This window comes from Lissotriton helveticus, chromosome 7 (assembly GCF_964261635.1).
Source record: "Lissotriton helveticus chromosome 7, aLisHel1.1, whole genome shotgun sequence".
Lineage (NCBI taxonomy): Eukaryota > Metazoa > Chordata > Amphibia > Caudata > Salamandridae > Lissotriton > Lissotriton helveticus.
The window spans coordinates 740751670-740873565 of NC_136068.1; the positions used below are offsets into that span (position 1 = coordinate 740751670).

Sequence of the window (121896 nt, forward strand, 5' to 3'; positions counted from 1 at the left end):
CCTGGGCTGCACAATTTTGAGATCAAGTATTTGTGCAACAGCTGGCCGGAGATCCCTACTGGAATACTGGGAGAGGGCATGAACCCTCTGCCTACTCAGAAACGCAGATAAGGAGCAAGATTACACTTTCAAGCAGGATGAAACAGAAAGCATGAGGATCAACGCATAACCAGTGCTGCTGCCACAGCCAGAGTTAAAAAAACATAAAGAATGTCGCTACGACGCTTGGACAGAAAACTGACACCTACTGCAAGTTTAGATCAACTGGCCTGCAGAGATGCAGTATCCAGGCAACCTGTTGCCCCACTGGCCATTTACACGGCTTGCTGCAGAGCACCCTGTGTGTAGGACATGAAGCAGGGATTTTCCCTTCCCTGGTAATTTTTCGCTGATAATCTAAAATAACTAAAAATGTCCCTTCATCCCTGCTAGCTAATTTCTTCTTCATGCAACTGCAGGTTACAGCTGCTCGCAAAAGTGAAAGGCTCAGAGTATCACCGAGATAATCTGGCTACATGGTTACCATCATGTAAACCATATATTCTACACAGGAACTGGATCTTAAGAGGACCACTAATGTTAAATCACCAAGGTTCCTTAGCAAGAAAGCTAGATCGTTAACTTGATTTATACCAGAACCAAGTGATAGACTGAACCCTAAATGAAACCATGCAGCCTGAGATTCAGAGTGGGAGGTTTTGGCTAGGAAAGGATTTTCGAGTGCCTACGGTGAGGTGTGCCTCACAACTGCATTAGTGAGGAATGGGACGTGGAATGTGTTTGAAGATGGTAAATGAGCATTTATTAACACATTCACCACTGCTTTTGTCCACTGCAGACATGCTATGGTGCAATTAAGGATTTCTTTGAGTGGCTTTCCTTCACAATAAACCTTTCTTCCCCCGACCCCTGCACATACAGCAATATTAATGCCGAAGTGTATGCCAGTTATGTTTTATCAGAGTGGTGGGAAATTGTGCTGTTTCACACCTAAATCACAGACTTTTAGAATTGCAAAGCGTTTGTGAGTCCATGCCATTGTCATCAACCTCCGAAGCCACTAATGAGGCCCTTTCTGCCTGTCTATGTCCTGCTTTCTTTTGACATACAGACCCTACAAAGTCTTCATCATTTCCTCTTAGCTGATATTAATGCAGTCTCTCCATGTCTATTTCAGACATTGGAGAACAAACACACTGTTTGTGTTTCCACCACGTCTGCCTAGAGGCTGTTGCTTCTATGTATACTGTCTGTACAAAATGTTTACTAATGTGACTTCTGAGTCATCCCCCTGCAGCCTCACAAAATATCTTGCAGTTCTACTATGTTTATACCCTTTAAAGTGTGTGTATTAGTATTTCACACCCATGCCACGTGTCACCTTATTCCCTTTAAACTGGGTATATTACTGCTACACACCTAAGCTCAGTTTCCACGTGCATGGATTTTTAAGACCGTCCTCACACTAGTAGTTTTACTCATATACTTTTGTGTGTGTCCGTCTTTGGCTTCTTGCTAAACAACCATCAATCCAATCTATCCCATTCTAGTATCCTAGCCAAATCAATAGAAGCAGGGTATGTTTCCTTCACCACAACATGGCTTGCTTTTTGTTTGAACATTTCTAAACCTGAAATGTCATTCTCTTACGAAAACAAGCACTAGATAAAAGGCAAACACAGGGTGGACTCCTGCCATTCCACTCTTCCTCACCAACGTGCCTGGACTCGGAACCATCCGGAAACTTCTACTCAGCCAAACGTTTACCAGCATACATCACACGCACAGACAAAATCCGAGCAGGAGGTCGAGCCTTCTCTTACATTGCAGGAGGTCGAAGTGGGGGGAAACCTGGAATGGATGTTTTTAGTTCTATATTTAGTATGAATCAGCCTGCTTCGTCAGTGTGCACATGAACTCGCATTTAATTCAGGCACCGGTGTGTGATGGGCTCGCAATGGAGTTTTTGGGGGACTGACCGGTCTGTTATTGTACCGTATCTCTATGAGACTTTCAGTGATTCTGGCCTGGCTGGACTCAGAACTGGCCCTACTTCCACATAGAGGCCCCGCCGTCACTGTATATAATCTGTTCTCTGCTCCTTACCGGTATCGATGTTTACAAGGTGAAAACTCCTCTCACTCAAGATAGAGGGAGCTGGGACCAGAAAAGCAGCTGGCTCTTAAAAGAGCCATGCCAGAGCGACCCAATAAAGGGACACCCTCTGGTACCCAATCGGGGAGTGCCCCCGAGCGCTGCTGTTCTTTCTCAAGACTATAAAAAGTTTTTTTTATTTATTCAAATTTTCGCCGACCTCTTGACTCCCTCTTGTTTTTAAATGTCATTTTATTGTGTACATTTTGATTACCCGTAATCGTGCAAATTTTTGTTCACTCCTATGTGAGGGGTGGTTGCTGCTCCTCTTAATTAAATGAACAGCGCCCAGTTAACCTAGAATTAGCTATTTGCGCTATATACATTTTTCAAATAAAGTAAATAACAAGAAAGAAGGAAATGTCCCTTGTCTCCTACTGCACAGCTGCTTTCTCCGATCAATCTCGTAACGCACAGCGCCTGCTTTGCCCACTCCCTTAAGCAGAGCAGCCTGCTCCATCATGCCGTAGTGCACACCTGCCTGCTACATTATACTCGATGCACAGCTGTCTGCTCCACTAATTTTCTGGCAGTTGACGGCCCCCTTACCTCCTACTGCACTTTTGTCTGATTCGCAGTGCACACCAGCCTTATTCACAATCCCCTAATACACACCTGCCTGCTCCACCACCTTCTAACAGAATACATAGTTGCCTACTGCGTTTACTCTACTAATGTATAGCTGTCTGCTCCCCAATCTCTTGAAAGTTGACTGCTCCCTTCCCTTGTCTCCTATAGCACAACTGCTTGCTCTGACCACTCTCCTAATGCACAGCTGCCTGCTCTCGTCATTCTCCTAATGCACGGCTGCCTGTTCCACCATGCAGCAGCGCACACCTGTCTGCTCACAATCCTCTAATGCACTCGCCTGCTCCGCCCATTTCCCTGTGCACCGCTGCCGCCTCTGCCCACTCTCCTCATGCACAGTTGGCTGCTCCACCATGCAGCAGTGCACACCAGCCTTCTCCACAACCCCCTAACACACAGCTGCACCCCACCCCCATCTTCTAATGAACACCGGCCTATCATGACACAGCTGTCTGTTGTCTCCATCACGCTCCGAACCCCTGAATTTCCGCTCTCCGCCTGATGCACCGGCCCACTTAAAGCCCTGCCTTGATCTCTGTGATCCTGGGCAGATAACACAATTTCTCCCTCGCTCTCTAGGTCTAAGTTCCGTAACCTGTCAAACGTGAGAAAGCCTGGAAACAGACTCAACCACGCCCTCGGCGAGGCTGCATACAACTCCGGTCTCTCACCTCCATGAGCTGCATACAACTCCGGTCCCTCACCTCCATGAGCTTCTCGTAGGGCGCCGACTTGTTGATTTGGTGCATGTTGCCCAGCAGGGGCCATGGCGCGGGACCTGGGGGCAGGTGCTTCTTCTTCTTCCAGGAGGAGAGGAGCACGGCGAACAGAAGCAGGGCGAGCACCGCAGCCAGGAGCTGGGACAGCATGACTGCGTCCCCTCGGTGGACAGTTGATCTGACTGTTGCTGCCTTGTGCACCTGCCCCGTAAGTGTGGCCACGCCCACGCTTGCCCAGCTTTTAACAGAAAATTAGACTGCCTAGTACGGGTTTTGAGTGGAAGTAGAATGTGGTGAGAGTCAGAACGACGTCAAGTATTCGTAAACCGCACGCCTCAGAAGTTTTGCTCTAAACCCAATATAAAGGCAGTTACGTGTTATGAAGATGATAGGAGGCTTTTGAGTAAGACACGCATTACATTACATTACGATACAAAAAAAAAGACAGCGAGTGTTTGAACACTGGCGCTACTGTTGCTAAATCTATGTAGCACTCATTTTATCATCGAATGAAAGAAGTCAGGTCCCGGGCCGGCAGCCAATCACAGCGCGGCCCGGGAATGACGTCACGGGGGGGTCCCGGGCCGGCAGCCAATCGCAGCGCGGCCCGGGACAAAGGGGCGGGGCTTAAAAAAAGCACCAGAAACGCCCCCGAATCGCGTTTTCAAGAGAAAGCGCGATTGACAGCCTCTCCCAATGGCTAGTCTCCATTTATGGAGCTAGCCAATTGGAAACAGAGGCGGTCCAAACATCCCCACTGAAAACAAAAGTTTTCGATCTGGGAGGGGCACTGCGTGCCCCTCGCAGGTCGAAACCTAAAAAGGCGCTATGATACTGCAAGCAGGGTTGGGGGACAACACAAACAATGTGATTCTGAGGGTGGAAGGAATGAAGCAAGATAGACAAGTTTGGGAGGGACACAACGGGTGGAATGGGAGGGCAAGAAGCAATGTGGAAGAATAAATAAAATAGTAACTGAAGCCCAGCGAGCAGCCGATGGACACTGGCAGGACACTAATAAAAGTAAATCGATCAGCATTTGGTTGTTGTTGCAAACTGTTAAACACACAGTCCCACTGGCAAGCGCTGGCCAATTAGAAGGTAGCAAATAAGAGTGAAATCAAAGCCAACGAATGGCAAGCAATGCTCAGGCTGCAAGCCCCTTACAATAAACTATACCTCTCGAGGTGACTATGCATGTGCTGTCCGCAGGGGAGACCTAGAAGGCAATTTGGACATGAGTTTAAAGGTTAACAAACATAATGAATGCATTTGAGTGGCTTTTTGGAACTCCATTCTGGAGTAAAAATCTTCAATGGTGAAGAACACTACCATATTCAGATTAACTAATTTACCCTAAAGCTCAAGCGAGTGGGTGAGAGGGCAATGGGGTTAAAACACTACTCAGAGAGAAAAGGGAAACCCAGGATTCCTGGTTTCTGGAATGTTCACGGATTCAGTTGTCGGATAAGGTTAGGTATACTCATAAGGTTATGGCAAGAACACATAGTACTAATGTTCCAGGAGACGTGGTTGCAGGATAGCTCAGTATCAATGGTTCCTTGTGCTTCGGGAGACCAGCATTTGTTGTAAATGGAGGCCGTCCTTCAGGGGACCTCCTTTAATTTCGAATTGGTAAGACCATGCTTGTAAACATGGTGTAAACACAAAATGCGATTCCATTTGGGCTTGTTTATGTAAGCTAGGAATATAAACCTTGGCTGTCTATAGGTAAATATGTGTATTACTCCTGGTGTGCATTGTGTTGCAGCACTTTAAGAGGACCCTAACATGTTAAGACAAGCCGTTCCAGGAGCGATTCCAATTTTAGCAAGTAACTATAATTTAAACAAAATCGGACTAAGTTCGATGAAATCTCGCTGGAACAAGTGATTGCATATGAGGTAATTGCAAACACAACAATGATGGACAGAATGTGGATCAATGTCACACATTCACCCCAGTCCAAAGATCTGGGCCCAAATCCATCGTTTTTCCACTCCACACCACCCTGGGTTAGACAATGGCGATATGCAAATCAGCGCTGACCCTGTGCCCCATGGGAACAGTCCAGTCCGAACTACAAAAGCCATGTCTTCCCAGAACGGAAACAAGCATCCGAGGACCGTCCCGGTTTCGAGGTAACACCTCTCATCAGCCCAGCTAGCTTGATTCCAGTGGTGTGGAGTAACTGGGACTCACGTCTGAGCATCCCAAGTACACTTAGAGGGTAACTGCAAACACAACAATGATGGACAGAATGTGGATCAATGTCACACATTCACCCCAGTCCAAAGATCTGGGCCCAAATCCATCGTTTTTCCACTCCACACCACCCTGGGTTAGACAATGGCGATATGCAAATCAGCGCTGACCCTGTGCCCCATGGGAACAGTCCAGTCCAAACTACAAAAGCCATGTCCTTCCCAGAACGGAAACAAGCATCCGAGGACCGGCCCGGTTTCGAGGTAACACCTCTCATCAGCCCAGCTAGCTTGATTCCAGTGGTGTGGAGTAACTGGGACTCACGTCTGAGCATCCCCAGTACACTTAGAGCGGTAACTGCAAACACAACAATGATGGACAGAATGTGGATCAATGTCACACATTCACCCCAGTCCAAAGATCTGGGCCCAAATCCATCGTTTTTCCACTCCACACCACCCTGGGTTAGACAATGGCGATATGCAAATCAGCGCTGACCCTGTGCCCCATGGGAACAGTCCAGTCCGAACTACAAAAGCCATGTCCTTCCCAGAACGGAAACAAGCATCCGAGGACCGGCCCGATTTCGAGGTAACACCTCTCATCAGCCCAGCTAGCTTGATTCCAGTGGTGTGGAGTAACTGGGACTCACGTCTGAGCATCCCCAGTACACTTAGAGCGGTAACTGCAAACACAACAATGATGGACAGAATGTGGATCAATGTCACACATTCACCCCAGTCCAAAGATCTGGGCCCAAATCCATCGTTTTTCCACTCCACACCACCCTGGGTTAGACAGTGGCGATATGCAAATCAGCGCTGACCAGTGTACTGGGGATGCTCAGACGTGAGTCCCAGGCACTCCACACCACTGGAATCAAGCTAGCCGGGCTGAAGAGAGGTGTTACCTCGAAACCGGGCCGGTCCTCGGATGCTTGTTTCCGTTCTGGGAAGGACATGGCTTTTGTAGTTCGGACTGGACTGTTCCCATGGGGCACAGGGTCAGCGCTGATTTGCATATCGCCATTGTCTAACCCAGGGTGGTGTGGAGTGGAAAAACGATGGATTTGGGCCCAGATCTTTGGACTGGGGTGAATGTGTGACATTGATCCACATTCTGTCCATCATTGTTGTGTTTGCAGTTACCGCTCTAAGTGTACTGGGGATGCTCAGACGTGATTCCCAGGTACTCCACACCACTGGAATCAAGCTAGCCGGGCTGAAGAGAGGTGTTACCTCGAAACCGGGCCGGTCCTCGGATGCTTGTTTCCGTTCTGGGAAGGACATGGCTTTTGTAGTTCGGACTGGACTGTTCCCATGGGGCACAGGGTCAGCGCTGATTTGCATATCGCCATTGTCTAACCCAGGGTGGTGTGGAGTGGAAAAACGATGGATTTGGGCCCAGATCTTTGGACTGGGGTGAATGTGTGACATTGATCCACATTCTGTCCATCATTGTTGTGTTTGCAGTTACCGCTCTAAGTGTACTGGGGATGCTCAGACGTGAGTCCCAGGCACTCCACACCACTGGAATCAAGCTAGCCGGGCTGAAGAGAGGTGTTACCTCGAAACCGGGCCGGTCCTCGGATGCTTGTTTCCGTTCTGGGAAGGACATGGCTTTTGTAGTTCGGACTGGACTGTTCCCATGGGGCACAGGGTCAGCGCTGATTTGCATATCGCCATTGTCTAACCCAGGGTGGTGTGGAGTGGAAAAACGATGGATTTGGGCCCAGATCTTTGGACTGGGGTGAATGTGTGACATTGATCCACATTCTGTCCATCATTGTTGTGTTTGCAGTTACCGCTCTAAGTGTACTGGGGATGCTCAGACGTGAGTCCCAGGCACTCCACACCACTGGAATCAAGCTAGCCGGGCTTAAGAGAGGTGTTACCTCGAAACCGGGCCGGTCCTCGGATGCTTGTTTCCGTTCTGGGAAGGACATGGCTTTTGTAGTTCGGACTGGACTGTTCCCATGGGGCACAGGGTCAGCGCTGATTTGCATATCGCCATTGTCTAACCCAGGGTGGTGTGGAGTGGAAAAACGATGGATTTGGGCCCAGATCTTTGGACTGGGGTGAATGTGTGACATTGATCCACATTCTGTCCATCATTGTTGTGTTTGCAGTTACCGCTCTAAGTGTACTGGGGATGCTCAGACGTGAGTCCCAGGCACTCCACACCACTGGAATCAAGCTAGCCGGGCTGAAGAGAGGTGTTACCTCGAAACCGGGCCGGTCCTCGGATGCTTGTTTCCGTTCTGGGAAGGACATGGCTTTTGTAGTTCGGACTGGACTGTTCCCATGGGGCACAGGGTCAGCGCTGATTTGCATATCGCCATTGTCTAACCCAGGGTGGTGTGGAGTGGAAAAACGATGGATTTGGGCCCAGATCTTTGGACTGGGTTGAATGTGTGACATTGATCCACATTCTGTCCATCATTGTTGTGTTTGCAGTTACCGCTCTAAGTGTACTGGGGATGCTCAGACGTGAGTCCCAGGCACTCCACACCACTGGAATCAAGCTAGCCGGGCTGAAGAGAGGTGTTACCTCGAAACCGGGCCGGTCCTCGAATGCTTGTTTCCGTTCTGGGAAGGACATGGCTTTTGTAGTTCGGACTGGACTGTTCCCATGGGGCACAGGGTCAGCGCTGATTTGCATATCGCCATTGTCTAACCCAGGGTGGTGTGGAGTGGAAAAACGATGGATTTGGGCCCAGATCTTTGGACTGGGGTGAATGTGTGACATTGATCCACATTCTGTCCATCATTGTTGTGTTTGCAGTCACTGCATATGAGGTAATGGCATTCCAAAGACAGTCTAGTCAAGAGCAACTATTGTCAACTTTTCATAAGAGAATGTGAAGCCTATGAATGCAGTAACATATGATTTGTTTGAATGGACACAGTACCAAAGCTAGCCCTGCTCGGCCCACGTTTCGTAATTGGAGTGGTATAGTAACCATTCGTAATAAATTTGGAGCCTTTGAACATTTTTGCATTTTCCAACTTCCCTTTTTGCCAACGTGATTTATCCTGAAAGAGTACTTGTCGTTCAGACAACACTGAACAGTTTATCTAAACGTCAACTAGATAATTTAGTTCCATCAAACAAAGAGTATATTTCCTTAAGATGCTGTGACTCTAGTTACCAGGGCAGTAAACTGTATTGTGTAAAAATTCCTCCTGATTGCTGTAACAACAGACAGAGCTCAGCTAAGAAATAAAAAAAAATGGTTTAACCAAGAATGTTTTCTCAAGAAGAAAAAAAAATGGGCTTGGCATCAGTGTACATCAAATACGAATGACTGAGGAGAAGCAAATTCTATTTAGCAAATTGGGAAGAAATGTGTAACTCGATTCAACAAACATTGGCACTGCCAACAAGTCTGCCCTCACTGAAAGTGTCTTTTTTGTAATTAACGATTTTAGGAACTCAAGAAGTCATTATACAAACACATATCACTGCAGCTTTGCTCTCATGTAGCCATTCATCCATCCACTGACTCATTTCTGCATTTCACCCTTTGACACAACCGCGATAAAACACATACAAATACAAATTCATAAGCAAGATAAATTTAAAGAATGTAAGTAGAAAAAAAGAAAACACACTTCTGTCTAAACACGGTGGGCGTATGCTTGCAATAAATAAAGCTAGATACATCAGTTGTTCTAAAGTTCAATCATAGTCACCACATGTAGAACCAACTTGTTGGCCATCTTGGAATGGTAAAATAATGATGCACTTTGGACGACAGCATTCCATAATGGTTTCCTAGGCTGGGGAAGTGACCACGTGGGATACAACACACTGCAGATGAAATAAGCAGCAAGCAAGCAGCATGCTAGCACTGTCTGGAGAGCTGTAGTATCCTCTTAGGAAACATTAAAACAAAAAAGAGGAGAAGCAACAAAATGAAAAGGGAAAAAGGGAAAAGGAAAAGAACTGAAACCTAAAAGATTGGCCACACAGTCCTGACACTGAAGAATGCACATTTTCAGGTGGATATACACATGATCAGAAAATGCACTCATTCACAGGGCCAGAGAGGTATTGACTGATATGGGCTGAACTATTACCCGATGCAGTACACTGTCATGGATGGAAGCAGAGTGTAAGTTACACTTAGATAGACCAATGGCAGAACAGAGCTGATCGAAAGGCACTCTATGTTTTTATAAGGATGTATATTTATGGATGTTTGTATTACGGAATTACTTTTTTTATTACAAGGCTTTTGTCAGACCAGCTAAGAAGAGATTCTAGCAAGAATTACAGTGAAAATTGTCTACACCTAGGGTTTGTAGAAGATGGTAACAAACACCAAAATCCTTTCTTACAAAGATAATCAGTGACATTTCATGTAACAAAATACCGATCCGTAGGCTTTAATGCATTTTAATAACAATCCTCCCTTATGTGGCTATTGACATACACTCATCATAATGTTTCATAATAAACAGCTCAGACGTATGGCATCAGAAATATTTTTCCCCGTGAACCAATCAGGCATCTTGCAGTTATCATTGGCTTGTCATCATAAACAGCTGAGGCCTTCCAGACTGATCTTAAACTTTCCGAAAAGCAACCATCTGTCATACAGCATTAAAATGACATAGCATACAAAATTACATTTGACAAAGCAAAATACAATATCGCCGAATAGGACCTAACAAGGATTTGAATGATGCAAATTTTCTATACCCATGATTTCCAACAGCGGGTACCAGCACCAAAACCTATGAAATCTGGCATGACGTTTCCCAATGAACCTATGAAGCCTTTACTATTGGCTTTATACTCTACCTAACACCGGCCTATTCAAGTGAACATAAACTGGCAACCATAATGTATGGTTATAAAATGACAAACATGTTGAAAACACAGCTTTCAAAACAAAATACAACCCTCTCAAAAGGGCCTTACAAAAAGCATCAAAGTGAAAACACCCTTGGGTTGGTCAGAGTAGGTGACCAACGCCCAAACCCCTGCCTTCTATGGTAATCTGTGAGATTGCATGTAACAAAACACCTGTTGGTAGCCTGTAACCCAATTTGATAACAAGCAACTGTTAAAGGCTTGCTGGCTTTATCAAATACTTTTCATTATAAATTAGCCAGACCAACTGCCTTGGTCATAACGTTTCAAAATTACATCAGATATAACCTTTCCCAATCCACAAATAAAGCCTGTAGCTTGTCGCCAAATCAGGCCTACAATACTGAGAGTTAACGTTTCCACAAGTCAACCATCAGGCACACAGTCATAAAATCGGAAATGTATATACAATTACAGGTGGCTAAGTAAAATACTATCTTTCTTAAGAGGGCCTAACAAGGATTTAGCAAACCTTCAATATTCATGGTTTGTCACATGGAGTGACAGCACAAAAAAAACCTGACCGCTACTGTAATCTGTCAGATTCCATGTAACCAAATACCTATCTGTAGGCTTTAACAGAGTAATAACCAGACCCTCCAGGATTTCGCTGTTTGCCGCAAAATCAGCACTTTTGTAAATATTCCACGATTTTTAGAAAAGTGCCCGGGAAAATGAAGGAAAGCAGGGAAAAGCTGAAGCAGCTCAGCAGCAAAAGGATGCTCGAGCTAGTCCCGTAAACAGAGCCGCGCCACGCCACAAAGAGACACCCATCCCTGCAAAAGAGCAGTCGCCCTCACTCCCACAACATAAGACTAACAACTGCCAATAATGGGCACAAAGAATTAGGGAACTGCAAAATCACAAAGCACAGTGTACGCCGTTCCAGGGTGCAGCGATGCTCATTTTGTGCAGCATCTTCCAAGGAGTAGCTTTTCCTTCTTTCCATATGTTCATCCTCCAGTCTTCTGGCCTCCCTTTGCCCGTTTTATTCTCAAAGTGGTACAAAAGGGGGTGGTGATGGACAGAGCATCTGAACCAATCAAACACTCACTCCCAGTCAACAGATCTGGGTTTAATCCATCACCGTTCCTTAGCCCACTCAGACGTGAGTCCCATGCTCTCCCCACCACTGGAGTCAAGCTATCCTGGCTGAAGACGGCTGATAGCCGGATACCGGTCCTAGGATGCTTGATTCTGGTCCAGTAAAGACATGACTTGGCAGTTCGGGATGGACTGTTCCCATGAGGCACAGGGTCAAGGCTGATTTGAATATGGCCATGTCTGAACTGGGGTGGTGTGGAGTGCAAAAAAACGATGGATTTAGGCCCAGATCTCTGTACCGTAGTGAATGTATGACATTGTTCTGCATTCTGTCCATCACTGTTGTTTTTGAGTTTTATTCTCAAAGCAACCCACAGCGCAGGCAAATAAAGCCAAGTGTCAGAGCGAGGAGTGGAAGGAAGAAGGGAACAGGCTCTGTTACTACGGTGACGGTCACCATCCTCTCAAAGGCTTCGCTTTCATTTTAGCTGTGTTTAAGGGACCCGTGGAGGCGGGCCTGCTACGTGTATTCAAAGTAGGGAAGGTATTTTGTAAGTAGCTGCTACATAAATGGTGTCATGTCATAGTACAGCCCATTCAGGCTACGTACTTCTAAAATGTAATGTATCTTAATTAAACACTTATACTGCCAACCACTTAGAGGGGGAAAGTCGCACATCATGGGATCATAAATTTTGTACTGATTTTCTATTTATCACCTCAGTATCTTTATCTAATACGTGGCACGAGTTTCGTGTCAAGTGTGTCACCGTAACAAAGTGTGTTTTTTTTCCAACCAATAACAGGCTGCATTCTGGGACTTGGAGTTTAATTTTCACATTGCAAGTGTGTTGTTAAAAGATCCCATTCTATTGGCTTACACCATAGCTTTCCAAACTTTTCATGATGGTGACACATCTTTTTGTGAAAAAAATTTCAGGGACACGGTAACGTGAGGAAGCACAGCGAGCGAGCCCGAACCACCTATGGTGGATTCGGGCCCCACACACACATACCCCACACACACCCCACACACAACCCCCCACAGACACACCACCCCACCCACACACCCCTCACACACAACCCCACACACCCCCCACACACACAACCCCACACACACCCCACACACACACCCCCACACACACACCCCACCCCACCCACACACACCCCACACAATCCCCCCACACACAACCCAACACACACCACCCCACAGACACACCACCCCACACACCCATACACACAACCCCACCCACACAACCCCCCCACACACACACCCCACACACAACCCAACACACACCACCCCACAGACACACACACACCCCCACACACAACGCAACACACACCACCCCACAGACACACCACCCCACAGACACACCACCCAAGGCCGGACTGGCTACCGGGCAGTTGTGTGTGCTGCCGAGCAGGGAGATGATTTCTCCGTGGTATGAGCTTATTTAGTTGATGGGGACCTGCGTGCGCTTTAAAATAAAAAAAGCAAAACGAATTTCGTTTTGCACACACAGGTCCCCATCAACGAAATCATCCCCCTGCTCGGCAGCACACACAACTGCCCGGTAGCCAGTCCGGCCCTGCCACCACCCCCCCACACACACACACCCACACACAACCCCCACACACACACACTCACCCCACACACACACCCCACACCCCACCCGCACACACCCCACACAACCCCCCCACACACACCCCACACACCACCCCACACACAACCCAACACACACCACCCCACAGACACACCCCGCCACACCCCCCCCACACACACACACCCACACACCCCACCCCATACAAACACAACCTCCCCCCCACACACCGAGGCCGGTTTGTTACTGGGGGCCGGGTTTGGAGCTGTGCTGCAATATTGCCCCCCCAAGGTTAAAAAAGCAGCAATCAAGCGTTTCCAGTCTGCCAGGGCAGGCAGTGCTTCCCCAGAGGCCAGGCAGTGCTTCCCCAGAAGCCAGGCAGCTCGCCAACCCCAACACCCCGCCACCCCCACTCCCCCAGGACCGGTCCGAGAAAATTGCCAGGGCTGCCTTCGGCTCCCAGTCTGGCCCTGTACACAGCTCTCAAAACATTGACAGCGCTCAATGAATAGAAAAAGTATTGTGCGTTTGTGTACGTGGGAGAGGTGATGGTAAAGCGGAGGCGACAAAAGAAGGTACTTGCACAAGAAGAGAGTGAAGTGACAGTGATGTGGAGGAAGGAGATGAAGCGTGATGTATTTAGATGCACAGAACACACATACCGAAGATGCCAAAGTCCCATATGCAGGAACACAACTACTATTTATAGGTAGAACAAAACTGAGGAAATAAAGGGACCCAAAAATGCAGCAACACTAATCATTTTTATAGAAATTAATGTCTACAATCTGCTAAAGAAAGTGGGGAAAGCACGTGACTAGAAATGTTTTTCTTCAATAAAACGAGTACTCTTAAAAATAGAATTAGTTCCTCATTTTCGGTCATTTCTGTCATAGGGCACTTGGCCTAAGCTCACCTTCTGCTCGGCAAAGAGAATACCACAAATATTGACCTGAGCAGTGATGGTGTAAAACAAAAACAACGGGGGACCAAAAGGCAGAAGAAAATGCACCATACATAACGTAAGCATATCTTCGTATAAAAAAGCCAGTAACATCTAGGGCCTAAATGTTACTGGCTTTTTTATACGAAGATATGCAGGATCGACAAATAATGCAGATGATGCAATGCCCTCTCCCCCCCCATTGGCATCACAGGGCTTCAGCCCCCACTCAATCCCCCCCGTCGTGTGTGGCATCCCGGGCCTGCTCACAGCCGCACCCGAGCACTTCACAGGTCGTTGAAGACCTTGTGCGTGTTAATGGGGCTTTGTTGTTGTTTCACTCCTTCTAAGAGCCCCTGCAGCTCGACTCTGCCGATTGCCGGCAGAAGTCATCTCATCCCGCGACACACCTACGGCTGGGACGCGACACAGTAATGTGTCGCGCCACACAGTTTGGAAAGCTGTGGCTTACACATTGCAGTTCAGGTTTAAGGCATGTCACATGGCATGTGGCACTTGGTATCTGTACATTTGCATCCATTTCTATAGGTGATACAGCGGGCATAATGACTTCAAAAATAGGGGTGGGCGTAGTTCGCGAAGTAGCGCTACGCGAAGCTACGCGAAGTGCACTTCGCACTACGCGAACTTCACGTAGCACTACGCGAGCTGCGTAGTAGCATGTTCGCACTGTGCAAGATGTGTTTTCAATGATTGCACAGTGCGGACAAGCATCCGGCACTGTGCAAGCATCGAAAACGGCATCTTGCACAGTGCGAACTGTAGTTTTCTGCTGCTCGAGTAGATTATTACTCGAGCGGCAGCTTTCTCAACGCGAACAGGTAGTTTCTCATTGAGAGCGGTCGCGAGCATGCACAACCACTCACAATGAGAAACCTGACCTCCTCGCGTTGAGAATCTCGCCGGGATGTCATTTTGCTTGCTCGCGGTCGCGAACATGACGTTCAGGACCGCGAACAAGCAAAAAATGACCGCTGCACTACGCTACGCTGCACTATGCATGTTCGCACTGTGCTACGTGCAGCTCGCATAGTGCGAAGTTGCGAAAACTTCGCAAACTCCGCGAGCGTAGCGTAGTGCTTCGCCCAGGGTTATTCAAAAACTGGATTTCGTAAGATTTACGGCAACAGAGTTATTCAAAGAAGAATTACAAGAGGATCACAAACATAATGTTTTGTGGTTTACACGTTTCTTTTCGGAACAATGATTTCAAGCATTATTACTGACAATAAAGCTGCACAGGTCCAACTTTAAACATGTCACTGTATCACCACCAACCAGGAAGCAGGTAGCTGTGGCTAGAATCAGTTACAATGCATGACCTTCAGGGATACAAAGGGAGTGAGAAAGTCTCTTTTTTTTAAGTATCCCTCAACCTGCCTCTCTCAGACTTTTCATAAGGCTAGTGGCAGACGGATATATATGTATCGGTAATTATGTTTGAGCTAGTTACGCAAACTATTCTCTGGACAACTAACAACATTTCACCCATCTGACAAACCTGCTCTCATTTGACAAACCTGCGCAATACCTCCGAGTCTGCCAACCATGCTTTCTTGCTACAAATTTAGCACACATTAGGTAACAGTTGATGCCCAAAAAGTAATGCATTTTGAAACCTCTTTGTAATTTGAAAGCTATTTGTGAGTATGACAAAGCCTGGAAACCTGATTGACAATGGACAATTGTCTTTAGAAACTAAAAACACTGGGATAGTGATGTATATGGTGGGGCCTTGCTGGGGGCTCTGGCTTGGGAAAATGTGCTTTAAGTTATTTTATTCTTTTTAGGACATAAGGACTGACCTTTTGCTTTTGGAGGGAGGCTGCCAGGAAACACGGTTCAGTACCTCGAGGAGTCTCTTTACTTTGCAAGAAATGCATTTTCCATAAGAAGGGTACATGGTATGTGGGCTATTTGGAACCAACAGTCTTTGGATGCACATAATGTTGTTGTGTTGGATGTCAGAATGTGAGTATTACACATTAGTCCTTCAAAAATTTGGTGGAGCATCAGTCTGACACCAGTAATAATGTCAGAAACACCTACTCACCTACTCTACCCCTTCCCTTTAGTCTTTGCCCCACGCTAAACATTGGCCCTACTTTGCTTCACTCTCCATTTCACATCACTTGTAGATGTGCATGAACTATAGAATTCCATTGGACATTGTACTAGCTTAGTATATTTTTTTATCTGGGAGGAGGGAGGGAGAGGTGTGAGCTATAACAGCTCTGTGACTGCATCAGCATATAGAGGAAAATAGAGTAGAAGATGAGGCCATGTGTACTACATTTCTGTGACTCAGTAATCAGTCACAAATTGGTTACCGATTGCAAAAGCAACAGTTTTGTATTTAAGAAAATCATTTGCAATCATCAATTTAGCACTACAAATGAATTATGAATTGGTATGTTACTGACTCAAAATAGTGATTCTCTTTAAAAAATCGTTTATAGCTAATCACTATTCTTATGTCAATACATTTGCAAATAGCGATTAGTCATAAGAAAAACAAAGTTTTGTACATGCAAATTACCACCAATTCAAAGTAGGTGGGAACTGTGTGCAACCTATAACAAATAGACCGGAATGCATCTGTGATTTCCAAAATGGCTGCTGTATCTGGAATGGCAAGACAAATATGATTCTGGAATGGAATGGGCTAAGCTAATGGAGGGCTGCATTTTCAAGGGATAGCAGCCTTCACATGTAGGCTGCTTCCTCTGTTCCATATCCCAGGTTGCCTATTTTAAAGTGGAATACTCGGCTAAAACGGTTTCTATTGTTTTAATGCTGAAAACGGATGATTATGAGTAAAGTAAAGTGCCACAAAAATGCCGCTAAATTTCGATATTTGTGCTGCTAAATTTGCTAATCCATGCCGCAATATCCTGGGCGGTCTGAATAACAATCCACACGTAAATGCCTAATGACTTTAACTAATGGTTTTCAAAAAAAATATGTCCTGCGTATTGCTTTATCATAGCATTTCACAATAAACATATTAGGCCTATATTCATGATTGTGACTTGCCACCATAATTAGCTCAGTCCTAGTGTGTCTGTTGTAATGTTCGCCACAAGTAAAAAGTGTAATACGAGCCGTATTTTTAATGGAAGCACACATACTTGTCCCAATCAAATCCCGTACTCCGGGGAACCAACATGTGGGTGGAAACTAAGCCCATTTCTCAGTAGCATTCCGGAAGCTCTTTTTGTTGGTCACATAAGGTCAGGTGACAGTTGTGCTGTAAATGATCACCTAAAAATCCACATAAATTATGAAACATCCACGCAGAGTCACTAACTCATAGTGTCTTATTTATTTTAAAATATATTTTTATTGCAGAGTCATAGTTTGTACAACCAGTTCGTCGATCAAGCCAGCTACCCTCCTTCGCGTAACACAGGCTCCTAAAGAAAAGTCTTACACGGCCATTCAGCTCACACCCCGGAGGTCGAGCGGCATTAGACAGGAGAGCACTAGTAGCTGACAGATGCATTAAGGCTCAAATACAACTGTTCCTCAGGCAGTACTTAGGGCTGCTTTTCTTTTCACCCGGCCTATTGAGCTCCTAACAAAACCAAACATCCCCCCACTCAACTCCCCAACCCAAGCCCCCACATCCCTTACCCCTCTAACCCCTACCCCCCTACTCCACCCCCCTGCTCCCGCCCCCCCCCCCCCCCAGACGTGTCAGAGTTCCACAAGAGCAAGCCAGAATCCATCGCGGGCAGTGCAGGTCCGAGACAGACTATCAGGAATAACCAAAAGGAGACGGCAGTCATCACGTGGGGCGTGGAGCAATCCAAAGGAAAGAACCTGGACGATCATACACCCAAGCTAAGGTACCTAAGGAGCAGGACTACGCGCTGGGGAACCTTCACTGTCAGAGGCCGAAAGCGTGAGTTCCAGAACCAATCGCTCCCAGGCCCGGGCCCGCTCCTGAGCAGTATCAGTACCTGCCCTAAGAGCCAGTTGCAGACGTACCTCCCCCTCACAGTGGGCCCACTTATTGAGCTCCGCCCGCCACCTCTCCACCGTGGGGCCCTTACTCGCCTTCCACTGGGATGTTATGGCTAGTATCGCTAAAAGCAGACCCAGGTCCAGGAACTTACTGGTGATTTTGTTCTTTGATGTGTGTGGGAACCAGTGTAGAACGCAGTGTGCCATTGTGGGTTGTAAATCCCTCTCAGTGACCTCCCGCAGACTCTCCACTACCCCCTGCCAAAAGGAGCCCAGTGCCGGGCAGGACCAAAATATGTGTTGGAAATCAGCCACCTCTGCCGGGCAGCGCGGGCAGGCCGCCGAGTGTGTCGGGAAGTACTTATGTAGTTTTTCAGGGGTCAGGTACGCTCTATGCAGGATGTAAAAATGCACCAGCTGAAACCTCGCGTTGCGCATCCCTTTCCAGGCCTGCTCTACTATACTAGACCACGCCGCCTCAGGGATCTCCGTCGTTAAATCCGCCTCCCATTTCGCCTTCAGAGCTAGCAGCGGGGCCAAAGCTTCCACAGTGATGCGCTTATAGAGGCACGTAATAGCCTTAACCGTCCCCGCGGCCATTACCATGTATTGAAAGCCCATGGATAGTGGCGGTTCCGTCATACCCGTCCTCCAATGTTTACGGATCGCCGCTGTCAGCGCCGCATGAAGGAGGAAGTCTCCCCCCGGAAAACCAAAGCGATCCCTTAAGAGGTAGAAAGGCAGTAGCACTCCATTATCAAACAGATCCCCAACGGTCGCTAGGCCCTGATGTTCCCAGTTTTCCAAACATTGCCATGTGCCCCCATGCGGGAGCGCCCTGCATAGTTTGAGCGGGATCTCAGGTGCGTATGGAACCGTAATATGTCCCCTCCGCAGATACCTATTCCAACACTTCCGGACCGTTGAGAATTCCTGGGTGAGATGGAGGTCCCCCATCGGGAGGCCCAGAACGATCCGGGATACTACCCGAACCGGCCCCGCCGGTTGACCGGATCCGTCCTCTTCTCTCGTGGCTCTCGCTACCCACTGTGTCAACCACTGTAGCTGGGCCGCCAGGTAGTACAGCTCGTAACCCGGCACCGCGAGACGCCCCTCAGCCCGAGGTCTTAGAAGCGTGGTGTGTGCCACTCTGCGTCTACCCAAACCCCACAAAAAACCGATCACCATGGCCCGTAGTCGCCGGAAGTAACTCGCCGGGATCCAGACCGGAAGAGTTCGGAAAAAATAGAGCAATCTCGGTAGAGTTACCATCTTAAGGAGCGCCACCCTCCCCGCCAGAGACAGAGGAAGCGTATTCCAGAAGTCGAAATTCGTTTTAGTAAGTCTGATCGCCGAACTGATATTGCCCTCTAGAATGTCTATGCTATTATGATAGATTGAAGTACCCAGGTAGCGAAGACTCCTCTCCTCCCAGGTCACTCCTTCCGTAGCGTGCGGGCATGTTCTACGCGCACAAGTCGGGAACAGGTAAGACTTTGCCCAGTTCACTCTGAGGCCAGACACCGTGCTCAGTGACTTAAGGAGGGATTTAGCCCCCCACAGGGAGGCAGCAGAGTCCGCCAAAAACAGTAGGAGGTCATCAGCGTATAATGAGATATGGTGCACCTGCTCGTAGACATCCAACCCCTGATACGCCCGCCCCAATCGGGCTTACGCCGCCAAAGGTTCGATCGCTATGGCAAATAATAGGGGCGAAAGGGGGCAACCCTGATGAGTGCCCCTTCCTACGGCGCAAGCCTCAGATATTACACCTCCTGTTCTGACCCTCGCCGTACCGTTCCGGTATAATAGTGCCCCAATCCACAAAATCCTTGCCCAGTCCCATTGCGCGCATAACATGGAAAAGGTAGGGCCATTCCAGGCTGTCAAAGGCCTGCTCCATGTAGATTGCAAACACCGCTGCCTCGTCCACATCGTAGGTGTCAGCCTCCAGAACGTGGAGAAGCCGTCGTATATTAAGCGCGGTGTTGCGGGTCGGGATAAAGCCAGATTGGTCCAAGTGGATCAGTGTGGACATGTGGGGAAGTAGACGCGTCGCCAAGATTTTGCTCAAAATTTTGTAGTCCGGGTTAAGCATGGACAGAGGGCAATACGCCTATCTGTTCCAAGGCTGCTTGCCAGGTTTCAATAGTGGGACAATTAGCGCCTCGCCAACGGTCTTCGGTAAGCTGCCCAGTCGTTTAGCCTCATTGTAGAGCCACGCTAGTCGGGGCGCCAGGAGGTTGACGTAGGTGTGATAGAATTCCATCGGGAGACCATCGGAGCCTGGCGTTTTATTCCGTGCCATACTCTTGATGGCGACTCTCACCTCCCTCACCTCAATTTTATCCCCCAGAGCTTTTGCATCCTCTTTGTCCAGCTCCGGCAAACCCAAACCCTCCAGGAATCTCTGGAACTCGTCCTCCGTGGGAAGGACCCGACTACGGTATAGTTCCGTGTAATAATCATAGAATAGCTCATTAATTCCCTGTTGGTCAAACCGCGCCATTCCCGCGTGATCTCTGAGTTCAAGGATGACCAAACCTCGGCGGGCCGGATTGGCTAGCCAGGCCAAGAGCGCCCCCGTTTTATCCCGTTCCGAATGTGCACGCGTGAGGTAGGATTTGTAGTCGAAGCACCTGAGACGCTCCACCGTCACCGCCGCTGATTCCCTCGCCTCAAGTAGGGCCTCATGAATGTCCGGCCGCTCAGGTCGGTCTCCATCCAGTGAGCGTAGCTTCTCGTCCTCTCGGCGAATGTCACTTAGTAAGGTTTTACGCACCCCGACACCGTCGCAATGCATCGCCCCCGCACCACTGATTTGAAGGCGTCCCATTCAACCATTGCCGACCCCGCGGTCCCCGCATTGATCTGAAAATACGTCTCTATACTCGAGGTTATCGCGGTCCAGAAGACCTGATCGTCGAGCGCCTCCGGGCGTAGTTTCCAGGTGGGAATGCGTGGGCGCGCTGCGACCATCGTAGCTGCACCCGCAGCGGGTTATGGCCGGAGATCGTGCGCGTAAGGTATTCACTGTGGCACACCTCTCCATGCACTTCCGGGGAACACACGAAGGCGTCTATACGGACGTGAAGTTCGTGAAGGGAGGAAAAGAAGGAATAGTCCCTGTCTAATGGGTGGTAAGCTCTCCATGAGTCAATCAGCCCCCATCGACGTTGCCAGTCAGAACGAGCAAGCGCCAGTTTGCTCGCCGGTGCATTTGGTAGGGGGGGATGCGAGCGGTCCAGTGCAGTGTCAGTTACACAATTAAAGTCCCCTCCAAGGAGCAACGGTCCCACTAAAAACGGGTCCAGTGTGCGGGACAACGAGGAGAAGAAGGCAGGCTGTTCCACGTTCGGTGCATATAGACAACCCAACGTTTGGTCCCTCCCATCTAGTTTTCCCCTCACCACTGCATACCTCCCCTCCGGGTCAATAAGCTGTTGCGTGCATTGAAAGGGTACCCCCGCCCTTATCCAGATGACCACCCCCCTAGCGTAGGCCGAGTAATCAGTGTGGTAGACTTGCCCCCTCCATCTCCGTTGCAATGCTTTCCCCTCCTGTGCTAAGAGATGCGTTTCCTTGAGGAAGGCAATATGAATGCCCCGCCAAATTAAATAAGAGTGAATCTTGTGGCGTCTATGCATGGTATGCATCCCCCTCACATTCCACGTGAGACATTTGTAGCCTAAGTCGGGTCCCATGGCAGCCCACATCGCAGTTCACATGTTCCCTCATAGGATCCTCTGACACGCCCAGAACCCGCCCACCACCCCCCACAAACATAACCAAACAATCCTACCCAACTCCCACTCCCCAGGACAGACAACCAACGTGGTAACCCCATCCAAACCCTGTAAATCAAGCGTAAATCAACCAGAGTAGGCTAGGCTGTTTGGAACGCCAATCCTATTCAGATCCGGAGCCCCCCCCCCCTCTCCCAAGTATTCAAAAACAATCCACAACTCACCCCTCGATATCACAGTTATGATCAACAGAAGTCAGCTGCCCCCGCCTCCCCGCATCAGCAGGCAGGGCCCTCCCCGTGTCCCAGTACCGTACATCAGCATGTCCAATGTCCTCACAGCCACATCAGCCAAAGATGCCATCTGCCGTTTGTGGGGTTACCACCGGTAGGTCCGCCTCGGAGAGACCATGAGCGCTGCTGGAGCCAGGACTTAAATCAGCATTCTTCGAGCGCTCGAAGCGTTACTGGAGGGGCTGACCTCCCCTTGGCTGATGGCCGCCACCGCCAGCATCGCCTTATTCCTTTCTTGTTGCCACCCAGCCGGGGAGCCAGGTCGTCGCGTCGGTGTCAAATCAGTGGAGCTTCGTCTAGGCATGGTCGCAGGGGGGGTGTCTCCACCAGCCTCCCCCTGGCTTCTATCCAGTCCCAAGCCGCTTGCGGTGTAAGGAAGAAGTGTGTGTCCCCACCAGCAATGACCTTCAGTCGGGCCGGGAACAGCATAGCATAGGGCAGTTGCATAGCTCTCAATTTTCGCTTGACCGCTAGGAAGGATGTCCATTGGCGTTGGACGTCCCTGGTGAAGTCCGGGAAAATCATGACCTTGCGGTTACCAATGCGCAGGTTCGGTAGACCCCTGGCTGCCTGAAGAATGTGATCACGATCCCGGTAGTGCAGAAGGCGCACCACCATCGGGCGCGGCGGTCCTCCAGCCCTAGGCGGGCGCGTCGGGACTCTGTGGGCGCGCTCCAGGACGAAAAATGGAGAGAGCCCCTCCGGCGCCACCTCCGTCCGCAACCAGGTTTCCAAGGACACCGCATCCTGGCCCTCCTCTCTCTCCGGGATTCCTACTATGCGGAGGTTGTTACGTCTGGAGCGCCCTTCACTGTCCTCGGCCCTGAGTTCCAGCACCCAAACTTTCTGCGCCACTTCCGCCAATGAGGCCTTCAGTGTAGGCACTTCGCCAGGAATGTCCTTCATGTTCGCTTCCGAAGTCGTTACTCACTCCTTCAGCTTCCTGTGGTCATCCTTCAAGAGGGATAGGTCAGACCCAATGGTGTCTATCCGCTTCTCCAGGGCCTCACGTGATGCCACAATGGCCTGCATAATGTCACTCAGGGAGGGGTCCCGTGGCGGGGCTGAGCTCCCAGAGCCAGACGCCGCTTCGTCTCCCACCATGGAATGACCCGGGTCATCAAGTCTCAGCACATCGAAACCCTTCTTTTTGCCCCCCTGACCATCTTGTGGCAGTTTTCGAAGTCCGCTCCAAACGATAGTGCTTGCCGGGTAGTCAGAGACCGCGGGCGTCGCCCACTCGGGCCCAGTGCCCCCGGCCTGCTCGCCAGCTGCCGCCACGCCAGGGGAGGCACCAACACTGGCCCCACACTCCCCCGTCCCCCGTGGCAGGAAAAAACCCCGCTCTACTGTCAGTGGATGCAGGGGCAAGGTCAGTGCAGGGGAGATGCTCCAGCGAGGGCCCTCAGGTGGATCTCCAGGGCCAGCACTAAGCGGTCGGCTGCAGTGGTCAGCAGGCAAGTGGACGGCCCGCAGGCAGCAGGGACCGCGTTCCGCCTCAGGGAGCAGCTCTCTTCGGTCCTAGGTCCTCTCCCTGCAGGCCCACAATGGACCTCGCCAGTGTCACAGCTCCAGAGTCAGGATGAGGAGGAGGCTGGGGCCCCGGGTCCTCGCACCACTGGGGGGGTCCAGAAGAAGCAGTCAAAGCGGGCACCGCCAGCCTCCGAGCCACTAGAGCACTAATAGCCGGCTTACTGGTGTCGTACCAGGATCACGCGGGCGCCTGGCAAAGGCGCACCTCAGCCCTCCGGTCTTCCTCACAGGATGCATGCAGGCAGCAGTCACCAGCCACAGCCAACGGTCATCACCCCCCCCCCCAGGGATAGGGGTCACCGGTGCCCTCGCTCCAGCAGTAGGGTGATTCCCTCTCAGGGGAAATCTGCAGGCCCTCCAACGTCTCAGAACGATTGTCCAGGGGCAGACTCGATCATGCGGGCGCCGCCATCTTAGGGTCAGGCAGCTCGCTAATCTGCCGCTCCCGGGCCTCGTCAAAACCGCAATGCCAGTCAGCGCTTCCCCACCTCAATCAGCTTGTGGGACGCTCCGCTCCAGCACAGGTAATTCTTGCCACCTCCGTGGGCCCTCCGCCGCCGGCAGCTCTCCTCCGTCAGGCAGCACGGGCAGCGACTCCGGCCGCCATTTTGTGAGCCCACCACTCCAGCCGCTTCGCTCGGGGGAGAAAAGTCGTTTTCAGCAGTCGCGGGGCTCTTAGCGCCTCCAGCTTCTCCCCCAATGCTCCCCAGACCCTGCGATGTAATGTGGAGGTCAGGGGTCTGAATTTGGGGGTCAGGATATGTGACGGAGAGGGGCGGCTACGGAGGAGCTCCGGAGTCCCGCTTCCACCTACATCGGCGCCAAAGCCACGCCCCACTAACTCATAGTGCCTTGGCGCCGCGGCCAGGGCGACTGAAGCTGGAATCTGGGGACCACGGTTCGATCCCCGGCTCCGGCGGCAGGTTAGCCCAGCACCATGTGACTCTGGGCAATAGCTCGCTTAATCTTCCCGACGGCCCCCAGCGCCTAGAGACCCTTACGGGTGATTGTGCGCTTTACAAATGTGGACTTTACTTTACTTTACTTTTACACCACGTCACATCTGAATGCCAGACGCCGGGCTGCGTCAACCTGCGGATCCCCGTTCTCCCCAGTGGAACATGGCTGCACTGACCACTGTGTATACAATGCCCCGTTCTTTCCCCTGACAACAGTACCCAGAATTCCATGACCAACCCCAGTTTCTTATCCCAGTTTTACATGGCAGTCAACTGACTCAGCACCCTACTGTTGCCAGAAAAATGAACTAAGTAGAGTCTGAATAGCACTGTACCATATAACAATGGAAAGTATTACAATGCAATGTATAATGCCCAAGTGTACTCTATCAATGTAACCGTTAAATGCCAATAAAATATGTTACAAAAAATAAATTAGTGTAACATGGGAATCCCATATTGCTCTCAAACAAACAACAGCACTCTGAAGTCCAAAGTATATGATGGAAGGAATAGGGAGCAGGGACTGTAATATTTTCCTCATCACTGCCCTCCTGCCTTCCATGCTACTGTCAGAGAAAACTTTTTCTGGTTACCCAAGACACTAACAGAATTACAATACCAAGAGTATGCCTCGGAAAGTTCAAACTCTGGCAGCCATACTGCGCTGGCTAAGGCAGCTGCATAAATGAACAACTCACAGATGCATTGAGGTGAAGTGCATTTTCAGTGGCATGACACAACCTCTACCCTATCAAAACATGTACAGATAGCTCCCAACATGTGGGCGGAGCTAAAACCCCTCTCTGTAGTACTTTCGAAAGCTCTTTTTTAGGTTGATCACATTATGGCAGACGGCACCTACCCTGTCAAGCTGTATGATAAAGGAAACTTTAAAGTATTTAGGCTTTTATTAATGGCTGTGCAGGGGGCACTCCAAAGTCATTGGAATAGTGAAAGTGGAAACTGCTTTGTCAAATGGTTTTATAAAAACCTATATAATGATATCACTGCAAACCCCGCAAATAAAGAGGAAGCTCCTTATATCCCAGAATTGGATCTACTGGATCTAATAAAGACAGAAGTAGTAATAGACATCGCAATCAAGGGCAAGTCATTTGGATAGCATTTCGCAGACAGCCATTTATTTTATTTTCCTCTACGACAGCAGTACTTAACCTTTTAGCTACGGTGGACCCCCACCAAGTGAATTATATTTTATTTAATTCACCAAAACTTTTAAAGGTTGGAGTTTTTTTATGTGTTTCTAAAACAAGTGATATGCTAGGCTTTAGCATATCACTTTGTCTTATTTGCTACTAATGTGTGCTCTCATTTCACCAGTGCCTACTAGTGTATCAATAGAGACGACAAATCATCCATATTAGAGATTTTTATGCTGTACTTCTGCTGCTCCCATGAATCAATGAATCACGCTAAGGATAGCAACTTAGATTTTAGACTTCAATATCAAAGTCCTTTACATTTACAGAGTGTTTTAGAAATTGTATATTTTCATTTTACTATATATATATATATATATATATATGTGCCCTGTAAATAAATCTATTTGGAAAGTACCTGGTTGGTGTGGCTCGATCTTCTTTTCGAACGAGAGAAGCCTGCAGTATATATATATATATATATATATATATATATATATATATATATATATATATATAAATCTGCTAATATTAGTTCTGTTTCTAAACAGTATTGGACCCAGTGCCTAATTAGAGTCGGTAGTTGCCGGTGGGGCCGAATGGATGAATGTGGGGAATGCATTATTATGATTGATATTATTTTGTGTTTAATGTTCTTTGTATTGTATATATGAATATTCATTAACATTTCTATCCTTGGATTTACTCCATTCAATAGTTGTCTGTTGACTGTTTTGCCTCCTGGGAGGGAGACTGTATTTTGAGTGACCTTTTAGGCACGTTTTTTTATTAATTTTTGGGTGGAGACTTTTCTGTGTTAATTGGTTGCCGGTGGGGCCATCAGTTTTTGCACTGGCACTTATTTTTCTTTTTCGGACATTCCCTGAGAGCAAGAAAAGTAAATAACACACAAAGAGGAAAGGAAGAGGAAGAGAAAAACTGAAATTCCATCATAAAGGGAGAAATCAAGAACCTGAAAGAGTGAGGTACATAGGCAGGGAGTGTCTGGTGGTGGATTAAAGACTAAATACGCAGCCTTAGTATTCGGCGTGCCAACATGTAAGAGTGCTGATCGGTGGCTTTGGGCACTAGCACTCATTCTTTGAAAATGTTTGAACCACACCTCTATGGTAGGTTTCCTTCTTGTGGCATTTGTATAGATGGATCACTAAACTGGAGTAATCCCTCGCATGTGGAAACGAGTAATAATCAAACCCATCCACAACAAAGATGATTGGAAAAAAACATATAATTATAGGTTAATAACATTGCTTGTTCTAATAGTCAAAATCTATGCACACCTTGTTCTTAAATGTTTGATCATATTGTCGAAAGAGAATAATCTTGTCCCTTTCAAGCAGGAAGGTTTCTGAAAAAAACCACTCAACGACTGACCATTGTTTTGCTCTTTGGACTAGAGATCCCCAGCTCAATATCAAAGCTGCAGGCTATTTGGGATACTGCTTTTGTGGACTTTCAACCAGCCTTTGATTTATTGGATCATAGTATGCTGTGAGTAAAACTGATGAGCTGGCATATATACCGGTGTGCTTTCTATGCATAATTCAGAAGATGTATTCATAATCTGGCCCAAGAGGAGTGTGATGGCAATGGGTGACTACAACCGCATTCTGATTGAGTATGGCCTGAAACAAAGATGTGCATTGGAGCCCTTATGCTTACTGGCCTATTCTTAGCAGATCAGTCAAAGACTTGAACACAAAGCAAGTGTTTCTTACTTGGAATCCTAGTTCTCTTTCAGGGGAATCTTCATTTAAACCATAAGCACTGAATATTCCTGCCCATGCATAGGGATTCCACAATATTGAATGAAGACATTTTGAATGCTGTGCACTTCAGGAAACGTGAGAGCCCCTGAGATCCAGCAGTCAGTTGCGGCTCCACTAAGGTGGAGGAGCGTCGCCTCACTGCTTTTTGCAGTGAAAAAAAATAAAAATTATCATTTTATTTGTTCTTTTTTTCAGCATCTCGGCAGGCGGCTCTGCTCTCAGAGCAGGGGGAGGAGTGGTGGGCACTAAGTAAGAGCGCATGAATGTCTCAGGCAGGCCAAACATTCATGAACACTTTGCATGTTCTCCATGGAGGTTGCAGTACAGCCTGCATGGAGAACATGCCCAGGCTCCCATTCCTTGGCTGAGCACCGAACCACAGCACTCAGACCAATCACAACGCTGTAGCGTTGTGATTGGCTTTCGGGAGCTTGGGAGCTTCCTGCTTCCACAGAAAAAGCCAGAAAAAGGATGGAGAAGCAGCCGGCCAACAGGTAAGTGATTTTTTTTTAACCCTACTTTCCCCACTGTTGCTTCCCAGTAGCAGCCCCCACTGCCAGCGGTAGCTGCTGGATCATGTGACCATACCCACTGCGGCCCTGTGCTCAAATCGCCCGCTTCAGAGAGGTTCAAGCTGGGCCGACGAAAGGTGAACCGTGTGGTGTGGGCTTCATGGCTCCAACTGTGGCCGCAACCTCCAGGCCATAGTTCTGCTCAATCCCGCTCAGAGCCCATTTACAGAGCAGAGCATGTTGGTCCACAGGGTTGGTCTGTGCTAAATAACAGTCCAGATAACAGCAGTTGACCGTCTGGGCCTGCCCTTCTCGCATACCACCTGCCCCCCAGCACTTACATTGTTGATACTTGGCTCTGGCCCCAGGACAAAGGCGAAAGCATGAGAGCCGGTTACTCAAGGTGGCTGCCGTCTTGATTCAGGGGAGCCACCAGGAGCCATAGAGGGGCACAAAAGAACAGGGAGGATAACGGAGGCTCAATAGAAGGCGGCAAGGATGTGGCAGTGGGGCTGCAACAGGGAGCAGCTTGCATAACCAATCTGACCAAGCATTCAATGCTAGCGCCCTGCATCACTCTACACCCAGACCAGGACCCTCCCCCACCAAATCAAACCAAACCACAATAGGACCCCCATGTACAGTGTCCACCCTCTGATCATCTGACTATCCCCTGAGCCACAGCGATTTAAATAAGCATGGCAGGCTGTTGGGTGCCCCGGGCAGGGGCCACTAGGGCTTCCTTCCCGGAGGGGGTCAGTTGCTCCGGAGAGGTGCGGAGGTGACTGGTCCAGGTATCAATGAGGCTTGAGCTGCCCAGAGCTTTCCCATAACCCTTGGGAAGAGAGACCCTGTCCCCGCTGCACATGTGGCAGAAGCTCAAGAATAGGGGACAAGAACTTCAACACAAGATCTGGAAGACTCAGATCTGCAGCACCAGTGACAATAACAAGAAGGAGGAACCATGTCCAGGGCAAACACCCTAAGTCATGCCCAATCACATTAAAGATGTCCAAAATCCAAATCCACAGCTCCATAAGCAGCCTCCCCTCTCCCACGGTGTTTGACATATAAAAAAAAATGCTGACACCCTAGCCAGCAAGGCTTCAGTAATCAGCAACACTACCAACTAATTTAGTACATGCAAGGGCTCCGAGGAGGATGAAAATAGGGCTTTGTCCATAGCATGAACACTGTCTGGATGTTGAGCCCAAGGGTATGAGGTCCATTAAGCTTGCCACATCAACCTTCTTTCCAGTCTATGTCCGGCTTGCCAATCACACCGGCTTAACGAGTCGAAGAATCACTGGAGACACCTCCTTCGTCCCCGAACTGAGGCCGTGGCGGAATAATCTATAACGCCTCAGAGTCTTATTCCTTACAAGGTAAGAGTCAACAAGAAGGGAGTTTGGAAGGAGCCACCAGCTGCCTGGACCTTGCAGCCCACTCCCATTCCCAGTCAAACCCAGGCTTCCGGCCCCATAGCGAAACACAAGTGACAGATGGAACAAAAAAAATTAACCCCAGGGGGCAATACAATCCTCTCCTGGCCCCACTCGGTCAGGTGTCAACACCCACAAACAAGCAAACTCCACAGCACACATCCATTCTCCAATTCGGGGGGCGGGTGGAGTTGGGGGGTGGAGCAGCAACCCAGTGTGCTGGTCCACACTCCTAGACACACTGCAGGCAACCGTGGAAGCAATGAACTTTCACATAGCGAAGCTAGAGCTACAAGTCGACCCACTAAACACAATGGCAGTATACATCTCAGGTATACACACTTAATTGGAGGCCTTAAACAAATTCATCTCCAGAATTCAGAGGGACACAGAGGCGGAATTTGTCTTGTGCCATTGTGCACCTATACTAGAAAACCTGTGCATATTACCACAGTTCTTATGTAGTCTCGTTGAGGATCTAAAGAAAAAAATATAAGTTGGGTGCACCATTTAACAAGTGACAAAGAGAGAACTCAACCATCTGCCTATGTTGCTCCTCCGACATCCCAGAAAGGTGCAAATCCAAGACCTGTTCACTACACCCGCCCTGTGAAACTGCTCACCTTCACTGAAGTAATCACTTTGGGGGCAGGCGTAACTCACAAACTCTCCACACATGTCAAGGACGCACGGGAGGTCCTTGTACATCCAACAACTCACCTGGCCTCCTCGGCGCCCCCCACACAAGTGAACACACACAACATCTGCCATTGCAATCTTCCTTTGAAGGCACCAGCGCTGCCAGGAATTAAGGCAGCACCAGCAATAAGCCCTCATGGCTCTGCAAGAAGCCCACAAGGCATTAAGAGAAAAAGAAATGTTACGGGAATGGGGTATTAAGATCTCCCCTTATCATGACAATTGTTATCCATCCCCTTAGAAACCATCCAGGCATCTCTGGAAGTAGCACCTCCAAAGAAATTGCCACAGTGGATTGCACCGGCTGCACGCAATCCAATCTTGAGGGCCCATCATCACAGAAAACAACGGATTATGACACACGGACTGGGAAGAAGCAGTCATCCCACCCCCTCTCTCCATACTTCGAAATCTCATTGACACGGCAAGCCCGCTAAACAGACTTAAACCCTGACCACCTATATGGCTTTGGATGTGTCCCAGCGAGCAAGGGCAGCAAAAAAATCTGATTGGTCCTGGCCTATCCTCGGTACTGTCACAAAAGGAATTATGAGTGGGGTGCAGTGCAGTCACATCTCACCAAGAGGCAGGCTGCAGACAACAACGGGCAGATGGCATCTCCACTTTCAATCTTCTCAAGGAACATATCTGGAATTAAGGACAAGGTTACAAACCCGGAAATGGTCAAATATCTTAAACCGTTCCAAGTGATACTGTTGCAAGAGACATGAGCCTAACATTCAATCAGGGCCTCGGGGGTGGGGGTGGGGGGGGGGGGTCGGTGACATGGAGTTTTCGAAGTCTGCTACCAGATTGAGAACCAAGGGTCGCCCAAAAGGGGGCCTAGCAATATAGATCTTGCTGAATCTAAACCTTAAGGTTACACCAATACCCTGCCCAGAGAACTGGCTACAGGCAGTTAAAATAGAGGGGTGGGAGAAATAGCCTTTAATCATACTGAATGTTTACCGCAAGTCAAAGCTGGCAGCGGTCCCGATTCTGGAAAGGACACCCATCAACCTGAAATCAGCCCACAACACACAGTTCATGATAATCTCTAGGAACTTTAATTCTAATCATTAATTTCACATGAGAATGATGATAATCTCCATGCACAAGTGGGGGCATTGTCGTGGCAGACCTTCAGTCATATCACGCGGCAGCTCATCTTCAAGTACTAACAATCAATCAGGGAGCTTGTATAGCACGCTACTCACCCGTGAGGGTCTCAAGGCGCTGGGGGATGAGGCGGCCCCAGAATCAGTTGAGGAGCCAGATCTTGAGGTCTTTCCTGAACGTGTGCAGGGTCGGGGAGTGACTGATGTTCACAGGGAGCTCATTCCATGTCTTGGCTGCGATGTAGAAGAAAGCTCTCTCGCCAATTCTATGTCTGCGTATGCAGGGAGACTCTGCCAAGGCGAAGTCGGCGGAGAAGAGGTTCCTCTTGGGTACTTGGAAGGATAATCTCTTGTTGAGGTATTTGGGTCCGATGTTGTGAAGGGGTTTGTAGGCGTGGGTGAGGAGTTTGACGGTGACCCTCTTCTCAACAGGGAGCCAGTGGAGGCCTCGTAGGTATTGGGTCATGTGCTTATGGCGCAGTGTCCCAAGGACGAGTCTGGCTGCGGTTTTCTGGATGGTGGTATGGTCCGGGAGAGGATCCGGCATTAGCTGTGGAGAGCTGGCTGCTCGGTGATCCCACACTACATGCATATCCATACAGTAGATCAGAATTTCGAGATCTGCCCCCACTAGAAGAGTTGCGATATTTACATGGCATCAATCTCTCCACCGCTTGGGTTGGTGGGGTCGCCTCACATGAGAGACACCGCTATGGTGCAATAGACTACTGCCCTAGGTGGCGGATTTGCAGGGATTTCATGGATGGGATCAGATTGGGATCTCCTCATTAGAAGAGGTTATGCATGGCCACGCTCTTCAATCATTTCAGGAAAGACGCAAAAAGTATTCTATGCCCCGAAACCAATTTTTCAGATTCCTGCAGCTACGTCATGCACTGACACCATATATGGCTACTCTTACGACCTTGCCTGCTTTGAATCCACTTTAGGGCTAATTGGAGATTTGGATGACCACAAAGTTTCGAAAATTTATCAAACGTTTATTACAAATAGCAGGACCACCCTTGAGGCCCTCAGAACGGCGTGGCAGACAGAGGTCAGCCCTCTAGACAATGACGATTGGACGGAGGCCTTAGAGTCCCCCATAGGAGCAGCCATCTTGTTGCGCCTTCACTTGATTCTGTTTAAATACCTTAATAGGGCATATTTCACTAGCTATAAGAAGTGTAATGCAGGGCTAATAACATCCCCGGAGTGTCTCCGCTGCAGGCGTGCAGAGGGCACCTTCCTTCATACTATATGGACCTGCACAGCTTTGGATAGGTTCGGCAGGGGGGGTGGGGGTGGGCGTGGCGGGGGGGGGGGGGGGATAACATGCCTCGCTGAGATTTTGTGATGGGTTTCACAAGATCTCCTAAATTGGCTTTTTTTCTTTTACATAATACCGAGGGGATTGGGAGCAACCAATACAAGTGTCATATTTTATTTTTGGTCCTCACACTCGCTAAACAGGACATTGCTCAGTTATGGAAGGTGGGTAAGCTGCCACGGGTGGGGGCATGGAAGAAGGGGATGAATTTTTCAATGGGGCTGGACGTGTGTCTTTAAAGCATGGGGCTGCCCCAGGAAACATGTGAAGATCTGGCAAAGATGGGCAGATTTCAGTGGTGTTACCTTGGATCTCCCGAAGTTGACTGCTAGAACTATAGAAAAGAAAGCGCAGTCATATAGATGAGAAATGTACTACCCCATATATTGTGAGACCAGGATATCTCTGGTGCCGCTTGGAACCCCATCGGAAACACATGGACACATTACATCGCAGTATGTTCAAATGTTTATTAGTTTTGTTTTTGATGTATGATGCCAGATTGCGTTATATATGTATAAGTATGGCCTCTTGGGCCTTCTTCTGGCATGAAATCTAATAAAATGTGTTTTGAGAAAATATAAATATGAGTACTTCTAAATGTACATTTCTGAGTTTAATTTTGACCTTATTCTGGGATCAAGAATGATTTGCATATAGGTGAAGAAGTGAGCTAAAGAACAATGATGGATTCAACCCAGATCTGTGACTGGGGGTGAGAGTCTGAAAAATGTCAGCGCTCCATCCATCATCTTCTTGTGTTTGCTTTGTTCACCCTAAGTCGGCAGGGTATGGCCAAATGTGGGTCTCTTGCTCACTTTGAGACTGGATTCAAGCTAGCCTAGCTGATGAGTGTTACCCCGAAACCGGTCCCAGGATGCTAGTTTCCGATTCAGGGAAGACCTGGCTTGGCAGTTCTGGCTTGACTATTCCCATGAGGCACAGGGTAAAGACTGATTTTCAAATAGCTGAGTCTGAACTGAGGTGGCGAAGTGAGCTAAAGAACGATGATGGATTAAACCCAGATCTGTGACTGAGTGTCTGAAAAGTTTCAGCGCTCCACCCATCATCTCCTTGTGTTTGCTTTATTCCGGGATGGCCAGAATTATTATTTTTTTTTATCACAAAAAAGCTTTTTACTCTGTGTAAAAAAAATAATTTAGCATCCTATACAGCAAGTTGTATTGCCTATTCCATTCATTTGCTCTTTAAAAAAAAGAAAATCTTCTTTAAAAACCAAAAAGAAATGTCATTAGAAATATTAAGTGCCATTTAAAAAATAAACCTTTGTCAAACCTTTTGTAAAGGGAATGAAGGGAAAGAAATTAGGGAAATGTGGCCATATAGGCTGCAGATATGCTAAGCTTAAAAGTCGCACTGAACTTTTAAGGGCTCTAACCCCTTCCGTGCCCAATTATGCCCTGTAGAGGGCAGATTCCTCAGTTCTTTTTTATGCTACACGAGATAGAAATACCCAGAGAACATTAATAATCTGTATGGGAGAAGGGTGGGTTGCTTAGGATTTCAATGGAGATTTCCCTGAAGGAGAACTAGAATTCCAGGAAGAGAACAGTTCCTTGTTCCTAAGGGGTCCACATTGATACTCCCAAACGCTGAACAGAATAGCAAGCTCATTCATAAAGGACAAACGGGAAAAAAGACAAATCAATATGAATTATGCAAAAAGATCCCCCAAGGAGGCCTGCCCTACTAAGGTGTATGCCCTAGAATCAAATTTGAAACTATAGATTCATGTAAAGGTGAAAACAGACCTCCATTTGACTGCTTTCCAGATCTCGGAAATTGCCATATTCCTGAATAAAGCAGCAGTAGCTGCTTTTGGGTTTTTAGTTTGCCAGGTAAAGGTTCATTTGCTTTTTGGTAGCAAAGTAGAATGCAAGAATCAGTCCATTCGGGCAGGGGTTGTTTGGACATGGCCGGGTCCTGTACAAAATGTGCCATAGTAAACTAACAGCAGTTTGAATTTTCTTATGTTCTTAGATTTTTCTAGTGAGAATTTTTTTGACTCTTCTCACGTAGTGTATGGAGGGACCTTTCTACTGGAGAAGAGTGGTTCTGAAAGAAAGTTGGTAAGGTAATGTTTGGTTCACATGAAAGTCCAAACCTGCTTTAGGTAGGAATTTAAGATGAGTACTCATGACCACCCTATTACTATGGACTATGGTATATGTTACTATGATTCAAAGGAACACAACACTTGTAGAAGTCACTGCCTCAAGAAAATAGGCTTTCCATGACAAGTGGTGTAAGGAAACCTTATGAACTGGCTCCAATGGGGCACCCATGAGTTGTGAAAGGACAATGTTTAACTCCTACAGAGGTAAAAGCCTCTGTATCATGGGGAGCCCCTTTTTACTGCCCTCCAGAAAATCCGTAACCACTGGGATTCTGGAGAAAAAAAGTTTTGTGAAAGACATTTCCTGTAGGCTGTAATGACCAATGCGAAGACAACTCTAAGTATGAGCAGGAAAAATGAAGCAAATATGGTACTAAGTCTTCATCTTGACAGGTAGCCGGATCAACGCCATCTGAGAAACACCAGATACAGAATCTCTTCCATTTGAAAGAGTAGGAAGCTCTTGTGGTTGAACGTTTAGTTTCTCTCAAACCATCTCTACAATCCAATGGGAGTTTCAGGTGTCCATATTGGATGAGTTCAAGAGCCGGCTGGCAACTTGAAGGACGGCAGGCTGGGTAGCAAAATGTGGTCCTCAAACCTGTGTAGAAGGTCCAGTCTGGACAGCGGTGTGGTTTGTGGTCGTCCGATAGGTAAAACCACTGACTAGACACTCTGGCGAAATTAGAATCATCCTGGCTCTCAACTACATCAGTTTGATGGTTACTGCTGGATTTAGAGGAATCAGAGGAAAAGCATAGAAAAATTTACTGGACCAGTTTTTCCATAGGGTGCCCCTGGTTGGTAAAATCTCAGCTTGAAATCTGTGTTTTTTTTGTTCTCTGTGCTTGCTAGATCTAATTGGGGAAACACCATTCACAGAAAAAGTCTTGAAGAATAGAATCCCTTAGGATCCAGCCGTGACTTTCCTGCATCAATCTGCTATGGGAGTCTGCAGGAGTATTATCAACCCCTGGAGGGTGGACTGCTATTGTTCTCAAGTTTCCTGGTTACCAACTATTTCAAGAAGGTTTGAGCTCCCAGAGAGAAGGTTGTGGATATCGTTCCTCCATGCTTGCTCAGATAATGCATGGTTGCTGTATTGTTTGTCTGAACAAGCAGGGTGTTCAGCGCTGATACTCATCTTTTAACTCCAGCAGACTAATGTGGTACAATCCTACCTTTGTGGACCACTTTCTTTGGATCTGTAGGCGGTCTATAAGAGTACCCCAACCTCTCAGTGAGGCATTGGTTACTATTCTCTGGGCTGGAACACCTAATGGAGATTTATTCCACACAGAAGATTCTACAGACAACACGACCCCTCTAGTGACTGGGCTGCATGTGGAGAAAGTAGAAGTCTGCCTTAACAATTGAAGAACTGGCACCACTGGTCTTCCATGCATTATTGTAATAGTCACATATAGAGACATGCATTCAGATATAGGAAGATGGAGGACACCATAGATCCCAACAGAAATATTTACCTCGCTGTTGGATCGGTGGTCTTGAGAAGACCACAACATTTCAGATGGCTCGAGAACAGTCTCTGCTCTGAAAGATACACTGCCTTTAAAGTGTCTAATACTGCTCGTAGATAATGTAGCAACTGTACTGAAATTGATGTTGACTTCTCGTGATTTATGTGAAAACCCAATCGCTGAGAGTAAACATTGTCATCTGAACATGTTAACAACTTGATTGGCCACCTATCTAGAAATGGATAAACAAGATCTTCTATTTTCTGAGGTAGGCTGTGACTACATCCATGCAATTGGAGTTATTTGGTAGAGACTTCAGGCGGAAGTTAAGAATCATGAACTGAAAATGATGGATCCAACCACAAACCACAGGAATTTGTTTCCTGGGCAACCAGCATGTGAAAATACGCATCTGCAAAATCTAAGAAACATAGCAAATCTCCATGGTGAAGTTGAGGGTAGTTTTGATGGAGCGTTAGCATCCAGTCTCTTCCCTCTGTATCCATTTGTTTTCCAGTTTCAAGTCCAGAATGGGTCTGAATTCATACTTTAGTTTTTCACTAAAAGGTACTAAGAAGAATTTCCCAGTAATTTCTAGGAAGCCGGAACCCACTTCACAGCTGGTTTTTGGCGACAGCGTGTTTGCTTCTTGCTGAAGCTCGCCTAAATGTTGCGAGGATAACTTCTACAGTGGAATTGCCAATGGAAGATAACTGAATCTGAAACAGTAGCCATTCTGAACAATCTACGAAACCCATTTGTCGCCGGTTATGGACTTCCACTCTTTCAGGAAATATGAAATGCTTCCTCTCGACCGGAGTGGGTAATTGAAGAGAGAGAAGGAGAAAGCCATTGCTTGCCCCCTGCGGGTGGTCTGCCCATACTACCGGTGTTTGATGACCCCCTTTCCCTCTGTACTGACACCAGTTGTGTTGAGAAGACACTCGCCCATTGACCACTGAGAGTCTTGAACCCTTGGATGGAAATAATGGCAATCAAAAGGACTGTATGTTTGTTTTCTTTGCTCTATTTGCTTTTCTAGACCAATTGCCTTCAGTATCTCCATTTCAGACTTCATTTGTGCCCTTTCGCCATCAGTATAACTGCTGAATAAGGTTTTGGTGGGCAATGGTAAATTTAAAAGTCTTTGTGGTGCCCCCGGTTTGAGACCAGCAAGTCTTGACCACAACTAATTTCTCAAAAGCCAGGCCATGACAATATCCATTGGCAGCGATCATGTGTCAACCGTCCCACTGATGATTTGATTTGACAACCTCAAATCTTTGTTCAGGAGTCTACAGTTGTCTATTTCTCTTGGAAGATCTTTTGCAAACATCTTGTAGCGAGTCCCAAAATTATCTCTGCAACAAGGCAGAGGCACTTAAGAATCGTCTATTTTGGAAGCTGAAGTGTCACACACGTTTCTCCCCACCAAATCCAGTTTTCTACTTTCTTTGTCTGGTGGGACAGTGGATGAAGGAGGAGTAGAATGATATTTACTTGCCACAGCCACAATTACTAATTCTGGTGGAGGATTCATCCTTAGAAAAAGAGGGTGCTGCTCAGGAGCCTTTTATTTCTTTTGTAACCTAGAAGGAGCCAATTTTGTTTCGGCTAGTGTAAAGAACAGCTACGTGGCAAGTTCCGGAAGACCCGGGACTAGAGAAAGTTGTGGTCTTTTGGTGAAAGGTCTCAATGATCACTGAAGTGGCTGAGGTTGTTGCGGGCGTAGATGTTCCACTTATCAGTTCTTCTAACAAAGACCTCTTGAAAAGTTCTAGTGTCCTCTACATGAGAAATCCTCAGAGGAGGAGAGTCCAGCAGCATTAGCGAATATCTTCCTCTGTGTTAGTACAACTGATTAGAAGAGCTGAAGTGTGCTTTGCCAGGGAAACAGTCCATGCCTATGATTCTGCGAGGCCCTCCCAGTCCCCAACCACTCAGCTTCTTTATCTTCAGCTTTGGATGAGACCAGCAGGAGGAGAGCAACAAACAGTTATGCACACTCCAGCTCCGCTAGTACCGCACATTGTCGCCTAATTTTGAACCGTCCTGCAGGGGCCAATGATCAATCAGGCACCTCAGCTTGATATCAGGGGGGGGCAGTAGAAGGGCCCCACCAAAAAGCTAAATCAACAGATGATGGACAGAATTCTGAACAAATCAAACATTCACTCCCAGTCACAGATTGGAGTTAAAGTCATAGTTTTTTTGCAAGCCATTCCAGTTTAGACCCAGCCATATGCAAATCAGCCTTGACCCTTCTCCCCATGGGAACAGTGCAGCCCGAACTGCCAGGCCATGTCTTCCCTGGACAAGAAATAAGCATCGTGGGACTGGTTTTGGGGTATCCTTGAAGATGAAAAAATCAAGGAGGAAGATGAGCAAGATCGAGATCTTTATCCATGAAAGCTTTGAATAAGATGTGTGCTTAGAACATCTGGAGTGGCAAGAATACATTTGGGACATTGAAATTGATCTTGTCGCTAGCCTCTGGCGAGGCCCACGTCATGGAGATGGAGACCTAGAATGTCTTGGCTGGACAGAAGTCAGAGCCAAAGGTGGACAGGATGGCCTAGTCCCACGCTCGTTCAGGAAATGGCACTGGAAGCACCCCTGGTTGATGTGCAGAAGGCAAAGGTGGTGGCACCGGATGAGGAGGTATTAAGGCCTGGATGGCGAATATGGTCTATTCAGTCAGATGTAGCCGGTAATCTCGTCACCATCATTCTTCAGAGTCATTCAGCAGTTTCTCCAATAGAAAATGTAGATTGTGGGCCTCGACATTATGGTATTCCTCGACGTCAAATGCCTTAATATTTTCAACGATGAATTTTCCCTTTACATTGAGCAAACCTTTGTAGGGTTACAGATTGGTGCTGTACCTTATCGCGATGATTAAGTCCTCAACTTCAAACGTTGACTCCGCCACCTTTCATGGTGCCTTCTCTTCTTGTATCCTCCCTGTGGAGATCCTGAGAGATAAGGGTTGAAGCAAAGATAGAGGGATATCCTTCTCCTCACTCCTCTGATACTCCTCTTCATCCTGAACAGGATTCTTTCTCCCTGCACAGTTTCTCTCTTCCATAAAGGTAAATTGCCTTGTCCCTCGGGATGTGCTTGGAAAACATTGCGCACAGTTAACACCTGTCAGGGTTGGGGGTTAGAATACACTGCTGATGTGGGTCTGTTTTTGCCATTTTCCTACCACATGGAGGCCATAAAGAGTCTGCAATTTTCGACAAAATTAATTATATTTTCTGCCAGGAAAATGACTAGACAAAGACATTTAGGGAAGATGCTTCGAAAGGGGTTGCACACATTTCCAAGGAGAAAAAGCCAACCAAAGACCAAACTCAAAGATTCTGTCAAATAACTGAGTTAACAGCCATCTACAGGGCATGATGGGAGACTGGAGGCAATGGAGCCGTTAAAGCTGCAGCGTTACTTTTAAACTTAACAGTTGCAGTCTATATGTCTTCATTGCCTTGATGGCCCTCCCTTCATTCAATTTTAAAAAAGGGTTTGGTTAAAGAGGTTTTTTAAATATCACTTATTTTTTCTATTGACATTATTGTTTTGAAAGAATATATTCAAAGAAAATGAATGGAATTGGCAGGTTAGTCTGCTCTATAGGCTGCTAACATTTTTGTGTGTTACGAAGAAATTCTGACTTTCCCCAAGTATACGGGCGGGAATGTTCACTGCTTATGATTAGCAGTGGACAGCCCCCGAAGGGGAACTTAGCCTTACTCACCAAAGAAATTAGCATGCTTATTTTATTCTGATGGTCTTGTCATCATGGACTACAGGCCAGTAAAGGTTCGAAGGGAAATTAATGGCTCTTGATCAGTATTGTAGAATATAGACTGAACTAATAAAGATAAGGCAAATATACTAATCTTTGTCAAGCGACCTCGTAACTTTACCTGGTGGGGGATTAAGAGTAAAATTGGAGCAAGGGTCAAAGTATAAAAATTTAAGTTTAATTATTTTCAGCAAATTTAAGTTGGGATGATTATTTAGATATGGCTCCTTGCGGTCTGTTTTGACAAACTAAGTGGTGGACTTGCTCCAGACCCACTGATGTGCTACAGCCTTGCTGACGAAAGGCCATTTTGGGAAGATAATTACTCAGGGTTGATATGGAGCTGAACCTTTAGCTTGAGACACAGAGTCAACTGGTCTCTGCTGTAGATTTGGTACATACATTACTTACAGCTTGGACCATAGCTTTAGCCAGTAGCTGTGGTGAGATTGGAGCTTAACCTTATAGTCTGGGGACATCGTAGCTCAAGCCCACTGTGCGAGATTTATTCACATGTTGAAATATAATTTTGCATGAGAAATTGTCTTGGGAGCGCTCTAACTAATTGATAAGGAGATCAAGTCCCCTCAATCAGGCTCAGACTACTCAAATAAAAAAACTTTGCTTTGACTAGATCATTGGACCTTGGATGAACATCATTCCATTGCAGGATTTATAACCTTGCTGCTATGTCAGGCTCATAATTAGCACAGAGATTGTGATGTAAAATATTTGGCTAGTAAGATCTTGGGTACTCAGTTTTTACCCTGGTTGTGTCATAGTGAAATTGTCTATACTCTAAAGAAGGAAAAGTGATTACAGATCTTTGGTTTAAAGAATTTAAAAAATATGCTTGTGCAATCCCAATGTTCAATTTGCTGTTATTCACCTTTTACTAGACTGTAGACTGTTTTTATTTCAACATAAGCATATATAGAGACCTGCATTTAAGAAATAGAATCGGTCTAGTCGTAGTGTTACCCCTTCTTGGCCCTTTTTAGTTTTCCCTTGGTTACTCAGTCAGTCAGTCAGTAATTCTTTATTCGATAGTTAAAAACATCATAAAAGTACACATATATACAAATTTAAAAAAGAACTACATTATACTAAATAAGACTATCGCAGATTTAAATATAAAATCAAGTAAACAGTATACTCTGGAAGGGTCCCTTCACGAGCCCTCCCCTCTTGAATTTCTTAACTTTACAGCAGTCTTGATAAAAGTCATGATACAACATAATGTCCATGGATCATATGCTCTTTGTAAAAACAGTAAGGCCGTTTTAGCGTGACGGAACTTCTCTTTTTTAGAATCTCTACCAGGAATCTACATCTAGGGTACTTGGTTACTCGTATTAGCAGCTTTAGACTGCCTTTTCTTCGCACAGCCACAAATACATTTGTTTTTGTGACATGATATTTTAGAAATACGCTGTGCACATTATTTGTTAATCGAGACTCCTCTTGGGGTTTAAGTCTGAACATTTCGTAGAAGGTCGAACAACATGATGACTGTTTTCTTGTGCCCGGTCAGACATAACAGATGCACAGCTGCATTATGCAAACACAGTAGTTATCGTCATATAAACTGTGTCTCAGCCTCTTGGAGAGCAGAGGGGAGAATTCCAGCAGAGAGACCAGTCTTGGAATGGAGGCAGCAGCCTTGCGTAAACTAAATTTACACCTTCGATGCGGATCACTGAACTACACGTCAGGTATGGGGCTCGGCACCAATCCCCGAGATCACTAATATATTCCTGTGCTCACATAGTGAGGCTAAGACTAAACAGATATATTAGGTGCCATTATCGGGTTGTTCATGGTTTACAGACCGTTAGTAATAATGATTATTTTTCACAGTTGTATCTGTTTATTAATTGGAGCAAACCTGCTTCAAACTGGACTATGATGGTTTCAATAAATATATTGTAAACTTTCTTTGCGTCTTTCTTCTGTTTATTATGGACACGTATGAGTGATAAAAGAAGATGATGATCTGTTTCCACGGTTCCCTTGTGGTCTAGAAGTTCATGTTCTAGGTTTACCGAAATCACCTGCTACTCTGAAAAGGATAGGAGTGCAGGTGAGGCACTGTGAGCTAGTCGGATTTGGGCATGCAGGTACTGACATGGTAGAGAGACTCAGTCCCTACAGTCTGATGTCCTGTTCTCCCAAGGAACAGTTCTATTTCCAAACAGAATCCCTGCAACATAGTCATATATGTCTGGTAATTCAAAGTTCCTTATATGTAATAATTGCTATTGAGTCCTCTTTAAAGTTAATTCAAAACATGTCATTAGGAACACCGTTGTAGTATAAATTGCTATGAAGTACGCACAGGTTTTTTACGAATTGTTCTACGAGTGTGCTGAAAAATGTATACATTTTGTATGAATTGTTTAGAAGACTGACATCTTCATAAGCACAAACTCAATACCCACACCCCCATAAAATGCTCTTTGGTGAACATCAATCGCAAGCAGCACTTAATAAAACCCCGAAAATAAGATTCTGCAGAAAGAAAAAGTCACAACCAACTGCAGGTAAAATGTCTTTCCCCCAAACTCTTTACACACAGGTCCTGATATGTGACAGAAATGCAATGATATAGAAGATTTCATCCTAAAGTTAAACTATGCAAGGCATTGCCATCTTGTAGAAATTGTGACATATCCAGTGACAGAACTTAAGAAATAAACTACAAACTTTTGACACGTTTGAAATTTTTTAACTTTGACTTATGAAAAACCTCTTCTAGTCATTCAATGTAAACTTCCACTGACCATGAAACGCAGAGGAATTCTGTACAATCTTTCAGAAAAGCTCAATTCTGAATTGCGCCCGAGCATAACGTCAGGATCATTAGGACATTTATTGTAATGAAAGGAATGGTGTTGCACAATGTGTGAAATCTTCATTCTGTATAAAGAACATGACCAAACGTCGTTGTTCAAAAAGCTTCGCCTTGAGCTCCACAATGCCAGTCAGCCAATAAGTGTTCATTCCATCCCATTAGCATCACAATTTCACTTAAGAAGCAGACAACATTTAGGCACTCAGAATCAAAATAAAACAAAGTGTTTTAAGAAGACAAATATGCAAAATAATCACAAATATGGGTTTTAATGCATTGCTACTTTATAGAAAATATTCCCATTACAAAACATATGCAACATTATCCATGTGCTTCGGTGCTCATTTTTTTTGTAAACACATTTTAATGAGGTTTAACACAGCACTTAGCACAACTGCATACGAACAGCATGTTTGTAATATGGTTCTCAAATCACCAACAATTTAAATGTGTGCCTAATTCCCTCCCAGTAAGAAAGAATCCCGCCCCTCCCCGTCTGAGTCAGTACAGGGTCATGAATATAATGCAAATGTACAGTTTGCCTGAGTGCTCTGAGGTAGGGCCCATGGAGCAGGCAGGTCCTGTATGTGCTTCTATGTTCATGTCATAATGATTTACACATTACAATTGCCGAGAAGGATGAAAGACAGAATAGCGCATCACATATACGGAAAGGATAAAGAAGGTTAAGTGAACTTCAGTAAGTGAGGCACTAAAACTGGAAATATCAATTTCATAGAAATCATCAAGGGAGAAAAAAAGCAAAGCAAATAAAAATAAAAACAGCAAGCAAATTGTACAGAGGAGCACAAGGCCAAGTACAGAAAACTACTAATTTCATTCAAGAAAGTTAGTGTTTGGCTGAAGATAGAACCACCTTGGAGCAGACAAGGGGGCTGGGTGGAGAGAAGGAGAGCACCAACGAATTGAAATAATGGACTTCTTAAAAGCCTACAGTTAAATGGGATCACAGTTCCACTACAAATGCATACATAGATGAACAGAAGGTTTTCCAATTCAAAATTGTTTGTAATGTATGTTACATCCTATTGATTAGCAGCTTTTTAATTTTAAAAACATGCAAACATAGTAAGGCCTCACTGAAGGTGTAAGAATCATCTAAGAAACATTAACCAATATAAAATGTTTCAAAGTGTTACATTCCATTGACTGGTTGCAGAGCATCAGTCTTAAAAAATCAACACAATCTTACAGTTACTCTGGTTCCCTTATTTTGATCCAAGATCCGTCCCTTGTAATAAAGCCTTCTGCTGAATCCAGAAAGGCTAGCTGCAGGTATCCCACTTTTAACCATTTCACATTTTCATACGTTTCCACGCACATTCAGAAAGTGCTTTCAGTTATATTGTATATAAAACATTATGAACTGCTAATTATTTAATTTCATGACCTAACCCTGCACAGTCACAAGATTAAAGTATATTGATCTTCAGGATAATATAAAGTGAATATTTAATGAAACCATACAAAACTAAAAAAGCATGGCAATCAAAGACTTCTAGCACCAGTTGCTTTTCTAAACTACAGGTAATACTAGGACTATACATTTATGAAACTGGCCAGTTCATTAAGAATAAGCGTGACTAAACTGGATCTTTTGTGTCTTTAATCCAACAGGTTTCGTACAGAACCCTACTTGAGGTTTGCTTTGCTAAATACTTTGACAGCATTGTCTGAAAAAGTGAGCACAGCACTCTGGACAGCTTCATTCAGCCCATTCCAGTGGAGTTCATATTCGGGAAAAAGGCTACAAAATCACCATCAGATCTATAGAGCAGCTGAAATCTAGAATTTCAGTTTCAGATCAGATACAAGTTAAAACCCTAATTCCATTTCTTTGAATTGCAATTACCGAGTAAACTAAGACTTTTCTGAAGAAGCAAAATTCAGCCCCAAAGCTCTTCTTGGCCTTGGATGGGTTTTCAAAAGTAGAGGACAACACTGTCAATCCCCAGCACAAGATTGTCAGTCACTGTAGGGCTTCTTTGCTGTTTGGCTGATCTCATTTGAGTTCTCCTTCATGCTGTACAAAGGGTCCACAAGCTTGTTGTGCACGTGCATTAAACCTTGAAGAGACAAGAGCAAGAATTTAAAATGCAGGAGACCAAACAGTGTCCAAAGCAACACACGTTTTCTTTTATATTAAATACTGCATGCTATTAAGAGGTATGACTGGCAAAAACAAACGAACAGCTTTTCTGCAAAGGCTTTGGGTTAAGGATTTAGGTATTGACAGTTTCTAAACTGGGTGAGTCAAGCTATTAAGGTAAGGAACCTGAAACTTTACACACGAGTGGGTAGGGGGTGGTGTGTGTGTATTTACTGAGACAAAAGGGGACGTTCTAGTTGGGTGAATGTCAGTGAGAACATTCCATTTTAACCGAACATAATCACTGAAATTCACCAGTTCTAGTTATCTCAAGTAACTATAACTCGTGCCCTAAACTAACTATAACTTGTGCCCCTGCTATGCAGACTATTGCCATCAATGATGTAAGTTCAGATGTTGCAGTCATGTTATCAATGATGTCATAGAACAGATCATGAGTGATGCGGTATGGGAGTTAATTAGCAGTACACTGTGATGGAGCAAGTTTGAAGTACTTTAGGGCACGAGTTATAGTTACTTGAGATAACTATAACTGGTGAATTTCAGGGGCTTTGTTACTTTAAAACTGTATGTTTAAACTGACATTTTGACCTTACTATAACGTCCCTTTAACTTTTGTTTTTTTCAGCCAATTTCTAAAGGTTTCTTTTGTAAGTAAAATATTACAATTCCTAAACATAACTTCACTTTAATCTTTTGTTTTATCTGTGGATGTCTTATTTTTTTTTAAAAAAAGAATTTTTTAACATCAAGTAAGATGTCCATCACTGTGCGCAACGTGGCATTGGGGGCCCAATCCTCCGCTGCACATGGCTAGGGCCTACACCCAAACCCCATCCTCATGGCTCACCCCAGTGGGCAGGCACAGCTGAACATGTGATGAAACAATGTAAAGGGTGACATTTTAACCCAGGTAGACCTGCTGACTGTCAGGACACTAAAATATCAAAAGCTACACTCCCCCTTGCAATATTTTTTTTTTAAATGGATGGTGGTGTCCCTGCTAGGGCCACCACTGGGAGCAAAACATATTATTGAACAAAATCCTAGGGGATCATGGGATGCTCCTTGCATGGAGCAGAGAATAATAAACGGGCAGCGCTTTATGCTCATTTATTATTCTTTTGTTTATATATGTTTTTTTAAAGTGGGTGTTCTGGTGCCCACCAGGGCCACCCACAACACAGCCCCAAGGCCCCCGCCAGCTCCCCAGCCAGCACCCATCCCAGGTAGTTGGCATATATATATATATTTTTTAAAGTGTGAGCCCCGCTGCCCAACTGAGGCAACCATAACACAGCTTCTCATTGGGAGCTGCAGGGGGAGCCCCAAACCCCAAGGCACCGCCAGCTCTCTAGGCAGTTTCCATTGTGGTGCTGGTGGGAGCTGGCTTCTTTTCTTTGCTCCCGTCCGGGAGGAAACAAAGCAGTGTTCCCTGCCTCAGAGTGTGTGGACAGGGAATAATGTTTCATGTTCCCTGCGGCACTCTCCAAGAGAGGAAACACAGCAGTATCCTGGGAGATGGGGTCCCCAGGACCTAAAAAGGCTCAGGGAGGGGGACCGCGTGAGCCTTCAATTTTATGAGAAGCAGCTTTGGGGGATGGGTCCCTTGGGCCTAAAGACCCTGAAAGAAGAACCTTGTGTCTCACCCCTACCCTGGGCCACTTGATAAAAAGCGGCCCTTAGAGCATAAAAAAGGCTCACCCCTTCCAAAAATATAAAAGCGCCAATCTCCAGGGCACTAGCCTACCCTGGGGGCTCAGATTTAAAAAGGGTGGAAAACTGCCGTTTTGATCAGTAGATCCTCTATGCCAATACATTTTTTTATTTTTGGCCCCAGGTACCCCCCAAAGGGTCACCAGGACGAGACATCGACATAGAAGGAATGTACACAAAGTCACTAAGACAAGACATAAATAATAGTGTGTTCCAGCAAATCATGTATACAATATAATTGATGTAAATATAATCAATTGGACGAAGAAACATTGTAAATATAAATGTAACATATTGATACATAAAACTACATATCCCATAATGCCTCATTGTGGGCACAAGGGAGGCGTAGTATAAATAAGAAATAATGGAAGAACTTCTCTGACCGTGAATAAGCCTTGATGGTGAAACGCGTTGGTGGCAGTCCTGAATAAAACCCTCTAAATATGACCTCACATAATGCATCACCGATGAGGTGCACTCGGTGGCAGTGCAAGCTATACTTTGGTCAGTTCCGTCTAACTGGTGAATTTCAGTGGGTTTATTTTGTTTTAAAACAGTAGGAGGTTTTTTATTAGTAGAAGTCCTAGCTATACCTCCACTGCAACCTTTACTTTTCCAGTGACATTTTTTTTATTACAAATTGCATTTTTGGGTCCTATTATTGCATAAAATGCAGTGATCTACAAACCAATATAATGTGGAAAATATTTTATGCACCCCTCGGATATATGCATTTCATCATCTTATTGACAGGCCCAATCTTAACATTGCACATCCTTATGTTGTCTATTGTGTAAGCAACATTCTATTCATTAAAGGCAAACAAAACGTGAACACTTGCATCTTACAGAGAACAGCATGCTCCAAGCAATCTCGCTCATCTACAGACAGAATGCGTTTTTAAAATTAAATTCTACTTTCATGCACATGGAGGTTAGTCTTTTCCTCGTCTTCTTTTCCACAGAACCCAAACAGCATGGTCCAGCATGTTATTCATGGCTTCTAATAAAAAGCTACCTGTTCGAAAAAACAAATTCTTCAACCTGCCTGTCCCAAAATAAACATATAATATTAAAATACAAAACTGGCAATGTGTTTGCAGTAGGGTGCCATACTGTTATCTTGGAGTTCTAGTGATATTTACAAACCACTCTGTATCCCGTCATATATTTTATGAAGTCACTATAACACCTTAATGACAATTCAGGAAGTTTTTATTTGCTCTCGGCTAGGCACAGGACACCTTTCTCAGATCCGCCAGACACCTGCTGAAGTAACTGTTAGAATAGAACCTTATTTCATATGCTATCGAAGAGTGGGGTCATCAAGTCAAGCTCGAAGCCAGTGCTATGTCGCTTCACGGTTCTACAACTGGAGAAATCATCAATTAATCGTCATACATGAAGGTGGAAAGACAGATATTATTTACATAGCAAAAGGGATTCATTACTGCCTGTAGAAGGATAATCACCACAAACGCCTAGGAATAGATTGTTAGTGTTCTACAATATAAAAAGAAATATTAAATGGGGGCAAGGGAACAAACATAGCAACTATTTAAGCACCCATCCACCACTTCTGAATGTTTTAAAAGAAGGCAAATGTAGCCTGTTGAGGGCTCTTTTTTATGTGGGAGCGTAAGGGGATGAGCCTCAGCAACGTTGGCTGAACTTCTACATTAACTTTTTTCATCAGTTTATTTTCAGTTAAAAAGAGCTAAAATGATTGAGGGTGTAACTCATTTGGGGATGGTGGGGGTGTTGTGGGTTTATGCTGGATTTTACAAACAAGAGGTAGGTACTTGAAAGAGGTCTAGATTTTTGATCTGTTAATTGCATATCTTAGTGATAAATTGTATTAAAAGAAATTTTAGGTGCCGGAACCCCCTTCGTTGCCAGTATCGAGGAAGGGAGTTGACTGGTGTGCGCGCCAGGAGAAGCCAATCTATGAAGCATGGGATGTCCCCAAAAACATAAGGTATGGGGTGGGTGGTGGGCATACCATGGACGACTGGTGTGATGATGATGTTGTTTACAGAGATTTGTACTCTGTTCCAATATGCACTGTGATGATGTTAATCGATTCTTGGTGGATGCCGCTGACAATTGTTAAAACGAATACAATTTGGTTATTAAGAGGAAAAATTAGAACGGAAAATGCTACTTGCCCTCCAAGCATCTGTTCGTAGTGTGAAGTGTTGTAGATTCAAATGCTTAGTATACTCCTGCAATCTTGTGAGGTTCATACGAGTGCAAGTTGTTTTTCCTCAAATAAGTCTTTCAAGTCACAAGATGTGCTGTGACTCCTCCTATTGCACATGAGCACCGATTCCATCTTTGATTGTTTTTTGCACAGTGAGTAATGTGCATTGGAAACTAGCGAAAGAATGATCTGCACCCAGCTACATGCTGCCAGGGAGGAGAGCGGGTGGATGTAAATCTGCCGACTATGAAAATTTGCTAACAGGATAACAAGTATTTTCAGCTTGTATGTGTGGCTGGAGATACACATGCTTAAAATACTCTGTATAGCAGTATCCCCCAGAAAGGGGTGGCGAGAATGTCGATGATGCAGATGTGTAAGATAAGGTCTTTATGAAACTGGCCTATATAGGCCTATTGATACACAAGGGTGTTTTCTCACAATAATGTCAAGTACAAGTCTGCAGTGTTGACCTGGCTCCACTTTTACCAGAAATGCCAGAGAGGTGCCCTTTTTAACCCGTTGCGTGCTTCTATCGGGCAACGGCCGTCACGCGCACTACCTCCATAGTGCTGCGCACGTCCGTTAGCCGATGCGACCCCGCCCACTCATTAAAGGTGCCGCACCGCAGCGAATTTCCACCGCGGTAAAAGGGTTAATGGTGGAATAAGCCCTAGGTTGAACAGGTAGAACCCTTTTTGCCTTGTGATAACATGGCTGAACGCATCTGTATATGCAGCCGGCTATGCCTGCCTTGGAGATGGACTGACCTCTCTGGGGCTTTCTGAAGGAGACAGATGCGGTCCAAATTACTTACTGGCTTGGTCCTACATGAGAGCACATGGTAGTACATGAAAGCCTGCTTCAGATACAAAGTGTGAAATGCACTTTCCGCAACTGAGTCTGGTTAAGTAAAGAAAGCCATGGTTTGGTTGGAATGGAAAGGCAATACTACGTAGGGAGGAATGAAGTACTCGTCCTAAGGACTACCATATCTCTGTGTACTTGGAAGACTGGCTCCTGTAGGAGGAGCGCCTGCAGCTCGCTCCTGCCTCGAAGAGCGATGATAGCAATGAGGAAAGCCACCTTCCAGGAGAGGAACAGGGCAGGAATGCACTGGCTCAAATGGTGGACCGATGAGTTTGGTGAGGACTAAATGGAGTTTCCACACCAGAAGTATCCTAGGAGGTATGACCCTTTTAAGGCCCTCCATAAAAGCTTTGGGCTACAGAAATGCAGAAGAAGGACTTATGATCACCTTTCTGCATGTAGGCCTTGGCCATGGCAAAACACAGAGTGTAGGCAAGGCTTGACTTTTGTAAGTGTTGGAGGTAAGCAACAATATCCTGGATGATAGTTTGGAGAAGCAGTAATGAACAAACATCTCCTCTTTTGTGGTGTAACAGACCCGAGATGTGGGCCAACGATCCACCTTTCAAAATAGCCATACAATCTTGTGAAAGATTGAGGTACCAGAATACTATGATCTCGAGTACCAGATTGCAAGGTTGAGCCGCCCAGAGTCTGGATGCCTGACCTTGTCCCTGTGTGAAGAGGTACAGCCCGAGAGAAAGTCTCATGTGGGGCCTCGGTGACATCTCGAGGAGGGTGGAGTACCAAGGCTGGCTGGCCTATGGTGGCAGTACTATGAAGACGGTTGGTGACATTTGCCTACGTTTTCTCACCATGAAGGGAAGGAGCTGGAGAGGTGAAAAAGATAAGGGAAATATACTCAACCAGATGATCCATACTCCAGCCCTTGGACTGTAAATGCTGGTACCTGGCGGCCAAGTTTAGGCATTTTCGTGTTTTCTGTGGGAGTCATCAGGCCTATGTAAGGTGTGCCCCAACGCTAGAAGTATTTGCGAAGAACCTGGGGGTAGAGTTCTGTTATAATTGACTTGTGTCTCTCTTTTCCCTGGCTGGGACTTCCCTGTTGCTCAGATAGTGTGAGTGGTAGAATGCCTGGTGACATCATGGAATGTTTAGTGCCTGGCATGTGTGTGGAGTGACAGTTGATGGCAGGCAAGCTGAGCGACAGGGAGGTCGCTCCTGGTGGGGTTTCATTCCATCTACCTTACTTCCTCTATTGAACTTAACCTGGAACTAAGCTAAGTAAACCTATCCTGTTTTATACATCTGGCTCAAGGATCTTCTATTTACAACATTTTCCCATTCATGGACTTGCTGATGTGTCCTGTTGAGCATGCCGACAAAGTTGTTGCCCACGCCGGGAGGTGCCATGAGACGAATGCCATGGCACATAGTCCAGCAACGATCACCTCCGTTTGAGTGCCCCAGGCACTGCAGCTTGCTACTGCTCTTGATTGGCAAATCATCGAGGCAGGGGAAGATGTGAATGCCCTCCCTTCGCAGATCTGCGGTCACCTCTCCTAAGCTCTAAAAAAAGACCATCGGAGCTATAGTGACCCTGAAGGTGAGTACTCTTAACTGGTAGTGTTTTCCACTTACCACGAAGGGAAGGTATCTTAGATGTATGGGATGGATTGGGATGTGGCAATAGGCACACTTGAGATCGAGGGCCATCATAAAGTCTCCCTTTGAATGAGTGAGATAACATACTGCAGGGTTGCCCTGCAGAAATGTCCTGATAGGATGTATTTGGGGTATGAGATCAAGGATGGGTTATAGTGAGCCATCCTTTTTGACAATTAGGAAAGATCAAGAGTACACCTTGCTCTTGTGGTGTTCTGGGGCCACTAGTACTATGGCATCCTTTTGCAGAAGGATCTGCACTTACTCCGAAAGAAGGGAGTGGTGTTCCTGACTGAGGGTGTGAGTTTGTGATGGTATGATGGGTGGGGTGATATGCAGTCTGAGACAAACAGCAAGGACCCATTTGTCTGACATAATTTCGCCCGCAAGGGAGGAATTTGCAAAACCTTGTACGGACAGGTGACGTGTGATCAGGGCAGTGGCCAGGCAAGTTACTGTTTGGAGGTGGTAGCTTCCTTGCTGGGGGCTACCCATGCCCTTACCCTGCTTGTTGTCCCTGTAGAAGTCCCCATTATGTCCCCTCCTGGGCTCGTAGTGTAAGCTTGCTGCTGCCTTTGAAAGAAGTGGGGGCTGATCGGGCGAGGTGGCCTTTGCCTATGCCGCTGGGCTGATGCCTCCAAAAGGAGCCGCAGTAGGAACTGAGCTGAAGTACCCCCACGGATTTTGAGGTCTCAATATCTTTTTGCTCTTTTCGAGCATCTACTCAACCTGAGGCCCGAAACGGTGCTCCTCATCGAACAGGAGGTCGAGGAGATGCTATTGCACCTCGGGTTGGAACCCGGAGATATGAGGCCAAACGTGGCTCCTAAGTAAGATGCTAGTGTTAGGCGTCACGCTTAAAGTCCAATGTCAAAAACGTAGCTTCCTCGAGGTAAAAAGGCCATTGCGAGATAAGGAGATTAAGTATGCAATGATCTTTCCTGCTAAACTCAGAGTTGAGGCAGAGGGGAAGGTGTGGTTCTTCAGCTACCCAGAAGAAACATGGGACTGGCTTGAAGGGTGGCACACGGTGCGGAAGAAGGGCCAAGCCGACCACCGAGGGCGGCCTGACCAGACCCAGACAGAGCATGATACATCGGCGCCATCAGGAGAAGCCCTCCTAGAGGATGGTAACAGTGAATAAACACACTACATTCGCTGCTGGCCCGGATCAACGCACTGTAGTGATGCTCTTTTTTGCTAACTGCAAAGCTGACTTAACAGGAGTGCGACGTATGACATCCACAACAAACTGACACAGGAAATATCCCAGCAGGCCGCCGTGCGGACTATGATTAATCTGGGATTGGTTCCAGCTGATCAAATAAAAGGCATCGGCTCACGCAGACAAATGATGGTTATCGGGTGCAGGGTTGGGCCATGCACCACTACACTTTTCGGGTGGGTGATAGGCGCTCGACAGAGTTGGGGAGGCGGGTGTTCATTTCCCGCCATGCAGGGTGCAGGGAGGGGGGGTGGAAGGGTTTGTTGGGGAGGACCTTGGTAAATGGTATGGCAACTATTGCAATGGTGATCTGAGACAGTTCACAGCTCAGACCTCAGTGGGATGGGGGGTGGGGTGGGGGACAGGGAAATTTGTTAAGTTCTACACATAGTTTAGGTAACACTTACACAAGACATCAGGAAGAGCACAGGGATCTTTTCACACAGAGTATTGAAATGCGTTGCCGTTAGAGGCCGGAGTGTTGTCTGCATCACGCAGTGATCATATGCCGACTGTTGGGGCTTCAGCGCCGGGGAAAGAGATCATGAAGAATAGGAATGGGGCCAACTTCAAAACAAGGTATTAGGCTGTTGTCATGGAACATAAACGGGCTGAGCGAAAAATTAAAGAGGTGCATAGTATTACAACATGTAAAACGTCATTCACCATATGTGATTCTTTTGCAGGAGACGCACACAATAGGAAATGCTTGTAAAGCAATGAATAGGTGGGGATAACAACAAGTGGCTCACTCAGCTTTTAGCTCAGGATCAAGGGGTGTTGGAATAATGGTAAAAAATAACTTCCAGGTGGCAATTGATCCTATATGGACCGACAAACGGGGCAGGTTTGTAGCGGTTTCAGGGAGGTGGGAAGGTCATATTAAATCGGATGTCAGCGTATGTGCCGCCTGGCCTTCAAGTATTAGCTTTTAAGGACAAAGGGGATCTCCTGCTACCCCTCCCTGAAGGGAGACTATTAGTTGGTGGGGACTTTAACCCCATTGTGTCAGGACACTTAGATTGGTGCCCACCGAGAGAGTTGCCGCCTTTCTGTACACAGATCCACGATTTTCTGGGAGCGATGGGGTTTGTTGACGCCTGGCGGGCGCTCCACCCTATGGATGTGCAATATACATTTCATTACTGCTGTTAGATGAGTGGAGCAGGAGTCCACTGGAGGTCGCTAGAGCGCAGGAAAGCTAGCACGCCAGAAACGCCGGAGCGTACCACGAGTGAGCAGCAGCAGCAGCAGCAGCAGCAGAGTGGGCTCCTGGTAGCCGGTCGGTCGGTAGCCGGTAGCCGCCAGCCCATTGCTGCGGAGAACTGCGGAGCTTCTGCCGACCCGCGGCAGTCCATTGAAAAGCGCTGCCATTACTTGCGCAAGCAGGACACCGCCGCGGCCGCAGCCGCCATCGCAGCACAACACAGCACAGCTCAGCCGGCCCCCAGCCATCAAACGCTACACGCCTCACACCTGCCAGGACTCCGCACCTGGGCTGGGGCTTGATTCGCACCGAAATCGGCCCAGGACTGGGGGCTGGTTCCACTGAGTTCCTAGCACGGCAGGGAAAGGGAGGAAAAGGGAGGATAAAGCGGACCGGCCGCTGTCTCCCATCTGCTGCCTGCTGCCTCTCTGACCGTGAGGCTGACCGTGAGACTACTTCTGGGCCACCGAGGTTGCAGCACAGCACTGCCGTGAGCGAGGGGCAAGGAGCTGCAGGCAGGCAGGTGTGAGCGCTGTGTTTTAAGCGCTGTGATAACAACACCGCCGTTGTAGGGGGGGGGGGCGCCACGTTTGGCCCCCCCCACCAGCTCCACCGCTGCTGTAAGTCACGAGCCAAGACCAGAGAACCGGTAATCCAGACCAGAGCCAACAAGGTGACACATATTAACAAGGGGGCCCATAAGCACTGAATTGCACCGTATAGATTCTTCCAGTGCCTCAGACACCTCAGCTACCAGTGCCTAAGGATGACGCTTAAAAAGACAAAGCCAGGCGCGGAGGTGGAGGTGGACCCTGAAGGCACAGCACAAAGAAGGATAACAAGGAGCATAACTTCTCAACAATTCCAGGAACCATTCAATGGCAATATCCTCCCTCAAGGACTCATCACTCACTTCTTTCAGGCCTCCAGTGGTCTAATAGCCGCGGATGAGAGGCTAGTGGAGACAGAGATCGTCTCCAAACTGGGAGCCCCAGAGTCCAACAAGGGCCAGAGGGGACATCATTCCTGTGAGTCAGCCACCACACAGAAAACCGGCAGTCCCGAGACCTGTCTTAAGTCCACCGCCAGGGTAAAGAGCCCAATACGATCACAGCCGACATTCATCCGAGACCTACAGTGGTAGAGAACGATGAGCTTAATGAGGTAGTTGCAGCCAATCCTCCAATGAGTAAATGCAAGAGATCAAACTCCACGGAGACACCCCGGATACACCAGAAGATAACCTCCCCCGGAATGGAAGTTTAAACAACCTCATTCCTGCAAAAACTAGAACAGTCCATTGAACGAACATTGGATACAACATCAATAAACTCAGGTTGAACTGCCGCCCTTAGAACGCTCCAAACTTAGGGTTGGAGCCCGATGGGCCAAGCACATCAGCAGGATACAACGGAAGAAGCCACTCTTACAGAGTTAAACCTGTCAGCAATAAGAGAAGTACAGGACACAATGGCCAGGGCGTTGCTATGGCAGTCCACAAAGATGGAAGTACAAATCGACTTGCTGCACTCAATTGCTCAACACCTGGTGCGCCAAGACGACAAGCTGGCAAAACTAGAGGTCTCACTTGAAGTCCATAATACCAACGCGGCTCACACTAACTCCTGCGCCGCCATCATAGAAAAATGGTCAGGACTACCAGAAGTACTAAAGGACTTGTTAGTTTTAGCCAAGGGACAAAGAGAGACGCCCCCCCTAGAACAAACAACCCAAAAGCTATTAGATGCGAAGACGGTGCTACCAGAAAAGACCAACTATTGCACTGCGGTTAGCTGCCTACTCAAGGAGCCACCAGCAGGGCCAAGCAAAAACATCATTCAGGAAACACAAGGGAATGGGGACCTTGAGGGCCTGGCTTTTGACACCACCACTGATGATTCACACGATGCAGCTTTTTCTGCGGTGAAGGCTGAAGGTGCACCGGCAGGGGCGCAGGCACCGCTGTCAAGCAGGGCAAAAAAAAGACTAAAGAAACAACTGAAGAAATCCAAAACCAAAAGTAGACATATATTACCAGCAACATTAACTCCTGGTGCTATAGAAAACAAAAGCAGCCCAAAGCCGCTTTTCCCCATTTTCAATTTTAAACAGAAAACTAAGACCATGAAAACAAAAGATGAACCCTCCACCCCAGGTGAGGCCCAAAGCCAACAGATTATCCATCTAGAGGGCCCACACATGGTTGGGCTAACTCTGGCGAGAACCCATGAAGAGGAAGTTCATCAAAGGACATCACAGGAGGACGCTGGCATACAACCCAGGGCTTATAACCCCCCAGGCTGGGTGCACCAAAATAGGACTGTAAATAACCCTAAAACAAACCAGGGTGAGCCGCAAGAAGATCAAACAGAGGTTGAATCGCTAAATGAGGCGCCATGCAGACAGCGGCCAGGAGTCATCCATAAAAATCCTCTAAACTCAAACTTTCAGAGGCACATCATCCTGGGAGAAGGGCAGATATTGTGCCCCCCTCAGCATAATAATCAACCTGTAACACAAGAGGTGCTGCTTACTCCCAGATATACAGCCAAAGGCTCTTATGACATTCTAAACAGGTCTAACATTGTCCGCCTCTTTGGTCATATTGAATCCTTGGCACAAATTACCTCAGACAAGATCGAATGGGTACAGTTCAAAAGCCTGGAGAAGGATACCCATGGCGACTCTACTCTAGTTGGTTTCGCACAACAGCAGGCCCAACATGCAGTCCTCAAGGAAGCGTCACAACTCGCAGAATGGAGTATCGAAGTCACTGTCATCAGTGCGCCAAAATATCGACACGTCCCAACGCTTAATCATGGTCAGCAAGAACCTACATCAGTCCTTAAAGGTACAAGGACCAAAAGCCTAGGTGGTGGGGCAAATACAGGGAGGTCAAGATCCCCGTTAAAAATTAATATCTCGCTTAGAGACACACAGCGAAGAGTGCAGCGACTCCAGCAAAGACTGGACCATACGGAGGTCACATGGCGACAGGGTCCCTAACCAAATACATAACCATGAAAACAGAGCAAGCTTAAACCAATTTAGCGGCCAAGATCGTAGGTTAACCATTATTTCATGGAACATTGCTGGGCTAAGTAACATTTTTAGCGACATGGCCTCACTAGACTATCTCGCAAAGGGGGACATATTGTGTTTTCAGGAGACCTGGGCGAGGACTACCACCCCAATTGGCGGCTTCTATGAATACTTAATATCAGCGACCAAAAGGACCATCTTTGGACGCCCGTCGGGGGGCCTATCCATTTTTGTAAGTCATGCTTGCAAACTTAAAATCAGAGAACTAAAAGTGGCGTCATCTGACCTTCAAGCAATTACAATAGAGGGGTTGAAAACGGGATAATAGTCCCACTCACTATTATTAATCAATTGTTACATTAACCCAACCAAACATCAACAGTATCAGGCCATGGAATATCTCACCAGTACTTTGGAAAATCTACTCATAAGCTTTGAGCATCACAATGTGTTAATGGCGGGAGACTTCAATATAAGAGGCCTGGGTCAGACCCCTGTTGCACCCCAAAGTAAGAAGTTGGGCCCTCTGATTTCTCTTTTTACAAATTTTAATCTACAATCCACACGTGACAAAAAAAACTAGCTATCCCACATGGATCGCTAAACCGACCTTCAGGAATTTTTCCACCATTGATTATATTTTCACCAATGAATGGCTGGCCCATAAATGATGTGATTTCACTGTGGACGATAGAGATGAAAGTGACCACAGACTCTATGCGCTTCTTTCAATTTGGCGCGGGAACAGGTGGAAGCCCAGGAAATAAATAATCGAAGCAACCACAGGCGACAAACGTCATCTTATTCTAAAAAGAAAAAAATGGACGACCAACCTCAGTCATAGCCTGTTGGAGTTTGTAGCTAAAAGGGAGGCAGAACTTAACACACAAGACATAAAAAACATCGCACATTTTTGGGAAGCACTGACCATGGATTTACTGAAGAACTTGGGCAATACCAATCAAGGAAGAAGCTGTCTAAAACAATCCTGGTTAAGACGTCAAAAACAGCAGAGCTTGACTCAAAGCAAACAAGCCCTTAACAAGGCAATCAAGGCAAAAAAGAAAGGCCTCTACGGGTCACAGATGTCCTCCATCCCTGTTTTGCGAGCCACTTACAAGAAGAAAGTCTGGGAGTTGAAAAGACAGATGACAGAAAAGAACTGGCTCAAAGTGTTCTCCCAAATTAAAGAAAAAGACAACAGTAAGCTATGGCGATACAATAATAGCCTGAGCCCCAGAAGCGAGCACAAGGAAAACAGTGTGGCAGGCATTGTGTGGGAACAGTACGTGAAAGGGCTGTACACCTGCGGGGTAAACAAGAAGGACCCCCGCAGCTCAGAGTGGTCGCAGGTGGCAGCTGTAACTACTAAACCTCAGAGCGCGCGGAAAGTCATCACAGGGCCCAGTCAGCCCGCCAGATACACGGAGGAGGACACTGGAAGGTACATTAGAGCCATAAGATCAGATGGGGCCCCTGGCCCAATGGCATTCCAGCCCAGGTCTTCAAAACTGCCCCTGCCTTTTTTGCATCAATACTCACCCCGCTATTTAATCATTCATTCTCTACAACAATTTTACCAACATCTTGGAAAGGCTCGGTCCTATTTCCAATTCATAAGAAGGGTGACCACTTGAACCCGGCTAACTACAGGTTCATAGCCCTTCTCGACATAGAAGCCAAGGTATATGCCCGCCTATTACTCAGGGACTTAGAGGCCTGGGTGTACAAGAACGGCATTCTCCCGCCTTCTCAGACTGGCTTTAGGGCCAATAGTTCCACCTTGGATAATATCAGAACGCTGTCCTACCTCTCGAAGCAAGCCGTTTTGCGGAATAAATTGCCCCCGTTTTGTTGTTTTATTGACTATTCCACAGCCTTTGACCGAGTAAACAGAAGTCGGCTATGGGCAAAACTTGAATCCTGGGGGATCCCTCAAACCCTGCTCAAAGCCATAAAAGCCCTCTATGAGGGGACATGGGTTTGGGTGAAATTAAGCCAAACAACCACAACATCAAGAATTGAAACTAATTCTGGACTAAAGCAGGGATGTGTCTTGGCCCCCCTACTCTTCAACTTGTATACAGCGGACTTGGGGCAAGCCCTGAAAGATGCCAATCTGGTACCTCCGAGACTGGGGAAGCTGGTCTTGGGAACACTCCAGTACGCAGACGACACGGTGGTCATGGACCACACCAGGGTGGGGCTCCAAAGAGCATTAAACAGTCTTGCAATATACAACGAGGAAAACAGCCTACGAATCAACGAGAGCAAGACAAAGATAGTAATCTTTGGTAAATACCATCACAAAAAACAAGCAATATGGACTTTGGGTGAGCACCGAATCAGTACAGCCACACGCTATAACTATCTGGGCGTATGGGTGTCAGAGAGGGCTACTACAGCCAAACATTTAAAGGAGTTAAAACCGAGAATCGACAAAATAATCCTGTCCCTTAGACGCCTTAGTCATCGCCTAGTTAGTCCATCAATAGAACCGATGTTGACCGTACTTAGGGCAAAACTGATTCCCGCTATTACGTATGGCCACCTAGCCTACCCAGGAGCATTTGAGAAAGTTATCAATGCGGCCCAGATGAAAGCCTACAAGTCTGTGTTACAGGCTCCCAGACAGGCAAGGAACACTAGGCTAAGGCTGGAAATAGGCTTGAAACGCCCGGAGTTGGTATTACAGGGGGACTTGTTAAAATACTATATCAGAGTTCTGAAAGCCCCAGAAAATAATCTTAAACATTTCTCAAAAATTATATTTGGAGAAGCGGGCTCCCCATGGCACTCTAAGTTGGAACAAGGAATTGTCCTACTGAAAATTGAGGGAAAGAGCTTGCCCCTTCATGAAATTCCTTATTCTGCCTGGGCCCTAGCTGTAAAGCGCCAAGTCCAGACCATTTCGTTTGAACTGGATAGGTCATCACTCCGGGACAACCCTCTCACACTGGCCCTGGATAAGTCATACATTCCCGGTAAACCCCAGCCATATTTACAAGACTCACTTTCCACTCAAGCAAGAAAGAAAATTCTGTATCTGCGCCTCCTGGCCCTTAGGATCGTGGACTTTAACCCAAAATGGGCACGAACTGACTGTACTATTGCCTGCCGATTATGCAACTACCATAGAGAATCTTGGTTTCACTTATTATGCTGCTGTACAAAATTGGCCAGCGACCGTCACCGTTTGCTGCGCCCGGCCCTACGGAATTTGGGCCATAGAACTTGCAGAGAGGCTTCAGATTGGTGCTTTTCAGAAATTACGACTTGTCTACTTGCTAGGGTTGGTAAGTTTACCCATCAAGTTAGAACTGCACTTGATTTCCATCAAAAGGCCACAGAACTGAAGAACCTTGTTATTTAGCAACGAGAACCATCTGGTGTTCTAATCATGCTAGCTGTCACCCAATTTAGGAATTTGTTGCAAAGCTACTGGAATCACCGGAATCAGAAATTTAACCAGGGCCTTACAGGGGGCTTTTTAAGAACTTTTCTATTGACAATAGGCATTATGGAGAGAACAACTCTGCTGAACTTTCACACAACTTGAGACTCTGAGGTTTTTACGCTATCTTAAAGCTGAATATAGGGTTTTAAACAGGGTAGGGTGTTTTGGGAGGAGGGTGATTACTATGTGTTCTATACTGTATAGATTTTAAGTAATCGCACAGTCAATAAAGTTTTACTTACTTGCATTTCATTACGGGGCCCATCATAGGCTATCTAGAATTGATTACGTTATTGTGCTGGCAAATCAAATGGCGCAAATCAAAGAGGTGCGTCACTTGCCAAGGGGCATTTCGGTCCACTCACCAGCTTGTTTCTTGTGGAGGTTGGGGAACTGCAGGTGGGCAGGACAGCCCAAATAAACCCATGGTACCTTTAAAAACCTGCTAATTAGAGACAAACTTATAAAAAGATGTTTGTGCTTTATTATCAAGAAAAAGAGGGCTCTGTAGAGTCCGCCCAGATACTATGCGATGCCTTCAAAGTGGTGATTAGAGGTTATGCAGTCTCCCCGATTATTGGAACCCGGAATGAGAAGAACGCACAATTAGCAAGTTTAGAAACAGACATATTACTTCACGAGAGGGAAATATAAGTCTCACAATCAGAAGAGACCAAACACTTGTTGAAGATGAAAACAAAAGAATACACATCTCTTGTTACAGATGCTGCTAGAATGCAGTACAGGGCAACGTTCAGTAGAATTTACGGCGTCTGTGATAAAGCCGGGAAACTACTGGCATGGCTGGATCGCCGACAGCAAGCCAGCAGTTTAGTGGTAGAATTGACAGGCGATTCGGGTCAACAGCTAACTGACCCGCAGGAGATCGCAGACAAATTTAGGAATTACTATAAGCAGGTTTACAAATCCTGCACGGCATCCACAGATGCATAGACAGACTCCCTGCTGTCCAATATGCCCCTATCTACTCTCTCTGAAGAAGACCGGGCTAACCTGGATATAGAACTAGCGAGCACAGGGGTAGAGAGAGAGCAATAAGAGACCTGCAGGGAAGGCGATGGGCTCTAACAGTTTCGCAATCGAATTGTATAAACTGGCCCGAGTAAACTAGCACCATATCTCCTGAAAATATTTTTGGAGAGTCGTGCGAAAGGGATTTTTACGGAAGAGCAGAGAATGGCCACCATTGTGGTCATCCATAAAAGTGGGAAACCCAAGGACAAAATTCCCTCGTACCGGCCAATCTCTCTGTCTAACGGAGAGGTCAAGATCCTAGCGAAATTATTGGCAACTCGCTTGCTCCAAGTTATAGTAAAACTCGTGCATCCACACCAGTCTGGCTTTATGCCAGCACGAAAAACTTCTCTAAATCTTCAACGTTTACAGAGAGTAATGGGAAGACTGGACACGTTACAGGAAGACGCAGTGGTGGTATCCCTTGACGTCGCCGTGGCATTCGACACAATCGAGTAGCCATATAGGTTCGCAGTCTTAAAGAAATTCGGATTTTGCCCGAGTTTTTAAAACTGGGTCCACCTCCTATACACGGGCCCATTGGCCCAAGTAGTGGTGAATGATCGGAAGTCCCCAGTGTTTACTCTTGAGAGAGGGACTAGACAGGGGTGCCCCCTTTCCCCGCTGCTCTTCGCTCTGATGTTGGAACCATTGGCAATGTGGATCAGGAAAGATTCAATTGTAAGGGGTCTCGGGTGGTTGGAGGAATAGGAGGACCGCATTTTCCTGTACGCGGACGATATTTTATTTTATATGGCGTCACCCAGAACATCACTAAACAGGGTGTTGCATATTATAACTAATTTCAGGAAATATTCAGGTTACTGTATAAATTGGACGAAATCAGTCATCTACGTCCTCGGAGGCAAATTTCCCCCATACCCAAGGGACAGGCGCGGTGCGTCCATTGGGGCGTAGCCCCACTAAGCCCCATGGACCCACCGCGTCGAGGAGGGGCGGCGAGGCTGGGCCTGCTGCAGCTGCGCAAGTGGATTTTTGGGCAGAAACTAGCCCGCGCATGCGCAGATTGTTTCCCCTGTGCAGTTCCCCTTAGAGAGAGGACCAGGGGGCAGGCCGCAGCCCCCGGGGTTGCACAGGGCGACTGGGCGAGCAGTCATGGTGCCCCCCCCCCAGCCAATCCCGGCGGCCGATCCTGCTTGCAAAAAGGAGACCCTATGGAGAAGCTGTGGTGAAGCAGTGCCTGCAGTCTACAGTCTACAGAGGACATATAGCCTATAGACTATAACTATACCTCAAAGACTCTGAAAGTCTCAGCTGAAAACTTGATCCGTCGTCCAGCGATCTGCGATCTGCTGCCTGCCTACTACTACACCCAACCTGCACCTGTAACCTGCGTCTGTAACCTGCGATCTGTGGTCAACTAGGAGGAGGGGTGAGGCGTGGTGGGGGCGAGGTGCTCAGCGAGCACTAAGGGGCTTATTGCTGCTGATTGTAATACCACGAAAAACTACCACCCGCCACCCGCCACTCTCCTCTACCCTCCTCCGTCCTTCTTCACTGCCACATCACTGTCACAGCCGTCGCCGCGGTAACTGCTAATCCTTCGGCAAGATTCACACAGACTCACGTGTCTCCAGCGTGTCATCACTGTGACAGTGGAGCTACAATAGTGGAGCTGCGCAATGGTGTGATGGAATGAAGCGGACGCCTGTCGCCTGACGCTAGCTCGTGGAGTGCGGATGCGGCAAAAGAACTCTAAGATCTGTAGAAAGCAATTAAGGAGAGCCGAGAGGATCGGCCACCCGATGCGACTGGCTTCAGGTTCGAACTCTCCCTCATGGATGGGTGGATGCATGAATGAATGATGTATGGATGCAGGATGGGTGGGTGGATGCACGAATGATGTATGGATGGATGGATGCATGGATGCATGCATGCTGGATGGGTGGATGCATGGTGGATGAATGAATGATGCAGGATGGGAGGATGGATGGGTGGATGCATGAATGATGGATGGATGGATGCATGATGGATGGGTGGATGCATGAATGATGTATGGATGGATGCATGATGGATGGGTGGATGCATGAATGATGTATGGATGCATGAATGATGGATGGGTGGATGCATGATGGATGGGTGGATGCATGATGGATGGGTGGATGCATGATGGATGGGTGGATGCATGATGGATGGGTGGATGCATGATGGATGGGTGGATGCATGATGGATGGGTGGATGCATGATGGATGGGTGGATGCATGATGGATGGGTGGATGCATGATGGATGGGTGGATGCATGATGGATGGGTGGATGCATGATGGATGGGTGGATGCATGATGGATGGGTGGATGCATGATGGATGTATGGATGGGTGGATGGATGTATGGATGGGTGGATGAATGATGTATGGATGGATGGATGCATGATGGATGGGTGCATGAATGATGTATGGATGCAGGGTGGGTGGATGCATGAATGATGTATGGATGGATGGATGCGTGGATGCATGATGGATGCGTGGATGCATGATGGATGCGTGGATGCATGATGTATGGATGCAGGATGGGTGGGTGGATGGGTGGATGAATGATGGATGGATGGATGGCTGCATGCATGATGGGTGGATGCATGATGGATGGGTGCATGAATGATGTATGGATGCAGGATGGGTGGGTGGGTGGATGGGTGGATGCATGAATGAATGATGTATGGATGCAGGATGGGTGGGTGGATGAATGATGTATGGATGCAGGATGGGTGGGTGGATGCATGAATGATGTATGGATGGATGCATGCATGATGGATGGGTAATTGCATGAATGAATGATGTATGGATGCAGGATGGATGGGTGGATGCATGAATGAATGATGTATGGATGCAGGATGGGTGGGTGGATGCATGAATGATGTATGGCTGTATGCATGGATGCATGCATGATGGGTGGATGCATGGTGGATGGATGGTTGGATGCATGAATGATGTATGGATGCAGGGTGGGTGGATGGATGGGTGGATGCATGAATGAATGATGTATGGATGCAGGATGGGTGGGTGGATGCATGAATGATGTATGGATGGATGCAAGGTGGTTCGGGCTCGCTCGCTCGCTGTGGTGCAATATGCAAATTAGTTTATGCCTCACCACTTTCAAATGTCACCAGCCCCCCTGCCAAGGGATATACCATTACAGAGGCGGTAGAGGGGCTTAGATACCTGGGGATTTATATCACCAGTGACCCGGAAAGGTTCTATGATCGCAACCCTTACCTCCACTACAGAGAATCAAATGTGACATTACGCACTGGAAGACATTCCCACTGTCGCTGCTGGGACGCACAGAGCTCTTTAAAATGATGTCCCTACCACGATTCTTATGTCTTACAGAACCCTCCAGGCCCGATCAGCTCAAAATACTTTAGAACAATAGAAAGCTCCCAAAGAGAACTTTTGTGGGACGGTAAACCCCCCGAATCTCCACCCAGAAGCTTACAAGGGGACGGTACGATGGGGGAATTGGCCTCCTGGACATTAGAACATACAACCGGGCTGCACAGTTAGCTGCCATAAACCAATGCATTTATAGGCGCCCAACAGACCCGGGATACCTGATGGATAGGTAGCTGCTCCCTAAAGGGGATTTCACAAGAGTGCTATATACCAAGCCCACCAAGTTGAAGCTGACCGGCCCCACCATGCACGCTGTCCACACATGGCGGGCAGCGACCATGAGCCTGGGTTGGGAGGGGCAAATGACACAAGCCACCCCTCTCAGGGATACAGAGATGTCCGGTAACCTGCGTAAAACTAAAGGCTTTGACCGATGGGATGCTATCAGCATCTCCAAGGTCGGTGATTTGTGGAGGGCGGGCGACGTAGTCTCCTTCACACAGTTACAGTCGGAGTATGAAATGGCAGGTACAGAGCACTTTAGGTAGCTGCAGATACAGCATGCATTGCAAGTGATAGTCCCCAAAGGGGAATGCCTTCCAGAATCCTCTCCACTTGAGGAGAGTCCTGGACAAATACATGCTGAGGAAATCCATTTCCATGACGTATAAGAAACTAATTAACAATATGTTGGACCCCTTGATCCGGCTCCGGACTCTATGGGAACACGATGTAGCTGAAATTGAGGACAAGGAATGGCTGGAGGCCTTGGCCTCCCCTAGGGAGACGGCCATCTCCTCCAGACGCAGACTGGTACAGCTACAAATCCTCCACAGAACATATCTTACCGGCCCAGCACTAGTGAAGATGGGCTATAGGACTGACTCAGAGTGTGTAAGGCGATGAAGGCAGGAGGGCACTTTCGCACATAAAATCTGGGAATGTGCGCATATTCAGAAATATTGGTTAGGATTGATAAAGTGTATGGAGGAAGTAATGGAAGTCAAAATAGAACCTAATAAAAAGTTGTGTATATTGAACATATGGGGACCCACAGATCTAAACAGCAAAGGAAGGATATGGGTAACATTGGGTAATATGATTGCAAAACGGAATATTGCCAAAATGTGGGGAGCCCAGGAGACACCAGTATTTGCAGTATGGCGGAGGGACATTGACTGGTATATGATGATGGAGCGAGCAATATACCAATCGAGGGGCAATGCTATCAGCGCACTGCTTTTAATAATACCACTTTGATGGTCAGACCCAATAAAGTTTATATCATCAAAGTAGGTATTTTTAAATCACGAGGATTATTTTCCTTTTCTGTTCTTCTTTTGAGCACTGCAACTTTCGCCCCTTCCGCTCACATACTGTCTTCTGTTGGTTGGATGCTTGATCCCAGGGTCCATCATTAGGCAACCTCAGACTCTCCCTGAGGAGGAGCCTACAGGACACCTTTTTCCAACATTGAACAACCCAGATGACGAGATTCCACTTTTGAGTGGGCTGATGGGTACTTTTTCTAGTCTTTCAGACTCTGTATCTTCTCTGTCTCACTTCTCTGACATGACACTGTCATTTGTTTAGATTAACGGTGTGGTCTGAACATGAATACGGGACACAATTAGGTTCCAGTAGATTTCTCATTTCTAGACTTTTAGTACCTCTCGTATGTTGTACTGCGTCAGGGTTGAGGCCCTCACTGGATAATGATCCAAGTCCATATCGGCCAAAAGAACCAACAATGTAATCATCCCAGAGGTCATCGGAGAGAACATTGCCCGTGGGTTAGTCGTATTGGTCAAATGTGCCATAGGAGCTGCCAGATTGTGATTCCGAGACGAGTGACCCCTCACGTGGCTCTGGGAGAAGCAATCGAGATGGAGTGGTTGGGAGCAGTGGTGGGGGGGGGTACAGTCAGATTGTGTGGTAAGGGGAAAGGGCTAGTAGCTGTGTTCCTGCACCTTTTGAGTGTTGGTATTGGGGAGGTAGGCCTTGGAAGGAGAGTCTCCTCTTCGGAGGAACAGGCTCCAAAAGGAGGCTGTGAAGCCGGTAGAGGTAGCTTTGCGGCGATCTGTCCCAAGACTGGGTGATTTTAGAGGCGCTTTTCTTTAGCGCCCAGCTCTTGCTGAAGAGCCTCCAAGATTGGGGGCACTGCGTCTTCATCAATGATGGGCTGAGTTTCTCCCATGCACTCGGATCCGAGAAGGGTTTCGGAGCAGAGGAAGGCTTTGGGGGGTCAATGACTACTTGTGGACAGGTGCAATCTTGGCGTGGGGGTGTTGGTGCTCAGCACTCAGTGAGAGTCTGGGGGTCGTCAGGCAATATGGGTCAATGCCATTGGCTGGAGGCTTGGTGGTGTCCAAAGCCTTTTGTGGGTGCCGACTAGCCCCCAAAGGTGGCGGGTGCCTGTAGATGTCCATGTCCCGACTCTTGTGCTCAGAGCTCAATACCAGACTCCACCAGGAGCAGCGCTCTACGTTGACATGGGTTTTCTTTGAGGCCACTCTTTGGAGGTATGGGCGTTTTGGGGCGAAGGCATATTCACTACCCTGGGTGCGGTCTTCAAGTGAGGGACTGTTTCTGCGCAGAGTCTGCGTTCTCCATGCACTGTTCACCAGACTCACTGGATAACACGGTATCTGGGCTGGGTGACTTTTTCACTGCTGGGAGTCCAGACAGTCAGGCCTCCTCTTGTTCTTGGGCAGCAAGGGGATCTTTCCTGAGGTTGTTGTGGATGCCGGAGAGAAAATACCATCTGCTGCATCGTGTTGTGTGACAAGGGGCATTCTCTGTGGTACCAATGTGTCTTTTTTGATTGGAAAGTGAAGTACTGTTGTGATCGGTGGCTAGGTAGTGATTGCACATCTCGAGCTGATCTGCAACGTGGTATTTGGAGTGGCAGCAAGGACAGTTCTGTAAAGGTGAGTCCATGTAGCATTTTCAATTGACGGAAGAATGCTTAACCCCGAGGAGAGCCGGGCCCTTGACGCCTCACTACAGCAACAGTAATCCTCAGTGCTGCCAATGTGCGTGCTGGCTTGATGCCGAAGCTTGGTGCGCAATGGGATGAGAAAGAAACTGAACCTGCCTGACCGAAGACGTGTTTGCAACACACAATCTTGGAGCCATCTCAGTGCACATCTGAACCTGATGGCAAAGAAAAAAACAAGATAGAATTGGTGCTCGTGCACAATGTACAAGAAAAGGAGGCACAGCACATCTCGTGACTACAAAGACATCTTCAAAGAACTTGCAAGCATCCAACCCAAACACTAGATGGCAGCACAATGCTAAGAAGGTGTATCTACAGCCATACATGCACCAAACATAATTTTATTAAACATATATGATCCCCCTATTTCAAAATATAGAGACTGGGACATAAACGGATGTTGCCCCGTCAAACATATTTAGGCCAAAACACGAGATAAAGTCTGATGGAATTATATCTTTGAGGATCTGGTGACTAGGAAGGTGTACAGCCCCATGAGAGGTATAGTGCTCTCCAATCGTTTTTAATTCTATACATCATGTAATCAAGAGTAATTGAAGTACATTCATTGAGAAGGTGATGTGGTATAACTGTTACAAGCCGAGGGAGGAGCCAGGCTGGCGACCAAGATGGACGCGTAGGGAACCGGCTCCGCTGTCCGCCGTTCCCGGCCAACCTATCCTGCTTTAAAATCCTGGCCAGAACCAGATTCCCTCGCTCCGGAACTGAAGCGATGCCAGACACGGTTACCACGAGTCATTTCTGTGACTCGGCGGCGCAGATGTATCATCGAGAAGAGCGAGGCCTGGTCCTGTGAGAAAACCGGGACCTCGCGTACATGAGAGGCCGGCCACTAGTGAGTCAACACCCGGGGGCGCAGACGGACTAACACCGTTCCGGTCCGCGCCCCCCGGGCTACGCGATTGATAACGCTGAAGGTGCAGGGGCGGCATGGTGACCAGGAGGGCCACGGGTACACTCGACGCCTCTGTGCGCATAAATTAGCCGGTAGCAGAGGCTGCAGAGTGCCGAAGCCGCCCGGGAATACATTGAACAGGAGCGGAGGATGGCCTGTCATCGGCCCGTATGCGGAGGCATCATGCCCTGAATGACTCTTGGCGCCCAGTGAGCGAAGTCGGAGGTGCTGCAGCCACAGTGGCAAAAGGGCAGGGCAGTACCTCTGCAGCACAACCATCGGGGAGGTGTGGCAGCTTCTTGGAGCACCTGGGGGCAAAACTATCTTCCCGGTCAGTGCCTTGCCCACTGTTGCCCCACCTGTTAAAAACACTAGGAGTAGAGCTGCAGTAACCAACCTAAGAAGGAAATCCTCCCTTGCCGTATTCCTAAATCTAAGGGGGAAGCAGAAGTTGGACACTGAGCCTGTCTTAAGAACGGTGCCCGGGGGGAAACCATACCTGGAGAGTGGCAGAGGCTGTGATGCAATGGCAGACCACAAGAGACAGAGAGCACGACGGTGGCTAAATAGGGATTGGGACTCCCAGACCATCTTGAGTGCGCTCCATACCTAGGTAATTTTTGCCTGAGATCGGAAAGCAGCACGGAAGGCATCTGTGGGGTGCCCGCTGGGGTTGCTGCCCTTGGGATGTAGAAAGCGCGTCGTGATGGTGCAGCGACCAGAGGGGGCACGACGCAATCCCTGGCTCCACGGGTGAGCACAGAGGTGAACATTTCCTGTGTAGTGCTATTACAGACGAGAGCTCCTGTGGCATATGTAGATCGTTCACAATACTGAGGAGGTCGAGGGAGACTGCTGTGGGTTGTCCGACTCATGCGAAGATTGAGTGGAAGGGGTGTGCGGCGGCGATTTTCTGGGAAGAGAACGAATCCATTGGACAGCCGCACACCTTTCGGGAGTGGTGGGGACTGTCGCAAATAGCCCAAGCTGGATGAACAGAAGTGACTCAGTTGAGACTCGGGGACGTCGAGATCATATATACCCAGTTGGTGGACGGTGGGAGTGGACGACCAGCCAGAGGTACTGACCTCGGGAACAGACTACAACCTGGTCCTGCCTGGGGTGAAAGGGTGAAGAAATGGCGACGAACCCGGAGTCAGATAAACCCCTACCCTGGTCCTCCAAAGGATCCAGAAACATCCAAACGAACCGGTTGGATCGCTACACATTCCCGAGGGGGTCACCAATGGGAAACGAGGAAGACCCAGCCTGGGAGTGAAGACGTCACTCAGGCCCCCTCATAGCCAACGTTGACAGACCTAATGGCGGCTATCAACAGGGTTCAGACATCTCTGGGCCAGAAGATTGAAGCCATGGATAACAAACTCGACACAGTCACGATCGAGATGGGGCTGCTGCGCGCGGACCTCACAAAGGCCAACGAGAAGGTAAAGACACTGGAGCTCAAGACTGCCAGCTTGATAGACGACGTGAATCAGCTACAACAAGAGGTGAGGGACCTCAAGGCCTCGGAGGTCCAGGTAGTTCGCAAGTTGGAGGATTTTGAAGGCAGGGCCAGGTGGAACAACATCCGTATTCTTGGGGTGCCCAAGAAATCTGAAAGGCAAACACTGGATCTCTTTGTCGAAAATATTGTCCTCAATCACCTCAAACCTAAAGGCCTTAGTAACTTTTTTACGGTAGAACGTGCGCACAGAGTCCCCAGAGGCAGACCCAGGCCGGGAGCACCTCCCAGACCTATGATCGCCAGGATCCTGAACTTTCATGATAGGGATGCGATCCTGCAGGCAGCCTGAGCTGGGCTCCCTTTGAAGTTTGAAAACGCAACTCTCTCCTTCTCGGACTTCACCCAAATGGTGCAGAAACAGCGTCAAGGCTTCTTATCGGTGAAGAAGAAATTGAGGGAAAAAGGACTGAAATATGCCATGATGTTTCCGGCCCGACTGAGTGGAGCACGACGGTAAGGCCTGGTTCTCCGACAACCCCGAGGTAGCGGCGGATTGGCTGGACAGCACCCATGTGGTGGAGGCAAAGAGTCGAGATGAAACAGACAAGCAATAGACTGGTGCAGAAAGAGGATTATGGGTTGCGATTGTACGATATAGTGAGCGGGGGTGGGGTGGGCATGTGACTGCTCCTTTGACCCGCTGCCCTAGTACAGACATCGCAATGACTTGACACACAGTAGTGGTGGCGGAGCGGGGGACGGCGGGTTTGTTTGGGCCCTCCCTCTATTTTCTACTTTTAGTTAGCTGTAGATAAGTATTGGGGCGACAGGCACACTGCTAGTTGGGGTTGAGCATTAGCTACATGCAGGGGTGCAGGAAGGGGGGGCAGAAGTTTCGGGTTTTTTTTGCAACTGAGAATTTATCTTGTGCATCATTATTAGCGATTTGTGGTTGGGTTTTTATGGCATCAGGTGACCTAGACAAGATTTACCATTACAATGTCTTCTGGTAAGGTGGGATTGGGAATATACACACTAAGTTGGAATGTAAATGGGCTGGGGGACAAGATAAAGAGGGGGATGGTTAGTCAGCTTATCAGGAGACATTCACCGGATGTTGTGTTACTGCAGGAAACACATCTGGTCGGAAATCGTTGTATGACTTTGCACAAGAGGGGCTATAAGCTAGCGGCGCACGCCGGGTTCACCACCGGGTCAAGGGGGGGTAGGTATCCTGGTTCGAAATTCCTTCCCACGGACTATCCAGGCCACATGGGCTGACAAACGAGGTAGATACATTGGCATTTCGGGATTGTGGGAGGGGAGGACTGTAACTTTCTTGTCCGTGTATGTTCCTCCTGGTCTGCAGACAGACACCTTCCGAGATCTATGCACAATTTTTCTAACTTTACCTGTGGGGCTTTTGATTGTGGGTGGAGACTTTAATGCAGTAATGGATGAGGAAGTGGATAGACACCCTGCTCAAATTCTGACACAGTCCCAGAAGTGGTTGTCGGATTTTACTGCAACTACTGGGCTTACCGATGGGTGGCGACTGAGAAATCCTGGCGGAACACATTATACACATGCCTCTGCTGCGCACCACTCCTTATCAAGAATAGACTATGTCTTGGTCCCGACATCACAGGCTGCATGGATCCGTGAGGTGCGTCATGTGGGTAGGGGGATCTCCGATCATTCCCCGGTCTGGCGGATGGAGGTGGGACAAAGAGATGTAGGTAGGATAGACCCATAAACGCCTGGCATTTACGAGACCCTGACACAAAGAAAGAGGCTATACAGGTCACAGAAAGATACTTCCAGGAAAACTTAGGAACAGTGGAGTCGGCACAGTCTCTATGGGAGGCGTACAAGACAGTTATCAGAGGGGAAATTCCATTGCTAGTTTCAGGGAAGAGGACGAAGAGCCGGGCAGAGGTAGAGAGAGTGGAGACGGAATTGACGATCATGGAGGGGGAGGTGTCGAGGGCTGCCACTCCCGAGGGGTCAAACCGCTTGAGTATCCTATGAGATGAGTATAAGAGCTTGGCAAAAGGGAGGGCCAGAGTGCAACATGCAGATACCCAGAGCAGAATATACGAACATGGTGACAAAGCCGGGAAGCTGATAGTGTGGTTGGAAACTGGGGAGTGGGCGTCGAGGTTGGTGCCAGAGTTGCAGATAGAAAGAGTCGGTAGTGTTACGGATCCGCAAATGATTGTAGATGTGTTCTCGGAGTATTATAATTCGATATATGCATCGGCATGTACCTACTCAGAGGCAGATAACGCCGAAGTGATACAGGATATTCAGTTATCCACTCTATTGGAGTACCTGGACTCCCCCTTCACAAACGACGAAGTGGCTCAGGCTATTCGGGGGGTTCATTCCGAAAGGCCTCGGGTCCGAACGGAATGCCCATAGAATTGTATAAACTCAGCACAAACAAATTAGCACCGTTTCTTCGGGCAATGTTCGTCGAGAGTAAAGAAAAAGGCCAGCTCCAATATGACCTACGGGTATCGAATATCATAGTTATCCACAAAGAGAGCACACCCAAGACAGCGTGCTCTTCGTATCGGCCAATTTCGCTCCTAAACGCAGAACCCGAGGTCCTAGCAAAACTGCTGGTGACTAGGCTGGTCAAGGTCATTACCACCCTGATTCATCCAGACCAGTCTGGCTTTATGCCACGCCGTAACACTGCCCTTAACCTACGGAGGTTACATGGAATCCTGGGAAGAGCATCGCACATTCACGAACCCGCGATCCTGTTGTCATTGGATGCTACCATGGCCTTTGATAGAGTTGAGTGGCCATATTTATTTGCAGTCGTGGAGAAGTTGGGATTCGGGCATGAATTCATTGGCTGGATCCGTCTCCTGTATACAGATGCCATAGCCAGGGTGGTGGTAAATAACCATAAATCCGCTGACTTCTCTATGGGCAGGGGTACACGACAGGGGTGTCCTCTGTCCCCACTTTTGTTTGCATAGGCACTCGAGCCACTGGCGGCCTGGGTTCGTTGGGATCGAGCGATAAGAGGTCTGCGCTGGACGGCAGAGTGGGAAGACAAGATTTCGCTATACGCAGATGATATTCTGCTCTATCTTACCACCCCCAGAGAATCACTGATTTGTTTCATGGATGTCCTGGCCATATTCGGGAGGCACTCTGGCTTCGCCATTAACTGGTCAAAGTCGGTGCTTTTTGTCATCAGTGGAGACGCCGGCTATTCCGGGCTCCTGCCCGGTAACGGTTGAGAGTATGGGATTCAGGTATCTGGGAATATTTGTGACTATGGATCCAAAGTTGAGATATGATAACAACCTGGGTCGTCCTCTTGCCAGATTTCAGAGAGATGTGGCGAGATGGAGGTTGCTGCCACTCTCCCTATTGGGTCGAGCGGTGTTGTTTAAAATGATGGCCCTTCCCCGCTTCTTATATGCGCTCCAGAACACAATGGATCCAGTGCCCCCCTCATATTTTACAGAAATAGAGTCCCTCCAAAGACGGCTTTTCTGGAATGGTAGGCCCCGCATAGCTTTCTCCAAGCTTACTCTTCCCTGGTATGACAGAGGAATCGGACTGCCGGACCTCAAGAAATATTATTGGGCTTCCCAACTGGCGATGATAAACCACGCTATTTACGGGTCTCCTCTAGATCCCGGATTTGCAATGGATAGGGGCCAGATGCCGGGGAGAGATTTTACTAGGGCTTTGTATGCTAGGAGAGGTCGATTTCCCCTTGTCGGGCCCGCGGCTCACGCGGTCCATGTGTGGCACGCAGCTATTTGATCCCTTAAATGGGAGGGTAAACTCACTTTGGCTACCCCGCTGTGGAGCTCGGAGAGATTGGGCAGCCTGTGGAAGACGAGGGGTTTTGACATATGGGGGAGGGACGGGATCCTCGCCTTCGAGGCCTTGCAAAGGAAATCCCAGTTGCGGGAGAGTGAGCGGTACCGATACCTCCAGGTCAGACACGCCCTTCTAGCAAGTGTTCCCAGAGACGCTACAACACTCCCGGAGGCTTCACCGTTGGAAGACCCGGTATTGGATGGCCATGTCCCAGAAAAAAAAATCTCCCTAATATACAAGAAACTGATTAATCATATGGGGGATTCACTGGTGACACTTAGGGAGCAGTGGGGAGCCGATGGCCTGATATTAGATGAAGAGGACTGGAGGGAAGCAGTCTCCTCCCAAAAAGTTGTGGCCATCCCTATGAGACTTGGATTGGTGCAATTGAAGATACTACACCGGTCATACATCACGGGACCCCGGTTGGTACGGATGGGTTTGGCACAGAGTGGAGAGTGTCGGAGAGGATGTGGAGAGATGGGGACATTCATCCACATTTTGTGGCACTGTGTGAAAATACAAGAATACTGGAATAAAATCCACGATGTGATCCGTGAGGTAATGAGTGTTGAGCTGACGCTGGAAATCCGACGATGTGTGCTGAATGTCTGGGAACCCACAGACCTGACGTGGTATGGGAAACAATGGGTAACCCTGGCGTGTATGATTGCCAAGCGTAACATTGCTCAGCTGTGGGGGGCTAGTCAAGCGCCCCAGATAGTGAGGTGGATGGAGGATCTAGATTGGTGCATGTTCAGGGAGAGATCAGCATACATTGCAAGGGGGTGCCCCCGGAAATGGGAGAAAGTGTGGGGTGCTTGAAATAGCTTTATAGGGAATAAATGTACCCCCCCCCCCCCAGCTGCCGAAGGAGTGTTAGTGGCGGTAGATTCCCCATAACCCAGGAAAGTAATGGAGTATCTTACTCTGACATATGAAACTGTGTAATTGTCAATAAGGAAACTAATGTGTAATCACCTGATGCTTTTGTTTTATTTTGTTAATAAAAAGAACTTTAAAAAAAAACTGTTACAAGCCATAGAGATTTGCCAGTGCGGATTTGAAGATTTGTGTGATCACCGTCCTACATCCTGTTACAATAACCAGTTAAGGGCACAGACATTGCTAACACCAGTGCAAACCACTGCACACGTGCACAGAGACTTCTGAAAACGACTTAACTAATGAAAAAGCACACCTGGTTAAAACATCAATTTGGAGAATGATGCAAAAGTCTGTTGAAAGAAATTCCTGGGTTGGGTACACTGTTTTGCAAGGGAATTGGCTGACCTCCCACTTGAAGAAGGCAAGTCAATGGAATTGATGTGACGAATTTTGTCATCCAGGTTTGACGCCATAAAACGGAAAATGTTTTCTTGCATATACTTTAGGAAAAGGATCAGGTGTTCTGTGATGTGCCATCTAGTTTCACAGCACTCTTGTATATGGAGGTCGAGCTGGCCATTTTCTGCCCCACACTGAAGACGTTAGTGAGGTTAGCCAAAGTTACTATGAATGCTAAAGAGTATAGAATAGAGTGCCGATCCTTGGTGCGTGGCAAACCGAAGGTAAACGTTTCAATTAGACATACTAAATAAATACTTCTGCAATCAAAAGGAAGCCATGTGAGGAATGGACAAACTCCAATGCAAAATACGGTAAACAAAAAGCGGTAGCAGTTTGTACCTGTTAGAACTGGCTATTTCTGGTAGGCTAAGGCTGACGCCAAAGCCAGGCAGAAACCACCATTCTAGTCAGGGCAAGGGAGTCACACGCCAAGATAACCATTGCTCACCCCCTTGGTAGCTTGGCACGAGCAGTAAGGCTAAACTCGGAGGCAATGTGTAAAGCATTTGCGCCAGCACACAACAGCAACAACATCCTAGGCACACCACAAAAGGAACTCCACACAAGGTTATATGAAAATAACTTTTGTATTGTCAAAACACATCAGATAAAAATCACACATGTACATTGTGCCAACTGGCACGGGCAATATTCACAAGGGATTATTTACAAGACAGGGCCACATGGGTCACTGTCAGAATCAACACATTTAGAAATAGTACTTTGTAGATCATAGAAAATAAGATATAAAACAAAATAACAGTTATAAATCACATCCAGTTACTACTGGGAACAGGTAAGTACCACCTACGCAACCCTAACCACCTTAGGAGAATGTCACGCAGGGGACCAGGACCTCACTAGGACCACCTGTACTAAAAAGAACAACCACCTAAGTATCACACAGCATTTAGGGGTCTAGGAAAGAACACATTACCCATGATGCATAAATATACATTCAGAGGAGTAGTAAAGGGAAACACATGATGCATAAACCTACACATTCAGCGGTGTTAAGAACAAAGCACATGATGCATCACAAACACATTCAGAGGTGCAGCGCTAGGAGACACATGACGCCTAAAACCTTCAGAGGTGCAGCGCAGGGAAAGAAAGACACAACTCAATAGCGCAAAGACACATGATGCCTAAAACATTCAGAGGTGCAAGGAAAAACCACACAATTGCGCAAAACCTACATAAGCCACCACCTGTGGCAGTCCCTAGGCCAACTGGCCTTGTTGGGGCTAGGACGCCCTGTGTCCCAATGTCAGGGGCCTAAACGTGGCAGGTGCCCACTACTTGCTGGGCACCTGTGGACAATCCCAAGCGCCTAAACGGTGCAGCTGCCCACTAATTGCTGGGCAGCTGGGGGTTATCAAAGAAACTGTGACAGGGTCCTCACTGACCCTTGGGCACAAACTGCACCCACTGTGGGAGCCACACAGGCTCTAAAAACAAATTCCTCGCAGGCAGGAGGGGGCGGGCACCGGCAATGTGCCCCGGCACCCCCTCTAACTAAAAATGGCCAAACGCTGGAGCCACACAGGCTCTGGGCATCACATGCCCCAAACGTTGGAGCCACACAGGCTCTTAAACAAATATGCCCCATGGAGCCCTCTGGGCTCGAAATGGCCAAATGCTCCCCAGAGCCTATCTGGCTCTACAACCAAAATATGGGCAGGGAGCCTCTCTGGCTCTCAATCAAGGAAATGCTGCCTTGAGCCTCACGGGCTCACAACCACTCAGGCCCTCGTCGTTGGAGTCCCCCACTGGGGACTCTGAACACACTATGGCCGTGGAGCACAGATCGCGCCACTGGGGGGGGGGGCGGACACCGGCAATGTGTCCCGACGCCCCCCCTCTCCTTACAGCATCAAACAAGTGTCCCCTCTGCGCGTGGGAGCCCCGCTATAGCCAGGGACTCCTACGCTGTGCCTCGCTCTCGCGCCCCCCTCTCTACCTGGCAGCTCCACTCACCGGACTGCCCGTGGGGGACGCTGGTCTGCGGGGACTCTATCAAGCAGCGCGGGGCTCTCCTCTTCTATCGGAGCCCCGCCTGCACTTTCAGCCGCTCTTCTCTGGTGCCACCGCGGGGCTCTCCTCTCCGCATGGGAGCCCCGCAGCACCGCTCACGCCGCAGGTTCTGCAGCCGGTGAGGTTCCCGGCTGCCTCCCTTCCCGGGGCTCCCTCCAGCACATGGGATCCCCGACGAACAGCCGCCATGCTTCTTCTTCTCCGCCTCTTCTCCTCGGACGGGCACCCAATCAGTGCTCGGCGGCCGGCGGGACTTCCTTTTCCAAACCGGAAGTCCCGCCCAGAGTCAGGCGCAATGCCGCCTGACTTCCTGTTTTCGGCCCGGCCGCGGCGGTGATTCAAAGTGGCGAAACGAGGGGTGGGCACCCTCGAAATCCAAAATAAAAGTAGAAACGGGGTGAGCACCCGTTAGGCAATGAAATAAATGGGGTGGCACCCATCTATAAAAATAATTAAATAAAGGTGCCGGGTGGGCACCGGCACTCGCCCATAAAGCGCTCCCAAGCGCTAAAGGACCATCCACAGCGCTCCTAGCGCTAGATCAGCAAACAAAGCGCTTCCAGGCGCTTTAGGCTAAAAATAGGCTTCTCCATGCTGCCAAAGGTCCCAGGGATTCCCAGGGGGCAAAGCAAAGTCCCCCCCCTCAGCCCAAGCAAGGCAGAGGGGTCCCCCAAGAGTCCAGGAAAGTCCATCAGGTGTCCAGGGGCTGGGCAGGGCCCAGGGATTCCCCTGAGCCCAAGCAGCAGCACTCCCCTGGCAGATTCAAGTCCAAAAACAAGAACATTTTGGAAGGGGACACAGCCCCTTCTTATACACAGAAAAGTCTTTGAAGTCTTTGTGCAGGCAGTGTGAGAACCAGCTAGAACTGGTTATAGGGAACTCCTTTCAGTGTCAGGGACAGAGGTGAAAGTCGCCCAGCGGGGAGGTGGAGCCAGCATTATGGTCAGGCAGGCACAGCCCTTCACTATCAGGTGCTATCTCCTCCCACTTCCCTGGCAGCAGATGCTGCCTTTCATCCACGGGCTGACTCAGACAACCTCCTGGGGGCTCTGCAGCCCCTGTCACACTCAAACCAGACAGTCAATCCACAAGCAGGCCCAGGCATTCCTGGGCCAGGCTCACCAGTCAATCACGTGACAGCAGACTCACTACACAAATATGCCAACTTCTAAAAGTGGCACTTCTAGACTAGACACAACCATGCCGCATACACCATTACACAGCATTCAATATCACGAGTTCACACATATCAAACTCGACCCTGCACTCCCCACACATCAGGAACTACCATGGGCATACATATTCCCCATTCATTCCTATGGGAGGGCAGGTCACTCACCACACATACACAGAGAGCACACGCACTTTACACTGTACCACAGTGAAAAAGTGCGCAGAGGCCTAAAATCACCAACCCAGGTTCCAGAAACAGGCTAGGAAAAAGCAAAAAGTTTCGGGGTGAACCCTTCAAAAGGGCCAGGTCCAACAGTACCTCAGCAACAATCTAAACGAACCAAGGCGGAGTGCTATAGCACAATCAGTATCCTTTACTAAGCAGGGGATCTGAGAGCCATCCCCCTCGCATAAGGGTTTTTCTTAGTTCACTGCACCCTGTGTGGGACTTGGGGGGGGGGGGGGGGGGGGGAGTCATTGGTTTTGTTTGAACACTTGGGGTGAGGGGGCACCAGGTGGGCGACAGACCTTTTAGAAGTTGGGGATGTGGTTGGTTCAGAACTCACAAGCAGGAAATGTGGGGAGAAGGGACCGGTTGTGGAAATTTGCTCCATGTTATAGTAACACTGACGAAAGCACAGTAGATTAAAAGGATACGCATAATCGAGATACTATCAGTTCCCATGTTGCAGACTGGCCAATGGACGAAACTTAATGAAGGCCAAGCCCCACAGTGAACCCTTTCCTGGGACGTTAATGGTCTTGTTAATAAAATGAAACGAGGGGTGGTGGCCCAGTTTATCCGCAGACAGGTGCCAGACTTGGTGCTGCTCCAGGAGAGGAGTCTCCTGGGCATGCACTGTCAGTGTGTCCAGCGGGTCCATTTGTTTTGATCGCTCATACGGGCTTGGTCAGGCCTTTCAGAGGGGTGGCGATTTTAATGAGAAAAAATCCCCCGTTTAAGTTGACCCAGAAATGGGAGGATACAGCGGGATGCTAAGTTGGGGCCCAGGGTACCCATAGATCATCAGTTCATAGTGATCCTGAATGTCTATGCCCCGTCCAGATTACAGCCACAGTAGTGATAGGCCCCGTACTTCTGTAATCTACAGCTACAAGGCACATCATAGTGGGCAGATCTTAATGACGTCCTGGATAGGGTAGGGACAGGTCACCGGCCCCCAATTTGCACCACACCAGGCTAATGATTAAGGTCAGTCCACCCTCACCCTGGGTTTGACAAACCTGTGGAGACTGAAGCACCCCCAAGACAGGCAGAATTCCTACTTCTCTGGAGCAAATGAATCCTTTTTCCCAAATAGATTATGTGTTTGTACCAGCACCGAAGCAGTAGAGATTGAAGAAACCGAATATCTAGCCCAGGAAATATACAATCACTCGCCCCTCAGGCTCACCTTGGAAGTGAGGAGACGGGATGGGTGAGCTAGGAAGGGCTGGAGACTTAGCGCCTGGGAGTTGCAGGGTATGACATTAGTCAAATGAGTTGAGGATGGCATCCAACCTGTATTTCGTCTGTAGGGTCGCCTCTCCAGTGACACTCTGGGTGGCACATAAAACAGTCCTTAGAGATAAAGCTCAAAATCTAATAGCGCAGGGGAAAGGTGCTTGGCAAGTAGAACTGGAGAAAGATTGCAGACAGGGAGACAAAGTTGTCTAAAAAGTACAACAGGGAGGTGGAGCTTCGCGATCATCCAAGATCGTCGCGTGAGCACAGAGCTCCCGGGACCCTCGCCGCCCTTCGCAACTATCCTGATTTCGGAGATGGGCGTTTGAAGACGCGCTTTGGCTGATCTAAAAACTTTTTCGAGAATTTCATTTGGACGTCAGGAACCACTGCTACATCGACTTCAACTTTTGCGGCCTGCCCCAGGACGTGCCCGGGGGCTCTCTTAGCCAGCAAGCCGTGGAGTAGTTGAATAACATCGGCCGAAGGGGGTTCCCCCAGACGGCCTCATCTTAACTTTCGGTTTCGCTTTCCTACTCCGGGCCTCGTTCGATTGGAGAACGGCTCCGATCTACCCTTGATCCGGCCTGGCTTCGCCCCTCTGCAACGTGTTACGTCTGTGAGCATTTTGCCTTCAATTTTTCCGGCACCTATCCCACTGTATCTCACTTTTGCTGACTTTTGGCCTCGCCATAAACGGCCATTTTCACCAGGTCTCGCAGGCCCCTTCGGGGCACCCTTTTCAATATGGCCACCAGACCTGACCCAGAGAAGCGCATGACTAAGACGCCTCTCCGAGGGGGACAGATTCAAACCAATGTTATGGATCGTTACACCCATCCTAAGGGATCCCCCGGTAGTACCGGCCGTACTCCTGACGATCCTGGGGCTGAATCTGCCGCTTCTCCTGAACCCTCCCTACAGGATGTCATGAGTGCCATCGCCGGCATGAAGGCTTCGATGGGTCAGCAATACGAGGCCCTTGCCTCGAAGATCGACACAGTGGCTGTCGACGTCACTTTGATTAGAGCGGACCTGGCGAAAACTAATGAGGGTCAAGTCCTTAGATTTGAAGACCTCCAGCCTAACTACCGACGTCTCCGACTGAGGAAAAACAGCCCAAATTACAACCGATGCCCAGGCTGCTGGCACAAGACGCCTCTTAGTTCCCATTTTGGTCAGTTACCAAATAAAGAGAAGGGCGCGGGAAGGCAAGAACAGATTTTTATTTCTCATGAGGAGAGCCTGTCATTTCGGACACGCACACAAGGTCTTCAAGAGGTGCTCTAACAAGTTTCTCTGAGGCTCCGTCTTTTATACACAGGTTTATGATGCACAAACATTCCTTATTGCAATAAAGACACTTTGAAGTACGGAAAGGCATCCCCGGAATTCCCGGTCCAAGCCCGTTCCCACATACATCTACAGTAGAGTTCCCACCCCAATCTCAGCATGTGGTGGTTGTCGCGCAGCTGGACGTTCCGCTGGGAACGGGAAAGTGGGTGATCGGTCGGATCTGGAGGTGTGAGGGTATTGATTAATCACCGCTCCTTTGATGTGAGGCGAGGTCCTACTGTAGGGGGCAATAAACTGCATCTGCCGGGCTAGGTGATGGCCTGGGATGAGGCTGGACAATCGGGCAGGGAGGAAGGGGTCATCAAAGGAGAGGTATTCGTGAAAGGAAGGGAGGTGTTGGTCAGGCGCGGGGTGCGATTCCCAGGGGCAGAGTCGCGCAGAAGGAGAGGTCTTATGACCCGTGCATGAGAGAGCGGGGGCAGTCGGGGCGCGGGGGAATGCTTGCGAGGCTGGGCAGTGAGGGGGAGAGACGCGCAGGCTATTGGCAGTGGGCAGAGAGGTCATGACACACAAAATGGCTGCCACCTACGTTCGTGATGGGGACTAAAAGGGACAAGATGGCGTGGCCACTGCTTCGTGATGTTCGCTTTACTTTCAACAGTGGCTGTGGTGAACACAAATGAACATGTACATATACATTGTCATTTTCCACACGACATACAGACTGAAGTCGGCAACCTACGTTCCTCGAACGACTTGATGGCACAATGGCTTGAGGATTTTGAAAATAGGGCATAGCGTAATAATGTACGCATTATTGGAGTCCCTGAAAACCATGAACATTCTTCGATCGATCTCCTGGTGGAAGATCTTGTCTTAAATCATCTCGCCCCCTCTGGGCTCAGCAAATTCTTCGCCGTTGAGCGAGCCCATCGAGTTCCGGGTGGAAAACCGAAACTGGGTGCCCCACCGAGACCTATCATTGCAAAACTTTTTCACTTTCGTGATAGAGACGCTATCCTGCAAGCCTCTCGGGTGGGCGGTCCGGTGAAGTTCGAGAATACATCCGTTCACTTCTACCCGGATTTTACTCAGTTGGTTCAAAGGCAGAGAATGGGTTTTCAGGGTGTGAAGCGGCGGCTACGTGACTTGGGCCTTAAGTACGCCATGCTGTTCCCAACTAGATTTCGGATCGAGTATGAGGATCGGACATTTTTCATTGACCGCCCGGAGAGTGTCGGTGACTGGCTTGACTCTTTGCCTAAAAAGGATGATCGATCCGAACACCCTGGTGGTGCCGAGGGTGGTTTGCCGGAACAAGAGCGACACTGTGGTTCCCGATGTCTGAACTTTTTATTCGTATTTCAGCTGAGTCTAATATTTGGGTCTTCTTATGTCCTGTTCTATCTTGGCCCGGGGTGGCGGGGGGGGTAAATCGGGACTCTTTCCTCCTCCTGGGTTTCTTTGTTTAGATTAGTTTAATGACTGGGCGACAGGCACACTGCAAGTTGGGGTGGCTATTGAGTCTCACGCAGGAGTGCAGGGGGGGGGGGGGGGAGGAGTTGTAACGGGTTCCAGTTGGGGGGTGGAGGGGGTGTTTGTTCGTTTGTTCTCTTTCGCATGGCAACGTATTGTATTCCTTATTGCTTCGATGGATGTGTTCTTTGTGGGGTGTGCTCTACAGTCTCTTCGGGAATGGGGGGTAGTGAGTTGAGACTGCTGTCTTGGAATGTCAACGGGTTGGGGGACAGGATAAAACGAGGGATTGTGCTGCAGTTTTTGAGACGTCATTCTCCTGATTTTGTCCTTCTGCAAGAGACACACCTAATTGGTAACGCTTGTCAAGCCATGAATAGACGAGGCTATCGCTTGGTTGCTCATTCCGGATTTACTTCTGGCTCTAGGGGGGGTGGGTATTCTGGTCCAGTCTTCCCTCCCCTTTGAGATTGATGACGTAATACTTGATGATAGGGGGTGCTACGCTGCGCTCACTGGTAGATGGGAGGGGAAGACGCTCTCCATACTCACGATCTATGTCCCCCTTGGCCTGCAGACTTCCACCTTTGCTGATATTGAACGGGTTGTTCTAGGGCTTCCTGAAGGTCTTTTAATCCTGGGTGGGGACTTTAACTCTGTCGTCTCTGGCTCCTCGGACCGCTACCCTCCCAGAGATTTGACTAGATCTCAGTTATGGATGAGTGGGTTTTTGGAAACTTTCGGGCTGGTGGATAGTTGGAGGTTGATGCATCCTGTGCAGTTACAATATACCTTCCATTCAGGAGCCCACGGAAGCCTCTCCAGGCTTGATTATTTCCTAATGCCAGCGGCTCAATCCTCCTCTATCAGGGAAATCCAACACCTTCCCAGGGGCATCTCAGATCATTCCCCTTGTGGCTCTGTGTGGAAACTGGGGCGTGCTGTGAGGGCAGGGTTGCTCCCATCAACCCCTGGTATCTCCGGAATCCTAAGGTCCGCTCAGAGCTGATAAAATCTATGGATCATTACTTCCTTGATAATGTGGGATCTGTTTCTTTATCTGTGTCATTGTGGGAGGCTTTCAAGACTGTTATACGTGGACATTCTTTGTCGTTAATTGCTGGTGCCAAGAAGGCCAAATGTGAGGAACTGGTGCGCATTGAAGCTGACATAACTGTCATTGAGAGTGACCTCGAGGCGGGTGTCACCCGTGCTAAACTCCACTCCCTCAGCTTAAAACAATCTGATTATAAAGCCCTGGTGACCGACGCTGCCAAAGTAATGGACAGAGAGCAACAGGGTAGGCTGTATGATGTGGGTGACAAGGCTGGTAAATTTCTTGCATGGCTTGATAAGAAGGAAAGAGCGAATCGTGTAGTTCCTGTGATTGAAAGGTCGGATGGAGTGTGTGTGAATGACCCGGCTGTTTTGTGGATCATTTCCGTACTGTGTATTCTTCAGTTTGTGATAGGGACGAGGAGGATTCCCAGTTGTTATTGCGGGACATTGCATTGCCCTGTCTCTCTGACGTTGATAGGGATTTTATGGACGCATCGCTTACGACAGATGAAATAGCGATTGCCATCCGCTCCCTTCGTTCTGGAAAGGCTCTGGGCCCCAATGGCTTGCCTATTGAATTGTACAAACTGCGGCCTGACAAAATGGCGCCCTATCTGAGGGATATGTTCCTTGAGGCGCTGAAATCTGGTTCCCTCCCCGCAGATCAGCGGCTGGCCTCTATCGTGGTAATACACAAGGAAGGTAAGCCGCGCGACCGTTGTGCCTCTTATAGGCCCATCTCCCTTTTAAACGCCGAACCCAAAATTTTAGCCAAATTGTTAGCTAACCGTTTGGTTAAGGTGATCTGTGATTTGATCCATCCGGATCAATCCGGTTTTATCCCGCATCGCAATACTGCCCTTAATCTTCGGCGGCTTCATGGAGTTCTCGCAAGAGCCGGGACCCTCTCTGAGCCGGCCATTTTGGCTTCCTTGGATGCCACTATGGCTTTTGATACTATCGAATGGCCTTATCTCTGGGCGGCTCTCGCCAAATTTACTTTTGGCCTTATTTTCATTGCATGGGTTAAACTTCTTTATGAGAAGCCTCTGCCTCAGGTGGTGGTTAATGGGAAGGTATCTGGCATTTTTACTCTCGGACGGGGCACTCGGCAGGGCTGCCCGTTGTCTCCCTTGCTTTTTGCCCTCGCGCTCGAACCGCTGGCCGCATGGCTCCGCTGGGAGCCCTCGATAAGGGGCATTAGGTGTACTCCTGACTTCGAGGATTGTATTTCGCTTTATGCGGATGACATCCTTTTGTACCTCACATCCCCCCAGAAATGCCTGAATGTGCTTTTTGACGTTTTAACTTCATTCGGGAAGAACTCAGGTCTTGTTATTAATTGGACGAAATCCTGTGTCTATGTGTTAGCAGGAAGGCTTCCCACGCTGCCTCGCAGATTCCCGATCCAAGTCACCGAGTCAGGGTTTAAGTATTTGGGGACTTATATCTCCCTGGATCCTGTGGTTCGCTACGAGCGCAACCTGCTTCCCCCACTCCAGCGGCTGAAACTTGATGTCTCGCGCTGGCGTCGGTTACCGTTGTCGCCGCTCGGGCGTGCTGCTCTTTTTAAGATGATGTCGCTGCCGAGATTTTTGTACGCACTCCAAAACTCCTTTGACCCTATTCCCTCCGGGTTTTTTCGGGAGGTGGAGAGCCTACAGCGACGTTTGTTTTGGGACGGACACGCGCGTATTGCTCTCCCCAAGCTTACACTCCCTTTGTACGATGGGGGCACGCTTTCCCAGACATTAAGCGTTACTACTGGGCCTCTCAATTGAGTGCGATTAACCATGCCACCTATGCACCGGGTCCTTCACCAGCTTTCGAGATGGATAAACACCTTTTACTGGGCGGGAATTATAGTAGGACGCTTTACTCAAAGGGGATTTGCAGGACGTTAACTGGGCCCACTAAGATTGCTGTGCGAGTTTGGCGAGATGCAAATGCGGCTTTGGGGTGGGGTGATAGATTGACTCGTGCGGCTCCGTTGTAAGACTCTGAACGTTTGGGTTATTTATGGAGAACGAAAGGTTTTGAGAAATGGGACATGATTGGTATCAGCAGAGTGGGTGACCTCTGGACTAAGGGAAATGTTAAAACCTTTGAGGCGCTGAGGACGGAATATGAGCTCGGAGACAAGGAATTTTTCAGATACGTGCAGGTGCGCCATGCCTTGCTGTCGGTTTTCGCCGCAGGCACTGACGTTCCAGAGTCCTCTCCTCTCGAAGACCGTATATTAGACGGTTATGTCCCTGACAGCACGATCTCATTGATTTATAAAAAATTTATCAATAATCGGACTGATCTACTTGTGCGTCTCAGAGCAGTATGGACTGAGGATGGATTGGAATTAGATGAGGAAGACTGGCAATCCGCGTTGTCGTCACCCAAGGAGGTCGCTATTCCTGCCCGTCTTCGCTTTGTCCAACTTAAGATCCTTCACCGTATATATGTTACTGGTCCGGGTCTGGTGCGAATGGGCTATTCTCTGGATGGGTTGTGTAAACGTGGTTGCGATTCAGAAAAGGGGGTGGTGATGGACAGAGCATCTGAGTTAAACCGAACACTTATACCCAGTCAAAAGATCAGGGCTTGATCCATCACCGTTTTTTAGCTCACTACACCATCCCAGCTCAGAACCTGGCTATATGCAAATTAGTCTAACCCTGGCCCAGTGCATCATGGGAACAGGGCAGACCAAACTACCAAGCCAATTCTTTACTGGAAAGGAAACAAGCTTCCGGGGACCGGTTTCTGCCATTGCAGCCGTCTTCGGCCCGGCTTGCTTGAATCCTGATGGTGCAGTGAGCAAGGGACTCATGTCTGAGCATACCCTGCCACTCCTATAGTGGCCAAAACGATTCAGAAAAGGGGGTCTACCTTCACCAAACACTACGGGCCTTTGGATTTGGCCCCAATTTCTGTAAATGGGGCCCGCTACTCTATAAAATGCCCACAGCTGCAGTTGACAATGAGTTTCTGACAGCCCCCTTTCCCTTAGGCCATGGGACTAGGCAGGTGTGCCTGCTTTATCCCCTTCTTTTTGCACTGTGTATAAAGCCCTTGGCCTGCTGGGTCAGATCATACCTGACAGCGTTTCCTGAGGTAATGGGTCAGGGGGAAAAAATTCACTTTAAACAGACGATATCTTGTTGTACCTCTTGGACCAACAGTTCTCTATCCCTACAGTCCTGGCGGTGTTCCAAACATTTGAAAGGTACTCAGGGAACTGGATAAACTTGGGAGAAATCTAGATTATATGCTGTAGGCCCTTGTGAGTTGTCGAGAAAACTCCTATTGTACTTTGGAGGTGCGGAGGGATGGGTTTCGCTACCTGGGCATCGAAATAATGCTGGATAAAATGCACGTTCTGGACAGAAAGCTAGAAGTGGATGGACGCGTATAGTTGGAGACGATTGCAACTCTCACTGCTGGAAATGGCTACCATCTTTAAGATGGTCACACTCCCTAAATTGATTTATGCCATGCAGAACCCCTCGTTTGCATCCTCAAGTCCAAAATGACACAAACTCTCTTACTGGACCCCCCCGCCCCCTCCACACAAACAGCCCTACAAGCCACTACACGGTCCATGTACAACGGTGGCATTACACTACCGGATGCCTTATGTAACTCCAAATTAGGGTTTGCCCCAACATTGGATCCAGCATCCAGACTAGAGAGATCTGTTATGGAAGACTACTCATATCTGCATTGTTTGTATGACAATCACAGGAGTAGGCGTCTTCTGTTGCATCCCACCCAGGCCATATTGGTGGCATGGGACAAGGCCAATAGACGTTTGGGGTGATATGGCCGAGTGACTGGGCGCATGCCACTGTGGAAGGGGCACACACTGCCAGAGGTGGGGAGGGTGGTGGGATTCCACAGGTTGGACCTATCGGGTGTTTACCATGGGGGATGTCCTAGCTGAGGTGAGGCTGAAATCATTTGACGCTCTACAAAGTGAATACAAACTGGATCCCACACAACACTATAAGTATGTGCAACTGCGGCATGCCCTGCTGGAGGAAAACTTGGATTGGGCTTCAATCAGGGCCTCAGTGAAGAAATAGGCATATGGGTGTTATCTTAAATCTATCGCACCATAGTGAATAATAAACCAGACACCCTGGGGAGCCTTTGAGGGGCTTGGGAGAGAGACCGGGGGCCTACTGAATATGTGAACTGGGAGGCGCCTGTACGCACCCCTGAGAAGTGGCTTTTCAATCTTAAATTGGGATTAGTTCAATTAAAATCCTACATAGAATCTACTTTAATAGGAGTAGACTACATAGGACGGGCAGGGCAGCAGACCCTTTTTTGCTTACAATGCAAGGTGGACAGAGACACCATCCTGCATACTCTATGGGACTGCCCTGGGGTGGCCAACTACTGGGCAGGCATTAAGGGGGAGCTAAAGGTAGTCCTGGGGGTTACCATTAAAGACAGCCTGCAATACCGCATTCTGGGAATACTGTGCACGGTGGATGTCACACATGCACATCTACTGTTCTGTAATCTAGGCTTCATGTTAGCGAAAAGAGATATCGGCAGGTATTGGGGTAAACAATAACTGCCCATAAAAAGACAGTGGATCACAGGCATGGACTTGTGTATGAATGGGTGCCTTACTATGTGGGTCACATAACCGCTGCGATCCAATAAATAAGTCGCTTGAGATAGATTTGATCAGGTTTGCGAGAAGTAAATTAACCCCAGGAAATAAAGTTTGGGAAGGTGGGGAAAGGAAGAATGTATGAACTTGTTATTGGTTCGATCACAATTCTACTGTAATTGTTGACTGTGTGTATATGTTAATTGCAACAATAAAAATAGTTTTAAAATCCATGAGCAGACTGTCAAGCATTTTATAGGAGTCATGATTTTGAAGATGAAATGCTGAACCCAGGGGCCGAAAGGGGAGGAAGAGAGTTATAGTTATATTGCTTTATTTAATGGCTATGCCGTCAAATTTCAAGCAAGAGCGTACAGAATTTAGTTGGCGCTTGCAGCGTCCAACAGTGAGAACACACACCAATTGTCATGTTTGTTATACATGGTATATTTACCTCTGTAATCATGCTGAAAGCTACAGGCAACATATTTTTATTCAAGGCACACAAGGTAGCCCTACCTTTGAAGTATTTAACTGTTTTCACTCTGAGCTCCAGAGTAGCGTCCTCATCGCACACAAAGACCGTGGACGGATGCTGCTGAAAGGCAGACACAGTCCACATGTGGTTGACACCGTCTTCAATGGCTTTGTACAAAGCAAAAGCTTTATGTGCTCCAGTGATGAGGATCATAACCTGACGTCAAACAAACAAGACAGGGAAATCACTTGTCTGGTATGAGAGCAGAAAAAAAGACATTACAAAAACACCCTTCCTATCCAAAGCACCACTCATAACGTGAACTGGGTGTGGCCATTTCGTCAAATTACAGACAGACAAAAGAGACCCACAAATCATGAAACGTTATAAATGGGAAAAGGCCATATTTTAGCTGCAGTACAAAACTTACCTTTCCAATAAATCCTGAAACTCTGAAAAAGGCTTTTCTGTTTTATAGCTGAAGAGCATTGAATTCCAAAGTGGAAGATTACACTTTTTACCATTAAAAGCAGCCCTGGCAAATTTTGTCAGAAGAGCCCTCATAATGCACATAATGAGCAGGCGCAGCGAGCGAACCGGACCACTGCAACGAGGTAGGGCTTGGGGATTCCGCTAATATTTTATTATAAAAATGAAAACATTACGACACATTTTTCATTTAAGAACCTTGTGTAATCGTTGAATGGCAAGGAGGAAATTGGGTCAGGGGTCTGCTGTTTCTTAGCCTATAGAGTCCAGTACATATATGATAAAGATTCCTCAAAATTCAAAACAATGTATTCATTTATAACGTGATCATTGCAATGCATTTTCAGTTTAGTACATTATATTATATCATGCCATTGAATGACAGCGATAAGAAGTGACTCTAATCATGAGCTTCGAAACATTCTTGGCCCCACGGCCCGGCTGACGACGCTACTACTGAACCAAGAGGAAAGGGAGTTCTGTTTTACCCACTGTAAGTGGCCTCAAGTGTTAATATAGATGGAGAAACATTATATTTGTTTGTGTTTGTGCTCCACAAGCTCGAACCAATGTATTTCAAGGTGCTCTTATGTGATGTAAAACGAAAAGGAGGCAAAGTGAAAAAAATAGTTGCCAAAGACCAGTCAATGAGGTTAACTGAAAGCTGAGTTTGAGGCAAGGTTTCCTGGTTTCACATTGTTCAATAAGGCCACTACAAGGTTCTCTCTCTTTCTCATTTTAAGATCAGAAGTTTAGTGCTTTATGTTTTATTCTTTGAGGTGATAAACCAGTGCACTGTGTTAAATACATCTGCACTATGCTTGTGTGATAAAGATTGTTGGTCGAAGTGTTTGGAGAGAGTGATGTTTTAATACAGAAGAATGAAATGAAAACTAGAGCACCAAATTCTTGGTCAGTGCATTAAAACCATTTGCTCCATGTAGCTAAAAGTCTTTATTTATCTTTATTTCACCTAACCATCCAATGACTGAACAAGTTTCTATAATGAAACGTCTGCGGAAAAACACACCATATTTGGAATAAAAAAAAAATATTAAGTGAGCAGGAACCCCTCCCCCGCAACTCCCTCTTACAGTGGTCAGGCGTGCTCCCTCGCTACTTGCAGTAGGGGGGGCTAGTCTGCTTAAATTTGCCAGGGCTACTATTTGTTTCGAGTTCGACACTGATGCGGAGTAAACAAGTGTAGTTGTAGCACAAATCCCCTTTGGTCTGGCTCTGATTATGTTTGTCACAGCTTGAATTAGATTTGGAATTGAAATTGGATAACTTATACATTACACCATTACAATTAGTTATGTATTTAATACATTTTTATTTTTTTTAAAATACAGCCAGGTAAGTGAAGTTTAGGATACAGCGGCATGAGCATTCCACTTTAAAGAGATGTCAAATGGACTCCAAAAACACATGCATGAGAAAGCACATGACCACTGAATCTCTCGATCAGGGAGGATGAGAGGCTGCATCTGACAATTCACAAATCTCTCAATTTCCACGTAGAACTCCTAAAATAGGGAATTCAGCATACAAAAGGGGTGACCACATTACAATGAACAAGAGGGAGACGTACTTTATTCAGATTGGATTCCCATTGTAAGACTTGATACAAAATTGCAGTAGGCAGAAAGGGAGTACACAAATTGTGCCCGTTGAAGGGCACAAACCCTACATGGCTAAACCATGTGCATTTCAATAAATAGGTCTCAAATACCAATGCTAAAACCCATGAAGCGAAATAATAAAAGCAATACCCAGCAATCTACAATTTACACCATTCAAATTATTTAGCTCTCCCCATCAACCGCCTACCTCTCTTGAGTCCATCACTGTGCCTACACCAACTGTTAGTGCCATAGTTGGCACTTTGGAGAGATTCCCATCAAAGAATCTGGCGTTGGCCAATATGGTGTCCATGGCGAGTGTTTTCACTCTCGTTCTGGAGACTAAACTGGACCCAGGTTCATTGAAGGCGATGTGACCATCAGGGCCGATGCCTGTGAGCAACACAAAATGAGGGAAATTGAAAACACAGCTATGGAAGAGAAATCTGCCACCTAAAAGGAATATACATTGTGCAGGCAAAAAGCAATTTCTGTGGCTACTCAGAAATCTGCAGGTCACAGTAAGAACAATATTACAGACAAAGCAAAGGTTTTTCATCATCCTGGAACACACAACTTGAGTTGGATAAAAACTTATATTTTTCAGTACAGCCTATATAGTTTGTGATGTGTTACGAATGTAGCAAAAACGAATATAAACCGCTGCACTCCAATGTATGTATGTTAACAAAAAATATTCTTTAGTGTTCAAATCTTATGGGTGCTCCAGGTGTTCACCTCCTGGGTCGCAAGGTGCTCTGAACAATAACTGCGGGAAATCCTACGGTGAGTAGGAATAACCTGGAGTACACTTAAAGCACGGTTGTGCTGTCTCTTGTAATATATAGTTAATCCCAAATGATTTTAGTTCAATCCAGTTTGCGTTAATTTAAGTCATTTATTTATTAATCACCATATTCCATTCATATGATTGAATATAATTCCATTTTCATTATTGAATCTCAAACGGCGTGTTACTGATCCACATAATTTTAAATTCCCCAATGCATTTCGCACTGTCGTGCGCTTCCTCAGGGGGTCTGTAATTAAGTAGAAATAACAACAGTAGGTACACTAGTATTCTTCCAGGAGACGGTAAAGTACAAATGAATGTGCGTCATTTAAAGTGACTAGATCAAGTCTGATGGAAAGTGAATAGATCAAAAATAAACAATAGGGAGGTGTACGTCAAAGCCCAAACGGGAATTATGAGTGTGCCCAAAGAAAATGTCCTCAGTGCTTCAAAAAAACTTAAAAAGAACTGCGAGAAACGAAGATCCAAAAAAACGACGGTGACTAATATACAAATTGAAAGTGACACGAGTTATGTGACTAGGATAGAAACGGTGTAGAAAACCATGTGCGTAGTTGTTATCAGCACCATACACTATGTTTCCCCATGCAGTTAAATTAGACCGTCAACGTCTTAAAAGCTCACAAAGTAATAAAGAAACAAACTAATAGTAAAGTCAGCCGTAGCTTACCAGAGTAACATAGCTCAAAGGAACAACGTCGGGTAATCCGGTATTTGCGAGGACCCGGCTCCGTGGTTAGAAGGAACCCGGAAGACGCCACGCATGCGCAGTAGTGCGCAGTAACACATTGAAAAAGGCTATCGGAAAGTAGGCATGGAAAAAAGACCTGCGCAACATGCGTTGGGCGTGTGAAATGCGAGTAGCATGCATTAGTAAGACCAGAGTGTAAACAGCCCATAATAAAATAACCAAAGTGAACATGGAAGAAATGAGAAAGTAAACATAGAGAGCTAAAAATTCATAAACAGGAATAACAATAATAATACGTTTCAAACACAATCAAAAGTGATACATGGAAATATACTAAACAAAACATAAGCGTGGAACCATGAAACAATGACAACAATGTAAAAAATGACACAAATGACAAAAATGAAAAAAATGTAAGCAAACTTGTCGGAACACCCCCTGCAGGTTAAATACAACTATATACAAATAACTACCATTACACAGCTAAATGGAAGTCAATATTTACAGAGTATTCAGTTAGTGGTATCAAATCCCTGATCATAAATGGCATCCAAATTCAAGGCGCTCATTGAGTCCTTTAGGCTGGATCGCCTGTAGTCTATATATCCAGTGTAGTTCTCGCTGTAGTAATCGTTTATTGTTGTCGATATGTGGTTGTTTCTCCACTGTTTCCAAAATCAGGAAGCGTATCTGACTCGGGTTGTGTGATTGTTGAATGAAGTGTGCCGCAATATTGGATTTTAGATTTTTTGTGCCGATATTGCTCCGGTGTTCATTTAGCCTGATTTTTATTTTTCGTTCAGTTTTGCCCACATAAGGAAGACCACATGGGCATTTTATCATGTAGACAACATTGGTCGTGTCGCATGTAGCATTAACTCGGAGATTAATAGCAGTTCCTTGGGTGGGATGTGTCATGGTGGATCCAAGAATTATACTATTGCAATGGCTGCAATTGTGGCATGGGATAGTTCCTTTAAAAATGGTTTGTCTGATTATTGTGGGTTGCTTGATAAGTTGTTGAATGGTCCTGGTGCGTTGGTAGGCAAAAATAGGAGGTGTTTCAAAAATGTGATTGAATTCAGTTTCTGATTGCAGTAATGGCCAGTGTTTGCGAATAACCTCTTTTATTTGTCTTGATTTTGTAGAATATTTGGATACAAAGACGTTACGGGTCATTTCCTGTTGGGCTTTCAATTTTGGTTTAAGTAACTCATCTCGGTTCTTGAGTTTTACTCTTTCTTCAGCAGCCGCTGTAATATGCTCAGGATATCCACGTTGGTGGAATTTTCGAACAATTTTTGAACTGTTAGCGTTGTATAGGTCATCAGTAGAAGCAATACGCTTAGCTCTCAATAATTGTGAGTACGGAAGATGCTTTTTCAAACTTGGTTGGTGAAAACTTTTATGATGTAAGTAATTGTTACGATCTGTAGTTTTGGTAAAAATGGAAGTGATGAATTGGTTACCACACACTTTGACAAGTACATCCAGAAAAGCAATTTCAGTTTTGTTAAGGGTGTGGGTGAATTGAATCCTGTCGTTAACAGTGTTGAGGTGGTTGATCGCAGCAAGAAATTGAATCTCTGTGCCTTGCCAAACAAGAAAAATGTCATCAATATATCTGTAGTATGCACACATGTACGGTTGCCAAAGTGCATTATGCAATATGTGTTGCTGTTCGAATGCATACATGAAAAGATTAGCATATGCAGGAGCAGCACAGTTGCCCATTGCTACTCCAGATAATTGCAAATAGAACTGATTGTCACCTGTTTTGAAATAGCTATGATGTAAAATAAATTGCATCAATTCCATTAAGAATACTTGAAGATCCAATGGTTTGTCCGTTTGTACTAAAGCAGTCTCAAGAGCTTCCAAACCCAAATTGTGGGGGATTGAAGTATATAGTGCGTTGACATCAATCGTACATAGGACAATTGGTCGATCATTTGGTATTACAATCTGTTGCAATTTATTTAAGAAATCGGTCGTATCCTGAATGAATGTACTCATACCTTTAACACTCGCTTGCAGGTGTTTGTCAATGTAAGCGCCCGTTGGGGCATGTATAGAGTTGGTAGTACTCACAATTGGTCTGAATGGTGGTTGGCTCAAGTTCTTATGGATTTTGGGTACTAAATAAATATATGGTACCTGAGGATAATCCTTAATAAGGTATCTTTTGTCTCTGTCAGTGATAGTATTAGCAGATACAGCTTTGTTAATGATCTTTGTGAGTACATCTTTGAAAGCCTGCGTAGGGTCTGATCTCAAAAGCATGTATAAATCTGGGTTGTGAAGGTGTTCATGCAGACCTTGTTGGTAAAACGTAGAATCAAGAACGACAATGGCGCCGCCCTTGTCAGCTTTGCATATGGTCAGTGTTTGGTTGTTGGCTAGTTGTTTGATAGCTTGTCTTTCTTTCAGCATAAGGTTGCTTCGGTTGTTTGTAGGAGTGTCGAACAGCACGTGTAAGTCTTGTTGTACTGCTTTCTCAAAAACGTCAAGGACCTTATGGCTGATGGGAGCCATAAAGTTACTGGAAGGGCGTAGACCCAGAAGAGTACCTTTATCTGGAGTAGTGGTAGGTACACAAATGTTATCGAAAAAGTGCCTGAGTCGTAGTGTTCTCATAAACTTGTAGAATGAGATGGAAATATCTAATTTGTTAGTTTGATATGTGAGAACAAAGTTCAAACCTTTTTGTAAGACTTGTACTTGTGCTTGGTTCAAAGGACATTTAGAAATATTGACCACTAAATTCTGTGACTCCTGGTTGATTTCGCTGGTGGGGGTAGATTGTCTCTGACATTTGAACCTCCTCGATCGTCGGTTGGATCGGGACCAACATCTAAAAAAGAATCCGCAGTAGCGGTGGCAGTTGGTTCGGTGGTAGTTTTGGAAGTAGTTGGTTGTTCAGACCTTGTCTTCTCAGTTGCAGCTTCTTGTCGTGGTCTGCCTCGTGGAGGCATTCTACGTGTAGAATCCTCTGAAGATGATGTCTCACCATCCGTCGATCTATTCGGTTGATTACGATTTTGTCTCCTGGCTGCATATATTTCGGCCCAATTATAGACCTCCCCTAGCTTGTAGTCAACCGTATCACGTTTGAACTTTCTCAATTTTCTTTCATTGATTTCTTTGATATATGTATCTAGCTTGCTGTTAATGTCTTCTAAAGTAGCACTAAATTCTTCTGCAGAAATCTTTTGACTGAGTTCATGTTTGAGTTGCTTTACTTCTTTTTCTAGTTCCTCTAGAAGTTTAGAGAGTTCCTCAACGATCAGAAGAATCAAGTCAAGTGAGCATTTATTAAGTATGCCATACCATTTTTCGGTGAACCTAGGGTTGTTCTTGCACAAAGTTGACTTGAGAGGGATTCGCAAACCTCTGGGGATGCGCTGTACACGGTGGTATCGAATGAGTGTCGAAGCGTGAAGACGTTGATTGATCTCACGTTTAGCTGTGCGCCAACTATTGTTCACAGCTAAACGTGAGATCAATCAACGTCTTCACGCTTCGACACTCATTCGATACCACCGTGTACAGCGCATCCCCAGAGGTTTGCGAATCCCTCTCAAGTCAACTTTGTGCAAGAACAACCCTAGGTTCACCGAAAAATGGTATGGCATACTTAATAAATGCTCACTTGACTTGATTCTTCTGATCGTTGTGGAACTCTCTAAACTTCTAGAGGAACTAGAAAAAGAAGTAAAGCATCTCAAACATGAACTCAGTCAAAAAATTTCTGCAGAAGAATTTAGTGCTACTTTAGAAGACATTAACAGCAAGCTAGATACATATATCAAAGAAATCAATGAAAGAAAATTGAGAAAGTTCAAACGTGATACGGTTGACTACAAGCTAGGGGAGGTCTATAATTGGGCCGAAATATATGCAGCCAGGAGACAAAATCGTAATCAACCGAATAGATCGACGGATGGTGAGACATCATCTTCAGAGGATTCTACACGTAGAATGCCTCCACGAGGCAGACCACGACAAGAAGCTGCAACTGAGAAGACAAGGTCTGAACAACCAACTACTTCCAAAACTACCACCGAACCAACTGCCACCGCTACTGCGGATTCTTTTTTAGATGTTGGTCCCGATCCAACCGACGATCGAGGAGGTTCAAATGTCAGAGACAATCTACCCCCACCAGCGAAATCAACCAGGAGTCACAGAATTTAGTGGTCAATATTTCTAAATGTCCTTTGAACCAAGCACAAGTACAAGTCTTACAAAAAGGTTTGAACTTTGTTCTCACATATCAAACTAACGAATTAGATATTTCCATCTCATTCTACAAGTTTATGAGAACACTACGACTCAGGCACTTTTTCGATAACATTTGTGTACCTACCACTACTCCAGATAAAGATACTCTTCTGGGTCTACGCCCTTCCAGTAACTTTATGGCTCCCATCAGCCATAAGGTCCTTGACGTTTTTGAGAAAGCAGTACAACAAGACTTACACGTGCTGTTCGACACTCCTACAAACAACCGAAGCAACCTTATGCTGAAAGAAAGACAAGCTATCAAACAACTAGCCAACAACCAAACACTGACCATATGCAAAGCTGACAAGGGCGGCGCCATTGTCGTTCTTGATTCTACGTTTTACCAACAAGGTCTGCATGAACACCTTCACAACCCAGATTTATACATGCTTTTGAGATCAGACCCTACGCAGGCTTTCAAAGATGTACTCACAAAGATCATTAACAAAGCTGTATCTGCTAATACTATCACTGACAGAGACAAAAGATACCTTATTAAGGATTATCCTCAGGTACCATATATTTATTTAGTACCCAAAATCCATAAGAACTTGAGCCAACCACCATTCAGACCAATTGTGAGTACTACCAACTCTATACATGCCCCAACGGGCGCTTACATTGACAAACACCTGCAAGCGAGTGTTAAAGGTATGAGTACATTCATTCAGGATACGACCGATTTCTTAAATAAATTGCAACAGATTGTAATACCAAATGATCGACCAATTGTCCTATGTACGATTGATGTCAACGCACTATATACTTCAATCCCCCACAATTTGGGTTTGGAAGCTCTTGAGACTGCTTTAGTACAAACGGACAAACCATTGGATCTTCAAGTATTCTTAATGGAATTGATGCAATTTATTTTACATCATAGCTATTTCAAAACAGGTGACAATCAGTTCTATTTGCAATTATCTGGAGTAGCAATGGGCAACTGTGCTGCTCCTGCATATGCTAATCTTTTCATGTATGCATTCGAACAGCAACACATATTGCATAATGCACTTTGGCAACCGTACATGTGTGCATACTACAGATATATTGATGACATTTTTCTTGTTTGGCAAGGCACAGAGATTCAATTTCTTGCTGCGATCAACCACCTCAACACTGTTAACGACAGGATTCAATTCACCCACACCCTTAACAAAACTGAAATTGCTTTTCTGGATGTACTTGTCAAAGTGTGTGGTAACCAATTTATCACTTCCATTTTTACCAAAACTACAGATCGTAACAATTACTTACATCATAAAAGTTTTCACCAACCAAGTTTGAAAAAGCATCTTCCGTACTCACAATTATTGAGAGCTAAGCGTATTGCTTCTACTGATGACCTATACAACGCTAACAGTTCAAAAATTGTTCGAAAATTCCACCAACGTGGATATCCTGAGCATATTACAGCGGCTGCTGAAGAAAGAGTAAAACTCAAGAACCGAGATGAGTTACTTAAACCAAAATTGAATGCCCAACAGGAAATGACCCGTAACGTCTTTGTATCCAAATATTCTACAAAATCAAGATAAATAAAAGAGGTTATTCGCAAACACTGGCCATTACTGCAATCAGAAACTGAATTCAATCACATTTTTGAAACACCTCCTATTTTTGCCTACCAACGCACCAGGACCATTCAACAACTTATCAAGCAACCCACAATAATCAGACAAACCATTTTTAAAGGAACTATCCCATGCCACAATTGCAGCCATTGCAATAGTATAATTCTTGGATCCACCATGACACATCCCACCCAAGGAACTGCTATTAATCTCCGAGTTAATGCTACATGCGACACGACCAATGTTGTCTACATGATAAAATGCCCATGTGGTCTTCCTTATGTGGGCAAAACTGAACGAAAAATAAAAATCAGGCTAAATGAACACCGGAGCAATATCCGCACAAAAAATCTAAAATCCAATATTGCGGCACACTTCATTCAACAATCACACAACCCGAGTCAGATACGCTTCCTGATTTTGGAAACAGTGGAGAAACAACCACATATCGACAACAATAAACGATTACTACAGCGAGAACTACACTGGATATATAGACTACAGGCGATCCAGCCTAAAGGACTCAATGAGCGCCTTGAATTTGGATGCCATTTATGATCAGGGATTTGATACCACTAACTGAATACTCTGTAAATATTGACCTCCATTTAGCTGTGTAATGGTAGTTATTTGTATATAGTTGTATTTAACCTGCAGGGGGTGTTTCGACAAGTTTGCTTAAATTTTTTTCATTTTTGTCATTTGTGTCATTTTTTACATTGTTGTCATTGTTTCATGGTTCCACGCTTATGTTTTGTTTAGTATATTTCCACGTATCACTTTTGATTGTGTTTGAAACGTATTATTATTGTTATTCCTGTTTATGAATTTTTAGCTCTCTATGTTTACTTTCTCATTTCTTCCATGTTCACTTTGGTTATTTTATTATGGGCTGTTTACACTCTGGTCTTACTAATGCATGCTACTCGCATTTCACACGCCCAACGCATGTTGCGCAGGTCTTTTTTCCATGCCTACTTTCCGATAGCCTTTTTCAATGTGTTACTGCGCACTACTGCGCATGCGTGGCGTCTTCCGGGTTCCTTCTAACCACGGAGCCGGGTCCTCGCAAATACCGGATTACCCGACGTTGTTCCTTTGAGCTATGTTACTCTGGTAAGCTACGGCTGACTTTACTATTAGTTTGTTTCTTTATTACTTCGTGAGCTTTTAAGACGTTGACGGTCTAATTTAACTTCATGGGGAAACATAGTGTATGGTGCTGCTAACAACTACGCACATGGTTTTCTACACCGTTTCTATCCTAGTCACATAACTCGTGTCACTTTCAATTTGTATATTAGTCACCGTCGTTTTTTTGGATCTTCGTTTCTCGCAGTTCTTTTTAAGTTTTTTTGAAGCACTGAGGACATTTTCTTTGGGCACACTCATAATTCCCGTTTGGGCTTTGACGTACACCTCCCTATTGTTTATTTTTGATCTATTCACTTTCCATCAGACTTGATCTAGTCACTTTAAATGACGCACATTCATTTGTACTTTACCGTCTCCTGGAAGAATACTAGTGTACCTACTGTTGTTATTTCTACTTAATTACAGACCCCCTGAGGAAGCGCACGACAGTGCGAAATGCATTGGGGAATTTAAAATTATGTGGATCAGTAACACGCCGTTTGAGATTCAATAATGAAAATGGAATTATATTCAATCATATGAATGGAATAATGAAATGAAATGAAAAATTACATTTCTATAGCGCATAACTACCCGGAGGCCTCGCAGCGCTTTAGACTGATTACTGTGTCGGACCTACGGGTAGTTAGTACGCTTTTGCAAACAGGTGGGTCTTTAAGGCCTTCCTGAAGGATTGTAAGTTACTGTCTTCTCTCAAGGTCACAGGCAGAGAGTTCCAGAGCCTTGACGCTGTATGGCTGAAAGAGCGGCCGCCCCATCTGGCCCTCTTGACTCTGGACGAAGTTGCCAGATGCAGTGTTCCAGAGCGAAGGGCTCTGGAGGGGATGTAGGGTGATACTAGAGGATGTAGAATGGCCGGGCCTGTTCGATGAAGAGATTTATGTAAAATACACATGGCTTTAAACTGTGCTCGGGCAGCCACCGGGAGCCAGTGGAGATCTTTTAGCGCCTTCCTGGCGGACTGCCAGCGCGGGATGTTAAACAGCAATCGTGCGGCACAGTTTTGGGTGACCTGGAGCCTGTTGACCACTGCCGCAGGGGCTCCCAGATATAGCACATTCCCATAATCCAAGCGGGAGAGTACAAGGGCCTGCACCATGACCCTCCTCGCCTGGATTGGGAGCAAAGGGAGCACTTTGCGGAGCATTTTCATCAGCCCCACGCAGGTGGAGGCAGTTTTGCTGGCTTGAGCTGAAAAGTCCAGTGCTTTATCGAGCCAAATTCCCAGGCTTTTTATCAGGGGCTTAGGGGGGGGGGGGACACCGAGACATGAGGGCCAGATGGAAATTAAGTTGGTCAGAGGAGAATTGCCCAGTAACATGATCTCGGTTTTCTCCCCATTAAGCTTGAGGTGGGAAGAGTGCATCCACTTAGCAACAGCCTCTAGACAGGGGCCTAGATTGTTAGAGGAGCCCTCCGCGTGGTCCAGGGAGACCACCAGTTGGGTGTCGTCAGCGTATGTAATAATACGCACACCGAACGGGTGGACTATCCCTTCTAGAGGCTGCATATAAATGTTAAAAAGGGTGGGGCTCAGGGAAGAACCCTGAGGCACACCACACCTAAGTGGATGCTTAGATGAAACCCCCTCACCCTCAAACACCCGAAAGGATCGCTCGTCCAGGAAGGAGGTCAGCCACGCAAGGGCCGCGCCCGACACACCCATGTTCTTCAGACGATGTAATAGTGTGGCATGGTTAACTGTGTCGAACGCGGCACTTAGATCGAGCAAGATAATGGCTGTTTTTCCTCCCTGGTCCATAATGGCTCTGGCTGCCTCCGTTACTGCCAGAAGGGCCGTCTCAGTGCCATGCTGAGGACGGAACCCCGTCTGAGAAACACGCAGAAGGCTGTTACACTCCAGATATAATGGTGATTAATAAACAAATGACTTAAATTAACGCAAACTGGATTGAACTAAAATCATTTGGGATTAACTATATATTACAAGAGACAGCACAACCGTGCTTTAAGTGTTACGAATGTAGTCATTACTATTATTAATAATTGCCATTAGTAAAAACCAACATACACCTCGTCCGAAAAGTACAGGTGAGAAATAATTACTCTGGAGTATGATTATTCCTAAGAAAAAATAGGCAAGTGATTTGCTCTTGTACCCAAAATATCTGGGTTCTGAAAGACGCTTGATTATTGGTGAAAGCTGCAAGGCGTCATCACTACAGAACACGGGCTACTAGAAAGGGATGCCGTCAAATCAATGAGAACATTTGAGAAATAATACCTTGCACAACCGATGTTGTTACAGGTCCAACTATCAAATAATGAAAGTCAGATATGATAGTCTGAACTAAATTAAACATTTGAACCAGAAAGAGGGACTAATATTGTCGTGATTTCCTTGGAACTCTAAGGCCGGCCCAGGCATAGTGGAGGGAATGCAGCTTCCTGCCCGCACAGTAGAAAACAAGAAAAATATGGTGGATGGAGAGCAATGCTTCTTAACCATGGGAATTCCTTTGACCGGCATTCCTTTTAATTGTATTTTGGGCTGATTAGTGCCATTACAGAAGGAGACAACCTTATGCCAAAACAGCTTTCTCCTGGCCCAAAGAGCCCAACTTGAACTATTACACCACATTGTTTCAAGCAATCCCAGACACATTTGCACCCCCAACTCACCTGATCTAGGCCTGGTCTGCAGTACATTCTGGTACAAATGACAATTAAATAGGTTAAACAGATGTGGTCTACAGCCTAACTCTCAGATTATGGAACCACAAGACAAGAGTCATTTTCCACATCTTCTGAAACTGGGAGTGAATACACAATACTGCACAGGCTTCAGTTTTCTGTTTTCTGCCTCAGTCTGAGAGAGGAAGGAGCGGTCTGAATGGCTGAGGTTCAATATACCAACAAAAGAGAAGCAGATCCGGAACTGGCATATGCAGCTGAAGCGAAGTAAGAGGGAATAATCTGTTAAATGTGTGCTTGCGGTGAATGAGGGACAACAAGTGCATGTAAGAGAATGAGTCAGAGTGAGCATATGCGTGTGGCTGAAAAGGAGTGAATGAGTGAGTGAGAATATGTAAGAGGAAGAATGAGTTGATCGATAGGATGAGTAAAGTGAGTGAGTGAATGAATATGAGCGAGAGTGAAATAATGAGGGGCAGTAAGTGGGTGTCAGTGAATGAATGAAGTGAGCACACAAGTTTGTGACTGAAAGGAAGTTAGAGTGTGTGATAGGAAAGTGAGTGAGAAGGGGTTAGAGTGAGCGGAACGGTGTGAGAATTAATGTATCAGAGCGAGAGTAGGTAGGACTAGGCAAGAGTGATACTGAGAATTGCTGAGTAAGAGTGATTACAGGTGTGATAGTGAGCAAGAATGAATGACTGCAAGTGAGGATGGGTATGAGTGAAAAGATAGTGAATGAGAGTTAGTGAAACTGTGAAAATGAGGGAGTCCAAGTTAGTGAGAACATGTGAAAGTGAGTGAGACCAAGAGTGTGTGAATGAATGTGAGAATGAGTGAATGAGACCGATAGTAAAGTGAATGTGACAGTGGGTGATTCAGAGTAAATGCGTGAGACAGGGTTAGAGAGTAGGAGGGAGTACAAGTTAGAGAGAAGGGATGAGTACGTGGATTCAGTGAGAATGAGTGCAAGTAGGTGAAAGTGAGCTGAGTGAGCGTGTATATTGGGGGAGTAAACGGGAGTGACAGAAGTGAGAATGAGTGACAGTGAATGAAAACATGAGCGAGAATGAGAAACAGTGAGTGACAATAAATTAGACTAAGTGAGAAAATAAGTGTGAGTCCAAGTGGGAGTGAAAGCGAGTGAGCATGAATGAGTGCGAGTGAAATAATGTAAGCGAGTGTGTCTGTTATGCTGCAAGTCTGCAGCTGTATTGGTATACAGGAGGTAATGTTTTGACTATGTGACTCCATCAAACTCCATCAAAAATGCTGGTGCTGGCATATCAGAGGTAATTCTTAGCATGTATGGCATCCATTGAAAAATAGTGACACTGTTACACTAGACGTTATTCTTTGCATATGGGGTATCAGTGGCAAAATGCTGGCACTTGCATAGTGGAGATAATGTTTGGCATACAATGTAAAAACATACTCTTCTATGGACTACTGAAAGAAAAAGGAAGATAAAGCAGCTCCTTGATTGTAAGTAATGGAAGGATACAACTCAGTTAAAGACAATACAGCTATGCTCCAGTGCAGAGACAAACACAAGAGGAGGAAGGAAAGCCATCAAATAAAAAGCAAGGAACAGATAATGATAAAGTCAACCAATGATAAGCAACTGGATGACCCAAAGCCCTCTATAACCGCATGCGTGCGGGCGGAATTCCGCTCGTACGCGGAGATTTTTAAAAGCGCATGTTACGTGACGAGCTGGGCTCGTCATCAGCGTAGCAGGAGGCTACCTCATGACGAGCCCAGCTGGTCATCAGCGTGGAAGGGGTTAAGCATTGTTATTATACACAATATGCCATTAGGCAACAGACCGCTGTAGGAGAGACCTGTAAAGCAGATAGAACCAAAACACCCTACATGCAGAGTAAAATGCATGATGAGATTTCTTCACAGTCGTACCTCCGACAAAGAGATCAATTCCTCCAGCTGCAGCAATCTTCGCCTCAAATGTACTGCATTCAGCCAGGAGGTCGGGCGCATTCCCATCTAGAATATGTGCATTCTCAGGACAGATGTCGATGTGCTTGAAAAAGTTGTTCCACATGAAGGAATGGTAGCTCTCTGGGTGATCCCGGGGCAGACCTGCAAATCAGGAGATTCAAGATACTAAACCATTTGTTGATTCGACATCAGTATAGAAAACAGATTTCGGTCTAGGTGGCACTGGGAAGAAAGGACATGAAGATGGAGGATTTCGAAGCTGCCCTCCCTACCACAGAGAGGTGGTCTGCCAGCTAAAGTTGTCAATGCATCTGATGGATCTGTAAAACGATTTCCCCATTTTCAGGGATCACCAGATAGTATTGAATTTTAAGTAACCTAGTTATTTTGTCAGTAACATGTCCATGTGCATTTTACTTCTGATGCAATGATTCACCAAAGCAACACTAAGCAGTTTGGGCGACTATAAGATTTAATTCTAAATCAAGCCCAAACTGTCGGATGTGCCTGTTCATTTTAGAAATTCACAGTGGAATGACCCTAAACGGTAATACTTTTCAGAGATGCTCAACTATCACCCTTCTGGTTTGCCCTATTTTAGTCTTGTTGTGATTGGAGAAAGAAAAGGCGTAAGGGGAAGCAGGAGCAACTGGTATATTTTATTGGAGTCTTCAGTATATTGTGATACAAATAAAATGAGGAAAACCCTATTGTAATGTGTAACATAAGAAAATTCCCATAATAATGAATGAATGAAAATGGATTTATTAGAGCGCGAATTGCTGCCCTGAGGCGTCCAAGCGCTAGAGGAACCAGGTGGAAGTATAATAGAGGTTGGCTGAACTGGGAGGGTCTAGCGGTCTAGCACCACTTTCTGCTGCCCTTTAATCAAAGGATTTCACTGGTTCATTTGCACAATTAGAAGCCAGGGGTAAGTAAATGTGCATTAATGACAAACATATGACAGTGTGTACAACTACTATGAAGTACAAGGAATAGCCTTGGCAGCTAAGAGGCAGGGTTTCGCGTGAGGTAAAAAAACACACATTGTCTTTTGAGGCAACAAGAAACACCTCACCAATAGATAATTCAGCAACAGGCCTACACATGCAGACAAAGCGGTCTCATCCCCGCCACACCAACCAATGTACATGACCCACCTACGTATTCATCCATGTTGAAGGTTTTCACATACTTGAAAGAGAGGTCTCCGTTCTTATGATACTCAATGAGCTTTTTGTAGCATCCTAATGGGGTGCTTCCTGAAAGACCAGAAAAAGACATCACCAACTGTACAAGTACTTATTCATCCAGATTTTATAGCCTCTCCTTGTGTAATCATCCAGCCACTCGTAATATGTCCTCCAAAGTTTTTGAAGAAGACCAAATGTTCTTTAATTCTCTGTATCTAAGGTTTTCAGATCACCCTTTGAAGTCTTTAACCCTGACAACAGCTACTGTAAATCTTCCTTTCACACTTCACACACAGTTTGCATGGACGTTGTACAATCATATGTAGTGTATTCTGTAGAGTGGACAGCTATTATCGGTACAACAAAGAACAGTGTACTATATGAGCTTTCATGATTATGCAAATGTTTTTTAGACTTAAAAGCGCAGAATTCACCCCTGGAGGTTACTTAAGCCCACCAAATCTCATAGACCAGATCAGCTTTTTGTTTAATTTGAATTGTATTAATTCTTTCTTACCAGCAGGGTGATAAATGACGTCTTCTGACATTATGGGAACTTGTGTATTTTTTCTGCTCTTTAACAACTTCTGAAGAGTAAAAGTGAATGGATTGCTATTGCATGCACTTCCTTTCTTGAAGGAGGTCAAAGCAGACTTCATCTAGTGCCAGAAAATGAACAGCCTGCTACTGCTGGATTCACACACCCGCCTGCCCCACAACTTCTCCAATGTACCGTCAGGCCAGTAGCTCATGAATGCTTTAATAGCTATCAGAAATGAATGTTGCGGAAACATGCAATGTAATCATTTATAAGCTGCCAAGGAAGGAAGCAACCTCTGGAATCCTGTTGAGCTTTCAGAAAGTTGGCCTTTTTACTTGCGAGCCAGAGATACAACAGACCAGCAGTGACTGCACTATATCAGAGTTATGTGAAAAGGCAAACCACCATGCAAGGTCCACTTGAAGGGAGATAACACCTTCGTAAATTTTACAGCAGTATGAAAAAAATACCTCACCCCTTCAAATAACAAACCCTGACTGCAATCAACATTCTTCAATGCTGTTTCAGATCGTAAAGGTCATGGAATTGAGGAGTTGTTTGCGCACGTTTTTTGTGCCCAAACATTTTCATGAACAATCAGGTTTTTTTTAGGTGCATCATCAACACACAGAATAGATCTTAAGACATTAAACCAGATATATGTTACTGGTTTCTTCTCCCTCTTCCGATCCACAGGCACTTGGAGAAAAAACAGCAAACTAAATAATAAACATAGGTGCAGCATACATGGTCTAGTTATTCAGTTGCAAGCTTGGGCAAGGAAATTAAACATTAATACGTTTCTCACCTGTGGGAAGTCCTAACGTAAAGTACTTGTCAGGACCAGGGTTAAAATGAACGATTCGATTACGGATATATTTTGCTGCCCATTCACTTGCCTGGTCATAGTCGTCCAAAATAATAAGCTTCATTGTTCCTACAGGAAAATAAAATTAATAGTTAACAACCCTGCAACCCCATGGCAGTAAATCAGTGCAGGCAAGAATGACAGGTCAGCATTCACAGGATCCTTCAGCAGAGGTTCCTATAAACTCGGGGTCAAAGCTTCGAACACTGCGACGGACAATTTTCTGAAAAACACTACGCCTGTTGACAACCATTTAGCCCTTTGAAGCCCAAGTGTGGCCCTTATTATTTTACTATACATTTAAAAATGGTTACCTTTATAGGATTGAGTGTGATCCAAGTTTAAAGTTATAGCTACTAGACAATGGGAGTGAAATGAACTTCATCTATACCAACCTGGGTGTCAATTTATCTTTTAATCCTCTATATCTACTAAATTCTTCTACCCTTCCACGTGAAATCTGAGCAGAATACATGTGGGGTTCTATAGCTAATGCAACCAGTAACGCTGACCAAAGTTGTGAAGTCACCATGCATAGACCCAAGCATGGTAACATGACCAGTCAACCCTCTGGCCTCAACCCTAGAAAACAAATGGACCTGTGCCACCTCGATCTGCATAAGAATACCGAAAGGTACGACCTTCATGCAACTTTCATAGCACATTGGTTCCCTCTGACCCGGTCAGATCGGGGACGCTGCGAGTTTCTTTACTGCTCCTAGTGGACAATGATTTTCATGTGGTATTTGAAATGTGCTTGGAGCCGTCATTCCTGTAAGTCCAGCAGTCGTCCTATCTTTTCAGAAGCATTCCTAGGCTCTGGGGGACACATCCCAGCCCAAACTTAGCAGCAGGTGGGCTGTTACTGCTGAAGTCTTGCAGCACCAGGCTCTGCATTCCTCAAAGATTTGCCTCGGCCTCTCATTGCTGTCACCCACTCAAGTTATCCAAGACAGGCTTACATGAGTGATCCTCAAGTCTGGAAGTATCATGGGTCTCTGCTGTTTCACCACATACACCAACAGAACACCTGTATCAGTGATGGCCTTTGACTGAAGTGTTTTGATGTTGTGCTTGAGTGGCCTGCGTGATATTCATGATTTAGATTGCTGGTGCTATGCGTGTAAAGACAACTGCATTTATTGTTATATCTGTTTAAGGGGTGTCCAAAGGATCAACCCTGGAGTCAGAGGCATGCCCTGGACACGGGCAGTAGTGGCTGATCTGCGTTCTTTAAACCCCTGGAGCAACAAGCAAGTGACCACAGGTATGCACCTGCACTGCATCCACGGCTGATGGTCTCATTAACGGAGTCTATTCAGAAGCACTTAGGAGTAACCCGCAAGTTTGTAAAGGACAGGCACAGCACTAGTAAATTATCTTCACTACTCGGGCAATAGAGAAGAGAACCACAACAGTGCACTTGTTACAGGCAGCCAGAATGGAGAGAAAAGCAACCAATGGTCATGCACTAGTCTCTGCCAGGCCCGATTAATTGCATAAAGGGCCTTCCAGGACCAAGAGAGGACCAGGGATATAAGTGGCCATCAGAAATAATCTAAAGTGCAATCTACAGGAATTGACAAGAGAAATACAGCCACAGTAACCCATATTTAGAATCTACCTAGCAGTAATGGAAGGGCAACCTGGAGGAGTGCACGGATTACAAGCCGCCAAGGTCACAATCAAACGAGCAGGCCCAAAAACAAGGAAACATGGCAACACAAGTCAAACAAATGTACGAAGTCACAAGTTGAAGATATGGCCTAATGCCCAGCTCATAAAGTAAACACTTTGTCATCAATAGTTGGCAGTGCCTGGCAGATTTCTGACTTTACTTACTAGGGTCCACTGAGAAGCTAATAGAGGAGTAGACTGAGGCATGCACGGATTACAGGCCGTCCGAATTAAATGCCCATAGAGCTCTCCCATAGGCAACTAAGGAAGAGTACATTGTGCGTACTGGTTACAGACAGACCAGATGAATGCTCCATGGAGTTCTGCTGTAGCAACAGAGGTACAGCAACTGCACTGGGTACAGGACGGCAGGATAAATGCACACCGACTCTCCTCAGAAGAAAAAAAAAGGAGGAGCAGCCCAAGGCTTTTATTAGTTACAGTCAGCCAGGATAAATGCCCTAGAGGGTTCACTTGGAGAGATATAGGAGACTACGGCGTGCACTGCTTAAAGGCAGTCTCAATAAGTGCTCTCTGGTATTAATTAGAAGCGACATGGTGGCAACATCGTGGGCATCTGGTTGTCACAGGACTACTGGTCCTGGTGGTAGGGGTGTAGAAGAAATATAATTAGTAGGTAAGTTCAACTGTAAGGGAGAAAAGGATATGTGTTGGGTCAATGGGTGGGAAACAAGGCCTGAAAATGGAAGACACCGTGGCAAAAAATCCCTCAACCTGCATGCCCAAGCTAGACACTCTTGGAGGAAAGGTCACATAAGGAAGTGGCAGTTACTCTTTGAAAAGGGGGCGGAAGTGTAAAGATCTAGCGATGTGACCGGGGAGCTTCGCATTAGTTCAAGGCCAACAAGGGCTGAGGGACGGGAGGCCGGAAACCGGACAAGCAAAACAAGATAAATATATAAATACACTAAACCAGATAGGAGTCGAGCCATGTATTACACAGGATTCAAGGAAACTGCTGACTTTCATTCAGTCAGTGTTAACTAGATGCTGTGCAGTTCATATGTGTGCTCATCTCAAAACTAAACTACTGTCCTTACGTTTTTGGAGGGGTTGGCTTGTCTGCTTTCTTTATGGATGATGGGCCCCTCGCCTATATAGGAGGTTGGTAGTAATACAGACAGGAACGCAATGCACTCTGGAAGATCCTGGTTCTCTGTTTTGAAATAATATTCCACAAATGGAATCCTTATGTAGGAGATTTAATGCACCTCTAACATAAAATGCCCTGAAAGAGTTTTACGAAAGCTGGCTGAATTGTGTAATGGTGACCATCTGGAAGAGAGGACAGCTTAACATACCAAGGCAACTCAATGAAGAGGCCTTTGAAACCTTACCAACGTGGGGAGGTTTCCTACACAAACAATAATGTGACACGAGTTCCCCTCCTGAAAATAAAGCGGACTACAGTAAATTAACTCAAGTGGTGTAAACCTGGCAACTCGCAGGAAGACATCAGTACAAGGTGCCAATGCTCCAAAATGCCCCACCATCAAAGAACAGCAGACTTGGTCCTCACATTCTTGGGACAGTGGCAATGCTTTGTTATCCACATCCATGTGGCCACCTTGGTCATTTGAAGAGCATCTTTCACTTTTCTGCAAAGGTCTGAAGCAGCATGTCCCAAACTGTGGATCGTGAAAGTCCTGGTCTATATGTACATAACATTTATTTTGATTTGCTGTGTTAGTGCAAAGGAGGTGAACAAGTCCAGTTTTAAAAACAATCCCTCGCAAGCATTCCCAAGCAAGACTCCTGGTGAACCTTCCAGTATTTGCTGCTGCCATTTTTCTTTACTTCACAAAGCCATTTCAGCAGAGAATGTGCTTGCTATCTGTGATCATAAACAACCATACCACTTGTATAGGACTTCCCCATATAAAGTGAGAAATGTGTATGTGGTCTAATGGCTAGAGCTGCGGACTCTGGATCTGGGGAACCAGATTCAAGTCCCAATTTGGTTCGATATTCTTTGATTATGGACAAATCACTTAATTTCCCACACTTACAATAAAATGAATCTGAACTTGTGTAATGTAATCTGATGCACATGTAAAGCACTCCAATGCCCCTTGGTTGGTGGCCTGTTGAGAGGGAGAGTTATTAAGTATATTTCCATCTCCAGCGGAAGGTGTTGTGGCGAAACGCATTGGGCAATTTTTTTGTATCAGGTTGTTAATTTAATAATAAAATGAATTAGATAGACAGACAGACTGACCGACCGACCGACCACTGGACTTCGTTTGAACACAAAAATTGATACGATGCCTTACCCCATACTCTGCTGCAGAAGGGGTTTCTCAAATTTTCTAAAATTATAGGTATCAAATCTAAGACTTCTCAGAAACTTGAGACTTTAGTGAACAGATGCCTCAGGCCAGCAGCCCACTCCGACAGGTGCTCCAACTCCAGTGCACTTCACCATCTTGCAACTTTTATTGACAAATGAATATCTTGGCAAAAGTCCAATATCGAAGGGCATGGTCAAGGTTTTGATATTTACAAACAAATGCTGTTTTTACATTTAATAAAAAAAAAAATAATCACCCCACCTCATGTTCATTAAAGCTAGTTGGGTAGTGAATGATTGTTCTGAAAATTGGTTGTGGTTCTAAAATTCTAAAAAGTTTGAGAAGCACTGGTGTGTAAAAGAATAAGACTATATCACTACAACCTTGAAAAAGCTACACTATCTCCCCCTAAAAGGCTTCATTGGCCTCAAGATGATTAAAGACATTTAAAGCAGAACAAAGGCTCTGTCCTTCAGTGCACGTGTTCATATACAGGTTGATAAACACAAAGCCATAATAGCAATGCAGGTAAGAAAAATTCAACCATTTTCGACCAGGTAGCTAATCGAATGCCCAACACTAAATCAACCGAGTCACCTGGTTACCTTACCTTACTCTACAATACAGCTTGTGACTCATGAAAGGCTGAACAGATTATAGACTGGAAGGATGGCTCCTTGGCTTAGGTGCCATGTGTGGCATTTCTGTGTTTGAATTGTGTTAGACACAAATCAGGCCTCTATTACTTACACCAGGTTCCTCATCAAACCTTGCATGCACTAGTCACAATGGCTGTACCATTTCACCCATATCAGGCCTCATAGCCACTGACAGGCCCTCTTCATGACAGGCTACCGCTATTTAGTGCAAACCCTCTTCACCTCAGCAAGATCCCATAATCCTAGCAGTTCACCATTAGCTGTTACTGACCCAGAAAGCCTCAAGGAGTCACCGTCACCCTAAACAGTATTTAACAATCTGAACAGGCCACTGATCACACTCAGCAGGTCCCTCCTTCCCTCTAGCCCTCTTCGACTTAACACTTTACGGGAATTCCCTTCTTCACAGGAAGGTACTAGATTACTAATGTAAATTACCTGAGCGGATAGCATATTTTTCACTTTCTGTTCCTGAGCCTTAAAGTTCTCCCAGACCTCCTCCTGTCGCATCAAGATAATTGGAAGGGCAATTAAAGTCAAGTGCATGGTGTCTCAGCCCCAGAGTGAGTTTCAGAGATTGTAATGGGATCATAAGCAGTTGGAAGTTGTTATGAAGACTGGTCCTGGACTGGTAAAGTCAAAGGGAATCTGCCTCTGGCCTGACCATCACTGACCTGCAGGCTACTGAAGCCAGCTGAATTCCAGAGCTCAGATGCAGAGCTGTAAAGATAAAGGTGTGCATCTTCAAAAGCTCTTCTATTCAGTATCCTTTAGACTGCGTGCAAAGTTATCTTGTCCGCAACGGCAAAAAGCTTCAGCTCTCTGGGGCCGGCCAGGCTGACTGTGCTCATTACTGTGTGGGATCTTTGGTGCATATTGTAACCTGTGGTCATTAATGCTACTCACAGCTTGGGGTCACAGATGCACATCGCTGCATGAGGCCATCAAGGCATTGTTAATTGTACTGTCAGAGACCAGTAATCATCATTGCTGGTTGCGGCTTATGCCGGTTCCTTTTTGGATATATTGATGAATACTGTGGCGAATGATGCAAACCCTGTCCGAGATGCCTCTTCAGGTAACTGTCAATATTTATCATGTTTATTATTTAAACTAACATTGATTACTTCTATCTTGACAATTTTTCTGTTATTTGGCATGTAATTAAATGCATCAATTCAAACCCACCTTATTCATTAGAACGAATTCTCGCCTATGAGTTTTAACACAGCACAACATTTGTACTATAGCAATGCTCACTCACATTTATATACTAAATATATTTGTGAACAGGGTAAAATAGGACTTCGATCCTCAGTGGCGGCTGGCAGGGATTTAGAAAAAAAAGACGACTTACCTGCTAGTTACCAGTTGCAGCCTCTCCTCCGTCCTCGTGGTTTTCCTAGCTCCAGGCAGCAACCAGGCTTCCAGACTCCCCTAGCCAATATTGACGCTGCAGTCACCAGCATGACAGCAGCGTTGTGATTCGTCTGAGCATGTGGTTCAGCGCTCTGACATGGAGTGGTAGCCTGTGTATATTCTCTACCCAAGCTATGCAATACAGCCCGGTGGAGAACATGCCAAGTGCGCATGATGGTTTGGCTGGCACAAGACAGCCGGCCAAACCATCATGCGCACTTATGGTGCACCAACCACTCCTCCTACCTCACGTCACGCGAGCCCAGCCCCACCCTAACCTCACTGCAAGCTCCGTAGTAAAAATAAAATGGTTTTTTTTTACCTTTGCACTGTTCGGAAAGCATCGGGGCGACGCTCCTCCACCTTAGCGTAGGAGCCGCCGCTGCCTATCCTGTTACTACACAACCACTGAAATATTTTAACAATTTGGGACTCTATAATGGTTTTATATATTTTGTCAGTCCAATAATATTCTATTTTCATTGGTTAGGAGTCCTTTGCAACTAAAAGCCAATACCAGTTAGGCCCTGCTAGGTTGTGTTTCTGGTATTGAATTATGAAATGTACTATCAATGCCTGGTAAGCGATATGCCTTAAAGTTCCTTCCCTAAACTTGTCCTTGATAATTGGTTGGTATTGCTTTCCATTTCTAACAATACCATTATGCATTCTTTCCCATTAATCTTTCCATGGTCCCTCCAATTGTGTTTCAATGTTTCTTTCATTATTTCAAATTAGATTAGTAAGGAACATGTCAAGTCTGATTCGCTGTGATATACTTGGATTCCCAAACAGCAGAGCATGTGTTATTCCCATCTGAGGGAACGGTTTCCCTCTGCACAAAGCCATCCCTTCGTGTTCAGTTCTAAATCAGTTTACCTTCAAGCCTGACACAACCCCAAACGTATTCAGGATCTCTAATCAGCTCTGAAGACTAGCAGTTGTGTATTTCAAATGCAATCGAATATCATCTTCTTATGATGATATTGCAGGAGTTCCCCCTGATATATTTATGCTAATGTCGGTACCCCTGTTCCTTGCCTCATTTGGAAGGGGCTCAGTAACTAAAGCAAATACTAGTGGAAAGACACCCACACCAGTAGTCACGGGAGTTCCTCGTTCCTTACACCACAAGAGCTCCCCTCTATGAAGGTTGTAGCCTATACTGACACCCTCTAAGTACCAGGTGAGGAGTAGCCCTGTGATGCCAACATCACTGTCTTTTCGTACTTGCAGCCTAGAGTATATGGGTAACACTTCCATTCAGATTAGCCATTTATGGATACCTAAATCTTCAATGATCTCAACCATACAACTAGCGTTTCGGAGCAGTATTAAAGAACATTTTCTTAACACCAGTTTCCAGGTATTTCCAGCATCTGGTCTTGGTCTCCAAGCAACACAAATAACAGTATTCTATATCAGATGCGAAAATAAACAATTCCCATCTTAACTTTCCCTAGGATGGCAAGACAACGGCCTCCTGCCAAAAAATGGAAGCCATCAATAGAGTCCCAATTTCCCACATATACTGGTAGGAGTAGAAGACTGGTGTTGCTCTACTGCTTATTGTTCGCCATATCTAATTATTTCGGATTTGGTGTCTGCCATCAAACAATTTGTGCACAGTCAATGAGGTTCCTGGGATCTAGTATGGGCACCCATCATTACAAACCTGCAACTACGACTCGGATAACATTATCTGCTGATCCAGAAGTAACCAGATGTTCTGGCCTATGTTACACTGGACAGTAAATTACCAAGCCTGGTATGTGGTTGGAGAGTATTCTCCAGCCCACTTTACCCTCAATCCATCAGTCATGCTCCATGCTGCTGATGGGACCTCTCCTGGTAGTTCTACAGGTCTACAATGCTTCCGTTGTCTCTTGCAACAAGCCCACTTCACATCCCTGCGCTACACTGCAATGCTTCATCGTCAGGTAGGCACCATTTTGGGCTCTCATTTAGAAGTCTGTCCCTCTTCTGGACTCACTATAGCTGCATTCCATCCGGAACCAACAGTCAGGGGTGCCCCTGAATTTCAGAGTGTGGCACCTACTAGGATCAGGTAATTTTCCAGACAACATCCCAACAGGATCTATGACTTTAAGGTCGACCAGTGTAGAGTTCCAGAAGAAGCGTCTCACGCCCTAAGCAGGTGGCCACTCCACTCAACAATCATTACTTTTGAGTTTCAAACCACAAATCAGTTTTAGAGCTTTTGTCGCTCTCACATCAGCGCAATAGTTCAAACCCAATCACATTTAATTTCACAGCTTTTGCGAGATACTTCATCCGTTTAAATCAAACCCAGTTTTCTATTGAATACCTGCTGATGTTATGGCTTTATTCTGTGAAGTGTGAAAGCTTAAAAATTACACTATTTGAACAAGATAATTGCAATAGAAAACCGTTTGCATCTCAAAACTTATGTCAGATGAGGCTTTACTCGATGTTGGTACAATCATAGAAATGCATTTATTTCTGATTCTTTAATAATAACATCTGGATAAAGAGTGGCTTCTTTTAAAAGCTGTGTGTCCTCCTACTGTTTTCATATTTTCTCTCTGCCACCTCCTCCGATAGGGACCTTTACATGATCCAATTGCAAAACATTTAAAATAACTTGTTTTCCAATCATGGATATTCCACCAATTATGAGTTGTTTCACACTTCCCATCTCTATTCTTTACAACACTGAGATGATTGGTTATCCTTTGTTTCTTTCGTCCAATTGGACTGTCGATATTTACTTTTCAGCATGTACACTGAATTACTCGAATCATACAGGTTTTCAATCAGTTTAACAAGTAACTTATATCACACCTGTTTAATGGTTCACCATACGTTCAACATGTTTAACTTTATCCAAAGCGTTTTTGCAGAGTTTACAATGCACACATTTAAAAAATATATATTGGGCAGTGTCGATACACAAGGCGATTCAGCCATTGTGAGTGAGATAAAATGGATCCTGGTAAGTATAGCCCCATTATTATATAATTAGCAGTTGTATTCTTTCTAGTTACTAATGTCACTATTTTTGATCCACTTATTTCCAAAGTGACATCAAGGAACTCTATATTCTATTGGCTCATATTCAAAATTAAATTAATGTGGATGGGCCAATGTTCAGATCTTCTACTAAACTTAGAAGTAGAATTTCTTCCTCCTTCCAAATAATAAAAATAGTTTTGATGAATCTGAGTCAAAGAACTACATGTTCATATGGTGATAAACAGAGGTTGGCGAAGCAAACTGTCATTTCCACCATCCCATCTCATGGTGAAATCACTGTTGTCCTTTAAGAATGAATGAAGACCAGGTGGATAAAAAACAACTATCAGCATAACTCAAAACAGTACAGGTCAATAAAATAAATGTCGAAGACCAGTGGTGGCACAGTGTAACGATTTGTAATTTGCATTTTAATGACATACTCGTATATAACATGCATACTCATTTATTACATATATTCATGCACACTCACATATCAACTGACAATAATATGTGACTTTTACATGAACTGTGAACTAAAGTTAAAGTATGTTTACGTTATTTATCATCAGATGGTCGACTCCATAATAAAAGAAGCGTGGTATTCCTGCTTGTTGTGCATAGTTTATTTCTCCGCTTTCCAGGCACCATTCGATGCTGTGATCTTGTGAACTGTAGTGTTAGAGTTCTCTTTGAAGGTCATCATTGTTGTTGCATTTTAAAGAGTTGGGCAGTGATTCCAGCATCTACGAGAGGGGAGCTGGGAAAGAAGAATCCCTCTTGAACTGAATCTATGATGGCCACGGCGATGGAAACATTCTGCACTGTACTTCTTGTGAGAAGTGGGCAACACCAGGCACATTGTGAATGTTAACTGTGACTTGTTTTTTATCCGTGGGAACCCTAGGAGTTGTTTCTTTCTGTTGAATTTCATTATTAAATAGTGTGTTCTGGTATCAGAAAGTTAGACTTGCTCCTGTCCACCTTTGGAGGTGGATGTCCGTTTCCCACTCCTGAGACCTAATACTCCTTCTAGCCCTACTCCTAGAGATAGTTTCTTGAGTTAGAACTTTCCTCCTTATTCTGATTGGTACTTTCATTTGATATTATTTGAGATGTTATATTTGCTGGCACCTACTGTTTATGAATTTCTCGTCTTTGGCTGCCACTTTACCTTAGCATTAGGCAGCTTTCCATCAGAGGAACAGAAGAGGTTATTTGCCTGTTCAAACCTTAAATAACTTTACTTTCTTCCCATTTATCTTTTTGACTTCCCTGGACTGTATTCACGTATGCTGTATTCAGGTGATTACCGATTTAAGACGAAATAGATTTGGATTTAAACTGTAAACTCACTAATGTGTTAATAAACCTCTATGGTTTGCAGATTTAGCCTTCTCTCTGTTGTTACTGTGGGGCAGAATATGCTTCACTGTTATCAATATTTACATATATTTGATGCTTTAAGCCTCAGTTCGAGATAAATACCCAACCAAGTAGATACAGCAGTTAAGAATGTGCACAAAATCTGTACAGAGGAAACACCATCATCCTGCTATCACAAGTGACTTTTCTGTGACTCCTTGACAAAGGGGAGGGGAGGTGGCGAAAGAAAAATGCTGCTTCCACTTAACTGTATCTCATTTAAAACGTCCTCCACTTTATATGTTCGTTAACGGGAAATAAAAAAACATCTATTTTTTTGTTAAACCCGCGAACTGTTCACAAATGCTGACCTATAGGAAGGTGAAAAAGTAAAGCGAATAATGGGCGTGAGAGGGTGGGGGTCGATTCTTCATCGAAACCCTGGATAATCGAAAATGCGTAAAAGACTGCGTTACGGGTGTGATGAAGAGATATCGGCTGACACAGATAGTGAAGGGTTCCCACTTCCCGAGAGATGAGAATGTGGCAGAAGTAGGGTTAAAGTCCTTACACAAGACTTGCCCAACCCTTGTATCATGCTACTGTCGTAAAGCGCTCCGATACCTTCGGGTCATGTCGGCGCTATATAAAATTGCAAAAAAATAAATGCATTATATAGAATAGCATTTTATGAATGTTGAGTTGTAAACAGATACGATTTCTGCAACTAGTTGTATTACACACAGACGCAGCTTCATTCAGTTCCTCCAAAACATGCGAACTTAGGTATATCACACACAGACTCACTCGTACCTTACAAAGGAAAGGAGGCGCTCACCTGGAGTGCTTGCAACCCTAGGCTCCTATGAACTCCTATTTACAAGTTCAGTTTCCAAAAGGTTTGTCATATGACCGAAGGTCACATGGCTGCAAGCTCAGCAAACACAATATCCCATTGAAACTGAAGACGGTCGACGATCATTCCTAGAAGGCCAGCATTTGTATCACTACAACAAAGCCACCATCTTGAAATGGGAGATTTCACGAAACAGTGCAAAGAAATCAAGTAAGGAAACCGATTTAGCATGTTATAGTAGTATCTATACTTATGTGTGCCTGAAACAAAACATATACATAAAATATGTTGCAACAGTTTTAAAACGTGCTCGCATGTTTTAGTTATTGAAATAGCAATAACATAGATATTTGTTTTATAACGGATTCTGTTGCCGAAACATATCGAACGAAGTTATTTTCACGGCAAAGGTTATAAAGCTGCTGAAAAGTACGCGCTCAGGTTAGACCATCCTATGGCATCCTGGGCTGGTTCCTGCTCTCAGAGTACGAATCTTTTCAAGAGTTAGAAAAGTAATTGCAAAAGACTCACACAGACGCCCGGATCTCGTTCTCAGAATATTTTCCTCACCTTTCAGAGGACAGAAACTGGTCGAAATAAAGAGAAGCACGCACAGAAACGATAAGAAGGGGATCTTATCTGCAGGTCTCGCAAGTCGCTCTGGTCCAATCTCGAGTAGTGACTCCGCTCCAGATATTTTTCGCTCCGGGTTACTCCTGGTTTTATAAAGGAAAACATGACTGCACAAGCATTGGCAAAGTCAATGGATCTATGAAGAATGTGAATGACTCAACAACAGTCCATACGGTGTTAAGTCAGTACCTGAGACCACTCTGGCACCTCCGGCATTTAGTTAGTCTTGGTGCTTTACAGCGGTTTTAAGATCTTCTTAGAGTTTCCAGTTGCGCCAATGGGTGCAATTTCTGATATTTAAATGTTTCGCTCGTCGTCATTGCTTGATTTCGCGAACGAGAAAGTGTCCCTCATAGTCTTTGAAATGTCACTCATGATAATTGCTCTGAAATTGTGGAAATGTCACACACAGCAATCTTAAACCTTGGCAGCTATGGGAGTCCAATGGATACAGAGGACTGTCTGAAAGCCCGTATTATGGTATTATGCATATCATTTTAATAAAAAAAATCAATGGGTCGACTGACTAATTCCAGACCTGCAAACAAATTGCTGAGTTCTGCTGGGATGAACGCTCTGTAATTATTTTTATAAAGCTGAGATTAGAGATCACATGTTTTAGTTCCATAGCCAAAACATACCCAAAGGAACACATCTAGTTCTGCTGTCTGCTCTTCCCAGTGACCTATATACCTTTTTAGGGGTCCTCTTCAAGGTTTTATTGTAGCACTTGTAACGTTGCCATTCTGCAATAATTCGATGACTCAGTGGTGAGGTAAATGCGTTTCTTTATTTATATTTATCCTTTACTGAAGAGCGCCGGGCCGGCGCTGTGTTCCTCTCGGAACTCGCGCCTTCACTCCTGGATGCGCGCGCATCATCTAAGATGGCCGCCGCACGTCACGTCATGACGTGACGTGCATAAACTAGTAAGCGCCACTACATATCTCCCTTTTTTCCAAACAACAATAAAGTCACTTACAGATCACTGTCCATTTCGAAATCACGATACCTGGAGGGCCTCATCACAGTTCTCCCGCTCCTGGTCACCCTGGCGGTGTTGTCCGGGGGACCTTGGCTCTGCACCTCCACACTACTCTCCTCTCTCATCCCAGCGGCGGCTCCTTCTGTGTTCCTCCTTTGTAAACCCCCATCTGTTCCTTGGTGATCATTTACTCTCCTCTCTTCTGTAAGTTCATCTCCATCGTTTCTTCCTTCTTGCAGCTCATCGGCGTCTTGTTCCAGCTCAATGTCCGGTTCATCTCTATCTTCCCAGTCATTTCCAATCTGCTTCCATTGCAGGATCTTGTTGCACTTGGCCATGCGGTCTTGGGACCACACATTCCCATCACTGAGCAGGGCCGCCCGATCATATACCTCCTTGACTTGCATGGGCCTGCTGTATTTACTGTCGCCTTTCTTCTGTAACGTTGCCAGCTTTACTCTGACCCACTCGCCCTGTTCCAATCTTGCTCCTTTCACATTCTTCCGTCTGTTGTAGTGGTTGGTATATATGGACTGTGCCCTTTCCAGGTTGGCACGCACTACCGCAGGAGACCACTCACTGGTGATAACTTTTTCCTTCCAAACACGATTGTCATGGGTGAAGGGTTCACGCCCCCTCAAAATTTGGAATGGGCTATATCCGGTTCCGGTTGGGGTTATTCTGTAGGCCCATACCATGTTCTCTATGGCTTTCTCCCAATCCTTGTTGCCTGAAATCGCAGCTTGTACAGCACCCATCACCACCCTGTTAAAACGTTCCACCAAGCCATTCCCGGCTGGGTGATAGATGGCTGTGTGTCTGCTCGTGATACCATTCCTCTGCATGAATTGGTTCCACCTGTCGGATGTGAATTGGGGGCCATTGTCACTGAGGATGGCCTTGGGGATGCCCTCTCTCACGAACGTGTCCGACAAGAATTTTAGAATGTTCTCAGTGTCCATGGTCTCGTCCACCTTCACCTCCGGCCACTTGGAGTACCTATCCATGAGGACACATACATATTTCTGAGTGCCTTGGTCATCAAGAATGGGTCCTAATATGTCTATTGACAATTCCTCCCACGGGTTCTGTGGAATCTCGAACCGTCCTAGTGCAGGACGCAGGGGTTTGAGCGTCTTGTCAGCTCCTTGGCACTGGGGACACTCTCTGACATGTCTCTCCGCTCTTATGTCCATGCCGGGCCACCAGTAGTTTTGTTTAGCTCTTAATTTAAATTTACCAATGCCGAGGTGGCCATCATGCAACATGTCCAGTAACTTAGTGATCAGGTTCCTTGGGGGGATCACTTTGTCCCCTCTATATACAAACACTCCTCTGTCCCCTACTGACAATTCTTCTCTCACTTCGTAGTATGGCTTGATATGTTCACTCACGTGTCGTTTGTCTGGCCAGCCCTTGACAATGTTCATTTTTACTTCCTTCATGACACTGTCCTCCTCGTATTCATCAGTCCACTCCTGGTAGCTGATGATCTTCTCCTGGTCCTCTACTAGGGCTACCAATTCGCTTTGGTTCGTGGGGTCCTCTTCGCCTGGCTCCATGGCCGCTGCCCTGCTCAGGTAGTCTGCTACCCGGTTTCGATTTCCAGGAATGTACTCCACATCATACCTGAACTCAAGTAGCTTTAATGTCATCTTGGATATCCTGGGAGTAGCGTTGGCGTGCCCACTAGACGTTAACACCTTCACCAAGGGCTTATGGTCTGTCCTGAGCAAGAATCGGGTCCCCATAGGAACTGCCGGAATCTCGATGTGGCCCACACCACGGCCAACATTTCCTTCTCGATTACGCTGTACTTGCTTTCAGTGGCCGTTAATGTCCGGGAAGCAAAGCTGATCGTTTCCATCAGCCCCTGTCCACGATCTTGCATAAGTACTGCACCTAATCCTTTATCACTGGCATCAGTCGTGAGCACAGTGACGCCCTGTGGATCATATCCCTTTAGCGGTACTGCTCCAGTGACGTCCTTTTTGATCGTGTCGAACTCACTTTGTGCCTCTGGTGTCCATTGGAAACAGGTGTTCTCTCTGGTCAGCATCCTCATGTGGTGTGTCTTGGAAGCAAAGTGTATC

At 46.3% G+C, this 121896-nt stretch overlaps 1 protein-coding gene across 2 annotated transcripts; it reads right to left on the reverse strand.

Annotated features, from left to right (window-relative positions):
• Positions 1-43243: 43243 nt before the first annotated feature.
• Positions 43244-118997, reverse strand: GNPDA1 (glucosamine-6-phosphate deaminase 1). Of its 2 annotated transcripts, none has more exons than XM_078653070.1 (7): positions 118756-118997; positions 106841-106969; positions 105459-105560; positions 104257-104439; positions 91375-91559; positions 89097-89271; positions 43244-45077 (listed from the first exon to the last, which is right to left on the reverse strand). In XM_078653070.1, the coding sequence occupies exons 2-7, from the start codon at positions 106962-106964 to the stop codon at positions 44977-44979; spliced, it is 870 nt and encodes a 289-aa protein (XP_078509196.1). In that variant the 5' UTR covers positions 106965-106969; positions 118756-118997; the 3' UTR covers positions 43244-44976. The 2 variants fall into 2 exon arrangements, with proteins under 2 accessions (XP_078509196.1, XP_078509195.1); XM_078653069.1 differs by lacking the exon at positions 118756-118997 and adding an exon at positions 118168-118291.
• Positions 118998-121896: the final 2899 nt, after the last annotated feature.

Bases quoted from the DNA above. Each gene is read 5' to 3' on its own strand.
- GNPDA1 (XM_078653070.1), bottom strand. From the start codon at position 106,964: ATGAAGCTTATTATTTTGGACGACTATGACCAGGCAAGTGAATGGGCA. The intron at 104,440-105,458 runs GTGGGTCATGTA...CCTGATTTGCAG, and splicing joins CAACATGGATGAATACGTAG to GTCTGCCCCGGGATCACCCA. The intron at 89,272-91,374 runs GTAGGCGGTTGA...GTTTGACGTCAG, and splicing joins CAGTGATGGACTCAAGAGAG to GTTATGATCCTCATCACTGG.